General features: G+C 37.0%; 2 protein-coding genes and 1 long non-coding RNA gene across 4 annotated transcripts in view; 1 reads left to right on the forward strand and 2 right to left on the reverse strand.

Annotated features, from left to right (window-relative positions):
• Positions 12,505 to 19,172, reverse strand: LOC108637526. 2 transcript variants are annotated; one of them, XR_001919139.1, is made up of 3 exons: positions 18,912 to 19,172; positions 17,278 to 18,067; positions 12,505 to 13,602 (listed from the first exon to the last, which is right to left on the reverse strand). It is a non-coding gene; the product is annotated as an uncharacterized LOC108637526 (long non-coding RNA). The 2 variants fall into 2 exon arrangements; XR_001919138.1 differs by lacking the exon at positions 18,912 to 19,172 and adding an exon at positions 18,775 to 18,903 and having other exon boundaries at positions 17,278 to 17,349.
• IL7 (interleukin 7) lies at positions 18,067 to 79,600 on the forward strand. Its single transcript, XM_018058383.1, has 6 exons — positions 18,067 to 18,365; positions 25,324 to 25,457; positions 70,734 to 70,814; positions 71,850 to 71,981; positions 75,101 to 75,154; positions 78,553 to 79,600. Exons 1-6 carry the CDS (start codon positions 18,356 to 18,358, stop codon positions 78,670 to 78,672), a joined length of 531 nt encoding a protein of 176 aa, XP_017913872.1. The 5' UTR covers positions 18,067 to 18,355; the 3' UTR covers positions 78,673 to 79,600.
• The window catches only part of ZC2HC1A (zinc finger C2HC-type containing 1A), a 50,097-nt gene continuing 727 nt past the window's right edge, over positions 94,810 to 144,179 (reverse strand). The window contains exons 2-9 of the mRNA XM_005689117.3: positions 130,567 to 130,640; positions 128,413 to 128,529; positions 122,685 to 122,826; positions 120,180 to 120,328; positions 114,885 to 114,984; positions 114,175 to 114,274; positions 100,943 to 101,050; positions 94,810 to 97,390 (exon numbers count right to left, since the gene is read on the reverse strand). Coding sequence (XP_005689174.1) covers positions 97,225 to 97,390; positions 100,943 to 101,050; positions 114,175 to 114,274; positions 114,885 to 114,984; positions 120,180 to 120,328; positions 122,685 to 122,826; positions 128,413 to 128,529; positions 130,567 to 130,640 — 956 coding nt within the window. The 3' untranslated portion in view covers positions 94,810 to 97,224. The remainder of the gene's footprint in view (positions 97,391 to 100,942; positions 101,051 to 114,174; positions 114,275 to 114,884; positions 114,985 to 120,179; positions 120,329 to 122,684; positions 122,827 to 128,412; positions 128,530 to 130,566; positions 130,641 to 144,179) is intronic.

Raw genomic sequence — 144,179 nt, forward strand, 5'->3', positions numbered from 1 at the left:
TGCTATGTCTAGAAGCATTCCAAAAATTAAAATTAAAAAACTATAAAATTACATAAAGACAATGAGAACAAAAGGTTAGCAGTTGAAAAAAATTACATCAATTAGAAAAGAAGAGGTTCTCCTTAGCAAAAATCCATTCATCAGATACTATGCATGGAAAGCAGTAGTAAGAAGTGTGACTGACAATGAGGCATTGTGAGAAGCTCTATACAGTCAGCAAAACCAAGACTGAGACCTGACTGTGGCTCAGATCATGAACTTCTTATTACCAAAGTAAGACTTAAACTGAACAAAGTGGGGAAACCACGAGACCATTCAGGTATGACCTAAATCAAAACCCTTATGATTATACAGTGGAAGTGAAAAATAGATTTAAGGGCCTAGACCTGAGAGATAGAGTGCCTGATGAACTATGGACAGAGGTTCGTGACATTGTACAGAAGAAAGGGAACAAGACCATCCCCATGGAAAAGAAATGCAAAAAAGCAAAATGGCTATCTGGAGAGGCCTTACAAATAGCTGTGAAAAGAAGAGAGGTGAAAAGCAAAGGAGAAAAGGAAAGATAAAAGCATCTGAATGCAGAGTTCCAAAGACTAGCAAGGAGAGATAAGAAAGCCTTCCTCAGCGATCAATGCAAAGAAATAAAGGAAAACAACAGAATGGGAAAGATTAGAGATCTCTTCAGGGAAATTAGAGATACCAAGGGAACATTTCATGCATAGATGGGCTCAATAAAGGACAGAAATGGTATGGACTTAAAAGAAGCAGAAAATATTAAGAAGAGGTGGCAAGAACACACAGAAGAACTGTACAAAAAAGATCTTCATGACCAAGATAATCATGATGGTGTAATCATTCACCTAGAGCCAGACATCCTGGAATGTGAAGTCAAGGGGGCCTTAGAAAGCATCACTACGAACAAAGCTAGTGGAGGTGATGGAATTCCAGTTGAGCTATTTCAAAATCCTGGAAGATGATGCTGTGACAGTGCTGCACTCAATATGCCAGCAAATTTGGAAAACTCAGCAGTGGCCACAGGACTGGAAAAGATCAGTTTTCATTCCAATCTCAAGGAAAGGCAATGCCAAGGAATGCTCAAACTACTGAACGATTGCACTCATCTCACATGCTAGTAAAGTAATGCTCAAAATTCTGCAAGCCAGGCTTCAGCAATACCTGAACTGTGAACTTCCAGATGTTCAAGCTGGTTTTAGAAAAGGCAGAGGAACCAGAGATCAAATTGCCAACATCCACTGGATCATGGAAAAACAAGAGAGTTCCAGAAAGACATCTATTTCTGCTTTATTGACTATGCCAAAGCCTTTGACTGTGTGGATCACAATAAAGTGTGGAAAATTCTGAGAGAGATGGGAATCCAAGACCACCTGACCTGCCTCTTGAGAAACCTATATGCAGGTCAGAATGCAACAGTTAGAACTGGACATGGAACAACAGACTGGTTCCAAAAAGGAAAGGAGTGTGTCAAGGCTGTATAATGTCACCATGCTTATTTAACTTCTATGCAGAGTACATCATGAGAAACGCTGGGCTGGATGAAGCACAAGATGGAATCAAGATTGCCAGGAGAAATATCAATAATCTCAGATATGCAGATGACACCACCCTTATGACAGAAAGTGAAGAGGAACTAAAAAGCCTCTTGATGAAAGTGAAAGAGGAGAGTGAAAAAGTTGGCTTAAAGCTCAACATTCAGAAAACGAAGATCATGGCATCCGGTCCCATCACTTCATGGGAAATAGATGGGGAAACAGTGGAAACAGTGTCAGACTTTATTTTTTGGGCTCCAAAATCACTGCAGATGGTGACTGCAGCCATGAAATTAAAAGACGCTTACTCCTTGGAAGAAAAGTTATTACCAACTTAGATAACATATTCAAAAGCAGAGACATTACTTTGCCAACAAAGATCTGTCTAATCAAGGGTATGGTTTTCCCTGTGGTCATGTATGGATGTGAGAGTTGGACTGTGAAGAAAGCTGAGCGCCGAAGAATTGATGGTTTTGAACTGTGGTATTGGAGAAGACTCTTGAGAGTCCCTGGGACTGCAAGGAGATCCAACCAGTCCATTCTAAAGATCAGTCCTGGGTGTTCTTTGGAAGGAATGATGCTAAAGCTGAAATTCCAGTACTTTGGCCACCTCATGCGAAGAGCTGACTCATTGGAAAAGACTCTGATGCTGGGAGGGATTGGGGTCAGGAGGAGAAGGGGACGACAGAGGATGAGATGGCTTGATGGCATCTGACTTGATGGACGTGAGTTTGAGTGAACTCCGGGAGTTGGTGATGGACAAGGAGGCCTGGCGTGCTGCAATTCATGGGGTCTCAAAGAGTCAGACTTGACTGAGCAACTGAACTGAACTGAACTGAAGCAGCTTAGCCTGATTCAGTCCCACAGCTGTACCAAACAAAGACAGACTACTACTTCTTCCACCCACCCCCACAGCCCCTTCATAGGAGTCTGAAGATAATTTTCTTGGAAAACAGGACCAGAGGGACTAAACTTTGGAAGAGTAAGCAAGGAGAAGGAGGAACTATGGTAAAGAGAAGAGATAAGGAGGTTAAGGTGAAATCTGCATGCTTAAGATATCCAGACCCCTCCTTTCTGCCCTGACATTGGTAGATAGCTTTATGCCAATTACACTCTTCTAAGAGATAATGAAGACTTCTCAGCTTTAGGAAGATACACAGTGAATAGGAAAAAACAAACAAACAAACAAACAAAAACTCAAGTGGAAATAAAGCAAGTAAGAAATGGACATTGAAATCTCTCTGTCTTGCAACATAAAAGAAAATATTGTAACCACAAATCAAAAATTGGCTTCTATACAAAAAAGGGAAGAATCAGAGAATAAGAACTCAAAACTGGGTGCTCTAATTAACTACTCACTGCTTTAAAATATGACACCAAATAGGCGTACCCTTAACAGGCACTGTAAGTAACACAACATTTGATAGACTTAGATAGACAAGCTTTTCGTCATTTGGATGGTCTGAGAAATCTCAAACTTTGAACTCAGATTAAGATGACTGCAGACTGGAAGTGCCTTCAGTTACCTGACAAAAGAAACAAAAATCCTTTCTAGAGGATGACATCCATCATTCTAGACTTCAAATTATTCTTACAAATGAAGTTTCTAAAACAATGTCTAGCACACAAAGTAATGTGCTATCACCAGACACACAAAGAAACAAGACCCCATGAGTGAAAACAAACAGAAAAATAGGAGATAGAAAGATAGCCACAAATACTTGACATACTACCCTTATGGTCAGTAGCTGGAGGTATAAGAAGACTACAAGGCATATATGCTTATGTTATTCAATAAAAAATAAAAGATCAAGCTTGATTATTTCAGCAGGCACTGTAAACTATCAAAAGTGACACAGCACATTTAAAAAGAGCCAAATATAAAGTCAAGAACAGAAGAACATAATGAAAAAAGTTTCTATGGGATTTTTTATTTGTTTGCATATCATTAAAGAACTAGTATCCTAGAAGAAAGATTTGAGGAAACTAAACATTTAAAGCACTGAAGGACAAAGGGATGAAAAATATGGAGGAAATGGTAAGAGATTTTGTAAGTGCAGTGATAAAGTATTACATCTCAGAAATAGAACATAAAGAATGTGGCAGAGAAAATATTTGAAGACGTAATAGGTGAGAATTTTTAGAACGGATAAAAGCAAACTACGTTCAAGAAGCTCCAAAAATCTTAAACAGGATAAATAAAAAGGAATCCATATCTAGACGCACCATAGTAAAACTTCATAAAAATTAATATCAATAAGAAAAATTTTTAAAGAGCCAGAAAGAAAGGGATATATGAATTTCAGAATGGCAACATATTCTAATACCTAGCAATTCTATGTGCTGAATAAGTTTTACAATTATATCTTCAGTAAGCAGATCTCTAAAACAGACCTTAATACCACCTGTGGGTTAGACCATTCCACTGTTGGATAGCTCTTAATGTTAAAAAGTGCTTTCTTTTACTAAACCATTATCTCACAACTCATGCCAAATGGTGTACTGATAAATGATACATTTAACATTTTTATCATGCTGTCTTCTGTAGCAGAAATACTCTCACCATCGCTGGTTTCAGGCAACCAATGGGACATCCCTGAATTTCACTGAATGTCATCAACTTTCCCAGGCCAGCAGAGCCAATGCCAGCACATTCTTGATTGTACTCCTGATTATGTCTTTTCTTGTCAAGGTTAAATATCCCTAATTCTTTAGTTGTTTATAATTATCTGTGGAATATTCAATGAATATATATTAAGAACCTACTATTTTCCAGAAATGTTCTAGGAACTAAGTTTATGTCAGTGAACCAATAAATAAGTAAATACAATCTTTATGAAGCTTATGTTACAGTGGAGAGAAAAAGGCAATGAACAAACAAGTAAATATGCAATCTGTCAAATGTTGATAAATGACATCGAGAAAAATATATGGGGATAAGGTAGGCGAAATTGCCATTTTATAAGGGGGAAAGCTTCATTGATAAAAGGCCTTTGCATATTTCTTCTCTGCTCTCACTCTTTGCCATAGTATTATTGATTAATGAGAGGTAAACAGTGGGCCTGAAGAAGGCTGAATCTATGAAAACTGTAAGATGAGCTTACATAGGATATACCAAAATTCAAGTCAACTTTTCAAAAGAACTGAGTTGTAGTAGTAGTAGTAGTAGTGTCAGTCACTCAGTAGTGTCCGACTCTTTGTGACCCCATGGACGGTAGCCCACCAGGCTCCTCTGTCCATGGGATTCTCCAGGCAAGAATACTGGAGTGGGCTGCCATTCCCTTATCTAGGGGACCTTCCCGACCCAGGGATCAAAGCTGGGTCTTTTGCATCGCAGGCAGATTCTTTACCATCTGAGCTACAGGGAAGCTCAAGAAGAACTGAGCCAACACTTAAAAACTGGGAGGGTCCAGCAAATATGCAAATTTTCAGCCTTGGCCACAAGACTAGAAAACCAGGCAATGCTGATCCTGCATTCTGGCCCCATCTGGACAAGGCCTGAGCTCTGCAATGAATCATCACCCTTCCAAGCAGGCTGTCTGCACGTAACCTAACTGGCCTCTGTAGCCATGTAAACTTGTGATCTGGCCAAAATTAATAACCGCATTTTTAAGAATTCCATAATTCATTAATTCCTTATATGATTTATCTTTTCACTGTTTTTGAAAACAAAATCCATAATCACAAAAGAAATATTTTTTGAAGAATATACTAGAGGCTCTGCAATAGACACTAAGAGGCTTTCCCAAAGACATCTTGAAGAATGACTGCATGAATAAAATAAAATAGGTGAATAAATTCATAAGGTTGCCACTTTGAAGGGGAAAAAAATAAGGAAGTAAAAATTCCAGTGTTAAATGCTCATAATATCTTATATTAGTAATCAAGGCACATAATATTATACAGACACCGTCATTGTTCAATATGTTAGTATTTCAACATAACTTGATTTTAGAACAGTTTCTTCTTATGATCACTTTATCATACCTGAATAATATCATATCATTACTGAAACATAATGAAATTTAAGCGGCATTTCATACTTTGAAAGTATTCAATATATATTGGAAAATGCAGGAGGTTACACCAAATTAATTAAAAGTATGCTTTCATCAATGAATTTACTATCAAATTATTGCCCATCCAATTCAGATAGGATATCTTTTTCCAATTCACAATTTCAAAATGCAAATACATTTTAAAATCAACATGAAAACCAATATCTGCACTAGTTTATAAATCATATTTCATGGACTTAGTTTTTCCAGTATCACCTGTCATCTGCCAAGACACATGCAAACTAAATTCTATTTACAATGCTGCCTAGAAACCACGCTTAGACATCATAATCATTGCTATAATCAAATAATTCCCGTAAACCAAACGTCACAAATAAAAACAAGTGACTCAGGAATAATTTTATTTTCAATTTAATAATATATGTAAATGGAATGCTTTAAATAAATATTTGATGTAAGAAACTATTTAACATTTATCTCAATTCTCCTTCCCTCCATTTTGCTATATCCTTATATCTATTTCTCAGTTATAGAACACACACAATAACACACAATACACAAGGCATTAAACCCATCTGGAGGCCATTTTTTAACAAGAAATATTTTATATTTATAATGCTGTTCTATCAAGATTATTCGAAGTTTGAGTACATTAAACTCCTTAGGGTAAGAATTCTTCCTTGCACTGCATTTTTAATATGCCAAATATGCTAGATAACATGGATGATATCAGATATGTATGATGAAATCATAACAGTGAATTTGTTGTATATGACTAAGTTGAATGTGTCTAAAAGGTGAAGTCTGTATCCAGAATTCTGAGGCGCACGATATTCTAATTAATCTAAACCCTAATTATCAGCAGATAAGTAAATTGTTGTTTAGTCACTAAATCATGTCCAACTCTTTTGAGATCCCATGGACTGTAGCCTGCCAGGCTCCTCTGTCCATGTGATTTCCAAGGCAAGAATACTGGAGTGGGCTGCCATTTCCTTCTCCAGGGGATCTTCCCAACCCAGGGGTTGAATCTGCATTTCTTGCACTGGCAGGTGGATTCTTTATCACTGAGCCACCAAGGAAGCCCCGTTGAGTAAATATCTAGCATGATGGTTGGATGGCATCATGACTCAATGGACATGAGTCTGAGCAAACTCTAACAGATAGTGAAGGAGAGGGGAACCTGGCGTGCTGCAGTTCACGGGGTCACTAAGAGTCAGACACGACTTAGTGACTGAACAACAATGATATATGCATCTAGGTCTAAGATGATATTGACTATATGTTTACTGAGTGTGATGGTCAGGGACTCTGCTAACAATAAGAATAGAATCACAAACAAGATAGACATCTGTCTTCAGGAAATTGTAAGTCTAGAGTGTAACACAAGCACCAGTAGAATTAGTCATGCATTCATTCAACAAGCTTAAATCAAACACCTAATGCAAAACAGTCACTGTGCTGGACGCAAAAGACAGTATAAGAAAAGAAAAGGCTTTGCCTTCAAGGATCTCACATGGTAGGGATAAAATTATTAAAACAAGTACAGTATAGCTGATGAACATCTGATAAAATAAGGCCTAGACCACACAAGTGACATTAAGTAGAACATCCCACTGGAAATAAAACCTGAGCTTAACTTAAAGAGTGGAGTAGGGAAGCACTTTAGGCTGAAGGACAGTTTGTGCAGAGGTTGGGGAGCCTGTAAGTCTAAATGATTTGAGGGTTCAAGATGCCAGGTGGGGCATCAAAGTGATTGGATGGCAAGAGGGTGGCACTAAATCATGCAGGAGCTCGAGTTCTGTGTACAGTGCCCGTGAACACTTCTCTAAGGAAACAGGAAGCCACTGAAAACCTTCAAGCATGGATTGACTGAAGCAATTTTGTCAAAAACATCTTTCAAGGAGCTTTATAATTGGAGGGGAGATGGAAAAAGAGCCTAAATAAAAGCAGCAGGAAAGGATGAAAGAGGACAGTTACAAGCAAGCACATAGCATCAAATGGGATTTAACAACTCATTTTTATCAATCCTACTTTTCCTCCAACATGGAGGATAAAAATTAAAGTCTATCTTCTAGAAGGATATAGGGTGGGAGGAATAAAGTAGAAAATCAGTATGTGTCTGTATATGTTGAGTTTGAGCTATCTTTTAGAAACTCAGAGATGCACCAGAGCCTATTGGATAACAGGGTTGGATTTTAAAGCCATATAGAATCCACCTGCCAGTGCAGGAGATGTTAGAGACACAGATTCAGTCTCTGGGTTGGGAAGATCCCCTGGAGGAGCACATGGCAACCCACCCAGTATTCTTGCCTGGAGAATCCCGTGGACAGATGGAGCCTGCAAGCTATAGTCCGCAGGGGCACAAAGAACTGGACATGACTGAAGCAACTTAGCACGCAGGCATGCAGGACCAGGCTGGAGATGCAAAAGGTGAGCAACGAGCATAAAACAGTGGTTAACACCAGCCCAGAGGACGAGGTGACTCAGGAAATGGGAGGAGAGGGGCCAAGAACAAAGCCCTGAAGAAGAGAAATCTGTCAACAAACAAGAGGAAGTGAAAACAAAGAAGAAGGGAAGATTGCAGGTCTATAAGATGGGAATTAGGAGAATGATGTTAGTGGAAATATTGGAGGGGATAAAAACCTAAGAAAGAGTAATTAAGGGTCCAGTGCTTCTGAGATGTCAAGTAAACTAAGAGGTGAAAAGTACCAGAAGTGCTTTTTTATGACTCTGTCCAAACGAAGTAGCCAGCAGCAGAGGTTTGGTTGACAGAATTATGAATCATTTACATATAATGCATCTATTGAAAACAAAACAAAACAAAAAACCCTTTATTTCTGACATGGGGAAAATATTATCCACTGGGTGAAGAAGACAAGGGGTATAAGAGGGAAAAGAGAACTTGTCACTCTGTACTACACTTTCTAAACCACTAAATTTTAGAATACCCTTGAAAACAACTGAAACTATTGTAAGCTAAACTGATTAAAATAAGCATAAAATAGACTGATTTAAATGACTTTGGAATACAGCATTTTGATGTTACATATGTTCTTAGAGAGATGCATTCAAGGAACAGAAAGAGCTTGAATGTGGTCTAAAATTCCCTTAGAATTTATGTTACTTAATGTAATATTAGACTCAATATTTTGCAACTATATATTTTGTGTATATTGTTTAAAAATTAGCCATTAAGTTAATGATATTAAGAGTCAATTTCTTCAGTGGAAGGGAAAAGTGATAACATCATAAATTTAAAAATTAAGTTTAAAAAACTGAACTATTAAAATTTCATTAGAAAGAGAACACCAATTTGTAATTTTCCAGCTATGACCACCAAAGAGGCCTAGAAATAACAAGCATATCTAGTGCTCAGATTGTGGTTCCTAATATAACCTACTGAAAGAAACAAGAACTCCAATGTAATGAATGTTTGGGGTCAGTTTTAGAAATTCGAATAGCTAGGTATTAGATTAAAATTACTGAAATATAAAAGGAGAAACAGATGGCTGAAGACAAAGCACGTTGTAGAACAATATGTATGAACTCATTCTGGTTAAAAATATATATAAACAGCAGGATTGACACAAATGTGATGGTAGATGGAGTTATGATTTTCTAAAATGTTTCTTATCACCATTTAGGATGTGGAGGAAAGGGAATCCTCTTGCCCTGTTGGTGGGAATGTAAACTGATACACCCACTGTAGAGAACAGACTTCCCCGATAGCTCACTTAGTAAAGTATCTGCCTGCAATGCAGGAGAACCCCAGTTTGATTCCTGGGTCAGGAAGATTCGCTAGAGAAGGGATAGACTACCTGCTCCAGTATTCTTGAGCTTCCCTTGTGGGAAGAATGGTAAAGAATCAGCTGGTAAAGAATCCACCCGCAATGAGGGAGACCAGGGTTCAATCCCTGGGTTGGGAAGATCCCCTGGAGAAGGGAAAGGCTACCCAATTTCATGGACTGTATAGTCCGTGGGGTCGCAAAGAGTCAGACGTGACTGAGCAACTTTCACTTTCACTTTCTTTCACTATAGAGAACAGTATGAAGATTCCTTAAAAAGTTGGGAATAAATCTATCGTATGAACCAGCAATCCCACTACTGGGCATATATCCTGAGAAAACCATAATTCAAAAAGACACATGTAACATGCACCCCAGTGTTCACTGCAGCACTATTCACAATAGCCAGGACATGGAAGCAGTCTAGATGACCACTGACAAATGAATAGATAAAAAAAGTGTGGTGCATACATACATACAATGAAATATTACTCAGCCATAAAAAGGAACAAGTATGGATCAGTTTGAACTGAAGTGGATGAACCTAGAACCATTTATATACAGTGAAGTAAGAAAGAGAAAAATATCATTTATTAACACATAAATATGTAATTTAGAAAAATGTTTTTAGGGAAGGACTAAATATGCAGACATAGAAGATGGACCTGTATATATATATATATATATATATATATATATATATATATATATATGTATATATATATATATTTATATATAGTTATGACTGATTGGCACTGTTGTGCATAAGAAACCTAGGCAACATTGTAAAGCATTTATCCTTAAATTAAAAATAAAAAATTTAAAAATATTTATACTTTGCATGCTCTGTTTTTACAATTTTTTTAAAAAGCAATTTAAGAAGTAACACCATCAACAAGGACTAGCCAACTAGTTCACTGATGACTGGGATGTGGTAGCCAGAAGTCAGGTTGCAGTACTAGAAAATGACCAGGAGTGCAAGCTCTTCACAATGAGTCAGGTACATAAAAAAGGAAAGAAAGGAGAACAATTAGAAGCATTCAGCTTGAAATCCCCAGGTATTCTCTCTGCCACAGGACTTTGTGCTGGCTTTCCTCTCTCCAGAAGATTCTTCATACAGCACTCAATCACCTTTCAGGTTTTGTTCTGTCAGGTTCCCACTGAAGCCCATTTAAAATCATATCACCCTTCCCAACTCACACTCCCCTCCACATACACAGTCTCTATCTTGATCCTACCCTTTTTCCATAGACCTTAATAAATTTCTAACATTTAATAAAATTTTCACTTTTTTATTGTTTATCTCCTCCACTAGAATGTAAGCTCAACAGAAATTATTTCTGTCTGTTTTGTGCACTGATATATTCCAAGCATCAAGAATAGTGTCTGGCATATTACTTGATAATTGTGTTGAATTTTTTTAAATGGGGTTATTTAGGGTTGAGAGAGATTTCTACACATTTATGTGCTGACTTTCACTATTTCTAGGAAGATATAATGATACCTTCGAACAATGCAGTGAAGTGTTATGCATTTCTTGAGATATATAGCCTATGAAATTGTAGCTATAGGCTTTGATTTCTTTGTTTGTTTTACTATGTTACTAATTCTCTCTAATGTTTAACAGGTTTTCTAACCATGTCTTCCTCAGATTTTTTTTGACCAACTTCACTTTTCATTTGATTTGTCTTAAGTAATACATTATTTTTATTACCAGTGAATTGTGATACATTCTATTTCTTGCTATTTCCCTCCTTTCAAAATGATATTCTGTCATTTTCATTCTCTGAGCTTTCTAAACTTTTATTCAGATTAGAAAACTAAGGCTCCTTATATTCTAATTCCAAACTAACCCATTTTATAACTTTTTTATTCTAAAGTAAGCTTTATGAAATTAGGACTGTTTACCAGCCTAAATTACAGAATTTAAATACAGAATTAAATTACAGAATTAAATTAAATTACAGAATTTAAATACAAACACATTCTTAATGTATTAAGTTATTTCAATTTATTTTTTAAGTTTTCAGTAGATATATTTTCACTTTGTAGGACGTGCTTTATGTGGTTGGCCTACAATGAGACCTAATTAAAAAATAGGACAAAAAAATGTATATTGTGTTTACTTGTACTAATACATTGTTCATTTAAGAATCAACCTCCGAAACTAGCAGTGTTTGCAGGCATTCTCCAGTTACACCCAGATTTAAATCAGTGACTTTAAAGCAAAATCCAAAAACAATCAAAACAAAACAAAACTGAAGATTTTCAATAGCCACAAAGATCACTATCAGAAGGAAAAAAAAGAGTAGATTTTCAAAGAAATTTGGGAAGTTGAATCTAGAAAAGTGCTAGGAGATAGCAAGTAGGTCAAATTCATACTTTGCTGGTGTTGTTATTGCTATAGTTTCTTTGTATTAATCTTGATCCACCATCTTATGATTTTAGTTTTCTCCAGGTCTTTTGAGGGCCTTAAGAAATACTTGTTTCAAATTTTTCCTATATTTGACTTTATACAATTCCTTCTTGTCTTTCTCTTGCTAAATATTTATCAAATATTAAACTGTTAAAGGGGCTTCCCAGGTGTCCCTAGTGGTCAAACACCTGCCTGCTAATGCAGAAGATGTAAGAGACTCGGGTTCAATCCCTGGGTTGGGAAGATGCCCTGGAGGAGGGCATAACAACACACTCCAGTACTGTTGCCTGGAGAATCCCATGAAGAGAGCAACCTGGCAGGATAGAGTCCATAGGGTCGCAAAGAGTCAGACACATGACTTAGAACACACAGGCAAACTGTCAAAGGAAATCAATAACGGCAAACCTGTTCGATCAAGTAGATTTCCTTGGCAGTTCTCTTTCAGTGCTTTTCCCATTGTATAGGTACAATATACCATATCAGTAAACGGAATTGCTTGGACCTCTGATTGCTAACAACACATCCATTAGTGTACAAGCGGATAGGTTAATGCAAACTACATATGCTACAGCTGCTCCTTCTGAAAGGTAATTTGGCAGCATTTTTTTATTGGAATATAATTGCTTTACAATCTTGTGTTAGTTTCTGCTGTACAATGAAGTGAACCAGCTGTAGTATACATATATCCTCTCTCTTTCGAACCTTTCTCCCACCCCACCCCCATCTCACCCATCTAGGTTACCACGGAGCACTGAACTGAGCTTCCTGTCCTTTACAGAAGGTCCTAGGAGCTATCTATCTTACACATGGTAGTGTATATACATCAATCCTAACCTCACAATTCATTTCACCCTCCCCTCCTCCTCTACCCACCGCGTCCACGGATCTGTTCTGTACGTCTGCATCTCTGTTACTGCCTTGGAAACAGGTTCATCTGTACCATTTTTCTAGATTCCATAGACTAGCCAGTACTCAGTCTAGAAGAAGACAAGTGAGTATCATAGGCAATAGTTCAATAAGGAACATAAAATTAGACATAGTGGATTACAGTAGATTCTAATTGTTTAGAATTACAGAATTTAAGGAATGAGATGAAAGAGGAGGGAGTGTAAGAAAAAAATTACTCTGATATCTTGGGTTTCTTTTCTACTTCTTCAGGAAAACCTAATTTTAACCATTAATATATAAATATGTTGTAGTACCTCTCATATATGAAAACTAGCACGTCCATTATGCTTCACATGCCTTTCAAGTCATTGTCAGATTCCTTTTATCTTCACCAGACATCCTAAGAAATTGTCCCCTTCACTTTATTTGCATCTTCCCTTACATCCCACAAACCAGAGTATTATGTCTCCCTACACTGCTCTTCTCAAACTGTTGTCATGAGGACCACAGAAATCTCTTCTGCTCTGTCCAATTCAGTGGACATGCTTTTCAGTCCTCATTTTATTCAATCTCTTTGTGATGTTTGGAAATACTGACTAATTAACCTGTTTCAAAAGCCTCTCTCTTTGACTTCTGGGATGCTAAGCTAACATCTCTCCTATTTCATGCTCTATTGTTCGTCAGTTTGTCGTCTGGCATCATTCTCCACCTCTCCTTAATGCCCACGTCTCAAGTTTCCTCCTGGCACTGACTGACTCTTTCCTTTCTTCGAAATTGCAGGTTGGATGATTTCATTCATTTTCATGGTTCAAGCAATCATTCACATGCTGATATCCATATTTCCAGCAGTTCCTGATATTTTGAAGTAGCCATTTTGATTAAGCCTTCAGACGAATCCTTTTCATTTTCATTCTTGCCATGCTTGAAACTGGTGGTCTCATTTTATCCTAGGTTGCATCCCACAAAATAAAATAGGTTTCATCATTGAGCTCAAAGCAGTCATATAGTGCTTAAACATTACAGTTTCTAGAAAACAACAGAATTCCCAAATCCCTTTATGAAGCTAAGAAAATTGGACAAAAATAGCCCCGGCTCAGTTGAATATGATATGAAGAACAAACACACATAAATTATGAATATAATTGAAAAATTTAAAGCAAAATGTTAGCAAATTGAATTTAGCATTATGGTAAATTTGTGGTTTATTCAGGAGCAACTGGAGAAGGAAATGGCAGCCCACTCCAGTATTCTTGCCTGGGGAATCCCAGGGACAGAGAAGCCCGGTGGGCTGCCATCTATGGGGTTGCACAGAGTTGGACGCGACTGAAGTGACTTAGCAGTAGCAGCAGGAGCACAAGAAAAAACATGATCATGTAAATAAATTCTAAGTAGTCATTTGATAAAATTGAAAATACATTGTCAAGCTCAGGCTTGAAAATCAAACAGATCTGCTTTAGAATTAAAGTTTATTCACTTATAGCTATTTTCCCATTGAATGAGTATGTTGTTATTTGTCATTCAGTCGTGTCCAACTCTTTGAGAGCCCATGGACTATAGCCCACCAGGCTCCTCCCTCTGGCCATGGAATTCTCCAGGCAAGAATACTGGAGTGGGTAGCCGTTCCCTTCTCCAGGGGATCTTCCTGACTCAGAGATTGAACTCAGGTCTCCTGGACTGCAAGCAGATTCTTTACCATATGAGCCACCAGGTAAATTAACCTATTTTGGATTCTAGTTTCGCCAATTTTTAAAACAGGCCTAGACTTCCTTAAAACTCTAGTTTGAAATACATCTCAAATTTTCCTTTTCATAATATTTACTATCCTTGAAATTCTACATTTAACATCTGTTTTCTCCACTAAGCTGAAATCACCTTGATGACATGTGTTGCTGTCCACAATGTATAGCTTAATATGTTTGAGTATGCATGACCAGTTACAGAATTTGTGGGGCCCAATGCAAAGTGAAAATCAGAGTTCCTTTGTCCAAAAATAATTAAGAATTTCAAGACAGTGACTGCAGAGCATTAAACCAAATCTATAGCCCTTCTAAGCACAGGTCCCATGTGTTCTACACGAACACACACGAACACATGCCCATAAATCTGTTTTGTGCGTGTGTGTGTGTGTGTGTGTTTGAAATATGTTGAATATTATGCCTGAAAAATTAAGCTACAGGAACTTCAGAAAATACTGATAGAATGAAAGCTAGCATTCAGATCTCAGACTACAAAAAAATGGTCATATTATGTTGCATAAAAATAGTTCAGATAATTATTAAGAAAAGATTTTCAGATTACCAATAATGAACTATTTAGATTGCAGATTGTGGAACATTTAAAAAGACATTCATTAACCTCAAATGATTCTCTCTTTAAGCTGACATTCATATTGTTTTATTTCCATTTTTTCAAGTACATTGTATTAATCATTCTGAGAATGTCTTCTTTCTTAATATTTATTGGTTTTAATTCATAAACTTTATATACTATTTTGTTTCCATATTGGCTTTTCTGCACCAGTTGGATCTATAAGTGAACTTGATGGTAACCACCCAGCTTTTCTAATCACAAAACATTAGCATATACAAATTCATGATATTTCTTTTATCCTTATCTATCTGTCTGATGAAAAATAATGTTCATTTTATCAAAATATCAACTACAAATTTAAGACTACATTTTGGAATTTTTTTTTCCAAATGGTATTAATTCTGCCATAGACAGAAAAATAATAACTTGAAGTTAGAAAGTTCCCATTTGCATATAATGATAAAAATGCCCAATGCTTTATGAATATTTTCTTCAGAGATTCTTCACATTTAGGGTCAGAGTCTGGTGAGGAATTTACATCTCCTCTCTGAATAATTTTCCTTCATGCTTCCCAAAAGTTCATTTATGTACAAGCTCTTGTTCAACCAGGTTTTACAGTGATTGCATGAAAAAGGAAGATAGATTTCCAGCTGAGCAAGTTACAGATGGATGCTCTTTTATCTGTCCCTGAAAAGTTAAATCCCATGGACGGAGGAGCCTGGAAGGCTGCAGTCCATGGGGTCGCTGAGGGTCGGACATGATGAGAGACTTCACTTTCCCTTTCATGCACTGGAGAAGCAAATGGCAACCCACTCCAGTGTTCTTGCCTGGAGAAGCCCAGGGACAGGGGAGCCTGGTGGGCTGCCGTCTATGGGGTCGCACAGAGTCAGACACGACTGAAGTGACTTAGCAGCAGCAGCAGAAAAGTTAAAAAAATAATAACTTCAGGCTATATGCAGTTACATACCTCAATTCTGCTGTCAGGGATTTTAAATAAATCAATAACCAATATAGTCGTGTTTTAATTACAAAATTCACTTTTGTAATCACTCCAGCCTCCTGTTTCTCCACTCCCCACCTCCACCCTAAGTTCCAGTCAGATGGAAATACTTGACATCCCTGCCCCACCCCTGCCACATTCTGCCTCCTGTTCTTATTCGTTTCCCTTGTTCTCTTCTCCTTTCCTCCTATTTTCCTCCTGCCTTCACATACTGTCTCTTCCACACATGTTCTCATTCCCGCATCTCACTCAACTGTCCTCTCTCATTCTCTTACTTTCTGCATGGCTGTGTGCTAGATACTTTTTTTTCTTTTCACATGGCATCTGGAATCTCAGTTCCCGGACCAGGGATCGAAACCATGACCCCTGTACTGGAAGGGAGCAGTCTTAACCAGCGGACCACCAGGGAAGTCCTAGATGCTCATCTACATGGAAGTCAGCTTGGCTGGACACAGGGAGAAAAAAAGTCATGGGTACCAGAGAGCGAGGGAGGGCAGCAGGAGCCCAGATCACTCAGGGCCGTGAAAGCCCCGTGTACAGCGGGAAGTGGTCAGGGGGTGGTCACAGAAAATGGCAAATGTAAATCAATATCCTGCTGCTCTGAAGAGAATGAAGAGGCTGTGGGCAAGAGTGGAACCTGAAAGGTCCCTAGATAGCAGGGTTTTAATGCTTTAACCTTAGGCAATTCGCAGAATAGATTCGGGATTTATTTTAGAGGTATTGCTGACAGGACTTCCATATGGACTGGATGTGAGAAGTGAGGCTAAAAGAGGAATAGAAATCCAAGTTTCAGCCTTAAGCAACACTGCTTCACCCTGTATTTCATTTTTTTTTTCCCTTTTTCTCTCTGCTTTCTTTTCCTCTTTTCTTTGTTCATGCTATCAAAGAATCTGAAATGCTCACATTCTCAAGTTAATTGACCTGCTGGAGTCTCAACTGAGAACTCACAAATTCCAGAAACTTGTCCTGAGGTCCCCACACTGGGGCAAAGCCATACTCACACTACATGTGACTCTGTTTCTGTCCTGGGATCAATTTCTACATTGTTCACAGGATTTCTAACCCAAGGATTCCAAGTGAAGACTCTAGAGCTGATTTACAGTAGGTTTATGTTCCACATTTGTTTCTAACCAGGGGAGTGAATTTGGGCAGATACTTAAGGAAGTCTTAGTTCCCACAAAATTATCTACAACAGAGAAAATTTTGCCTGAGATGGCATATATAAAAGGATTAGCACAATACTAGCACAGAACAAATGCTAGGTAAATGATAGCCATAATATTATTATCACTTATTTCTTTACATCACCCACCTTCATTTAAGCAGGGTTTCTGCAGAATATCAGAAACTGAACCAAGACAGAAAATATCTAAATAATTCAGGTCTAGGAAAAAAAAAAAGATCTCTTCTGTAAACACACAGTCACGATGGATAATTTGATTTATTAGCCAATAAAGAAAAACGCACAAGTGGGAGACATTGTTAGGAGCTATTATCGGTCTCCACTTTCTCCACCTAATTTGGGCTTTAATTTCTTACCAGAGAAGACTGACCCACCGTTTTATTTTCCTGTGACATCTCACCTGGGCAGGTGCATGTACAAAAGACAGAGAGGAAAGAGACCAAGAGAGGTTAGAGAGGCCGAGGGAGTGGCCCATGGCCCTCTTAATCATTCATCATTCTTTACTTCCTTTAAAAAAAAACAAAAAAAAAAAAAACAAGAGGACTTGGCATCATCCACCACCACATCCGCGGCAAGAGCTGCTACGCCTCCTCCCTGGCTCCCGCTTGCAATAGCCCAGCTCCCGCCGCACACATTTGTGGCTTCTGTGGACTCATTAGCAACCGATGCTTTTAGATTCTAGTCGCCTAATTTTGCCAAGGCGGCTAGAGGTCATCTGGGAAGTCTTCTGCCTCAAATCGCCCAGAATCAGAAGACCAACTCATTCCTCCTGCGGTGCTTTGGGAATCCGCGCGCTCCTCTGGTCTTGGTCCAGGCGCACAGGAAGCGCTCGGGGAGGACGCGGGTGACCAGGAGAAGGGAGGCGGGGGGGGCGGGGGCTGCTGTGAAGGCGCCCCAGTGATTAACTTGGAGATCGAACCTGCAGACCAAGCGCAAAGTAGAAACTGAAAGTACACTGCCGGCTGATCCTACGGAAGTTATGGGAAAGGCAAAGCGCAGAGCCGGGCCCTGGTGTGTGCCGCCCCCCTTGGGATGGATGAAACAGCAGGCTCGGCGTGGGTAGGAGGAACCAGCGACAGAGACGGCCCTACCCGGCACGGACTCCCGGTAACTCCGCGGAAGACCAGGGTCCTGGGAGTGACTATGGGCGGTGAGAGCGTGCTCCTGCTGCAGTTGCGGTCATCATTACCCCCGCCTCCCGCAGACCATGTTCCATGGTAAGCGCTCCTCTCTCGGGCGCAGAAATTCGCGCGCCCGGCACTCCCGGGGACTCTGGGACGTGCTGCGGCGCCCCGCGCCCAGGCGCGTCCGGGAACAGCCTGGCCTTGCACTTTGGACCTGCGGAGAGCCCGGGCTCTGCCCCGGGGCAGCCAGCGACCGCGCCCGAGTACCCTGGCCCATTGCCACTTGCACCTGGCAGGCTGCGTGGGAGCCTCGGTCCCCGACGCCGGCCCTCTGTCCCCGAGACCCGGCGCTGCAGCCTCCGCGCTGTTCAGAGGTGGCAGCCCGCGCCCAGGTCCTGGGGTAGCAATGCGCTCCGTCCTTCTCCCCGAGCCAACGCCGCCGGCTGTCAACCGAACGCCCAGCCCACCCACCCCGGGCTCCCGGCCGCGCCGAGATACTCACCGGCGCCCCGGGATCTGCGAGGATGTGGGCTCTTGCAGCTCCAAGTCCTTAGAGAAGTGAAAGCGAAGCTCCCACGGGACACGCTTTTAAACCCCAAAGGGACAGGTCTGCGGAAAACCCCGTTTTCACCCACTTACTGAGGCCGGGAGTTTCCCACTGGGGCTGTACCGGTGTCTTTTGCTGGGAAACCAAGTGCTCCGGGCTGGCACTGAGAAGGGCCACTTTGGGTTTTGTTTAGTTTTGTCTTTTCTAAATGGGTGCTCCTTGACGGAGGCAGAATTAACAGGCATAATTCTACATTTTAGACCCTTGCTGAGACCGAGTAGAATTTACTTGTGTGGAATACGAATTTAAAATGGGCAAGGACAGAGTTGAAGCGATGGCGTTAGCAGCCATATGGCTAGTATAGAGTCCAAAAGTTGACTGGGGGAGGGGGAGGTGTGTTGGGGGGCTTGGGGGAAGGGAAATGTGCTTAGGGAGGGATCGCCTGAGGAAAATTCTGCAGTTTTACAGTAAATACTTCCTCTATCAAAAGGAGATGAATGGAGAGGGGGCCAGAATAGACAGGAGGTTGTTTTCCTGCTTGATGCCTTTCCTGGCTGCACCTTTAGATTGAGGTGAGGTGAAGGTGAGGTGAAGTCGCTCAGTCGTGTCCGACTCTTTGCGACCCCGTGGACTGTAACCTACTAGGCTTCTCCGTCCATGGGATTCTCCAGGCAAGAATACTGGAGTGGACTGCCATTTCCTTCTCCAGGGGAAATTCCCAACCCAGGGATCGAACCCGGGTCTCCCTCATTGGGGGCAGACGCTTTAACCTCTGAGCCACCAGGGAAGCCGCACCTTTAGATTAGAAGAGACTTTTGCCCACTCACAGGTATTCAAGCATCAAAAATTGACATAGCCCAGAAGTACCTGATCAGTAACAAAATAAAGGAGTAGGGTTTAGGGTGTAGAGAATTCTTCATGGGCCTCCTCTAGAAGTTTAATATAGAATTAGAAATTAGGTATATTCCTGTTTTCCTTACAATGCCCACAGAGCTCCTGCAATTGCTTCTTTCTGGATGGCTCCCAGTTCTGATCCTCCCATCACCTCTGATCTAGAGCAGAGAGGTAAAGCAAGAGGAGGAAGCTAAGGTGTCCATTACTGACAAGGAACCTCTGTTTCCTGAATATCTACACTGATCATGTAGCATAAGTTATCAGCAACCAAAATATTAGAATTCTAAACTCCTAATAATAATTACTCTGAGTGGCTATCTGCAGTTTGTTCCAATAGATTTCATTAGAGGTTTCATTACTTTTTATCCTTTCATTTGACACTTATTTTGGAAGTTGAAGTAGTTGAGGACCTCCTATGTGGTCCTTGATGACTGTGCTCTCTAGTTTTGATAATTTAATTATTTGAGGACCCAAAAATGGAATAGTGGTACAAATGGAGAACTGAGGAAGATTAGAAAGCCTGAAGAAGTTTAAAGAGAATTACACAGGGCATCAAAACAATGCTGAAATACCTTAGACAAAAATGGAAGAGGTTACTTTGTAGGACCACGTTACATGTTGATTTCTCTGTGATGTGAGATTTTTTTTTTTTTTTTTCTGGCTGGACCTGTGACACATAATCTAATGTAATAAAACCAAACAGTCAATGTCTTTTTTCCCCTGAAATAGGAGTACATGGTGCAATGTTTCCAAGCTTGGCCAAGGAAGCACCAGTGAGTTTCATGTGGAGAAGGATGGGGGTTTTGCACATTTCCCTTGAGGACACACATGCAGTTATTTTTATAGGAAGCAATGTAGCTCAGTGACTAAAAGCTTGGTTTCTAGACTTTTCAACCTGACAATCTTGGATTTGAATCCTGCCTCTTACAAAACTCGTTTTATCTGGTGAAAAATTTGGGCCCCAGATTCTCCATCTGCCAAAATGTTTAGTAATTGATAGTACTTACCTCAAGAAATGGTTATGGGATTAAATGAAATTCTGTATATAGTATTATAGGATGGCTTCAGAAATGTCTTTATCTGCTGTTTATCATAGGACCTATGGATAGAATTTATAATCCAATCAATATGTTTGTGGCAAATATTAGAATTGTTTGTGTGAACATAAAATTCATTTTAGAACCTTAAAAAGCTGGTTTTCATATATGGTTATTTCCTACTGTTTATTAACCTTTTATTTATTCACTTACTTGTTTATGCCAATTGCTCATACTAAAGACAAATCTTATATATTCAGATAATGTCTTTCATTCCATCCTGAATATCTGTTGACCGTGTCTTAAAAATCCCAGTGAAAATAGGTCTATGTAATGTGTACAGTAGACAGTCAATACACACTGTTTTGTCTTTAACAGTAATGAAGATTAGATTTGAAGGATTGTAGAAACTAATTTGTTTACGTTCACTTTGACCCCATAACTTAAGCATCTGAGGATTCAATGTATTATTTGGCTTAATATAAAAACCAACAAGACTTTTTTAGACAGCTATCATTCTGGTTTAACCAAATTCCCTACTGAAAACAAATTCTCCAGTTTCAATCCCTTCAGGAAATCTAAAGAAAATTCCACAAGCCCAAGCTTGCTTTGCATTATTCTTTATGGTTTATCTTTTTTTGTAACCTAAGGGAAAGGTCAAGGTGAGGTGGGGGTGGGGGGGATAAGGTTGGTATTCTATGCATAATCTAAAAATAAAAGCAGAGTCCTTTCCTATTGTGACAACAATGTCAAAAGCAGGCTCAAACTAGGCAATATTAATATGTTCATCTTCCCTGGTGGCTCAGACGGTTAAGCGTCTGTCTACAATGTGGGAGACCCGGGTTCAGTCCCTGGGTTGGGAAGATCCCCTGGAGAAGGAAATGGCAATCCACTCCAGTACTATTGCTTGGAAAATCCCATGGACAGAGGAGCCTGGTAGGCTACAGCCCATGGGGTTGCAAATAGTCGGACACGACTGAGTGACTTTACCTTTACCTTTACTCTCTATGTGGTATGGAGAAAAGACTTCAGTTGAAGGCAAGTCATTAATGAGAAATCTAGGAACCTCTGAGACCTGGGTTTGAAGCACTGGAATGTATTTGCAACATTGTCCGTCAGGGGATTTCAAGTTTAAACAGTTAATGTATTTGGATGGCTAAGTAGATTCTTAGAATTCAGGCTGGTGGCTCAGAGGTTAAAGCGTCTGCTTCCAATGCGGGAGACCTGGGTTTGATCCCTGGGTTGGGAAGATCCCCTGGAGAAGGAAATGGCAACCCACTCCAGTATTCTTGCCTGGAGAATCCCCTGGATGGAGGAGCCTGGTAGGCTACAGTCCACGGGATCGCAAAGAGTCGGACACGACTGAGCGACTTCACCTTCACAAGTTGAAAGGGACATCAAGGGATCAGTTAATCTGAGGTTTTCATTTTACAAATTAGGGAAGTGACAATTTTGAGATGCTCTGTCCTTTAAGTGGTCTCTTAACCCACTTCCAGGGACTTCCCTGGTGGCTCAGAGGTTAAAGCATCTGTCTACAATGTGGGAGACCCGGGTTCGATCCCTGGGTTGGGAAGATTCCCTGGAGAAGGAAATGGCAATCCACTCCAGTACTATTGCTTGGAAAATCCCATGGACAGAGGAGCCTGGTAGGCTATAGCCCATGGGGTCGCAGAGTCAGACACGACTGAGCGACTTCACCCTTACCTTTAAGCCATTTCCACACCAAGACAAAGCCTCCAAGTCTCCCTCTGTACTTTGTGCTGCCCGAGGCTATCTAGAGCTGAGCTGCTGGTAGTGATTAAATTCCTGAGAAGTCGTGTCTGATTCTTTTGTGGCCCCGTGAACTGTAGTCTGCCAGGCTCCTCTGTCCATGGGATTTCCCAGGCAAGCAAAATGGAATGAGTTGACATTTTCTTCTCCAGGGATCTTCCCAACCCCGGGATTGAACCCAGGTCTCCCGCATTGCGAGCAGACGCTTTAATCTCTGAGTCACCAGGGAGGCCCATTTAACAACAATAGTGGCAACCAAAGACACTCTACAGATAAGGCAAATATTGTTTTAGAATTGCACAGACTTAATTTCCCACTAAGTCATCATTTGAAAGCATTGATAAAATACCATCCAATGACCAAATGAATCAATGTGAATTTTGAGAGCACTCATTACTGAAATTTGGAATGAAGAGGGCACAATAAGTAGTGCTCAGAAAAAATAAAACTACCTCCTAAATCGAAGTGTAAAATGTGGGCCTTTGAAATAACATTTATGTACAATAGTGAAAATGTCTCCTTTTCATTCTAATATTTAATTATTTTGTTATTATTCCTTTAAAGCTCATTTCAAGTTATATGGTGTATAAACTTTCCTTATCCTCTATTCCTCCCGAAGTATCCCTGCAAGATACCTTTAAGATGACAGAGAAAAGAAAAAGTTTGGCTCTGCACTATCTATACAAACCTAATTACAAAGTTAGGATGCTAAATAATTAGCAATTGATCATTGTTTGAGAATCTTCAGGTGGGAGAGACAATAGTAGAAGAAAGAGAGGTGGAGATAGATAATAGAACCTGGAGGTAGTTTTCATTTAGACCAAAATGATGACATGTTATCAAAAGATTATGGGTAGGCTTCCCTGGTGGCTCAGTGGTAAAGAATCTGCCTACTGATGCAGGAGACATGAGTTCAATCCCTGATCTGGGAAGATCCTACGTGTCTCAGAGCAACTAAGCCCGTACACCTCAGCTATTGAACCTGTGCTCCAGAGCCTGGGGACCACAACTACTAAAGCCTGTATGCCCTAGATTTGGTGCTCTTCAACAAGAGAAGTCATGGCAATGAGAAACCCATGCTCCGCAACTAGAGAAAAGCCCACGCAACAAGGAAAACCCAACACAACCAAAAATAAATAGATTATTTTCTAGAAAGATTATGGGTGTTTATGATCAAATCCTGATGAAGCAATCAGCTCATCAGGATTAGAATCCAGACCTGGCACCTACTATTCATGTTTAACAAAAAGATTAACTACCTGGTAGTACCCTTTGGATCTTTAGAGACAGTAAGTATAAGGCACTGAACAGTGCTTGGTAGATGACAGGTACTCAGTTAAAGGTAACTAGCATCATCATCCGGAGAAGGCAATGGCAACCCACTCCAGTGTTCTTACCTGGAAAATCCCAGGGACAGGGGAGCCTGATGGGCTGCCATCTATGGGGTCGCACAGAGCCGGACGTGACTGAAGCGACTTAGCAGCAGCAGCAGCAGCAGCCGCATCATTAATTTCCTAAGTGAATTCTTGCTCATCATGCCTACAGAAACTTAGTGTCAGAGCTTTGAGTAGATCCTGCCTCTCATTTTGTTTTTCTTACCTTGTTAAATGTCAGTGACATATGAAGATTCAATGTGAGATTCATGTTTGTTCCTCTATCTGCTATCCAGTCGGCATTCTCTATTATATGGTTCACTAACAGCACATAATTTAATGAGGAGAGCTACCCACTTTTGTATGACAGATAATATGTAATAGATTATAATGTTATCAGGAAGTTTATGATATATTTGACAGTCTTTAGTTCCTTGGGTTCCAAGCAGCATTGTTTGTAATCTTAATCAGGAGTAGGCATACATGTGAAATGTCATGCACTCAACGAGAATAGTTAAAGTTCACTGGTGAAAGTCACAGGAAATATATTGTCATCAACACTCAATAGTTTACAGAAAGATTCAAACAAGACACTCTGGCAAGCTTGTGAAGAAATAAAATAAGTCCCCATAAAACCAGATTTTAATGCCTCAAGGAATCCCTGGCTTTCTATCAGTGTATTACTATTCCCAAAAGTGATGTCATTTATAATTTCATCCCTTTTGATTAAAAAATGCCCCTAATTAAGAAGACTTATTTAAAAACAGATATAGATAATTAGTTAACAGGGTATGAATTTATTTATTGTTTTCCTAACATGTCAAGAAGCTAAACAGGGCTGTGTTTGAAGAGAATGTGGGTCTCTGGGCATTTAGAAATAGAAGATACTGAAAAGATAAGGAGTATTATAATATAAATGTCAACTTTGTGCCAGTTCTAGGAAAGGTAAGGCTTCTAAGGTCCATTATTAAAAAGAAAGAATATAATCATAGTGCCGTACCATGGAGATAAACTTCCTGCAATGTTGCCTCCAGGAAACAGCTGGACACTTGATCAGCCACCAAGTTTTACATAAATATACAGTCACGTGCCATCGATCATAAACTTTCAAGAATTTCTAATTTTTAACCTATAGTTTACCTGTTTTTCTGTCAATGGAGCAAAGAGACTTTGCTGTCATCACACCTGTCCTGCACTATCCCAAAGAGTTATATCTGAATTAAAATGAAAGAGACCTAGACTCTGAAATATTGTCTTACCTTGGCTATTACATAATACTGAACTTTGCAGTTTTTTCCTACACTCTGCAGAAGCAAGATACATTTTAAAAATTCTTAGAAATTACTGGTCAGGCCAATTGAAACACTGCCATCATATGATATAATATGACTTAAAACATTTGGCTGATTCTTACTCACTGTTGAATTCAGTTTCTTTTAGGTATATCTTTGGAATTCCTCCCCTGATCCTTGTTCTGTTGCCAGTAGCATCATCTGATTGTGATATTAGCGGTAAAGACGGTGGAGCATATCAGAATGTTCTAATGGTCAGCATCGATGACTTGGTATGTGTTTGTTTTCCTCACATTTTAACTCATTGGCAAAATTTTATATGTACTGTTGGTATGCAGCTTTATACTTTAGTATTACTTCTATTCTTTGAAAGACAGTGAAATAACTAAAGAATAAAATGAATGGGGGCTAACAGTATATTTTTTTAGAGTTGGCATCATTATATCCTTTAAAAAGATTTCTTTCCTAGATCCCAGACCCGTCAATCCGAGTTCCCTTCACTACCAAAATTTTCCTGAACATAATTTAGCATAACTCTCTGCATCTCTTCACCTTCCATTGACAGTCCATATAAAAGTATTATATTGTGGGGCTTCCCTGGTGGATCAGATGGTAAAACATCTGTCTGCAATGCTGGAGACCCAGGTTCGATCCCTAGATCGGGAAGATCCCCTGGAGAAGGAGATGGTAACCCACTCCAGTACTCTTGCCTGGAAAATCCCATGGACAGAGGAACCTGGTAGGCTACAGTCCATGGGGTTGCCAAGAGTCAGACATGATTGACAGTACATATAAAAGCATTATATTAGAAGAAGGGAAATAACAGAATATAATGTTTAAAATTTATCGTGAAGGGATTTCCCTGGCAGTCCATGCTTCCACTACAAGGGAATGTGTTTGATCCCTGGTCAGGGAACTAAAATTGAAAAATTATCATGAAGAGAAAGAGATGGATAGTTATTTTATTTTATCTGAATGTGTGTATTGGCATATACTTAAGCATTTTATACATATATATATATATAATTTGCTGTGGTATTTTTTAGTTACTTTGGACATTTTTGAATAACAGCTATTATTCTTTAGGGTAGTTTTAGGTTTACAGAAAAGTTGAGGAGAATGTAGAGAATTCCCACATACCCACTCTCCCTCTGTACAATTTCCCCTGTAATTAACATCTTGCATTTCTGTGGTACATTAGTTACAATCGATGAACCAATATTGATACATTGTTATTAACTAAATCCCATAGTTGACATTAGTGTCTGCTTCTTGTGTTGCACAGTTTTATGGGTTCTGACAAATGGATAATATCCTGTATCCACCCTGACAGTATCATGCAAATAGTTTCACTATCATTAAAAATTCCCTGTGCTCCACTGATTCATACTTCCCTCCCTCCTCTTAACCCATGGCAACCACAGATCTGTTTACGGTCTCTGCGGTTAGCCTCTTAAAAATGTCATATAGTTAGAATCATGCAGTTTGTCGCTTTTTTAGACTGGATTCTTTGATTTAGCAATGTGTACTTAAGGTTCTTCCCTGCCTTTTTGTGGCTTGATAGCTCATTTCATTTTATTGTTGAATAAAATTCCATTGAATGGATGTACTACAGTTTGTTTCTCCATTCACTGATTGAAGGATATGTCTTGGTTGCTTCTAATATTTGGCAATTATGAATAAAGCTTCTACAAACATTCGTGTGCAGGGTTTTGTGTGGACATTCATTTTCAGCTCATTTGGATAAATTCCTAGGAGAATGATTGCTGGATCATATGGTAAGACTATGTTTAGCTTTGTATTAAACTGCCATGCTGTCTTCCAAAGTGACTGTACCATTTTGCATTCTTAACAGCAATGAATGAGAGCTCCTGTTGCTTTACATCCTTGCCAGCATTTGCTGTGGTCAGTGTTTTAAGTTATAGCCATTCTAATAGATGTTTCATTGTACCTCACTGTAGTTTTAATTAGCAGTTCCCTAATGTCATATGATGTTGAATATCCTTCACATACTATTGCCATCTGCGTATCTTCATTGGTGAGGTATCAGAACTCACATCCTACCTGACATCCTAACTATATTGAATCTTACTATCCATGATGATGGAATATCCTTCTATTTATTATTTCTTTTATCAGAGTTTTGTGCTTTTCCTCATACCAGTCTTGTTCATATTTTGTTAGAACTATACTTAAGCACAGGATATTGTATTTTGGGTAGTTTTGTAAATGGTGTTGAGTTTTGAATTTCAAGTTCCAATTATTCATTGCAGGTATATAGGAGAGCAATTGACTTTTGTATATAACCTTGTATCCTCAAATCTTGCTAGAACTGCTTTTAGTTCCAGGAGGTGGTATTGGTATTGTTGCTATTCTTTGGGATTTTCAACAGAGACAAATAATTCATTGACCAAAATTATTTTTTTACAGTTTAAGAGCTATAATAATGTTAATAGGATGTGTTGATTTAACAGTAATCAGTACTTGAAACCCCAAATGACAAAGCAAACTCTCTTTCATGTTCATAAGATGGAAATAATTGTCTAATCTTTCCCTTCCTTCCAATCTTTCTCTGCATACTCATACTGAAGGGGTGCAACTCCTTGGGAAATCACTGTCTCATCTCTTGGGGGGATACAGGAAACTCAAGATGCTATATAACTGTATGCTGTACCACTTCAATATATAGAACGGCTGACGAAAAATGCACACTAAATAGTAATTGCCCAGTTTTTCATTTCATGAATGGAGGACATTTTCTGCATTAAATTATATTTTAATGTAATTTTGAGTCAAGAAATGGATTTAACTCTTTACTAACTTTCAAAAAGATTATTTATTTATTCACTTTAATTTTTGGTCGTACTGGGTCTTCATTGCTGCCTGTAGGCTTTCTCTAGTTGCAATGAGCAAGGGCTTCTCATTACAGTGGCTTCTCTCGTTGCTGAGCACAGGTTCTAGGGCATGGGGGTTTCAATAACTGTGGTGCAGGCACTTAGTGGAATCTTCCTGGATCAGAGAGATCGAACCCATGTCCCCTGCATTGGCGGAGGAGAGTCCCTTTACTTAATCACTTTCATTTCCCAAAGGAAAATTCTGAGGCTCAGGGTCACCCTGTTATGTGGCAGAGCCAGGATCTGAGCTTCTGCTGTTCACCAGCACACTCTCCTGCCTTCCAGTAGCAATCACTGCGTCATTATACGCATTCAGCCAACACTTATGTGGAGCCTGTTATATGCCAGTTACTATAGAAAACCCTGTTGTGCAGTGGGGAGACGGGGGTGTGGGGGTAGATGCAAAAATAGACCAGATACAGACCTGTCTTTTAAGGAGTTTACATTTGGTGATGGTTAAGTCTTGGTGTGAAGAATGCAAGTTGCAGCTTGAAAAGGAGTGGCTGCCATACTCTCATTTTAAACAAACTGGTTGTGAGTCAGATTTGGAAACAAAGAAATACAAACTGTGTGCTAGGAGGACCTCAATAGATCAGCTTGACACCAGGAAAGAAACCATACTGTGGGTTAATATGCTGATCTCCAGACCTTTTAGACAGTACACCATTTAGTAAAACTGTCTTAAGCCTGCACTCCCAGTATACATTTACTTACATGTTATAGTATTTGCATAGTAATTGTATACATGTTAGTAATGATATATTCCAAACAATAAAAATTTACACAAGATGAAGAAAAAATGTAGATAGAATTCCTAAAACTTTTCCTTCCATGCTTGCAGTGGATTCTCCATTGTAGACTCTACTTTGAAAAGACCTCTAACATAGTGGAAGACACAAGTGTGTATATAACAAGACTGTGAGTTATCTTGATGTGATGTTATTTAGACATAACCAAAAGTCAACAGTGATTTGGTCATAAAGTAACATTTAATTTCAACGCAAATTTTGAGAATTTACTGTGTACAACATGAGTCATTAGAAAATAAGATAGTCCTTGTTCTTCTATAATTTATGAGGATAAGGTAAACACATGTTACTGTAATAGAAAGTAATGAGTAGTGCATTACAAAGTGGTTTCATACACATTATTTGAGCTTCATAATACCTCTATGAGATGATAATAATAATAATCAGTTCAGTTCAGTTGCTCAGTCATGTCCAACTCTTTGTGACTCCATGGACTGCAGCATGCCAGGCTTCCCTGTCCATCACCAACTCCTGGACCCTGCTCAAACTCATGTCCATCGAGTTGGTGATGCCACCCAATTGTCTTATCCTCTGTTAGTTATAATAATAATAATAACACAAATTCAGGGTTTACTATGTGCCAGCACTGCTCTGACCACTTTCCATGTAATAATTATATAATTCTAATATAATAATTAGATAATTCCATGTAATGAGGAAAGTGAGACCTGAACCACATAGCTGGCAAGTGGCAAAGCTGGAATTCAAATCCAAACAGTCTAGTTCCAGAAAAAGTCCTCATTTTGATGAGGCAAAGCAGGCAATAGCCTGTTGTTGTTGTTGTTGTTGTTTTGGTGGGGGTGGGGAACACATGATAGAGAGTTATGGCAATAACATAATGAAAGAAGGGTGTCAGGAACACTAAGATGATAACTGATCTGGTTGTATTGTAGGGAAAGGTGAAGGGGAGCTGGACAGACATTTTGAATACATCTGGATGTAAATAGAAATGATGGAAGCCATGACATAGAATCCATATAAGGTTCAGCGTAAGGGTGAGAGACTCATTTTTCTTCTTGGCTCAGAAGGAATGGAAAGTTCATAATAAATAATAAAGGTCCTTTTTCTATATGGTCTACTAAGTAAGGAATTTAGATTCCTAAAACTAGGATGTCTAAGTTAAATAGAATCAGCACTTTAAGCTCCTTAATACATATTACCTAATTCTTTTCCAAAAAGGGCCCACAAATTTACAGTTCTTACAGCAATATATGAGGTCATCATTTTTGTCAGCATTGAGTATTTTTATTTTTGATAATATCTAGCAGGGCAATAGAGAAACAATTTGTTTTGATTTACATTTCTTTGATTGCTTGTGACATTGACTGTTTTTTTTTAACCTGTATTCATCATTTATGTTTTTATTTTGCATTGAGATAAAATACAAAGTACTGTTAAAGTGTACAATTTAAGTATAGTCACAAGTTGTGCAGTCCTCACCATTATCTACTTCCAGAACATTTCATCACCTCAAAGAATGATAAAACCATTAGCAATAGCTTTCCATTACTCATCACTAGACTCTGGTAGCTACTAATTTACCTTCTGTTTCTATGGATCTGCATTTTCTCCATGAGTCATACAAATGGAAACATACAATTTAGAGCCTTTTGTATTGGACTTCACTTACCATAATGTTTTCAAGCTTAACCCATAGTATAGCATGAATCAGTACTTCATTTCTTCTTATAGATTAATAAACTGTTGAATGGATATACTGTATTTCTGTTTATCCATTCATCAGTTGAATGGATAATTTTTTCCACTGTTTGGTTATTGTGAGTAATGTTTCTTCAAATCTTGGTTATACAAGTTTTTGTGGAATACTCTTTGATATACACCCTACAAATGGAATTTCTGGGTCATATGGTAACTCTGTGCTTAACTTTTTGAAGAAATGCCAAACTATTTCTCAAGTGACTGCACCATTTTACACTCACATCGGCAGTATTTGAGGATTCCAATTCTCCTTGCTGTCTGACTTTTTTATTATGGTCATCCTAGTGGTTGTGAAGTGGTATGTCGTTGTTCCTTTGATCTATATTTCACTGATGACTAATGAGGTCAAGCATCTTTTCAGTATTGACCATGCTTCTTGGCCATTTGTGTATCTTCTTTGAAGAAATTTTTTTCAAATGTTTTGCTCACTTTTAATTATGTTGTGTTTTGTTTGGCTGTGAGAGTTTTTTAAATATATTCTGGATACTAGATGTTATCAGATGTGCAATTTGCAAATATTTTCTCCCATTCTTTGCATTTATTTTCCTTTCTTTACGGTGTCTTTTACAGCACAAAAGTTTATCTTGATGAAGTTCAACTTACTTATTCTTTCTTTTTTGGTAATGCCTTTGGTAGCATAGTTAAACTATTACCTAATCCAAGATCACAAAGATTCACATTTATGTTTTTTCTAACAATTTTATAGTTTTAGTTCATATTTAGGTCTTTGATCTGTTTTTAGTTAATTTTTGTATATGATATGAGCTAGGGAGCCCAATTTTATTTTTTTCCAGTTGTTCTGCACCTTTTGTTGAAAAGACTATTTTCTCCCATTGAACTGGCTTAGCACCTTTATTGAAAATCAGTTGTATTAAAATGTATAGGTATACTTTAAATTTCTAATTCCATCCCATTGCTTATATGCCCATCTTTATGTCGATACCACACAGTCTTGATGACTGTAGCACAGTAGTTAGTTTTAAAATTGGAAGTGTGAGTCTCCAACTATGTTCTTTTTTGAGACTGTTTTGGCTCTTATGGATCCTCATCACTTATTTAAGTCCGTTGTTGATATTTATTCTACTTTTCTAGGGATTCTGTTGTTTAAAAGCTTTAGAATTTAAATGTAGTACAAAACTCTGGTGATGCCATCCCTCTGTGCAATAATTATACAGCATAACTCCATACACCTGTAATCATGGCCATGTCAGTGGTATGGACAGAGGAGATGACAATGGACAGGATGGAGACTGGTTTAAAAATATCTTCTTCCTTATAGCCCTCAAGATCCTTTGCCATTCTCCTACTGGCTATCATTCGGTAAGAGATCATTATATAAGTATGACAACTTTGGACTATCATTATTTGTTGAAAACATTTCCCAGTTTACATTTACTTTTTATCTTGGTTTTTTTTTTAATATTACAGATTTTATTTTATCTAGCCACATCTATAAAAATAGGATTACCTGTAAATTAGGATATAATATGGGCACCAAAGTGGAAGCTGCCATTTCACATTTTAAGGAGAGAAGACAATCAAGTCTTCATGGAACACTTGACTTTTTTTCTCCTGATTTTTTTTTTAAAGACAACTTTTTAGAGCAGCTTTAGGTTTACAACAAAACTGAGAAGGAGGTACATTTTTCTTATGTACCCAATCCTCCCACCTATATATATAGCCTCGCTTATTATCAACACCATTCACTTTTTATGAAATACAACTTTTATGAAGGATGCACCTACATATTGACGCATCATAATTGCCCAAAGTCCACAATTTCCCCCAGGGTTCACACTTGTGTGGTACATTCTATGGATGTGGAGGAAGCACAATGGCATATATCCATCACTGTAATAGCATACAGAGTATTTTCACTTTTCTAAAAGTCCTTTATGCACTGCCTATTTATCCTTTCTCCCCCACCAACCTCTTTCAACCACTCATCTTTATATTGTTGCCTTTGCTTTGCCATTTTGAGCTTTATGCCATCTTTCCCAATCTGTATACATTTTATTTCCTTGCCTTATTGCATTAACAAGGACTTATTGAATAAGCAAGGACTTTCAATACAATTTTGAAAAGAAGTGGTATGACGGACCATCCTTGCTTTTTACCTGATCTTTGTGGGAAAACTTCGAATGCCTCACTGCTAAGTAAGACATTATCATTGTTGTTGTTTAGTCGCTAAGTCATGTCTGACTCTCGCAACCCCATGGACTGTAGCTAACCAGATTCCTCTGGCCATGGGGTTTTCCAGGCAAGGATACTGGAGCTGGTTGCCATTTCCTTTTCCAGGGGATCTTCACCACCAAGGAACCAAACCTGCATATCCTGCATTGCAGGTGGATTCTTTAATCTGCTGCGCCACCAGGGAAGCAAGCACGCCATCAGCTGTAGTATTTTTGTGTAGTCTTTATCAAGGTGAGGAAGTTCCCTCTTTTTCTAGTATATTGAGAGTTTTTTTTCTCATGAATGGGTATTAGATTTTGTCAAATGCTTTTTTTGCATCAAGTGATAAGATCATGTGATAAAAAAAAGAAGAAACTGTACTGATGTGGTAGATTAAATTAATTGATTTTCCACTGTTGAATCAGCCTTGTCTGCTTGGTTGTGGTATATAATTCTTTTTGTATTTTACTAGATTTGATATACTAATATTTTGTAGAGGATTTTTGCATCTGTGTTGATGGAAGAATCTGGCCTGTAGTTTTCTTTTCTTTTTTTTCCCCTTTTTCTTGTCTTTTTCTGGTTTTGGTGTTAAAGTAATGGTATTCTCATAGACTGACTTAGGATGTGTTCCCTCTCCTCTGTCCTCTAAAAGAGATTGTAGAGAATTGGTCTAATTTCTTTCTTAAGTGTTTGCTAGAATTTATCAGTAAACCCATCTGGACTTGGTGTTTCCTGGCTTGGAATGTTATTAATTACTGATTCAGTTTCTTCAATAGACATAGGCATATTCAGATCATCTATTTCTTCTTGTGAGTTTTGGTCATACATAATTCTTTTTATGTTTTATATTATTTTTTAGAACTTCTTATTTTGAACTGGGGTATAGCCAATCAATCATGTTGTGATAGTTTCAAGTGAAGAGCAAAGGGACTCAGCCATACATATACATGTATCCCCAAATCCCTCCTCTCCCATCCTGGCTGGCACATAACATTGAGCAGAGTTTCATGTGCTATGCAATAGGTCCTTTTTGGTTATCCATTTTAAAAATATCAGGGTCACAAATAATTCTTGAATGTTAAAACACATGTAGGTTTTACCAAAAGGAATAGAACATGCTTGGGGGGCTCCTCTACGGAGGGGATGGATTACCTTGCAAATGAATATAATTAAGAAATCAATTGCATGGTGTTGTTGGATTGTAGGATGTAAGACAAGAACCAAATCCTCAGAGAAAGCCTGGACCACTGAGTGCTGGGTTCATTATACAAAGGAGTTTGGACCTCCTTTCTAAGCATTCTGAAGTCCTTGGGGAATTTGGAGGGGAATAAAAGACACTGAATATAAGCACCACAAAAATAGAGATCTTTGTCTTTTGTACTCATGGCTATTCCCTGAAGGCCTAAAACTCTCAGTAAATACTTGATGAATGAATGGAGAATGAAATAACATCATCAGATTTATATCTTATAATTTTTTTCTGGCAATGTAGATAATTTGCAGGTTAGCATGGAAAGCAAGGAGAGAGTGTGGAACAACTTCAGAGAACTTTAGATAAAATTGTTGATGATTGTGGAGCAACACAGTGATTTATAACTTTAAGGTACTTGAGATGAACTGAAAGGATTGTTAAAACATAGAGTGCTGGACCTACTCCCAGAGACTTTTTAAGGAATTTTGATCTGCAAATTCCACTGGATAACTTCATTATGTCCTTGCCTTGTATGGAAAAATTTATAAACTTAAAGGAAAAATTAGAATAGTACCCTGATATTAGTCTGGTACTTAAATTCTATTGCCTCAGATCTTGAAAGGCATATTTCTCTCTGTGGGTATCAGCTCCTATGAAGTTTCTTTCTTTTTCAGTGTTTAATTCAATCACAGTAACAAAAATAAGTAAATAAACAACACCACATCATAAATTCAATTAGCTATTATTTTAAGCTTCCCTGGTGGCTCAGATGGTAAAGAATCTGCCTGCAATACAGGAGAAATACATTTGATTCCTGGGGTCAGAAGGAAATGGCAACCCACTCCAGTATTCTTGCCTGGAGAATCCCATGGACAGAGGAGCCTTTTGGGTGACAGTCCATGGGGTCGCAAAGAATCAGACATGACTAAGTAACTAACACTTCCTTCTTCACTTTATTTTAGCATCCATGATTAAGCATCTATTTTATGGATAAATCAAGCAATCTTCTGCAGCAAGAAAAAATATCCTTTCATTGATAGCCTTGAGTAGATTGCTTTTCAGTGAATTTGCATTGCAGTGTAGTTCAAGGGACACTGAGTGAAGGATCAGAAGACCTAAATGTGTTACTGGCTTTATTATTAGCAAGCATTGTGATCTTGGAGGGCTTCCCTGATAGCTCAGTATGTACCGAATCTGCCTGCAATTCAGGAGACCCCAGTTCAATCTTGGACACCTCATTTAACCACTTGGGTACTTTTCAATCCCCCACAAACTATGAACACTGAATTACCTCTGGGGTCCATCATAGTGCCCCAACTTTTTGAAACAGGGAACAAAACCCACATTTTAGTTTCTTCTTTCCTTTCTTCCCTTCCTTTATTACTGGCCTGAACAATTGATTGTTTTCCTCCTTTTATAAACATGTATCAATCTTCTACTATATGGAATGTTCTGTGTCAAACATTATACCTCTAAATTAATAATATTAGTAATAATTAATAAGCTATCTGTCTCTAATCTACATATAATCAAGGACTGGAGTGAAATGTATTCAGCAATTTATAAAGCAATAAATAAACCATATTGGAGAAGAAAAGATGATCCTTTCCCCATTGACTAGTCCTAGTACTCTTGTAAAAAGCCAATCAGTTGATCACATGTGTGGTTAACATTTCATTCACAGATACGTACTTATGCTGGGCCAGTACCAGACTTTTATTACCGTTGCTTTGGAGTAAGTTTTGAAAGCAGAAAGTGTGACTCCTTCTGGTTTGTCTTTCTTTTAGACAGTTTTGACTGTTCAGTCCCTTGCAGTTGCATATGAATTTTAGAATCAGCTCATTAATTTCTGAGAAGTAGTCAGTTGGGATTCTGCTAGGGACTTTGCTGCACCTATAAATCAATTTAATACATAATGATGCCTCTGACCCATGAATATGGGATGTTTCCCATTTATTTAGATCTTTAATTTCTTTTAACAATGTTTTGTAGTTTTGAGGCTGTAAGTTTTTAACCTATTTTGTTAAAAATTATTTCTCAGTACTTTATGTATCTTTGATGCTATTGTAAATGAGATTGTTCTCTTAATTTTATTTAAAAATTGTCTGTGAGTCTTAACTGTGCTTCTTATAACTAAGTTTTTGTCTTAGTTCCTCATACAACACTATAGGTATCGATATTTTAAGGACAGTTTGATTCATTTTTTCATTGCACAGAATGCCAGCAAAAGTATCTTTCACATTGTAGTTTTTCATATAAATAATAATATGAATTGTAATAATATATTGGGTTGACCAAAAAGTTCAGATTTTTCATAAGATGTTACAGAAAAACCCAAATGAACTTTTTGGCCAACCTTATATAATACATAACTTATGAACTGTAAATCAACACCATAAGTTAATGGAAACTCAGAATTTGCTTCAAATATGCCAAGAAGTCTTTTTTCTTGACCACCTGTTTGTTTAAAAATTTCTTATGAATCAAATGTCAAGTATTTTTCTGATATCCAGTATAAGCTAGTTTTTTACATTATACAGCATTATTTTATCCATTAAAAAATTGTTTTGCCTAAACATGACTCATATGATTGAATGATGTGACTCTTAGTCACCAGAACAGCATCTGGTTAAAAATATAAAGGCTGCTAAATATGGCCAAATACTTTCTAGGAATGATTCAGTCTAACTGCAGCCATATAAAGGACTGTCCTTTAAATTATTAAATTATATAATCTAATGACTAATAATTGGCTTTTATCATTTCTAATATCATTAACACTGTCTCTGTCTCTATTCCAGAGGCCCTCACAGATTTAAATTTCATAGATAACTCTCAAATCTACCCTCAAGTCTGCACCTATCTCATGAACTTTAGAATCATTCAATTCAAACACCATAGAAATCTCCACCAGGATATACTGTGACACAGTGGAAGACTAATTATCATTACTTTTAGCCTGCTCCCCTTTCTACATTCTCTGTCTTAGGGAACAGCATTTGCTCAATTATTTAGTCATCAAAGCCTGGAATCACTTTTAAGACCTTTGCTCCTTCATCTCATCCATCATTAAATCCTAGAGAGTAGTATATCTCCTTAACACCTGTAAAAGTCAAGTCAGTCACTCTATGATTTCCACTATCTTAGTCTTAGTTCAGGACTTCCCTGGTGGCTCAGATAGGAAAGAATCCACTTGTAATACAGGAGACCTGGGTTAAATCCCTGGGTTGGGAAGATCCTCTGGAGGAGGGCATGGCAACCCACTCTAGTATTCTGGCCTCGAGAATCCCCAAGGAGACAGGAGCTACAGTCCATGGGGTCGCAAAGAGTCAGACAGGACTGAATGACTAAGCACAGCACAGTCCGTGCACTACTTCTATAGCATTCAGGTAGGCCCCTGGCTCATCTCACCACCCTTTGCGTGCCTCCATCTTCTTCACTGCCATTTTAATTATCTTTCCAAAATTCAAATCTCTCTCCTTTTCAAAAACCTTAATTTTTTAAAGTCTCACTCCCCTAATACCAATCCTACAATTGATTGGTTTGCTAACAGAAGTAGCTAAGAAAATAAATGATCAAATTCTAGTTAAATATTACTTTAGAAATAGTCCAAATAGATTATGTTTGCTTGCATGCTAAGCGGTTTCAGTTGTGTGTGACTCTCTGCAGCCCCATGGACTGTAGCCCACCAGGCTCCTCTGTTCATGGGATTCCCCTGGCAAGAATACTGGAGTGGGTTGCCATTCCCTTCTCCAGGGGATCTTCCAACCCAGGGGTCCAACTTGCATCTCTGGTGTCTCCTGCATTGGCAGTTGGGTTCTTTACCACTAACACCACCTGGGAAGCCCACATTATGTTTAAATAACTATAATTAACAGAGAAGCTATTTAAATTGACTAAAGTAAAAATTAAAGTAGGTCTTTATTAATTGAGTTATTATAGAAGATAAAAAAAAATTCCTGTGTATATAATTTAGCAGCAGGACTGAATCTGTTACAATTTAACAGGAAAAGTAAACTTTTAAGAAGTAAGTTATTTTTTGTTTTATTAATGACTTTTTAAAGTTATAAAGATGATATAAAAATACACCAATTAGAGAGGGACAGTTAGAAGTTTGGGGTTGACATATATATACTGCTATATTTAAAATGCAAAACCAGCAAGGACCTACAGCATAGCACAGAGAACTCTGCTCAATATTATGTAACAACCTAAATGGGAAGAGAATTTGAAAAACCATAGATATGTGTGTGTGTGTGTATGTGTGTGTTAGTCACTTAGCTGTGTCTAACTCTGTGAACCCATGGACTGTAGCCCACCAGGCTCCTCTGTCCATGGAATTCTCCAGGCAAGTATACCAGAGTGGGTTGCCATTTCCTTCTCCAGGAGATCTTCCTGACCCAGGAATTGAACCAGGTTTCCTGCATTGCAGGTAGATTCTTTACCAGCTGAGCAATAGGGGAAGTATAGATACATGTATATGTATAACTGAATCACTTTGCTGTACATAAGAAACTAACACATTGTTAATCAACTATACTCCAATATGAAATAAAAGTAAAATAAAATACATCAATTAAAAGACTCTCTGAGTAGATAGAAAAAAAAATGAAACCCAACTATATATTGTCTACAAGAAACCCACTTTAAATGGGTAAAGACACAGATTAAAAGTGAAAAGATGGAGAATGATATGTCAACACTAATCAAAAGAAAGCTGAAGCAGCTATATTCATTTCAGACAAAGCAGATTTCAGAGCAAGGAATATTCTCAGGAATAAATAGGGCATTACATAATAATAAAGGGGTCAGTTCTCCAAGATAACATATTGATTCTTAATGTGATTGTGCCTAACAGCTGCATTGAAATCTTGGGAGCAAAAACTGATAAAATGCAAGAAGAAATAGATAAATCCACCATTATAACTGGAGATTTCAAAACCTCTGTAGCACTAACTGACAGATTCAGCAAGCAGAAAATCAGTAAGAATATAATTGAACTAAAAGCATAGAAAACTAACCAAACCTAATTGATATTTGTAAAATATTAATAATTCATTCAACAACAACACAATACACATTAAATGGAAGTTAACATGGGATTTTCAATAGGGTTGAAGACATTTTGAGTCAAAAAATATACCTTAACAAGTTTTTTAAAAATAAAAATGATGAAAACTATGCTGTCAAACCAAAATGTAATTAAAGTGAAAATAAATAACAGAAACAGAGATGGAAAGTACCCAAGTATTCAGAGATTAAGAAATATACTTTTAGATAGCACATGAATCAAAGAAGAGATCACAAGAGAAATTCTAAAATATTTTAAGCTTAATGAAAAGAAAATACAGATTGACGAAATGTGTGGGGCACAGTAAAAACAATGCCTAGAGCACTGAATGCTGATATAGAAAGAAGAGAGATATGAGATAATCCTCTAAGCTTTCATATTAGGAAAATAGAAAAGAGAGAACAAACACAAATAGCATATGATATCACATACATGGAATTTTAAAGAAGGGTACAAACGAACTTATTTACAAAACAGAAATAGAATCATGGATGCAGAAAACAAACTCTGGCTATCAGGAGATGGGGTGGGGGGATAAACTGAGAGACTGGGACTGAAATATGCTCACTTCTACATATAAAATAAATAACTAATAAGAACCTGCTGTATAGCACAGGGCTGCTGCTGCTGCTAAGTCACTTCAGTCATGTCCGACTCTGTGCAACCCCACAGACAGCAGCCCACCAGGCTCCCTCATCCCTGGGATTCTCCAAGCAAGAACAACTGGCGTGGGTTGCCGTTTCCTTCTCCAATGCATGAAAGTGAAGTTGCTCAGTCGTGTCTGACTCTTAGCGACCCCATGGACTGCAGCCTACCAGGCTCCTCCACCCATGGGATTTTCCAGGCAAGAGTACTAAAGTGGGTTGCCAGTGCCTTCTCCGGTATAGCCCAGGGAACTCTACTCAATACTCTGTAATGGCCTATGTGAGAAAAGAATATTTAAAAAAGAGTGATGTATACATATATATATATGTATAATTGATTCACTTTGCTGTATACCTGAAAGACAACATTGTAAATCAACTATACTCCAAAAATTTATTTTTATTAAAAAAAAAATCAGAAAAAAAGAATTAAAATTTAGAGAAAAAATTGAAAACAAAAAATTAATAGAGAAAAAAAACAATGAAACATATCTGGCTGTTTGAAATGAATAAAATTAGTAAACCACTCTCTAGTCAGGCTAACTAAAAAAATAAGAAAGAAGATGCAAATTACTAATGTTAGTAATAAGAGGGATCATTACTACTAATTCCATAGCTATTAAAAGAATAATAAAGGAACATTACTGTGCTGATTAATTTTATGGGTCAAATTGGCTAGTCTCTGGCACCCATCTGCTTGGTCAAGCAGCAGTCCAGATGTTGCTGTGAAGGTATAGTTTAGATGATGTTAACATTTAAATCAATAGACTGTGAAGAAAACAGGTTAAGTTACCTTCATGGTGCAGATGATCTCATTTGTTATGGACCGAATGCCTATATTATTCCCAAAATTAATATAGTGAAGCCCTAAACTAAACTGTGATGGTACTAGGTGGGGACATCAGGAGGTAATTTTACATGAGATTATGAGAGTAGACTAATCCCATGATGGGATTAGTTCCCTTAGAAGAAGAAGAGGGCTTCTCAGGTGGCGCAGTGGTAAGAATCCGCCTGCCAATGTAGGAGATGCAAGAGACGCAGGTTCAATCCATGAGTCAGGAAGATCCCCCTGGAGAAGGAAATGGCAACCCACTGCAGTATTCTTTCCTGGGAGACTCCCATGGACAAAGGAGCCTGGGGGGCTACTGTCCGTGGGGTTGCAAAAGAGTCAGGCAAGACTGAGCTATTGAGCACACACACACAAGGAAAGAAAACACCAGAGCTTTCTCTCTCCAACATGTGAGGACACAGTGAGCAGATTATCCTCTGAAAGCCAGAAAGGTTCTCACTGGGAACCAAAAGCCTCCAGAACTGTGAGAAATAAATATCTGTTGTTTAAGCCACCTATTCTGTGGTATTTTAATATAGCAACCTGAGCAGAGTAAGACATCAGTTAGTCTCTTGAAAACTGTGAGGGTAAAAACCGTGTTCGCCATGTAAGAAGGAATTCTGCTTTCAGACGCCTTCAGATTCAAGACTGAAACATTAGTTTCCTTGGACCACCAGCCTACTGACCTTTCCTGCAGATTTTTAATTTCCCAGTTCCCAAAATCACATGAGCCCATTACTTAAAATATATATATATATATACACATACACACATATAAATGTATATATACATACACACATATATGCATATATAAATATATATTTAAATATCATATATAAGTATATATACATATATGTATAAATATATGTGTACTATATGTATAATACATATAATAACATATGTGTATAGATATACGTGTGTGTGTGTATATATATATACACATACACACATATATGCATATATAAATATATATTTAAATATCATATATAAGTATATATACATATATGTATAAATATATGTGTACTATATGTATAATACATATAATAACATATGTGTATAGATATACGTGTGTGTGTGTATATATATATATATATATATATATATATATATACATCCCCTATTGGTTCTCTTTTTCTGGAGAATCTTGCCTAATACAAATATGAACAATTTTATGTCTATAAATTTGATAATTTAAATGAATGAACCTTAAAAGACATAAGTAACCAAAACTCACACATGAAGAAATAGATGATACGGATAGGTCTATTTTCTCTATGAAAGTAATTGAATCAACAGTTAACAACTTTCCAAAACAAAATTCCAGGCCCAGATGGTTTCACTGGTGAATTCTACCACATACTTAAGAAAGAAAGTATACAAGTTCTATACAAAGTCTTGCAAAAGTAGAAATAGAGAGACTGTTTACTAACTTATTTTATGTGGCCATCATCACCCTAAACCCAAAACCTGATGATGGCCTAACATGATAGGAAAGCTCCAGATGAATATTTCTATGAACATAGGTGGGGAAAAAAACCTCAACAAAACTTTAGTAAATTAATTTCAACAATGCATTAATTATGCAACATGATTAATTGGAATTCATTTCAACTATGTATGTAAGATTGGTTTAATATTTGAAAATCAATTAATTTTCATCAATAACATCAACAGGCTAAAAACAATCAAATCAATAAATGCAGAAAAAGGATTTCACAAAATCTAACAGGGATTCATTATAAACACTTTCAGCAAACTAGGAATAGAGAGGAATTTATACAACCAATAAAGTTTATTTACAAAAATCCTACAGCTATCACCACACTTATTTGTAAGAAACTAGATGCTTTCTTTTAAGTCTAAGAACTAGTTAATGTTTACCTCTCTTATTCAACATCATTTGAGAAATCTACCTAATCCAATAAAAAGAGAAAAAAAGTAACACAGATACAGAAGGAAAAAAGGAGTTTTGTTTCTAGATGACATGACTGTATTAATAAAAAATTCAATGGAATCAACAAAAGAATTCATGAAACTATTAAGCAATTATATGAAAGGTAAGACTACAAGGTACAAGGTTAATTACAGAAGTCTATTGTTTTTTATATACCAGTAATGAACAACTGGCATTTGAAATTAAAAACACAACACCACCTACATTAGCATGAAAATGAAGTAATCAGGTAAAAATAAGTACAATAATGAAATAGGTATGTTTCATTATATATATATATATATACACACACACACACATATATATTCTTCTGTATATATATATATATATAAGAAAAACAATAAAACCCTGATGAAAGAAATAAAAAGAATTAGATAGAGAGATATTCCATATTTATCAATAGGAAGACTTACTATTGTTAAGATATTAATCCTTCCCAACTGCCATGCTAAAGTTCAAGAGGTTTTGTTTATTCGTAGTGCCAAAAATGAACCGACCAAAGTGTCCTTCAGCAGGTAAATGGACAAACAAATGTGGTATATTCATTCAGTGAAACATAATCAGTGACAAAAAGAAATGAACTATGAAGCCACAAAAGGATAGGGAGGAATTTCAAATTAATATTGTGCAAAAAAACATATATATATCTCCAGTGTTAAAGGACTACATACTGGTGATTCCAACTATATGACATTCTAGAAATGACAAAACTATGGAGATAATAAAAAGACAGGGATCGGGGAGGGAGGGAGAGAAGAAGGAATAGACGGTGCACGCTGCAGTCCATGGGGTCGCTAAGAGTTGGCCACGACTGAGCGACTTCACTTTCACTTGTCACTTTCACGCATTGGAGAAGGAAATGGCAACCCACTCCAGTGTTCTTGCCTGGAGAATCTCAGGGACGGGGGAGCCTAGTGGGCTGCTGTCTATGGGGTCGCCCAGAGTCAGACACGACTGAAGCGACTTAGCAGCAACAGCTAGCAGCAGCAGCAGGATAGTTTTAGAACAGAGAAAATTCAATATGATATTTCAGTGGTAGATATATCACATACATTTTTGTGTTTTATGTTTTGGCCCATAAAACTTTACCATACAAGAGTGAACCCAAATGGAAATGATGAACTTAAGTCAATAACAATGTAACAATATTGATTCATGGGTTGTAACAAAGCTGCCACTAATGCAAGACATCATTAGGAAACTGGATCAAGAGGGAGGGATATATGTGAACTTTGTTCTTTTTTTCTAGTTTTCTTGAAAACCTGAAACTGTTTTTAAAAGGAAAGTTTATTTTTAGATAAACAACAAGGTCCTATAGCACACAGAACTATACTGAATATCTTGTAATAAACCATAATGGAAAAGAATATGAAAAACATGTATATATGAGTCACTTTGCTGTATACCAGAAACTGACACAACATTATAAGTCAACAACAATTTTTTAAAACAGTGAAGTTTATTTTTACAAAAGATGCAAAATAAAATAACTAAAAATAAGACTAGTAACACTTATTTTATGGTGACATAAATTCTAGAAATCCAATGTGTATTTTTAAAAATGACTGGTTGCTAAAGAGGAAACAATTACATTTCCATAGATAGTTTCCTGGGAAGAATGAGATTAAACCCAACCTCTTTTTTTTTTAGAGTTTCATGATATTCTTTATCAAAGAGTGAGGTTTCTCTTGACTGATATCCACTGATAGGGTGAATTCATCATGAGAAAAAGGAATACTGACTGGTCACCTGGGCTCAACATCAGGTTCAAGATGTTTGTTGGGGAAAGCTTACTTTGGAAAAGAGTGTATGGATTGGCATCACTTGCAGATGCAAGTACCCTGACATTGCAGATCTCTTTGGAGATAATGCTGGGCATATAAATTTGCATTAGATATTTATAAACTTGGGACCCAGGCTTGACAACTAGAGCTTATACAAATATCCAGACCAGCAAGAACATCAGACTATGCTGCACTGGTTTTCTCTGTTGATACCTTTGAGCTGCAACAGAAATAAAAACAAACAGAAAAAAATGCACAAACCAAAATCTGTGGATGGTTCAGATAACCCTGTTTTCTCTATATGGCATTTGAAAAGAAACCTAGTTTGTTCACACTGAATAAACTCGTGTGTGTGTGTGTGTGTTACTCACTCAGTCATATCTGACTCTTTGCAATCCCAAGGACTGTAGCCCACCAAGGTCCTCTATGGAATTGTCCAGGCAAGAAAACTGGAGTGCGTAGCCATTCCCTTCTCCAGGGGATCTTTCCAATCCAGGGATCAAACCTGGGTTTCCTACATTGCAGGCAGATTCTTTACTGGCTGAGCCACCAAGGAAGCCTGAATAAACTGTAGTCTCAGACAATTCAGTTCAGTTCAGTTCAGTTCAGTCGCTCAGTTGTGTCCGACTCTTTGCAACCCCATGAACCGCAGCACGCCAGGCCTCCCTGTCCATCACCATCTCCCGGAGTTCACTCAGACTCAAGTCCATCGAGTCCGTGATGCCATCCAGCCATCTCATCCTGGGTCGTCCCCTTCTTCTCCTGGCCCCAATCTCTCCCAGCATCAGAGTCTTTTCCAATGAGTCAACTCTTCGCATGAGGTGTCCAAAGTACTGGAGCTTCAGCTTTAGCATCATTCCTTCCAAAGAAATCCCAGGGTTGATCTCCTTTAGAATGGACTGGTTGGATCTCCTTGCAGTCCAACAGACTCGCAAGAGTCTTCTCCAACACCACAGTTCAAAAGCATCAATTCTTCGGCACTCAGCCTTCTTCACAGTCCAACTCTCACATCCATACATGACCACAGGAAAAACCATAGCTTTGACTAGACAGACCTTAGTCGGCAAAGTAATGTCTCTGCTTTTGAATATGCTATCTAGGTTGGTCATAACTTTTCTTCCAAGGAGTAAGCGTCTTTTAATTTCATGGCTGCAGTCACCATCTGCAGTGATTTTGGAGCCCCAAAAAATAACGTCTGACACTGCTTCCACTGTTTCCCCATCTATTTCCCATGAAGTGATGGGACCGGATGCCATGATCTTCGTTTTCTGAATGTTGAGCTTTAAGCCAACTTTTTCACTCTCCTCTTCAGACAATTCAGTAGACTGAAAAGAGATTTCTAGAAATTTAGCAGGTAGAGATAAAACTACATTAACTGGAAAAACTGAAAAGATAGGAGATCAGGAGTGCTCTCTATCTGCTGAAGTATGTCATACCTATTTTGATGGCATATCATACTCTTAAAAACTACTGTGATCTCATTATGCAAAGAGTAGTACACAACCAAGCGACTGAACAATGATCTCATGACAGCAAAGAAATGATATAACATAGATTCTGAACTTCATAATGGACTTTACCATAATTTTAATAATTACACATGCTAAGTTGCTTCAGTTGTGTGTGACTCTATGGACTGCAGCCCGCCAGGCTCCTCTGTCCATGCGATTTCCCAGGCAAGAATACTGGAGTGGATTGCTGTGCCTTCCTTCAGGGGATCTTCCTGACTTAGGGATTGAACCCATGTCTCTTACATCTCCTGCATTGGCGGGTGAGTTCTTTACCACTAGCGCCACATGGGAAGCCCCACAATACAGTTTAAAGATATCTGTATTGCTGTTACCCATAAATTAAAACATACTAGTGGAGTAAGATGACAGGTGGAAGCACATTAAAATGAGCTAAAACTGGGTGCCTAAAACCTTACAAAAGTATAAAGTGGAGAATCAAACTAAGTAAAAGGCACTTCTTTATGCAAAAAAGTCATTAAGAGCTGGCAGCCTGCAAATGAGAAAAAACTTTCAAGGACCTACATGATGAATAACATCTAAAACAACAGCCCCTCCCCCAAATAATAATATTGGTGGTATTGTGAATTGAATGGTGGCACAAGTGATATGCACAGCTAGGACCTGTGAATGTGACCTGATGTAGAAAAAAGGCCTGTGCAGATGTATGTAATTAATTTAAGACTCTCTAAATGAGATAGCCATGGACTAGGTGGGTCCTAAATCCAAAGCATCCTTGGAAGGGAAGAAAGAGGGTAAGAGACAAACAGGAAAATGCCATGTAACAAAGAGGCAGAAATCAGTTAGACAGTTACAAGCTAAGGAACACCAGCAGCCTCCAAAAGCTTGGGGAGAGGCATGGAACTCTGTCAACACTGTGATTTCAAACTTTGGCTTCCAGAACTGTGAAAGAATACATTTCTCATCTTAAGCCATCCAGTTTGTGGTCATTTGTTATGGCAGCCATAGAAAACTTCTACAGATGGTCACAAAAATGGACAGAATTTTGAAAAAGATCTCAGTACTCCACATTGCAGAGAGGCAAATAACCCCCGAATATTATGGTCTCCGTCAAAAGCAAAACACTTCACTTTTACTTGGAAAGAAATCTTGAAGACCAAGTGACCACTCTCTCACTAAAAAAAGCAAATCATCAAACCTCACAGTGGACTCAAAAAATAGTGAACAGGGAGCATAGTCCTTGCTCACCAATACAACTGACCATAATTTTGCTGTCTTCCATTTCCCTGTCATACTACCATCTCCACACACCCTTATAAATCCACCCTGGGTTCTCAGGCTTCATGAGAACAGATAAAATGGACAATATCATGTCTTCTCCCAATTAGAAGTGCTAAGAAAAGACAGTATTCTCTGGTAGGTGAGAAGGGCATCATGAGATATGGAGTTGAATAAATATCTGCACAGAGTTGGCTACTGTAAATTTCAGATAAAAACAACATGGCAACCATATAGAAATACCATAGACAGTAATAAAGCAATGTATGGATAAATGTTCCTATAAAAAATAAACTGCAAATGGAAAAGTAAATTAACCTATGATAGGGGAAAGTTTTCCTCCAAGTGACTGAAAAAAATAGAATTTCATATACTACAAGAAACTGATTTAAAATGATTTTCAGTACATTATATCTTGGTAATGGGATTGAACTTTAAGACAAAACAAGAATTCAAGAGTTCAGGTACACTATGGCTGATTCATGTTGATATTTGGCAGAAACCAACAAAATTCTGTGAAGCAATTATCCTAAATTAAAAAATAAATAAAGAGTTCAGGTATAAATGGTACCTCATCCAAGGGAAGGATGGGAATCAGAGTGGCTTCAAATTTTACTCATCTAAAGGCAAAAGCTACTGGAATAATAGCTACAAAATTCTGAAGGAAATAAAATGTGACTTGAAGAATCTTATACCTAGCCAAGATATTTTTTTACTCAATTTGATACACCCACATATGTGCTTAGTCACTCAGTCACATCCAACTCTGCAATCTATGGACTTTAGCCAGCCAGGCGCCTCTGTCCATGTGATTTCCCAGGCAAGAATACTGGAGTGGGTCGCCATTTCCTTCTCCAGGGGATTTTCTCAACCCAGGAATCAAACCCATGTCTTCTGCATTGCAAATGGATTCTTTACCATCTGAGCTACAGATAGCATCACTGACTCAATGGACATGAATTTGAGCAAATTCTGGGAGATAGTGAAGGACAAGGAAGCCTGGAGTGCTGTAGTGCATGGGGTTGCAAAGAGTCAGACATGACTTAGTGACTGAACAACAATGACAACAAAGATATTCTTTAAGTGTGAAGTGCACAGGTAGAAAATTATGCATCCTTGTCAAAATGAACAGGGAAGAGCACTCATGAGCCTTTTCTTAAAAAAGAAGAAAATGATTACTAGCCACAAAATCCACCCAACCAAAAACAGAAAGGTGAATTGATGAGCATAAAATTCACTCCTATTCCTGCAATGCATTATATACTTTCATTGTCTTCATGCCACTTTTATTAATGACTGTATTCTCAGCATCTATAGAATATTACCTAGCATAGAGTAGGTCCCTCAAAATCACTGAATAAATGAATTTACATACTTTACTATATTTATATAAAAAACCTGAAATGTCATTTTTAAACTTTAATATAAAGATATAAATATATGAGTGACATTGCAAAATTTATTATATGACTTATAGTTTTTTACCATATTAGCTATACTCATGACTACCATTTTTGGTTCATGTGCTATGAATACAAGCACACATAACTTACCTAATGTCTTGCTTATTGTTGCTTGAGTAGACAGTGTTTACAGTGATACTCTCAGAATAAAGTACTCCCCTTGTGATTTTTCATAATAATTTGGTCCACCATGCTTGGTTGTATTGCTTTGCTGGACACTTTTCTTCAGCAAATCTCTATCTTGTTCTATCTGTGACCATCTCACTTCAGCTCACCAGAATCTTTAAATATATTCAGTCTAATACTTGACACATATTCTCTTATTCATAAAACCCAATCGGCCCTATAGTTGGACAACTATACATAAAGTTCAGGCACGTGGTAAGGCAGTTAGAGAATGGACTATATAAGCACTGGTAATTAGAATTTTATATTTGGCACATTTGTTAATTGCTGATTGCCATGCTTAGGAGATCCTGTGTAACCGTTACTGCATATTAACCTTAAGACTGATAATTAAAACCTTCTAAGATGATCATTGTGCATACACTGGCAGATTTGCAATGAGGTTTTCTAGATCTCTGGAAAAATCTTAACTTTGGTTTCTTAATAGTTGTTAAATATTTATTAAGCATCTGCTTATTATATTCTGCCAATTCAAAGATGTATAATATACACTCCGAGAATTCTAGTGACTAGTAAAGGGAGAATTACAGTTTTAATAGTACTTTGAAAAATGGATAGGTCTTAAGGAAGTAAGATTGGAGTCCAGGGTTTTAATACAATTTGATATGATCTATAAAATGTCTGCTGGTGATTAGATGCAACCTGTTATTTTTTTCAGTTGTATATATATATATACATTCTTTTTCAGATTCTTTTCCATTATAGGTTAGTACAAGATACTGAGTATAGGTTGCTGTGCTATACAGTCAGTCCTTGTTGGTTATCTATTTTGCATATAGTAGTGTGTATATATTAATCCCAAACTCCTAACTTATCATTTCTCATCTCCCTCCTTACCCTTTGGTATAAGTCTGTTTTCTATGTCTGTGAATATATTCATATTTTTAAATAAGTTTATTTGTATCATTTTTTAGATTCCACATATAAGTAATTTCAATTATTTGTCTTTGACTTATTTCACTTATTAAGATGATCTCTAGGTCCATCCATGTTCCTGCAAGTGACATTATTTCATTCATTTTTTATGACTCAGTGATATTCCATTGTATATATGCACCACATCTTTTTAATCCACTCATCTGTTCATGGACATTTGGGTTGCTTCCGTGTCCTGGAATAATGTTGCTATGAACACTAGGCTGCATATATCTTTTGAATTAGAGTTTTCTCCAGATGCATGCCCAAGAGTGGGATTGCTGGATCCTGCTGCAACTCTAGAAGCTTTCATATTGCTCTCCATAGTGACTATACCAGTTTACCTTTCCACCACAGTGGAAAAGTGTTCCTTTTTCTCCACACTCTCTTCAGCCTTTATTATTTTTAGACTTTTTAAAGATGGCCATTCTGACTGGTGCGAGGTGATGCCTCCTTAAGTTTTGATTTGCATGTTAATTAGTGAAATTGACCATTTTTTCATGTGCCTCTTGGCCATCTGTATGCCTTCTTTAGAGAAAATGTTTATTTCGGTCTGCTACTCATTTCTTATTGTTTTTTTATATTAAGTTGTATGAGCTGTTTGTATATTTTGGAAATTAATCTGTTGTTAATCTATTACATCAGTTCAGTTCAGTCACTCAGTCGTGTCGGACTCTTTGTGACCCCATGAATCAAAGCACGCCAGGCCTCCCTGTTCAAAACCACTCCCATAGTTCACTCAGCCTCACGTCCATCGAGTCCATGATGCCATCCAGCCATCTCATCCTCTGTCGTCCCCTTCTCCTCCTGGCCCGAATTCCTCCCAGCATCAGAGTCTCTTCCAATGAGTCAACTCTTCTCATGAGGTGGCCAAAGTATCGGAGTTTCAGCTTTAGCATCATTCCTTCCAAAGAAATCCCAGGGTTGATCTTCTTCAGAATGAACTGGTTGGATCTCCTTGCAATCCAAGGGACTCTCAAGAGTCTTCTCCAATACCACAGTTCAAAAGCATCAATGCTTCAGCGCTCAGCCTTCTTCACAGTCCAACTCTCACATCCATATATGACCACAGGAAAAACCACAGCCTTGACTAGACGGAACTTAGTCGGCAAAGTAATGTCTCTGCTTTTGAATATGCTATCTAGGTTGGTCATACCTTTTCTTCAAAGGAGTAAGCGTCTTTTAATTTCATGGCTGCAATCACCATCTCCAGTGATTTTGGAGCCCCCCAAAATAACGTCTGACACTGTTTCCACTGTTTCCCCATTTATTTCCCATGAAGTCGTGGGACCGGATGCCATGATCTTCGTTTTCTGAATGTTGAGCCTTAAGCCAATTTTTTCACTATCCTCTTTCACTTTCATCAAGAGGCTTTTTAGTTCCTCTTCACTTTCTGCCGTAAGGGTGGTGTCATCTGCATATCTGAGCTTATTGATATTTCTCCCAGCAATCTTGATTCCAGCTTGTGTTTCTTCCAGTCCAGCGTTTCTCATGATGTACTCTGCATAGAAGCTAAATAAGCAGGGTGACAATATACAGCCTTGACATACTCCTTTTCCTATTTGGAACCAGTCTGTTGTTCCATGTCCAGTTCTAACTGTTGCTTCCTGACCTGCATACAGATTTCTCAAGAGTCAGGTCAGGTGATCTGGGATTCCCATCTCTTTCAGAATTTTCCACAGTTTATTGTGATCCACACAAAGACTTTGGCATAGTCAATAAAGCAGAAATAGATGTGTTTCTGGAACTCTCTTGCTTTGTCCATGATCCAGCGGATGTTGGCAATTTGATCTCTGGTTCCTTTGCCTTTTCTAAAACCAGCTTGAACATCTGGAATTTCATGGTTCACGTATTGCTGAAGGCTGGCTTGGAGAATTTTGAGCATTACTTTACTAGCATGTGAGATGAGTGCAATTGTGCGGTAGTTTGAGCATTCTTTGGCATTGCCTTTCTTTGGAATTGGAATGAAAACTGACCTTTTCCAGTCCTGTGGCCACTGCTGAGTTTTCCAATTTGCTGGCATATTGAGTGCAGCACTTTCACAGCATCATCTTTCAGGATTTGAAATAGCTCAATTGGAATTCCATCACCTCCACTAGCTTTGTTCTTAGTGATGCTTTCTAAGGCCCACTTGACTTCACTTTCCAAGATGTCTGATTCTAGATTAGTGATCACATCATCGTGATTATCTGGGTCGTGAAAATCATTTTTGTACAGTTCTTCCGTGTATTCTTGCCACCTCTTCTGAATATCTTCTGCTTCTGTTAGGTCCATACCATTTCTGTCCTTTATCGAGCCCATCTTTGCATGAAATGTTCCCTTGCTATCTCTAATTTCCTTGAAGAGATCTCTAGTCTTTCCCATTCTGTTCTTTTCCTCTATTTCTTTGCATTGATCACTGAAGAAGGCTTTCTTATCTCTTCTTGCTATTCTTTGGAACTCTGCATTCAGATGCTTATATCTTTCCTTTTCTCCTTTGCTTTTCGCCTCTCTTCTCTTCACAGCTATTTGTAAGGCCTCCCCAGACAGCCATTTTGCTTTCTTGCATTTCTTTTCCATGGGGATGGTCTTGATCCCTGTCTCCTGTACAATGTCACGAACCTCCGTCCATAGTTCATCAGGCACTCTGCCTATCAGATCTAGACCCTTAAATCTATTTCTCACTTCCACTGTATAATCATAAGGGATTTGATTTAGGTCATACCTGAATGGTCTAGTGGTTTTCCCTACTTTCTTCAAATAAGTCTGAATTTGGTACTAAGGAGTTCATGATCTGAGCCACAGTCAGCTCCTGGGCTTGTTTTTGTTGACTGTATAGAGCTTCTCCATCTTTGGCTGCAAAGAATATAATCAATCTGATTTCGGTGTTGACCATCTGGTGATGTCCATGTGTAGTCTTCTCTTGTGTTGTTGGAAGAGGGTGTTTGCTATGACCAGTGCATTTTCTTGGCAAAACTCTATTAGTCTTTGCCCTGCTTCATTCCGCATTCCAAGGCCAAATTTGCCTGTTACTCCAGGTGTTTCTTGACTTCCTACTTTTGCATTCCAGTCCCCTATAATGAAAAGGACATCTTTTTTGGGTGTTAGTTCTAAAAGGTCTTGTAGGTCTTCATTGAACCGTTCAACTTCAGCTTCTTCAGCATTACTGGTTGGGGCATAGACTTGGATAACTGATACTGAATGGTTTGCCTTGGAGATGAACAGAGATCATTCTGTCGTTTTTGAGACTGCATCCAAGTACTGCATTTTGGACTCTTGTTGACCATGATGGCTACTCCATTTCTTCTGAGGGATTCCTGTTCACAGTAGTAGATGTAATGGTCATCTGAGTTAAATTCACCCATTCCAGTCCATTTTAGTTTGCTGATTCCTAGAATGTCGACGTTCACCCTTGCCATCTCCTGTTTGACCGCTTCCAATTTGCCTTGATTCATGGACCTTACATTCCAGGTTCCTATGCAATATTGCTCTTTACAGCATCACATCTTGCTTCTATCACCAGTCACATCCACAGCTGGGTACTGTTTTTGCTTTGGCTCTATCTCTTCATTCTTTCTGGAGTTATTTCTCCACTGATCTCCAGCAGCGTACTGGGCACCTAATGACCTGGGGAGGGCCTCTTTTGATATCCTATCATTTTGCCTTTTCATACTGTTCATGGGGTTCTCAAGGCAAGAATACTGAATTGGCTTGCCATTCCCTTCTCCAGTGGACCATGTTCTGTCAGACCTCTCCACCATCACCCGCCCATCTAGGGTTGCCCCGCGGGCATGGCTTGGTTTCATTGAGTTAGACAAGGCTGTGGTCCTAGTGTGATTAGATTGACTAGTTTTCTGTGAGTATGGTTTCAGTGTGTCTGCCCTCTGATGCCCTCTTGCAACACCTACCATCTCACTTGGGTTTCTCTTACCTTGGGCATGGGGTATCTCTTCGCGGCTGCTCCAGCAAAGCACAGCTGCTGCTCCTTACCTTTGATGAGGGGTATCTGCTTACCGCTGCGGTTCCTGACCTTCAACGTGGGATAGCTCGTCTAGGCCCTCTTGTGCCTGCGCAGCCACCGCTCCTTGGGATGCTCCTCCTGGCCTCCGGCCCTGGCCTCAGGCGTGGGTGGCTCCTCAGGGTCACCGCCCCTGGCCTCGGGTGCGAGGTGTCTCTTCCCAGCTGCCGCCCTTGGCCTCAGGCGTGAGGTGGCTTCTCCCGGTCACCCCTGACCTCAGACACAGGGTGTTCCTCCCGGCCGCCCCTGACCTCGGACACAGGATAGCTCCTCCCGGCTGCTGCCCCTGACCTCGGACGCGGGGTGTCTCCTCCTGGCCGCCGCCCCTGACCTCGGACGCCATATAGCTCCTCTCGGCTTCCGCCCCTGACCTCGGACACAGGGTAGATCCTCTCGGCCGTTCCTGCGCCGTCGCAGCCTGGCACTCTAGGCCGCTGCCCCTGACCTCCGACTTGAGGTAGCTCCTCTCAGCCGCGCGTAGTGCGCCGGCTCTCGCAGCCACCTGCGCCTAGTGCGCCGGCTCTCGCAGCCGCCTGCGCTTATATTGAACATTCAAAACAAGTCCATGAGACTAATTTTCAGTCCTGTAAGTTAACAGTTTTGAAAGACAAACTCTTAAAGAATTACAACACAACAGGATAGTGCTGATAATTGAAGATAAAATACATAGAGACAGTAACTTATTAAATATGGGGGCTAGGAAGTCACATTTAGCAGCCAACAGCCTATGTGGCTTGAGCATTGGTTGAGATATGTGTATAAGGTTTGGAAGTTAGGCTGTGATCAGATCTTGGAAGGTCTTGCATGGCAACCTGAGGAATGTGAACTTGACTTTCTAGGACTAGGTAATAAGGAGCCATTGATGACTTTTTAAACTCCGTAACAGTAGAATTGTGCTTCCCAGCTGGCACTAGTGGTAAAGAACCTGCCTGCCAATGTAGGAGACTTAAGAGATGCAGGTTCAATACCTTGGTCTAGAAGAACCCTTGGAGGAGGGCATGGCAATCCACTCCAGTATTCTTTCCTGGAGAATCCCCATAGACAGAGGAGCCTGGCGGGCTACAGTCCTTGGGTTGCAAATAGTTGGAGATGGCTGAAGAGACTTAGCATGCACAACAGTAGAATTAGGTTTGGGATTTAGAAAGGTAACTCATATGGCTCATAAAATAAACATTCAGAAAGATGAGTTATTTCTGAATTCAGATTTTATGTATGACTGATGTTCTCTGAAATTTTGGTAATATGTAATAAGTGCAATTGTCAATCAGCAAATTTTGATTACATGAAGATACAATGGAAAACTTAAAGACTAGTCAACTGTAGCTCTTGCACTGGAAACAAGTCAACAAAAAGTAGTAAATACTAAGTGGATGGAGTTCTTAGGTGAAAATTTCCAAAAGGAGTAGTGGGACTGAAATGACTCCCAGCAGCTGGAGAGAAAAAGAGGAGACTATAAATTGCTTGATTTATGAAGGTGAAATTCTACTAAAATTTAAACATATACATGATGACTCTGCATTAATTTTTTTTTTTTTTCAAATGAATCCTACATAAAACTCCAATGAGGCCCTGAGTCGTGACTATTATGCATCATCTCATGCTTATTTCCAAGTGGTCCTCAAGTCATCCTGTGAAACCCTAGGATCACATGGAATATGGTGTGTGAAAACCACTGCTCAAGTTCAACAACTCATATTACAGATGAGGAAATTCAAGGAGAAGCTACTTTATGTCAGCACAGTGCTGTATTAATAGGCCCACTAGTCTGAAATGAAAATGTTAGGGTCGGAGTCCCAGCTTTGCCACTTTGGCTTTGAGACTTGGACAAGTCAGTTGACTGCTGTTTTGCCTCACTTTTCTACTATAATTCATAAGATTAGAAATTTGGCTTACATAATCTCTGTAAGTTTATTACTGCTGGAAAATTATTTAAGGCCAATAGTGGAAATACTAAGATGTAGTTATCCACGTCTCAGTTTCAGCGTTCTTTCCATGGTACTCAAGTAGGACTGCAGTCTATTTAGAAGACACAGAGAATGGATGCCCTGTATGAAACTTTTATATATATCTCATAACAAGAGTTCCTACATATCCAGAGTGGATATGCACAACTTCTGGATTCATGGCACTGCACCAACTATAGACGAATATGTCACCAGGTGCCGGGGTCCAGCCCCGGTGGATCCAGGGAATTCGAAGGGTGGACGGCGTTGGCGTGGAAAGACTTGTTTATTTATTAATATAAGATTAGATTAAGAAACTATAGCGTAGTAGGAAGATTAAGTGGAGGAAGAGGGCTGAATAGCTTGGTTTACGCGGAAGGCCAATAAAATTCCAGACAAGGAATTTGCACCATCTACGTTGGGCCACCGGCGCCCGCTTGAATATCTAAGGGTGCCTCGCCTTAAGCTCCCTTTCGCGCGGGTCTTAACAGCCAGGGCAAGTAAGTAGACCTGGCGAGCCTCCGCGCCCCAGGTGGAGATTCAGCCTGAAGTTAAAGAGCAGAGAGAGGGAAGGGAGAGAAGAAGAGAGGGAAGGGAGAGAAGAAGAGAGAGAGAAAGACACGGGGGGAGCCAGAGTCCCAAGAAACCAGGCCGAGAGACTAGTTCGAGAAGCTGGCCCGAGAAACTGGCCCCCTCCTTTATTGTTCAGAAGGCTTTTTATACTTTTGATAAAACATAGAGATCAATGGGTAACACAAAGTTATGTAGCGTTCGCAGCCCAGACTCTTTCTGTATATCATTTTGTATACAAAAGGTCTCAGGTGATTTACATTATCTTCTGGCCAATAGGCTTGTTAACACTTTTGGCTCTCTTCCTTAATGAATGTTAATTTTGTTTTCCCTGAAGTGTTTTTCTTTAATCTGCATCTCCTTAAAGCATTAAAGTTACATCTCTATAGAACAAAGGTGCAGTGGGATATAACAAAGAAGGTACTTAACTCAAAGATCTAATGTTGCTAATACCAGGTCTACTACTTGTTTTTCTATATACCAACTATATCTAAAAATAAAGGATATGAAAATTTGGCAGCAAGCATTGACCCAACAAATGAAACTTTTAATCAGTCCTATTCTAAAGATTTTGACTCCTCGGAAGCTCCTACATTCCTAGAATGTTTTAAGCTTCCTGTGCCTCCTGCGGTCAGGAGGCCTCAAACAATCACAAGCGCAGCTGTACGAGTCCTGCAGGCAGGCTAGAAAGCCATCTGAGGGGTTTTTGGATTGAAACACTCTTTCAAATGCAGAAGACTAAAGCCCTGAATTGACTTTTTCCAGAAAATGTCAGAAGAGTGGAAAAGCAGAGCACAAAAGCCGGCAGATTTTTGTTGGGGTACATGCTTAGGAATTTCCAGAGGGGTCCCTGAAGTCTGAGCACGCCTTGCGTATGTCAGCTTCCTTCCTCATGACCTTGTCACGGGCAGGATTCCTCACACTGGCTTCCGGCAACCAGGTTTCAGTAACTATTATGTATTTCTATTTGACATGAACATTGATATTTACTGAAATCTGCCAACTGCTGAATCATACCATTCCTGGAACACTGTTTCTTATCTCCAAGCTTACAAAGCCATAACTTGATAACATAGCTGAAAAAAACATCAAGTTATGTATCTAAGGTGTGTTTTAACACTGGAAAGGCATCCCATAAATAGAACATATATATTCACTTCTAGAAAAGGCATACAATGCATAGACAATTTTACACAAGAATGGGTTTGAAACTAAGATTTACTCATTACCCTTTTGTGGTATCCTCCTTTGTTCTGTATACATAACAATATAAGTGTTTCTAATGAATTCTACTGGCTGATTGACTTTTAATGTTTTTTTATTGAGGTATAGTTGATTTACAGTGTTGCTTTAGTTTCTGTGTATAGCAAAGTGATTTCATTATATATATATGTGTGTGTGTACATGCATGAGTGTGTGTGTGCTCAGTCATGTTTGACTCTTTTCTAACTTTTCTGCATGAAAAGTATATTGAGGGTAGTTTTATGATATTAGACACTCCATATTTGATAATATAGTCATTTTCAATATTGTTTTTGGACTGGTGATTTTTGCTTTTATTCCTGGATTGTTCTCTACAGAATGACTGTCAATATTGTTAAAGCATTTAACTCTGTATTCTGTTTTTATGTACTATGTTAGTCACTCAGTCGTGTCCAAATATTTGCAACTCCGTGGCCTATAGCCCACGAGGCTCCTCTGTCCGTGGGGTTTCCCAGGAAAGAATACTGGAGTGGGTTGCCACTTCCTTCTTCAGGAGATCTTCCAGACCCAGGGACTGAACCTGAGTGTCCTGCATTGCAGGCAGATTCTCTACTGTCTGAGCCACCAGGGAAGCTCCTGGAGACATACAATATGAAACATTATTTCATGAATGTAAGTTAAATAAGAAGCAAAGTGACAATAAATTTCATTAGAATTGCTTTGCTTTGGCTACTCTTGGTCTTAGGAAGGACTGGAATGAACATAATTATATTTTGGTAACCTCAGAGCTTTGATTAATTAACTTTTGGTTGTTAATTAGTAGTACTATATATTCACCTTAGAATTTTAGCATAAAATTTAGTAGAAAACACTTTATCTGTTTAATTACTGTATTAAGTATCTTCCTTTTCTTGAATATCAGAGCTTAATTAGTTATAACAAAGAATAAACACTAAAGCCAACAACATACCAAAATTGCAAAACAGATGAAAAGGAGCACAAAATAGTAATAAATATCTGTATTATTCTAATCTCTGAACTTTAAACTAATTATATAAAAAGTATGTTATATAAAGGACACACCAGAAACAAAATAGAAAGTTATTAAAAATTCCTAATATAAAATGTAGAAACTGATCATTAAAAGAAAAACAACTTAAGAAAATGGCTAAGAAGAGGCTGTTCATAATAAAGGAGATGCAAATTGCCAATTAAGATAAAATGATGCTTATCCTCTAGTAGTCATAGAGATGCAAATTTTAGCTATAATGAGGCACAAATTTTTACATATCAGGATTGGTAAAACTGTTAAAGGCTTATGACATCTGGTGCTGGCAAAGATGTGACAAAATGGACACATTTGCTGGTGGAAGTGTGAATCATTTGTACTGAACATAATGATTTTTAAATGGATATACTATTCCCTTCACCAAGTCTCAATTATAGAAATTAATTCTATAAAAATGCAAAAATTAATATAAAAGGAGATAATATATATATGGGCTTCCCTAGTGGCTTAGCAGTAAAGAATCTTCCTGCCAACGCAGGAGATGCAGGTTCAATCCCTGGGTTGGGAAGATCCCCTGGAGAAGGAAACGGCAACCCACGCCAGTATTCTTGTCTGGAAAATCCCATGGACAGAGGAGCCTGGAAGGCTGCAGTGCATGGGGTGGCAAAAGAGTTGGACACAACTTAGCAACTAAATAACAACAATATACACATACAAATACACATACAAAGATGTCAGTTGTAGCACTGTTTGTTGGAACAAATATTGACTTTTTTCATCAATGAGAGAAGTGTTGAATAAACCTCAGAATACACTTAATGTAGATTATGCAGGTATTCAAAAAAGATATATTTAACTTAGAATGATAATCATAAAGATCATAATATAAAGTGAAAATAATACATAACAGATTGAAGAGTAATATATATTTTATGATCCTATATTTTAACTGGTAGAGGAACATGCTTTCATAAACCCTATGTATCATTTATGTGTGTGAATTTTGAATGCACATTACACACATGCATAGTTTTTTTTTTAAGCAAGAAGCATTGAAACATGTATATTATCATATGTAAAATTAGATAGCCATTGGAAACTGGCCGTATGATACAGGGGGCTCAAATCCAATGCCCTGTGATAACTTAGATGAGTGGGAGGGGGTAGGAGGTGGGAGAGAGGTTCAGGAGTGAGGGGACATACATAAACCTATTCATGTTGCCTATTCATGTTGATATATGGCAGAAAATAGCATAATATTATAAAACAGTTATCTTCCAATTAAAAGTAATTTAAAAATATTCTTATCAAACTGCTAATTTGAATCATCTTGAGGCGGTGATTCTAGTGGGGGCAGTGGAGAAAAATTGGAAAGTTTTTCATTATACACTTTAGTATTGTTTGAATAATGACATGTAAGCAATATAGATGACACAAAAATATTTTTATGTTCAAAACAATTTAAAAAGTCAACAGACGGAAAAGCTATATCATGCCAACCAAAATCAAAATACCATAATACAAGTAGGGTGAGAAAATACTTTATTGCCCAAACTGGAAGACTTTTAAGAATGCAAGGGGGAGCTAACCAAACAAGCTGTCGTTCTGGTATAAAGCAGAATGATCCCATAAAACTGGAATTCAATCTTGGGAATGTAGTCTACAGCATAGTGACTATAGTTATTAATACTGTATATATATTTTGAAAATTGCTAACAGAGTAAATCTCAAGAGTTCTCATCATAGGAGAAAACATTTTAATTATATGTAGTGATGGATGTTCAGAGAAGCAATGGCAACCCACTCCGGTACTCTTGCCTGGAAAATCCCATGGATGGAGGAGCCTGGTAGGCTGCAGTCCATGGGGTCACGAAGAGTCGGACACGACCGGACACGACCGAGCGATTTCACTTTCACTTTTCACTTTCATGCATTGGAGAAGGAAACTGCAACCCACTCCAGTGTTCTTGCCTGGAGAATCCCAGGGACGGAGGAGCCTGGTGGGCGGCTGTCTATGGGGTCGCACAGAGTCCGACAGGACTGAAGCGACTTAGCAGCAGCAGCAGCACTGATAGATGTTAAGCTTACTGAACTAGACTTATAGTGGTGATCGTTTTGCAGTATACACAAATATCTAATTATTGAATGCTTAAACCTAACGTTATATGTCAGTTATGACTCAGTTTTTCAAATGTCTGTGGTTTAATAGAGCTAAGGCAAGAATCTATGGTTTCAGTGTATACTGGGCCACTTAAAGGGATCCTAGGTGGCAAGAGAATGTTACACTCCTGTCTTGGTATTCACCTTGTCTGGCTAAAATAACCTCTGGCTGGAATGCTGATATTAAATGACACTTTAAAACATTTAAATTCTTAAGAAATCAGATACTGTGCATGCAAGACTAATCACAGATGCAGCCATTAAATGACAGCATGTTAAGTTTCTGTTGGTGCCCCACTTGTCTATGTAAACAAATCCCTATAAAAAGTTTATTTTGCCAATTTTGTTTTCAAAGAGAAGTGTTTGTGTGTGCATGTGTTTGTACTATATAAAAAATATATTATGGTATGGATATGGATAGTGCTGCTATCATGTATATATTTTATATATGTAATATTTTATATTATATACTACATATATATAATATATACTTTATCAGACACCTATCCATATATGTGGATATGAATAGTGCCACTATAATTATTATAATCAGGGGAAGTATACATATGTATATATATATATATATATATAATATGTATGTGTATGTGTTTTGAAGTTTTAATTTTAGTGAAGTAGATTATCAGTTATATCCTTCAAGAATCATGCGTTTGGAATTTTATATAAAAAATCAAAGCTTTACCCAAGATCACCTAGATTTTCCCCTATGTTATCTTCTAGGCTTTATTGTTACGTGTTTTGGATTTAGGACTGTGATCCACTTTGAGTTATTCTGTGAAGAGGATAAGGTCTGTTTAAATTGTTTTGCATGTGGATATCCAGTTCCAGCACTGTTGAAGGGACTTTGTTCCATTGTATTTTCTCTACTCCTTTATCAAAGATCAGTTGACTGAGTTTGTGGGTTTATTTTGGGCTCTCTGTTGTGTTGCAAATAGATCTGTCTATTCTTTTGCCACTGTCACACAATCTTAATTGCTATAGTTTTTGAGTCAGTTCTATGACTTAATCATCTCTTTCCAAATTGAGTTGGCTATTCTAGATCTTTTGCCTCTCCATATAAGTTTTAGAATCAGTTTGTTGATATTCACATAATAACTTGCTGAGATTGAGTTTATGATAAATCCATAGGACAAGTTGGAATAACAAACATCTTGACAAGGTTGTCTTCCAATCCATGAACACGGATGATCTTTCCGTTTAAGTCTCCTTTGATCTTTCACCAGAGTTGTGGTTTTCTTCATAAAGATATTCTATATATTTTGTTAGATTTATACCTAAGTACTGTAAACACTGTTGTGTTTTTAACTTCAAATTACATTTGTTCATTGCTGGTATGGAGGAAAACTATTAACTTTCATCTTCCTTTGTACACTGCAACCTCACATAATTATTTATTAGTTCCAGGAGGGTTTTTTTTTTTTTTCCTGTTGATTCCTTAGGATTGTCTAAGTAAATTATGATGTCATATAGTAAAAAGGACAGTTATATTTCATCCTTCCTACTTTGTAAATCTTTTATTTCCTTTTTGTTTCTTATCAAATCATCTAAGATTTTTGATATAGTGTTGATAAGCAATGATGAGAGGGACATCTTTTCCTTGTTCCTAATTACAGGAAAGTTCGGAGTTTCTCACCATTAAGTATATATTAGCAATAGGATTTTGTAGATGCTTTTATATCAAGTTAAGGAAGCTTCCCCCTAGTCCTTACTGAGGTTTTTATAAATGAATGGGTGTTGAGTTTTTCAATTATTTTTTCCTGCTATTTATAATTTGATCTTTTTTTTTTTTTTTACCCTGTTAAAGGGATGGATTACATTCATTGATTTTTTTTTTTGACTGTTGAACCAGTCGTGCATGCATGGGTAAATATCACTTAGTTATGGTGTATAATTATTTTATACATTGTCAGATTTAATTTCCTATATTTTGTTGAGGATTTTTGCATATATTTTCATAAGATATATTGATATGTGATTTACTATTGTTGTCTTATCTTCATTTCAGTTTGGTACTAGGGCAAGCCTGGTCTCATAGAACAAAATAAGAAGTATTCACTCTGCTTCTGTCTTCTGGAAGACATTATAGAGAATAGCTATGACTTCCTCCTTAAATGTTTGATAGAAATAATCAGCAAACCCATCTGGGCCTGGTGCTTTAGTTTTGTAAGGTTATTGATGGTTGAACTGCTTTGTTATTGCTGTTCTGTCACTCAGCTGTGTCCACCTCTTTGTGACCCCATGGACTGCAGCACACCAGGCTCCCTTGTTCTTCACTTTCTCCCAGAGTTTGCTCAAACTCATGTCCATTCAGTCAACTATGCCATCCAACCACCTCATCCTCTGCTGGCCCCTTCTCCTATTGCCCTCAATCTTTCCCAACATCAGGGTCTTTTCCAATGAGTCGGCTCTTTGTATCAGGTGGCCAAAGTATTGGAGTTTCAACCTCAGCATCAGTCTTTCCAATTAATATTCAGGGTTGATTTCCTTTAGGATTTGATCTCCTTCCAGTTCAAGGGACTCTCAAGTCTTCTCTAGAACCACAGTTCAAAAACATCAATTCTTCAGTGCTCAGCCTTCTTTATGGTCCACTTCTCACATCCATACAGGACTACTGGAAAAACCATATATGGACCTTTGTCAGCAAGGTGATATCTGCTTTTTAATACATTGTCTGGGTTTGTCAATAGCTTTTCTTCAAGAAGCAAGTATCTTTTAATTTCATGGCTGCAGTCACCATCTCTAGTGATTTTGGAGCCCAAGAAAATAGTGAGTCTCCAAATTTTTCCCGTCTATTTGCCATGAAGGATGGGACCAGATGCAAGGATCTTCATTTTTTTAATGTTTAGTTTCAAGCCAGCTTTAAAGTGGGTAGATGGGGAGGGAAGCATTTTTTAGTCCGTCAATTAAGTCTCAGTCTTTTGATGTGTCTGTGCTCCTGGACTGTAAACTTTACTAGTGCTTCTTAGTGCCTACCAACTTATGTGAGAAAGGATGGACTGATCAGCAAGGACTGATATTGAGTATTTCTCTTACCCCAGATAGGTTAGACTCTGATAAAAATCACAGCAGTTTAGGTTTTGTTTTTCTAATTTCATTTTGCTTTTTTTATGGGCATAGATTTGGTACAAGACAACTTACTTGACGTCTTGGTTGGCATTGTACATTATGGATCACCACCTTCTTAAAACTATCTATTCCCCTATTTTCCCAACTTTTTGGCTTCTCTGTGTATGCCCTTGGATCTCTGAATGTCAACTTAATGTATTTAAAAGCAAACATTTTATTCACACCATCTCTTCTACTATGCCTTATCTCAGTGAATGGCAACACAGTATATTCTGTTGCACACACCAGAGACCAAGGAATCATCCCTGGTCTGTCAGTATTCATTAACTTTAATTCTCAAATCATGTTTTAATTTGCTTTATATATATTTCTCAAGTCAACTTAACTATCGCTACATTCTTTCCTACCACTGAGTCCAATAAACTATTATTTCAAGCACTGACTATAATAGCCTCCCATTACTTTCTTGAATCCTTCCAAACCATTTATCATGCGGGTATTAACATGACCCTTCGAAAAAGTATTTATCCATTAGTTATTAATTTGAGGATCAAGGCAAGGCTCCTTCACATGTTCTTAAGCCCCTGCATAATCTGGTATCCTCTAGATTTTCTGTTTCATATGGAACCAGTGATTTCTCTTGCTTTCTCAGCTATATACTAGCTTTCTTACTCTTTCATCCAGCAGCATATTTGTCATTGTTCCGTCTCACTTACCTGAAGCCATAAATGCTGTTTTCTATATCTTTTCACCTCCTCTATTTTCTTTTTCTCTAGTTTACTCATGCTTCAGATCTCAGGTGATGTGTTCCTTTCTGAGGGAAGTCTTCACTAAAGTTCCTAAATAAAATTCTCTATAGGCTTTCATGGTAGCATATACTTTTTATGACAATTATCAACTTGAGATTTTATTGCATTTATTGGATTGATGCCTGTCTTTAATACCAGAAGGTAAATTTCTTAAAGGAAGGAACCATCTGTAATCTTGATCACAGTTCTATCCCCAGTTACTATAAGGCACATGGTAGATGTTCAACAAGTGTTGACTGAAGAATAAATGGATGATATTTCATTTAAGCTAGGAATTAACTACCAATTCTTAATATAATCTGACAAGCTACCTGACTAATGGTAAAATTGGTAACATTTGAAATAGGATTACAAGAACAATACAGACCTTTTCAAATTTCATACAGATTACGAATTTCATTAAAAAGAAGTTTCACTTTTCAAAGTGTCCACCAAATGAATCTTTATGTCATAAGATTTGGGGGCATGAGTGGGTTGTAATAGTGATAATCAGAAATGGAAGAATATTTCTGTAGGGACCAAGTTCATGTTCAGAGTAATAAGCCATGAGACTAACTCTTTCTTTTCTATGTCAAAACCCCAATCCTTAATCCCATATCTACAAAATAGAAGAAAAGAAAGGAGGGAGGCATCAGTTATGTAGCTGCCAATGAGAATCATTTCAGTTCAGTTCAGTTGCTCAGTCGTGTTCGACTCTTTGCGACACCATGAATCGCAACACACCGGGCCTCCCTGTTCATCACCATCTCCTGGAGTTCACTCAGACTCACGTCCATCAAGTCCGTGATGCCATCCAGCCATCTCATCCCCGGTCGTCCACTTCTCCTCCTGCCTCCAATCCCTCCCAGCATCAGAGTCTTTTCCAATGAGTCAACTCTTCTCATGAGGTGGCCAAAGTACTGCAGTTTCAGCTTTAGCATCATTCCTTCCAAAGAAATCCCAGGGTTGATCTCCTTCAGAATGGACTGGTTGGATCTCCTTGCAATCCAAGGGACTCTCAAGAGTCTTCTCCAATGCCACATTTCAAAAGCATCACTTCTTCGGCGCTCAGCCTTCTTCACAGTCCAACTCTCACATCCATACATGACCACAGGGAAAACCATAGCCTTGACTAGACGGACCTTAGTCGGCAAAGTAATGTCTCTGCTTTTGAATACGCTATCTAGGTTGGTCATAACTTTTCTTCCAAGGAGTAAGCGTCTTTTAATTTCATGGCTGAAGTCACCGTCTGCAGTGATTCTGGAGCCCCCAAAAATAAAATCTGACACTTGTTTCCACTGTTTCCCCATCTATTTCCCATGAAGTGATGGTACCAGATGCCATGATTTTCGTTTTCTGGATGTTGAGCTTTAGGCCAACTTTTTCGCTCTCCTCTTTCACTTTCATCAAGAGGCTTTTTAGTCCCTCTTCATTTTCTGCCATAAGGGTCGTGTCATCTGCATATCTAAGGTGATTGATATTTCTTTCGGCAATCTTGATTCCAGCTTGTGTGTCTTCCAGTCCAGCGTTTCTCATGATGTACTCTGCATAGAAGTTAAATAAGCAGGGTTGACAATGTACAGCCTTGACATACATCTTTTCCTATTTGGAACCAGTCTCTTGTTCCATGTCCAGTTCTAACTGTTGCTTCCTGACCTGCATACAGATTTCTCAAGAGGCAGGTCAGGTGATCTGGGATTCCCATCTCTTTCAGAATTTTCCACAGTTTATTGTGATCCACACAGTCAAAGACTTTGGCATAGTCAATAAAGCACAAATAGATGTGTTTCTGGAACTCTCTTGCTTTGTCCATGATCGAGTGGATGTTGGCAATTTGATCTCTGGTTCCTCTGCCTTTTCTAAAACCAGCTTGAATGTCGGAGTTCACGGTTCATGTATTGCTGAAGGCTGGCTTGGAGAATTTTGAGCATTACTTTACTAGCATGTGAGATGAGTGCAATTGTGCGGTAGTTTGAGCATTCTTTGGCATTGCCTTTCTTTGGAATTGGAATGAAAACTGACCTTTTCCAGTCCTGTGGCCACTGCTGAGTTTTCCAATTTGCTGGCATATTGAGTGCAGCACTTTCACAGCATCATCTTTCAGGATTTGAAATAGCTCAATTGGAATTCCATCACCTCCACTAGCTTTGTTCTTAGTGATGCTTTCTAAGGCCCACTTGACTTCATATCCCAAGATGTCTGGTTCTAGATTAGTGATCACATCATCATGACTATCTGGGTCGTGAAGATCTTTTTTGTACAGTTCTTCTGTGTATTTTTGCCACCTCTTCTTAATATCTTCTGCTTCTGTTAGGTCCATACCATTTCTGTCCTTTATCGAGCCCATCTTTGCATGAAATGTTCCCTTGCTATCTCTAATTTCCTTGAAGAGATCTCTAGTCTTTCCCATTCTGTTCTTTTCCTCTATTTCTTTGCATTGATCACTGAAGAAGGCTTTCTTATCTCTTCTTGCTATTCTTTGGAACTCTGCATTCAGATGCTTATATCTTTCCTTTTCTCCTTTGCTTTTCGCCTCTCTTCTCTTCACAGCTATTTGTAAGGCCTCCCCAGACAGCCATTTTGCTTTCTTGCATTTCTTTTCCATGCGGATCGTCTTGATCCCTGTCTCCTGCACAATGTCATGAACCTCATTCCATAGTTCATCAGGCACTCTATCTCTCAGATCTAGACCCTTAAATCTATTTCTCACTTCCACTGTATAATCATAAGGGATTTGATTTAGGTCATACCTGAATGGTCTAGCGGTTTTCCCTACTTTCTTCAATTTAAGTCTGAATTTGGCAATAAGAAGTTCATGATTTGAGCCGCAGTCAGCTCCTGGGCTTGTTTTTGTTGACTGTATAGAGCTTCTCCATCTTTGGCTGTAGAGAATATAATCAATCTGATTTCGGTGTTGACCATCTGGTGATGTCCATGTGTAGTCTTCTCTTGTGTTGTTGGAAGAGGGTGTTTGCTATGACCAGTGCATTTTCTTGGCAAAACTCTATTAGTCTTTGCCCTGCTTCATTCCGCATTCCAAGGCCATATTTGCCTGTTACTCCAGGTGTTTCTTGACTTCCTACTTTTGCATTCCAGTCCCTATAATGAAAAGGACATCTTTTTGGGGTATTAGTTCTAAAAGGTCTTGTAGGTCTTCATAAAACCATTCAACTTCAACTTCTTCAGCATTACTGGTTGGGGCATAGACTTGGACAACTGTGATATTGAATGGTTTGCCTTGGAGATGAACAGAGATCATTCTGTTGTTTTTGAGATTGCATCCAAGTACTGCATTTTGGACTCTTTTGTTGACCATGATGCCTACTCATTTCTTCTGAGGGATTCCTGCCCACAGTAGTAGATATAATGGTCATCTGAGTTAAATTCACCCATTCCAGTCCATTTTAGTTCGCTGATTCCTAGAATGTCGACGTTCACCCTTGCCATCTCTTGTTTGACCACTTCCAATTTGCCTTGATTCATGGACCTGACATTCCAGGTTCCTATGCAATATTGCTCTTTACAGCATCAGATCTTGCTTCTATCACCAGTCACATCCACAACTGGGTATTGTTTTTGCTTTGGCTCCATCCCTTCGTTCTTTCTGTAGTTATTTCTCCTCTGATCTCCAGTAGCATATTGGGCACCTAATGACCTGGGGAGTGCCTCTTTTGGTATCCTATCATGTTGCCTTTTCATACTGTTCATGGGGTTCTCAAGGCAATAATACTGAATTGGCTTGCCATTCCCTTCTCCAGTGGGCTGTAAATAAATAGTGGTTCACTTAGAGCACATGTGGCCATGAGTGTCCAATTAGAATAGGCATATCGAAGGCATGTTGGCAAAAACCACACACAAGTGAATCTTGGGGAAAAAATATCAAAGAAAATATACAAAGAAAAAGTGAAATAGAAATCAATTTTGTAAGTAGTTAGTGTTTTTGAGGAAGGGACTGATATGAATGCAACAGAAAACTTTCCAAGATAGAAGAAAACTATGCTGAAATGAAAGAAGATGTAATTCTACAAATGGAAAGGACATTAGGTGTTTCAGGAACAACATAGATAATGTTTTTACTGGAGAATATTGAGTTCATAGTCAAGGTGATCTTGGATTGTCTCTTATTTTTCATTTTCATAATAAATATGAATATTCAAATATGTCAAGATCCCTTTAATAAACTATTACTGATAAAGTAATTCTGCTATTTTCTAAATCGAAAGATGGATGTGTAAGCTTCTTTCCAGCTCTATGATTCTATAAATCTTAGTCTGAACCATCTTTTTCATAGGGCTTAAATGAAAACAATTGCAGAAAGCAACTGTAGTTGTTACTCATTTATGTTTATGTTAAATTTATTCATAAAATGCAAACTAAAGTTAACTATTCAGTTATAATTGTGACTTCTATAGGAGTCAGCCTTTTATGTCAACCTTTTAAGTAACAGTTTTATCTACTGCTGCAAACATCTGACAAACAAATCACCTGGTACAACATTACCTTTCTGTATCTGCCAAAAATGAGTCTTGTTTAATACATGGAGCAGTGGCTTAACCAATATGGCTTTTCAAATATTCATGTCTCACAATTTATTAAAATGCTCAAAGAAATAGGTACTATTTTATAATTTTTGGTAAATTGAAAAATATCATACAGATTGGCTGCATATTTTTTAATCTTTTTTTTTTTTTTTTTTGGAGGCATTGCATGCAAAAACAAGGTTTTCCCAGGTGGTTCAGTGGTAAAGAATCCACCTGCCAATGCAGGAGACATAGGTTCAATCCCTAGGTCAGAAGATTCCCTGGAGAAGGAGATGGCAACCCACTCCAGTATTCTTGCCTGGGAAATCCTATGGATAAAAGGCCCTGGCAGACTACAGTCCATGGGGTCGTGAAAGAATTGGACATAACTTAGCAACTAAACAACAATAACATGGCAAAAACAAAATGCATGTCTTATCAGAGAGAAATGTATGAATGATTTATTGTCCTTCTTGAGGTTAAATATAAGTCAATAGGAAAATGAGAGAACATTGGAGAACATTAATTCTCCACTATCTTTTCAGGAATGTGTATTAATATAATGGCAACATGAGGATAGTTATAGAATAATATATCTATTTGCACTTGAGGTATTTTCAGAATGACTAGGATGGTTGATGCTAACAAATCTTGTTTATATAAGCACACTTTTACAAACATAAGAAATGATGTATAAGTGTCAAGCGATACAGCATCTGCCCTCTATATCAAATGGCACAAAAAAAATGCAACTTTTTTTTTTGATCTTTGTTTTCCCTTTAAGCTTGGCAGAGAACCTTGTACACTGACCTGTAGGAAGTGCTGAATGGTTAAATGAATGATTATATGTTCAGGCTGTATAATTCTTACAGGCAAAATAGATAATATATATATTTAAAGTCAGGATAAATGCAGAGACTATTTATGCTTTTCACAGTTGAGAAGACTAATCCATATTTTTCTGAGAGGCAGATGAAGATTAGAAGCCCATGATTAAATCTTGCCATTACTCCAAGTTTTGTCTGTTTCTTTGATGACAACACATAGGTTAAGATTGCTTGATAGCAGCTTTGATTATCATGGAATTGCTAGTTTGCTGGACAGAGCTAGTCCAATCCTGTGCATAAAGAATCTGAATCCTTAGGAAATTCTAATATGTCAACTGTATTCTGGATTCAGGTAATCCCCACCTTCGAAAGATAAGAAATTCCTTAGATAAGAAAAATGAGAATGTGCCAGTCTGCCTTCCCACTCCTACATGACAATACACACATTCAGTCTCACTTTTTCACAGCAAAATTCTACCTCAAACATCCCCAACCGGTTTAAAATGTTGTAGAATGAATTTCAACTTCACTCTGTCAAGTAAATTATTCTTAATTCCTTTTGTCACTGTTTGATTGTGTCAGGAAACTGGACCAAATAACTGCTTAAATTAATCTCAACTTCATGATTTCAAAATTTATAGTGTTTCCTACATGGTGAAAGACTCCTTTTGACCCCATGGACTGCAGTCTGCCAGGCTCTCTTGTCCATGGAATCCTCCAGGCAAGAATACTGGAGTGGGTTGCCATTCCCTTCTCCCATATAGTACAACTCCTATATAGTTGAACTACTATAATAGATACTTTCATTACCCCCTCCCAAGAACCAGTTTCTCTCATTTCTTGAATTAAGCTATGGAGTCTAGGGAAGCTCTTTTTAAGGGTTTGTGTATATACTTGTTTATTCTTCAAACATAGAAAATTATTCTTCCTGCCTAGTCAGCTGCGCCAGGTTGTTTTCCTAAAAATGCACATATAAATACCAAATATCATAACATTGTTATTTTTATAATTACAACATACTAGAAAGGTCCCCAGTTTAACCATATTATTTTATATTATTTATTACAGGACAACATGATAAACTTTGATAGCAATTGCCTGAATAACGAACCTAACTTTTTTAAAAAACATTCATGTGATGATAATAAGGTAATGATAATTATTTGGAGTTTATATGTCATTTGAGCTTGATATCATAGAAGTTTATATTTCCTGTATCTGTTTATTATATTGATTATTAATGACATAGTCTTTTGGCTCTAACCTGACAATTCCCATTGATATATTGTTATATTGTGGTCTTTCATACTTTTATTTTACAAATTGCCCTATACTTATTTGATAAATATTCCTTTCAATTTTAGCATCGTGTTTTTCACCTTGAAAACAGTAGAACTGCTGAATTCAAAGATACACATCTCAGTTCTGAAACATTTATTCAGGAAAATGCTTGTCAGAATGATTGCTTGCATATACACACATAATTGATGGGCATAATTTAGTTGTACACATTTTAAAATTTTTTCTTTCAAAATTTTCTTATCTTCAAATCATTACCTCCTCTATTTGGTGTAATGTTACAATTTACAGAATTTTGAATAAAAGTTTGTGTCATCTCTTTCTTCAGAAACCAGTGTGCTATTCAAGTCTTTTCAAAACTCACAATAACTGAGTTAACCTCATGGCATTTGAGTGTATCCATAAATTCCTAAAAAAAATTCCTTAAAGTATTTGAAACACTTGTTTTAGGAAAATAGGCCCTTTATTATTGCCAGTTATTCATCCATATCTCCAAAGGGGCAAATACAATAATAATAAAAATCACACATACCTTTTATTACTGCTGCTTTCAGAAGCGCTCTCCTTTAGTTATCTTGTTTAAAACTGAATAAACTTATGTGCTCACTCATAAGCGATAAGATCGTACATAACAAAGAAAAGAGAGTTTAAAAAGTCACATAATCATTAAACTGAGTTCTAGGCACTTTAGGCTGTCACCTGGGAGCTAAACAGTTTCAGTTTAATTGCTCATCAGTCATGTGACTAACTGGAATAGAAGAAAAGTGGGGTGGAGGTGGGGCATTATTTGGCAATACAGTTCTGGCTTTAGGCTCTTTAGAAAAGCTTATTATTTCTTAATATTTTATTTGAACCACAGCCCTTCTGATGTTTTTTCTATAATAGGAAGCTTCATTTTTAAATCGTGCTGCTCGAAAGTTGAAGCAATTCCTTAAAATGAATATCAGTGATGATTTCAAGCTTCACCTATCAACAGTTTCACAGGGCACACTGACCCTGCTGAACTGCACCAGCAAGGTAAGCTGAGGACTATTTACTTTGAGCCAAAATATAAACTCCTCCCGTGATAGGATACTATTATTCTCTGATGATCATAAGCATTAGCAGAGAAATCCAAGTGCTTATAAGAACTCTAAAATGCATTTACTCAATTCTAGAAGAGGAAAATTTCAACTTGTAAAGTACCTATTCCTCTTTTGACTAGGGCAAAGAAATCATTTATAAAAGGGGACTAAAAATAAAAAAGGGTAACACTGTAAATCAACTATACTTCAATTAAAAAAGGAAAACAAATCAATGAAAGAAAATAATAAATAGTATTGCCATGGGCTTCCCTCATAGTTCAGTTAGTAAAGAATCTGCCTTCAATTCAGGAGACCCTGGTTTGATTCCTGGGCTGGGAAGATCCACTGGAGAAGGGATAGGCTACCCACTCCAGTATTCTGGCCTGGAGAATTCCATGGACTGCCTAATTCATGGGGTCACAAAGACTGGACACAACTGAGCAGCTTTCACTTCACATTGCCATAGTAACTTTCAAGGAGGCTAGTGATAAGTTGGACAAGGATGGTAAATTTTTATTTCTAGAATATCTTAATTTTAACCCATTTATGTACACATTTGTAAGAACTCAGAACCTATAAAAATTCATCAAACATTTAACAAATATCTTTTTATATAAAATTTGAGTGTATTTATGTCCAACAATTTTCAGTTTTTTTGCCTCAATAATTTTGATAAGTACAGGGCTAATTTTTTCTACTTCTCTATTAGCAGTTATGAAATATAACCAATAAAACAAAATTTCGAAGACATTATCTTGGGACTAGACAACAATTTCTTCACCTGCAAAGTGGAGAAAAATATAGTATCTGCATTATAGGATGCTGAAAAGGTTAAGTGTTAAATGATATAATGCATATACCATGCATGCATGAGAGCTCAGTCATGTCCAACTCTTTGCAACCCCATGCACTGTTGCTTGCCAGGCTCCTCTATCCATGGGATTATCCCATCAAGAACACTGGAGTGGGTTGCCATTTCCTCCTCTAAGGGGTCTTCCTGACCCAGGGATCAAACCCGTATCCCCTGCATTGCAGGTGGATTCTTTACCACTGACTCATCTGGGATGCCTGCTTTGTACTAAAAAGCTTCAATAAATTTTTATTATTACCATTATTACTTTAGTCTTTCTTTAGGAATTTTACCAGCTGCCATATAAAGCCAAAATATATATTAAAAAAATTAATCTTATATTTAACAGTTTTATGATAGAAAAAGGATTGTTTTAAAAAAGAATTTAATACTAGTAGTTGCCCACAGAAGGTAAAATGTCATGATTGTCCTTGAGCCCTACAGACAGTGATGAAAATACATGTTGGACCTTAATAAGTTGGACTATTTCATTTATCATCATGCTTATTTACTTCATGCAAGCCAGCCTCCTCCTGGTGGTGTTTTTGCCAAGCTTATTTCCAATCTTGTCCCCTTACTCATGTTAATTTCTTATATAGAATTTCTTCTGTTCTCTTTTCTATATACTTGATCTCTCCTGTTCTATCTATACATCCTTCAAGGCAAAGTTTAAGATTCATGAAGAGCTTATATTTCAGCTCTTAATCCTTACTTATAACAAATGATTTAAAGTACAGTCAGCAGGAGAAGGAGAGGGAAGGACTAATTGAGAAAGTAATATTGACATATATATACACTATCATGTGTAAAACTGGTAATTAGTGGAAAGCTTCGATACAACACAGGGAGCCCAAGTCTGGCACTCTGTGATGACCTAGAAGGGTGGGATGGGAAGGGGTAGGGAGGCTTCTGAGAGAGGGGATTTATATATATATATATATATAAAATTATGACTGATTCACGTTGTTTGGCAGAAACTGATACAACATTGTAAAGCAATTATTCTACACTTAAAAAACAAAAAAATAAGGAGGATGACATAAAAAAAAGTACAGTCAGCCTGTCATATCCATTGGTTCTGCATTCTCTTATTCAACCAACTGTGGATCAAAAATATTCAAAAAAAAAATTCCAGAAACTTCCAAAAAGCAAAACTTAAAATTTGTCAAGCCACATTTACAACTATTTATGCAACACCTACATTGTGTTTACAACTACTTACACAGCATTTATATTGTATTAGGTATTATAAGTAATCTAGAGATGATTTAAAGTCTACAGGAGGATGTGCCTGGTTATAAGCAAATTCAATGCTATTTTATATACGGAACTTGAGCATCTGTCCTCGGATTTTGGTATCCACCACGGTCCCAGAACCAATCCCCCTACAAATACAGAAGGGTTCCTGTACTATCTTATGCAGGAATGAGAAGTTCATTTCATGTTGCTTACAAATGCAATTGCTTAGTAATGCCTTATGTTGAGTATAAGTTTCAAGTCAGGGCTTAACTGAAAAGACTGCAGAGCAAACTAGCAATCTCACCTCTTGGAATAGGAAGGGTTAAAGGTCATAGGTATGCTGTATGTTTGCAATTCTTTCTCTTGTGTGAGGAACTTTGCATGGATCACCATGTTCCAAAATCAACTAATTTTAGAGAAAGAAATAACACGAAAATTTAAATCTTGATATTAAAATGGTTACAAAATTAACTGATACAATCCACTTTTTTCTTGTAATGAGAAGACAAGATATTAAAGATGGTTAACTACATTGAATTTTCTTCATGAGTCAGGCATGCTACAAGCTTTTTATTGTTGTGTATTTCATCTTGCTTCTGATGGATAAAGTTTAATAAAATTTATGGTTAGGATTTAACAACTTAGTGCAATATCATTTTTATGTTGACTGAAATTCTAGTTTTGTCTCTGTTAGTATACCCTTCCATGTTTGTTTTTCAGATCTCACAGCAATTAACACAGTGCTGGACACATGTGCAAAATTATGAGTCTAGGTTATTTGGAGGACAAACCTTTCTTGTTTCTCCCTTTTCTCTGATATTTCATAATATTTCTAAATGAAATTAGTATTCTGCCATACTAACAATTTAGATTCTCAAGTAGATTACATGAGCTGAAGGTAATATGAAATTTAGCAGTTATAATAATGGAAGGAGTAATTAAGGACTAATAATCAATATTATAAATATGACTTTGTTTTTAAGGGTAAAGGAAGAAAACCACCTTCCCTGGGTGAAGCTCAACCCACTAAGAATTTGGTAAGAGTTACCACACCCTCCAGATGTTTGCCTTCAACAGCTTGAAATAACTCCAGCATCCTGATACAGCTCAGCCCTGTTAAGGAAACAACAAAGCAGAAGTCCTCATACATGACAAGCTTTGAAAATAAATGAATCAGGAGGGCCGTAAGGCCAGGCCTCAGAGCAGCGCTCTGTAACCTTTGGGTGGTGGGCTGGAGCCAGTGTGCACCTCTCTTCCCAACTCCATGTTCTATGTTGTCGTTTTAGTAGTTTGGTACTGTCTACAGGCATGAGGGGGCTTCTTAGGTGACATTAGTGGTAAAGAACCTGCCTGCCAACGCAGGAGACAAGACGTGGGTTCGATCCCTGCGTCAGGAAGACCCCCTGGAAGAGGGCATGGCAGCCCACTTTGGGTTCTTGCCTGAAGAATCCCATGGACAGAGGAGCCTGGCAGGCCACAGTCCCTGAGGTCGCAAGAGTTGGACACGACTAACAGCTTGTGCGCACACATGGGCTGGAGACCATGCACACTTGGCAGAGGCCAATGTGAAGGCAAACATCTTTTCTATCAGCTTTTCACTCAACAATTTCTGAATGTTTCTCTTTGAATTGTTTCCTTTTATAAATTGTTGGTTTTGAAAATAGTCATTATAATATTGGTAAAGAAGCGAGATACCACTTAGAAATTGGACCTCTTTAAACTGCATTTTTAAAAACCACTATTTTAAAATTAAAGAAGCTAGGGAAAATGTCAGAGCATTGATTTTTTTAAAAAGAAAATTAAAACCTCAATAGGTAATAGGCAAAGGACATGACCAAACTATATAGAAAAAAATAAACTAGAAAACAAGATACAAATAAAAAAAGTGACCTTAGTAAAGAAATGCATATTAAAAATGAGGACCCTTTTTAAATCTATTTTACTCATACAGATTATACAATATATTAGTGTTGTTGTTTTGTTGCTAAGTCATCTGCCAGTCTCCTCTGTCCATGGGATCTCCCAGGCAAGAATACTGGAGTGGGTTGCCTTTTCTTTCTGCAGGGGATCTTCTTGACCCAGGAACTGAATTCATGTCTCCTTCATTGGCAGGCAGATTCTTTACTACTGAGCCACCAGGGAAGCCCATACACTATATACTGTATATGTGTAATAGGACATGAATACTCTATATTATATGTACACACAGTCTATTAGATTGTTACACAAAATTATATAGCAATATGCAAAATATTTATGAATGAAAAAGAATATTTCACTAAATGTGACAATGATATATTAACTAGAATGAGGCATGGAAAAATACACACACCTGGTTCATGACAGCGATAGATTCTTTTTTCACATTTCCATTATTACGTTATTTGACCACTCTGTGTGTTAGTCATCAGTCGTGTCTGACTCTGTGTCTCGATGGACTGTAGCCCCACTAGGCTCCTATGTACATGGAATTTTACAGGCAAGGATACTGGAGTGGGTTGCCATTCCCTTCTCCAGGAGATCTTCTCAGCCCAGGATAGGAGTATGGAAATCCCTTACTCCTCTTAGAGAAGCAGAGTGAGTCTGCACACCCTGACACTCAGGAAGCCCTAGGTATTCCAACTTAAAGTGGAATAGTTGAAATGAGTAGTATCAATATACTGAGTGCTTCTGGCTAAGGGAATTTGGAAAGAAAGTTTAGAAAAAGGAGATAACACCTGTGTGCCTGAAATTACAGACATAAAATCATGTTTATTTGTCTTTTCAATGAATGTTTAGTCTTGGTCTACGTAGAAAAGTCATGAAATGTTCATGTCTATGTATTTGAAGTCTGCTAGTCATATAAACTTCAGTTTATACTTTTTAAAGATATTTTGGTATATGACTTTTTTACTTTACTTCCTCACACCCCTCGCTCTCTGTTCTGTACAGGAATCTTGCATCCAAACCCTGAGACATTAGTTAATTCTGAGACATTAATTCACTTCTCAGACATCCAGAGTCCACATCTCAGGGACTAACAAAAATATAACTGAGGATACGCAGAGCTGCTCTCTTTTATGTCTATTACATCCGAGGTGTCTCTTTCTCCACTTCCTGTAGGTTGTACAGGTAGCCCTTTTGAAGATTTTTGACATAGCCATCTTCTTGGTCTTCTGACTTTCAAAATAAAGTCATATTCCCTGCCTCAAAAAAAAAAAAAAAGTTCTGGGATCCTCAATACAAATCCTCCTTCATATTTACCTTTGAAATCTGTCCTCTAATCTTTTAAATGAATTAAGAGTGTGTTAGTGTTACTAAATATATAGTTGAAAGAAATCTGAATGTGACCAAACTAAAAATAGGAAAAACAAGCTCAAGACCCAATCTATTACATTTACTTGACCATGTGACCATGGCAGATTACTTACCCTGTTTGCATCTCAGTTTCCTCAAATGTGAAAGATGAAATCATCAATTTTATAGTTACTAAGTAGATGAAATAATATATGTATAGCACTGAGCTCAGTACCTGACCTAGAAAACACCTAATAATTGGTTGTTATTGAAATGAAGAAATTACCCTGTAATAATTCACTTCTCAGGCATCCAGAGTCCACATCTCTGGGACTCATGAAAATATAACTGAGGATACGCACAGCCACTCTCTTCTATGTCTATTACATATCAGGTGTCTCTTTCTCCACTTTCTGTAGGTTGTACAGGTAGCCCATTTGAAGATTTCTGACAGAGTAGGAAAGCTAGCTTATGAGGCAGGCATCTTCCATTCTCTAGTGAAGACTAGGGAACAAACTTAATTGGGATATATATATATTAATAAGGATATATCCTTACTAATCATCTTTGCCAAAATAAACAATATTTTCAGTATTATTTCTTCCATAAAAATATTTTTCCATTGTAAAAAAAAAAACTCAGTTGAATAATGTACAGATTTGTCTCACAAAAGTTTAAACAGTACTCTTATGTCCACTTATGTTGCACTGGTAAAAATGGTGGCCACCTGACATAGCTCTTTAATCCTAAATTTTAAATCGTAACAACCTTGTATATCCTATATATCAATGACTGCAGCTAGGAACCATAATTTTTAAAAATGTCATTCAATGTTCTCCTTTTTTAAAGATTCTTTTGATGTGGACCATTTTTTAAATTTGCTACAATAATGCTTTTATGTTTTGGTTTTTTGGCCACAAGCTAAGGATCCTACAATGCTCGTAGGATGTTAGCTCCCTAACCAGGGATCAAACCAGTACACCCTATACTAGAAGGAAAAGTCTTGACCACTGGGACTACCAGGGAAGTCCCAAGATTCTTCTTTTTAATTACGAAATTATTAGTATAACCTAGTATAGTGGAAACAGATTGAATGTTTTGCAATGTGTATTTTTACTAAAATGTGAACTTAAAACTTTTTTTTTATATATTTCTCTAGGAAGAGAATAAATCTTTAAAGGAACAGAGAAAACAGAATGACCTGTGTTTCCTAAAGATACTACTACAAAAGATAAAAACTTGTTGGAATAAAATTTTGAGGGGCATTACAGAACATTGAAAACATGGAGTAGCAATATAAAACCTTGAGCTTTATTTGTATCCTCCAAGAATCTATCTGCTCATGCAATTTTTGAGGGCAGAATGCCTCCTGGAAGTTACTGAATGCATCCTGGTTAAAACAGATTACAGCAACTGAGAAATCCTTACTGAAGTACCAGATGATGGACCTAAACAATGGAAACCAAATGCTGCAATCAACAAAACTATTTCACACGTATGAGGACATATATTAATTCGTATTAATTCTGAACAGTTGAAGACAATCCATGTAAGGTTTAGTTGCAATAATATTTTTTAAATGTGTTTAAAATCTTCAGAAGATATATAAAAGATTTATAAATTCTGTGAAGTATATAAAGGTTATGAGGGTTAAAAATTAACATTTCATTATTACCAAAATATATAGTTTTATGCCCATTATGCATCAGTATACTGCAATGAGAGTGGAAACTGCTGTCATCTGTGCTGGAAATGTTTCAGAGTTAACAGTGAGATATGGATAAGGCCCATGAGAATGAGTCATGTAAAGAAGCCGTAGCATAAAGGAATCCAAGGTGATTGAAAGATATTAAGAGACGTAGTTAGACATGAATGTATAATACAATGCCTTTGATAAATGATACTATAGAAGTTTTAAAATTAAAATAAAGAACAGTTTCACAAAACAGAAAGTCACCTGCTCTAAGGATGCTAAACCATAGCACTGGGTTACTTTTGTCATTTATGTGTAATAAAATTTGTCTACATGAGTTTGCAATTTGGGAAGTATATTTTTAAGAGAATAATATATGTTGGCCTTTTAATTAATGGAATGTGTATATTTAATTTTGACACAGTATCTGTATATAAAAATATTTTCATACAGTATTACAATTGCTTACTTTGGATAACATTTCTCCTTTGATAATAAATGACCTATGTATTAACACTGTCAGATTCATTTAATTAATCCCAACAAGATTTTTTTTTTGGTCAAGCCATGTGGCTTATGGGATCTTAGTTCCCCCATGAGGGACTGAACCTGGGCTCCCTGCAGTGGAACTGCAGAGTCCAAACCACTGGGTCACCAGGGAAGTCCTTCAAAAGAATTTTTTAAGCCCAAGATTTTTAATACTGCACCATTATTTGATTTTTCACTTCCATTGAAATATAATCTTTAATCTCTTAACTATCAAGAATGTACATGAGACTAGGACCCCCAAACTAAGTAAGAATAGGAACACTACTTTACTCCCTGTTTTTGTCACGGCCTGAAAACTAGCTTATGAGGCAGGCATCTTCCATTCTTAAAAGTGAAGACTACTGGCAAATCCTTCTAAGCTTAGATTTGCCAATAGTCTTCACTTACAAAGGGAATTGAAAACACTATTCTAGGCAGATCAAGTCTTCTAAAATAGCCACTGTGGTCTCATCATCACCTGCGTCAGAGCTGACTGACTTATTTAACCTACAGACAGTGCTCAGGTGCCATCCTCAATATGTGGAGGTAAGACCTTCCTCTCAGTTCACGTCTGTCTCTCAGCTTCTCTTGCTCTTCTCTTTCTGTTGTGTCCCCAATTCACACAGAGTTTCCTCCTCACTGGTGCAGACGGTTGTATTGAGTTATACACAGAGTTGTACAGAGTCACTGATTATCTCAGTAATGAGGCGGTGAGCCAACTAGGTTTTCTCTTTGGTTTTTTATTAATTCCAGAAAAGGGAGTTTACTAACACTTTTTGGGAGCAACTGATTCTTCACCAAGCTTTTCCTTCAGACAGACTTTTCAAAGAAGGCTATGTTTCCTCCCACCACGGTCAAGTATGTGCCACACCTCCACCCTGACGAACTGGTGCTGTTGGTAAACCATCAGCTATGAAGAGAGGACATTTTAAGTTTCTAAAGGGAAACTCTTAAAAAGTGTTCTTGAAAGTGTTTCCATGAAGGCTGTCTATAATGTGCCTAACAGGGTTGAGATTGTGACAAAATAAGGGGCGATTATTTAAAAATACTTCATTAAAAATTATAAATTTTCCTTTTTAACTACTGACTTTCATTTTTATCATTTGTTTATGATAGAATTGAATTGTAGAGAAAACTCACATCCCAAAATTCTTATTCCGCATAGTGTGAAATTCATGGAAAAAACCACCAGGCTTTTATGACTGTATTTCTCTTATTTCCTAGCTACTAGCAAGGTAAGTAAAGACATGGCAGATTGGTTAGTAATGATCTTGGATACTATATTTTGTATTATTTCTATCACCTAATTAGATTTGTTTTATTTCAATGGACACTGTCTTTCAGATATGTATGTGGATGCTTTAAATCAGCACTTTTTAAAGACTGTCACAAGAAACCCTCTATAGATTAAAAAAAATACAAAAACAAAAAACCCTGAGTTCTGAGATCAGATAATTTTCTCTTGGAGATTCAAAATTCACATATTAAAAGCTCTGTAAACTCATAAAGTTTTTTTTTAAGTTTAACATCAAGATAGCATTTCCAAAATTTATTACAGAACACTTTTATGTAAAAACCACTAACCTAGCACACTTGGAGGAATACTGCTTTATACAAAGAGACTCGGTTAAGAGTCTTTTAAAACAAGCTCTAAAGGAATTTGGTGAAGTAAGAGATTTTCCTTTCAGGATTAAGGAGGAGCCACCCCGTGCCTGAGGCCAGGGGCAGCGGCTGGGAGGAGCAACCCAGTGTCCAAGGAGCGGTGGCTGCACAGGCGCAGGAGGGCCTAGAGGAGCTATCCCACGTTGAAGGTCAGGAAGGGCGGCGGTGAGGAGATATCCCTCATCCAAGGTAAGGAGCAGCGGCTGTGTTTTGCTGGAGCAGCCGTGAAGAGATACCCCATGCCCAAGGTAAGAGAAACCCAAGTAAGATGGTAGGTGTTGCAAGAGGGCATCAGAGGGCAGACACACTGAAACCATACTCACAGAAAACTAGTCAATTTAATCACACTAGGACCACAGCCTTGTCTAACTCAATGAAACTAAGCCATGCCCGCAGGGCAACCCAAGACGGGCGGGTCATGGTGGAGAGGTCTGACAGAACATGGTCCACTGGAGAAGGGAATGGCAAACCATTTCAGTATACTTGCCTTGAGAACCCCATGAAAAGAAAGATGCCGGGAGGGATTGGGGGCAGGAGGAGAAGGGGACGACAGAGGATGAGATGGCTGGATGGCATCACTGACTCAATGGACGTGAGTCTGAGTGAACTCCGGGAGTTAGTGATGGACAGGGAGGCCTGGCGTGCTTCGATTCATGGGGTCGCAGAGTCGGACACGACTGAGCGACTGAACTGAACTGAATTGATCACAACTGGACGTGTTCTCTTTAGACCATCCTTTCATTTAGTCAGTTTAAGAAGGACATTTCATCAAATCTAATGTAAATTTTTATGTGGAAACACACATCCTCTATTCTAATTCAGATGGTCTTTATGGTACTCTATCAATGAAATCTTCATGCTTTTAGTCATTATGGTCTTACTCCTTAGGAAGTTCTTCCAAATTCTATCAGCTGTAAATAAAAATCATATTTTCCATGAAGGTAAAAATTTCTAAAATCTCACTTTTTAAAATTCTTCATTTATCTTCAGCACAGTCCCAGTAGCTAAAATTCCACCAGGCTTTACTTTTTGAGGTATTATGAAAAAACAAGTATAATGTATTTGCTTTTGTAAACTATCTATTGCTCCACTTCCATCATCACAAAATTTGGGCACATATTTCCAAGAGGTTTGTCATTCTACTGTCACTTAAAATCTTTGCACTAGATTAATACTAATAGCTATCAACAAATTTCTACATAGAACATTTCACTTCAGTTTTCAAATTTGCTACTTTGAAGGCTATACAATGGAATATTTCTCAGTCATAAAATGGAACAAATTTGAGTCAGCTGAACTGAGGTAGACAAACCTAGACCCTGTTACACAGAGTGAAGTAAGTCCAAAAGAGAAAAATAAGTATTGTGTATTAATGCATACATATGGAATCTAGAAAAATGCTACTGATGAACCCATTTGCAGGGCAGGAATAGTGTCACAGATGTAGAGATAGGACTTGAGGAAACAGAGGGGAAAGGAGAGGGTGGGAAGGATTGAGAAAACAACATTGAAATTTATACATTACCATATGTAAAGAGGGCTTTCCTTGTGGCTGGGCTTCCCTTGTGTCTCAGCTGGTAAAGAATCTGCCTGCAATGCGGGAGACCTGGGTTCAGTCCCTAGGTAGGGACGATCCCCTGGAGAAGGGAAAGGCTACCCACTCCAGTATTCTGGCCTGGAGAATTCCATGGACTGTATAGTTTATGGGGTCACAAAGATTGGAAGCGACTGAGCAACTTTCACTTTCACCTTCATATGTAAAATAGCTAGCTAGTGGTAAGTTACTGTGTAACCCAGGGAGCCCAGCCTGGTGCTCTGTGAGGATTTAGAGAGGATGTGCTGGGGGTGGGTTGGGAGGGAGGCTTAAAAGGAGGGGATATATGTATACTTATGGCTGATTCACATTGTTGTACAGCAGAAACCTACACAAAGCAATTATCCTCCAATTAAAAAAAATGTTTTAAATGAAGGCTATTACAAATATAACCAAATACGTTTTCTAAATATGTCAGCCATTCCCTGACATATGCACACCTACTGTAAGGGAGCCTGTACCAGCCATGACTTCTGCTAAGTGTTCTTAGCCGTGTGAAGTCATGCTTCTCAACCCGACCAACGGGGCCCTTTAGGGCATCTGCCCGAAGTACAGTTAACTGAGAAACTAACGATCTGTGATAAATGTCACAGAGCTTGAGAAAATGAACTAGTTTAGGTGCCCTGTTCCAGAAGTTTGAGCCACAATCTCAAATAAATTTACCCAAAGTAAGACTGAAATAGAATGTTTCAAGGTTTTATTAAGTTGAGAACTGGCAAATTGAAGGAATGGGGGAACAAAGAAGTACATAGTAGTGAGTGAAGGAGATACACAATCAGAGAATGGACAGATGAGTAAGAAAAGCATAGAGCCTGGCAGAGGGACCAACCCTTACAGCTTCCTCAGGACCTAAAGACATTCCAGTTCTAATCCACATGCTTCTTTTATTAATCTTCCATCCTTCTTTTCATGGTGTCTTAGAAAGATCTCTTGTCCATTATACTTGAAGGTTATATTGAGATGATTTTACATGGATGAATGAGAAAATAAGAAAGAAAGGTAAGTTTATGAATATCAGGTACTACATTAGGAAGGGAAACTTAATGACTAGACCATCCAGGTAGGACCTAAATCAAATCCCTTATGATTATACAGTGGAAGTAACAAACAGATACAAGGGATTAGATCTGACAAGAGTGCCTGGAGATCTATGGACAGAGGGTCGTAACATTGTACAGGAGGCAGTGATCAAGACCAGCCCCAAGGAAAAGAAAGGCAAAATGGTCGTCAGAGGAGGCCTCACAAATAGCTGAGAAAAGAACAGAAGCGAAAGGCAAAGGAGAAAAGGAAAGATATACCCATCTGAATGCAGAGTTCCAAAGAATAGCAAGGAGAGATAAGAAAGCTTTCCTCAGTGATTAGTGCAAAAATATAGAGGAAAACAATAGAATGGGAAAGACTAGAGATTTCTTCAAGAAAATCAGAGATACCAAGGGAATATTTCATGCAAAGATGGGCACAATTATGGACAGAAATGGTATGGACTTAACAGAAGCAGAAGATATTAAGAAGAGGGGGCAAGAACACACAGAAGAACTATACAAAAAAGATCTTCATGACCCAGATAATCACGATGGTGTGATCACTCACCTAGAGCCAGATATCCTGGAATGTGAAGTCAGTGGGCCTCAGGAAGCATCACTATGAATAGAGCTAGTGGAGGTGATGGAATTCCAGTTGAGCTATTTTAAATCCTGGAAGATGATGCTGTGAAAGTGCTGCACTCAATATGCCAGCAATTTTGGAAAACTCAGCAGTGGCCGCAGGACTGGAAAAGGTCAGTTTTCATTTCAATCCCAAAGAAAGGCAATGCCAAAGAATGCTCAAACTGCTGCACAATTGCACTCATCTCACAACTAGCAAAGTAATGCTCAAAATTCTCCAAGCCAGGCTTCAACAGTACGTGAACCGTGAACTTCCAGATTTCAAGCTGGATTTAGAAAAAGCAGAGGAACCAGAGATCAAATTGCCAACATCTGCTGGATCATTAAAAAAGCAAGAGAGTTCCAGAAAACCATCTACTTCTGCTCTATTGACTACACAAAAGCCTTTGACCATGTGGATCACAAGAAACTGTGGAAAATTCTTAAGGGGATGGGAATACCAGACCACCTGACCTGCCTCCTGAGAAATCTGTTTGTAGGTCAAGAAGCAACAGTTAGAACTGGACATGGAACAACAGACTGGTTCCAAATCAGGAAAGGAGTACATCAAGGCTGCATATTGTCACCCTGCTTATTTAACTTATATGCAGAGTACATCATGAGAAATGCCAGGCCAGATGAAGTACAAGCTGGAATCAAGACTGCCGGGAGAAATATGTAGATGACACCACCCTTATGGCAGAAAGTGAAGAAGAACTAAAGAGCCTCTTGATGAAAGTGAAAGAGGAGAGTGAAAAAGTTGGTTTAAAACTCAACATTCAGAAAACTAAGATCATAGCATCCAGTCCCATCACTTCATGGCAAATAAATGAGGAAAAAAATGGACACAGTGACAGACTATTTTTTTGGGCTCCAAAATCACTGCAGATGGTGACTGCAGACATGAAATTAAAAGACAGTTGTTCCTTGGAAGAAAAGCTATGATCAATCTAGACAGCATATGAAAAAGCAGAACTACTACTTTGACAACAAAGATTCATCTAGTCAAAGCTATGGTTTTTCCAGTAGTCATGTATGGATATGATAGTCGGACTATAAAGAAAGCTGAGCGCCAAAGAATTGATACTTTTGAACTGTGGTGTTGGAGAAGAATCTTGAGAGTCCCTTGGACCGCAAGAAGATCCAACCAGTTTATCCTAAAGGAAATCAGTCCTGAATATTCACTGGAGGGACTGATGCTGAAGCTGAAACTCCAAGACTTTGGCCACCTGATGCAAAGAACTGACTCACTAGAAAAGACCCTGATGCTGGGAAAGATTGAAGGTGGAGCAAGATGGGGACGACAGAGGATAAGATGGTTGGATGGCATCACCGACTCAATGGACATGAGTTTGAGTGAGCTCGGCGAGTTGGTGATGGACAAGGAAGCCTGGCGTGCTGCAGTCCATGGGGTCACAGAGTCTAACACGACTGAGTGACTGAACTGCACTGAAACTTAATGATTAAACCTTGCTTCCCCAAGTAGGAGAAAATAGTTGAGTCAATAAGGAAATCAGGCTTCAACTTTATAAGGAAGTCTTGCAAAATGAGGAAACTATTCCTTCTGTGTTATACTCAGGTGGGGTTGGAAAGTTTCTGTTTGTTTCAACTGCAACTTGTATCAGTTAATTCTTTTCCTGAAAGTCCAATGTTAAGGGAATTTTAAAAAAGTTTATGTGACATTTTAGGGTAGAATGTGTAACAACTTTACCTTTTACTTCTAAGTAAGGGCTGTGTGTGCCTGATGTTGCTTCAGTCGTGTCTGACTCTTTGCAACTCTATGGACTGTAGCCCACCAGGCTCTTATGTCCTTGGGATTCTCCAGGCAAGACTACTGGAGTGGATTGCCACGCCCTTCTTCAGGGGATGTTCCCGACCCAGGGATCGAACTCACATCTGCCTGTGTCTCCTGCACTGCAGGTGGATTCTTTACCCACTAAGCCACCGGGAAAACCCACAGAACACATACTCAGAGCCAAAGAACACATTCAGATTATACGTTTAAGCCAGATCACATCACTCCCTATTCCTGTAAGTAAGCCAAAACCATTTTAGTGGCCTCCACAGCATGAACAATCTGGAGCTTTAGGTTTCTAATCTGTTCTTTGCTCACACCATTCCACAGTTACAGGGGTCCTACCTTACAGCCTTTGTCTTTTATCTTCTGCATGAAATCTCTTTTCTCTGCTGTCCACCTACATGATTCAGTATATTAAATACTCATAACACAGAGCACTTAAACCCAGTAAACAATTTCAACAGAGTAAACAAAAAGAATAACCAATAAGGACTCAGCCCTCTGTATGCTGTATGCTCAAATGTCACTTTCTCATGCCATTATCCCTCAAACCCTACTTAAAACTGCGACCCACTTCCACTCTCTAGCAAGTCTCATTCTAACCACTTCTTCCCCACTTTTTCTCCATAACACTCATCACATTCTAATGTAAAATATATTGATTTATCTTCTTTATTGTCAATCTTCATCCACTAGACTGTGAACTTCAAAAGGGCAGGGGCTTTTGACTGGTTGGTTCACTGCCCCTAGATCAGTGCCTGGTACATAAATAGAAGCTAAATATTTGATGAATATATAACATGTACATATATCTAAAATTATATAAAAAGTTCAGTGTCAGACATTTGTGGCAAAGATTTTACATACATTACTGGTAATCCTCAAATTGGGCCTGGCTGATGAATATAATTATATTAACTTAAAGTATATTTCTTAAAATTCAGTTTGTGATTATCTCACACCATACTGGGATAAGGAAAGATGTCTTAACTCAATGTATTGAAGATTTCCTGCTGTAGAACATGGTTTTAAGCACTTTTCTCATTAGCATTGGCGTTGTAAAGGGGAAGCATAAAGTCATATTAAATTTTACCATTGAAAACAGTTTGAGTTCAAATAACAGATCCCAGCCTACTTAAAGAAAAAGGAATTTATTAAAAGTTATTGGATAATTCACAGAAATTTCTGGAAGAGCCACCTAATCAAGTTAGGCAGTTGTTCAGCCAGAAACAATGCCCAAATCATAATGAAAGACTACTTCAGTGGAGGACAGTCAGCTAAAGAGCCACCATGGGGACATGTGACTTTAAAATTAAAATTAAAACAACTTTAAATCATTTAGCATTTGGACTTAGATCGGAAGCTCTGGGTTCTAGGGCTGCTGTCACAGATACTGTGTATACAAACATAAAAAGTAAGAAGGAATCCCATTTACCTTTGAAAAAGCATCATTCAACACTCATATTTTAGTAACCCATTACCTTTAATCCATTTGATGTCATTTGACTTCTTCACATGAATCAGTGTGTTCTTCCTGCTTCTTCCCTTGGCATAGTCACTGGTTCAGAGTTAAAGAGTAACATGTCGTATCTTGCAAAATGGGTGTCACTTCTTGATGCTGTCACAGTTCCCTTCAAAGCCCAGTGTATCACCACCATCATCAAAACAGATGCATACTACAGTGTCTGCTTCCTCACATTATTTGTTTCAGAATCTCAGTCTGTTCCATAGTTCCAAGGTTACATATCTACTCCGTAGCTGCAAGAAAGGGTGGAAAACTAAATTCTGGCTAAGATTTGGAGGTAGTAGAATTCAGTAAAGAAAACTTACCAAACAGTGTTTTCAAAAGATGCTAGCCACAAACATGACAAATGACCCTTAGAGATAGTAAGAAAACTCAGATTTAAAATAGATCGAGACAATTTTTCACTACTAGATGTGTTTTAAGCAGTGTTTAACTTCTAGTATTGTTCCAAGTTTAGTTAAATAAAGTATCTAAGGCAGTAAGTGATAAGCCCCTTCTCACATAACAGCTTTCTGGTAACTACATCAGTGATAATTTTTCTAGTAATACCAGAGGGAGAACCATAACACTGTTTATCAAAAACAAAGACCATGAGAATACAGTGCCTCATCAAGAATACAGAGCTGATCTAGAACACATGTTGCTCATTCAAATGGTGCTTCACTTTTGTCTATAGTAAGAGACTGGAAAACAAACTTTTAGGTTTAAATTTTCAAACTATAATAGTTAATTGAATAGCAAGTTGTTAGAGGGAAATCACCCTTGAAGAATCAGTGTTCAAAATGAAGAATTTCTGATGTTTCCTGTGTGGTCCACATGAGTTTTTTTCCTTATTAGAACTCCTAAGTTTGGGAAGATTAGTAAAAATGGAAATATATTATTAAAACTTTCTGGTTCTTAAAAGTATTCCTCTTGACTAAAATAACAAAAGGGAGAAATAAGATAACTTTGAAAAATCTTTAAAGTTTTAAAGTAAGTAAACATATATATATTTGCCCCTCAAAGATCAAAAGCAGAAAGAAAGAAAAAACCTCTAAAACATTTAGACCAAGTTTAATTCTTGTTTTAGCTCTATAAATCAAAAATTCATTTGCATTTCTCAGACTTGTCAAAATTCTTCAAGTCATAGGTGGTAAAACAGTTGAGTTCAGTTCTGAAGGGAGGGCTATATCAGAATATGAGCATTCAAGAAAATTCAGGAAAAATTATCTTATTAAAATTACATAGAGTTGACAGAAACCACTTTTAACAAAAGTATCACAGAAACTAGCTTAAATATATTATTAATAAATTACTATTAATATAGGGCTGCTGCTGCTTCAGCTGCTAAGTCGCTTCAGTCATGTCCGACTCTGTGGGACCCCAGAGACGGCAGCCCACCAGGCTCTCCCGTCCCTGGGATTCTCCAGGCAAGAATACTGGAGTGGCTTGCCATTTCCTTCTCCAACGCATGAAAGTGAAAAGTGAAAGTGAAGTCGCTCAGTCATGTCCGACTCTTTGCGACCCATGGACTGCAGCCTACATTTGTGAATGTTAGAAAACAAATGAAGAGGAGGTAGTGATTTTCAATAAATTATCAAATGCAAGTGATTCTAAAAAACATAAATCTCTTCATTTTTTAAAGATTAAAAAGTATGAAAGTATTATATATTCATTTAAGAACTGGTAATACAAAAAATACAAAGAATATGTAACATCATAACTACTTAAGAGTAGAAATAAACATAAAGAGGAATATAAATGCTTTAAAAGCCTTTTTATCTGTCTCATCTTCTATATAACTGCAATTGTATTTTACACACATTCACTATTTTAGGCTAGCTTTTTGTTCTAATGACAAAACGTAACCTCACCATGCCATTAAAAATTATTTGAAAAATGCTTTATTAACTTACTATATTAATTTTTATCACTACAAATAATAGTATTATTAAATGTGTTCTGCATAAATATTTTTCTTCAGATTATTTCAAGAAGAAATACATTTTAGGAATAAAATTACTGGATTATGAGACATGTGTGTTTTAAAGGCTTTTAAAGTAAATTTAGTCAACTTCTTCAAAAAGTTATCATAAATTTGTATCTCCACCATCAGTGGATAAGGGCATTCATCTTAATGCCCCAGGCAGTCTTCAAGTGTATTATAATTTAAGATTTTAAGACTGGTGATTCAATGAATGAAAATCAGTATTTCATTGTCAAGTATACTCACCACTACTGGCAACCTCCTATCCATAGTTGCAAATTCAAAACAGGCATAGAAATGGAGGTTTTGAGCAGAGAGACATGAAAAAAAAAAAAAAAAAAACACGAAAACAGGACCGTGAAAGTGAAGAGTTCTGTGAGAAAAGATTGAACAGTTGCAATTATCAGTAACTTTTACTCAATGATGATTTGTCCTCAGTCCTCAGGACAATCCAAGTAGTTCACTTTTCACAGCTCTGACAGCTCCCATTTTATAGACCCCACCATACACATATTCATTAGGGCTGATGCTGAAGCTCCAACCCTCTGGCCACCTGATGCGAAGAGCTGACTCATTAGAAAAGATCTTGATGCTGGGAAAGATTGAAGGCAGAAGGGGATGACAGAGGACGAGATGACTAGATGGCATCACTGACTCAATGGACGTAAGTTTGAGCAAGCTCCGAGAGATGGTGAAGGACAGGGAAGCCTGGCATGCTGCAGTCCATGGGGTCACAAAGAGTCAGACACCACTGAGCAAATGAACAACAACCATACACATAGGGCTTCCCAGGCGGCACTAGTGGTAAAGAAGCTGCCTGCCAGTGCAGGAGACGTAAGAGACTCAGGTTCGATCCCTGGATCAAGAAGATCCCCTGGAGGAGGAAACGGCAACCCACTCCAGGATTCCTGTTGGGATAATCCCAGGGACAGAGAAGCCTGGCAGGCTATAATGGGGTCACAGAGTCAGACACGACTGAAATGACTTAGCGTGCACACTCATCATTCACATACCCTCTCCACCACTTCTCCCCACTAAAAGGTAGTCCAGCTCTTTATATTTCAGCAACTTTTCTCCTAAGCACTGGGACAAGGTAAGGGGAAGAAAAATAGGAAATGGGGAACTGTATGACTTGTGACAAGAAGCTTCACCACTTACAAAGCATTTTGTTGGTATTTTTATAATTAAGTTCTGTTAAATTCTTTCACAACATTGTAAATCAACTATACTTCAATTAAAAATCCTTTGTTCTGTCCTAAACTGCAAGTATCTGTTTATATAATGACTTCTCCAAATAAATTATCAACTGTAGGACAGGGACTAAATCACACCTTACGTATAACTCTTGATTCCCAGCATTTCACAGAATGAAGAACACAAAAAGCATTCTTTAAAAGGATTATAAAGTTTTAGCTTTGTGCATCTAATATGATTTGGTCTAAGCACTTATTTAGGACTTCTCAGGTAGTCCAGTGGTTAAGACTTTGTGCTCCCAATGCAGAGGGCTTGGGTTTGATCGCTGGCTGGGGAACTAAGATGATCCTTATGATTAAACAGTGGGAGTGAGAAATAGATTTAAGGGCCTAGATCTGATAGACAGAGGGCCTGATGAACTATGGAATGAGGTTCGTGACATTGTACAGGAGACAGGGATCAAGATCATCCCCATGGAAAAGAAATGCAAAAAAGCAAAATGGCTGTCTGGCAAGGCCATACTAATAGCTGAGAAAAGAAGAGAAGCGAAAAGCAAAGGAGAAAAGGAAAGATAAAAGCATCTGAATGCAGAGCTCCAGAGAATAGCAAGAAGAGATAAGAAAATAGAGGAAAACAACAGAATGGAAAAGACTAGAGATCTCTTCAAGGAAATTAGAGATAGCAAGGGACATTTCATGCAAAGATGGGCTCGATAAAGGACAGAAATGGTATGGACCTAACAGAAGCAGAAGATATTCAGAAGAGGTGGCAAGAATACACAGAATTGTGCAAAAAAGATCATGACCCAGATAATCACGATGGTGTGATCACTCATCTAGAGCCAGACATCTTGGAATGTGAAGTCAAGTGGGCCTTAGAAAGCATCACTACGAATAAAGCTAGTGGAGGTGATGGAATTCCAGTTGAGCTGTTTCAAATCCTGAAAGATGATGCTGTGAAAGTGCTGCACTCAATATGCCAGCAAATTGGAAAACTCAGCAGTGGCCACAGGACTGGAAAAGGTCAGTTTTCATTCCAATTCCAAAGAAAGGCAATGCCAAAGAATGCTCAAACTACCGCACAATTGCACTCATCTCACATGCTAGTAAAGTAATGCTCAAAATTCTCCAAGCCAGGCTTCAGCAATACATGAACCGTGAACTTCCAGATGTTCAAGCTGGTTTTAGAAAAGGCAAAGGAACCAGAGATCAAATTGCCAACATCTGCTGGATCATGGACAAAGCAAGAGAGTTCCAGAAAAACAACTATTTCTGCTTTATTGACTATGCCAAAGCCTTTGACTGTGTGGATCACAATAAACTGTGGAAAATTCTGAGAGAGATGGGAATACCAGACCACCTGACATGCCTCTTGAGAAATCTGTATGTAGGTCAGGAAGTAACAGTTAGAACTGGACATGGAACAACAGACTGGTTCCAAATAGGAAAAGGAGTACATTAAGGCTGTTTATTGTCACCCTGCTTATTTAACTTCTATGCAGAGTACATCATGAGAAACGCTGGACTGGAAGACACACAAGCTGGAATCAAGATTGCCAGGAGAAATATCAATAACCTCAGATATGCAGATGACACCACCCTTATGGCAGAAAGTGAAGAGGAACTAAAAAGCCTCTTGATGAAAGTGAAAGAGGAGAATGAAAAAGTTGGCTTAAAGCTCAACATTCAGAAAACAAAGATCATGGCATCCGGTCCTATCACTTCATGGGAAATAGATGGGGAAACAGTGGAAACAAGTGTCAGACTTTATTTTTTGGGGCTCCAAAATCACTGCAGATGGTGACTGCAGCCATGAAATTAAAAGACGCTTACTCCTTGGAAGAAAAGTTATGACCAACCTAGATAGCATATTCAAAAGCAGAGACATTACTTTGCGACTAAGGTCCGTCTAATCAAGGCTATGGTTTTTCCAGTAGTCATGTATGGACGTGAGAGTTGGACTGTGAAGAAGGCTGAGCACCGAATAAGTGATGCTTTTGAAATGTGGCATTGGAGAAGACTCTTGAGAGTCCCTTGGACTGCAAGGAGATCCAACCAGTCCATTCTGAAGGAGATCAACCCTGGGATTTCTTTGGAAGGAATGATGCTAAAGCTGAAACTGCAGTACTTTGGCCACCTCATGAGAAGAGTCGACTCACTGGAAAAGACTTTGAGGGATTGGGGGCAGGAGGAGAAGGGGACGACAGAGGATGAGATGGTTGGATGGTATCACTGACTCGATGGACGTGAATCTGAGAGCTCCAGGAGTTGGTGACGGACGGGGAGGCCTGGCCTGCTGCGATTCATGGCATCGCAAAGAGTCGGACACGACTGAGCGACTGAACTGAACTGAAGCACTTATTTAGCTCCTATATAAATTGATCTCACTTACATTCGTTAGATAAGGTTAGCTGATTGAAGGAAAAGAAACCCACCTTAAAGATTATAACTTTAAGCTTCCCAGTCCTAAGATGAAATGCTAAAGTAATAGTATAAGAATTATATGCTAATGTGCATGAGTAATACATTTGAGAAGCATAATTTTCTAACAAAATTATGTGAGGTGTTAATAATATGAAAGATTTTTTTAATCAAATATTGCCTGGCTGGTAGCTAAACTATGTTTCTTAAAAACAAACAATAAACACATGGGATATTAAAATCAGAGCAAAATATATAACAAAAAGCTACATCTTATAAATCTGTCATTTAATGTCATCAAAAAAAATAACTTATTACAGTTGTTCTTGTCGTTCAGTCGCTAAGTCTGTCCGACTCCCTGTGACCCCATGGACAGCAGCACACCAGGCTTCCCTGTCCTTCACCAAATCCCAGAGCTTGCTCAAACTCATGTACACTGAGTTGGTGATGCCATCCAACCATTTCATTCTCTGTCATCCCCTTCTCCTCCTGCCTTCAATCTTTCTCAGATCTTATTCCCGAGAGGCCATTACTAGAGGATAGCAATCTTAAATTATCCAAAAGCACCCTCTAGTGGCAAAAACGTAATTCACACATACAAGAAAAGTATAGAAATAAATGACTATCGTGACAGTATTTAACTAAAGTTTTTCTAAATGAAAATAAAAATGAATATGGCTATTGTAAACTTTGTTTCAATGATTCTCCACTACTATATTCAACAGAACAACCGTTGGACAAATCAATCTATTTTTAGTACTAAAAATACACTTAACCGTTTTAAAATTAAAAACACACTTAACATGTGAAATACATATATGTGCAATGCTAATAAAGACATAAGAGCCCTGCTGACTTTCTGTAGCTATGTACTTATTTTATTATTTTTCATTCCCTGAGCTTCTACTCATGGTAGAAAGTATCTACCTCAAGCTTAAGGAAAATTGAGTTCCAATAAACATGTCTAATACTTTCACTACAGACAGCTATAGTTTAAAGCTTTAAATATGATGATCTAATTAAGTATTCATCACAAATAGTTTTTGCCACTGAACTGTATATTACCTAATTAGAAATGCTCATAATGTTTCCTTATTAACCTCATTTCTCTAATGTTTTCAACTGTCAAATTTTATGGCCTAAAAAGAGAATTTCTATGCCTTAAAAATCTTGTGAAGTAACAGATTTATAATGCTTTGAAGTTATAAAACACTTCAAAATAAAACAGTAGTCCTTTTAAAAGCTGACAGCACATAAAAAAACTGCCAGTAAAAACTCTTTCTCATTAAAAGTCTGTAATTTACTTTGAATATATTCTTATTATTTCAGTACATTGCTATCTTTCTACCTGTGTCTGGAAAAAAGATACGACATCAATGAAAACCAACTGGCATTTTTTTGCTTCATGTCTTTATTGAATAGGTTCAAAAATGAAGACTATTTGTAATTTAAAAAAACAGAGTGAACAAGAGACAACAGCAGCCATACTACTCTTACTTTCCAAGCTAATAACTTTCAGAATATTATATAAGCAATTTTTACAGTTTTAATATAAGTTTAAATCATCTTTTCATTCTACCACACGGGGAAATACTTGTGAAAATAAATAAAAATAAAGTAAATGATGCATCGATCTAGGAAAATTTCTTAAAAACTGAACTATTGCACAACAAATCAACATGAAAATAATACACATAAGTAATATAAAAATGCATTTAAATACACTGCATCGATATGTTTCATAATTCATTAATATATTTCACCTACTTACTGTTTATAACAATCTCTGGGTTTTGGAATTAGATGATTTCTTACCAACTCATTTCCATATAGTACATTATAACATTTACTTGCTACAATAAAATTCAGTGAGAAGCAAACATGTGCCACTTTGTTTAAGATCATTTACCTATCCCTTCCTTGGGTGGACAAAAATTATGTGATCTTTAAAAATATACTTGGAAGAAAATAGTGCTCAATTCTAGCTAAAGCAAGAGTTTAAAGTTCTTTCTTTGTATGGTTTCTAATAATTAGAACAGAAGAACATAAACAATTGAAATGGAACTCTAATATGTACATTATTCTCCTAAATTTATTAAAGCTTACTCTAGTTGATGGAATAAGCTGTAATATAGTTTTTTTGACTTTCTGGCCAATATGACTAAATAAAGGCAACCAGAAAAAGAATTATTCAAAGTCAGGAAAGGAACTATAATGTAAATCATAAATTTCCATTACCACTAAGTTATCCTCTGCCCAAATGAAAAGCACAAATAAAACAAAACAAAAAAACTAATGAATAAAATTATAAAGTTAAGTATAAATGAATTTCAGAGAAAGCTATCAGCCACAAATTTCTACCCTGATCTTCACAATTGATCAGAATCATAAACAAGAAGTTAGAAATTACCTATAAATTATTTGCTTGTACCTTTATAATAAGATCAAGGTTTGTTAGGTTTGATTCAACAGAAATAACTACTGAATTACTGAATTTGGCTGAACAAGAAACAAAAGGTATTTACTAGTAAATACAATATTACACTGAAAGTGACAATGATTAAAAGCTGTATTTTAGTCAAAGTAAAGGTGAAAGTATAATCACATTTTTGTGAATGTTTAATTACATAATAAAGCAGCTATCCATTAAAGCAATGCATTTTCAGAGGCTTATTATTGTGAAGTAAATGGTGCTTTAGCATGAAACACTGGAAGAAAAACATGAGTAGGAAAAATTAAATATTAACGTTCTCTTAACCTACCCATAAATACATATAACTATACTTCGAGTGACTAAAATTCAGTTCTTTTTACCTTCATGCCCTGCACTAACGATTAATTATCGAAGTTAACTGTTTATTAGGTGAGATGATCTGTTTTAAAATCTATTAATTTCTTCTAAATTCAAATACATAGATATAAATCCAAGATTTTGCAAGGAACTTTATGCACCTTCTATTAAATAATTATCTTGCAAACTTTGCAAAAATGAAGTAGCAAACTACCCTTCAGACATGAGATAATGGGGGAAAAAAGGACAAAAGTGAAATCTGAAGACAATCAGAAGCCGAAAGAATGTATGGTAAACTAATATACACTGAGCAAAAAAAAAGAAATTATTCAGTTATAACAGAAAAAGAAACAGCTGTATTTTCAGCTTTGTGTCTCTGAAAAGGGAACTGCATAATTATGTTTTAAAGAACTGAGTAAAAACCTCTACAGAATCAATAATACACTGAGTAAAGAGCAACATACACAATAGGGGTTTTTCCCTCTCTTTTTAAAAAATATTTATAAAATTAATTATTAAAGAGCTCTACAGGAAAATGACACAACTAATTGTAACTAAAATATTCTCTCAGTTTCAAAAGTTCAAGCATTCCATCCTACAATGATACTATCTGAAAATAGGTCAATAATAAAAATGTTTATTCTGATGTTCTGCTCAAAGTAATGATCATCTGAAAACTTACAGTGCTAAGCACTAATGCTAGATTGTTTGTGGAAGTATATCAACAGAAAAGGAATACCTAAGTTAAATGATTCCACCTAAAGTTATTTTCTGACTGATAAGTAGGTATGTCCTTGAATGGCACAGCTTAGGTTACCAGGTATTTATTATATACAGTATATGTACACTCACATATATACACACACATTACACGGCCAAAGAATTATGCTCCAAAATGTTGAAAGAAAGTATTTTGAGTAATTTTAGCATGAAATCACTCGAGGAAGTGCTCTACATGTCCAAGCAGCAATAATCATAAAATTCAGGACATAGCTTTTTCTTTTTTTTGGATTCTGTTCACAGAACCATTCTTCGAACGCCACATTCACAGCAGAACTTTGCCCATTCTACAGGGTATTTAGTCCCACATTCATGGCAGAATTTTGGTAAGTGTCCCGCTGAATTTCCTTCAATGCCTTTAGTGTTTCCACCATTAAATGAAGAGATGTAGTCTCCATCTGGCCTGGAGAGGTACAGAGAGAAAGTAGAAACACAAAGTTCATGACAGTAATTTTCAATCTGTAAGCCTTGGGAAACAGAAAACAATACTATTAAGTATAACTAAAAGCTTCTTAATCTCATCATTAATGCTCTTGAAGAACTGATGTTTTCAAACTGTGATGCTAGAGATGCCTATTGAGAGTCCCTTGGGCAGCAAGGAGATCAAACCAGTCAATCCTAAAGGAAATCAACCCTGAATATTCATTTGAAGGATTGATGTTGAAGCTCCAATACTTTGGCCACCTGTTGAGAAGAGCTGACTCACTGGAAAAGACCCTGATGCTGGGAAAGACTGAGGGCAGAAGGAGAAAGGGGCAAAAGAGGATTAGATGTTTGGATGGCATCATCAGCTCAATGGACATGAGTTTGAGCAAACTCCAGGAGAAACTAAAGGACAGGGAAGTCTGGTGATCTGCAGTGAATGGGGTCACAAAGAGTCAGACACGACTGAGCAGTTGAACTTTTCCCTCTTGTATTGAGTTGTTTGGTTCTTCTGTAAAGATCTCTAATCATTCTGTGATAATATACTGTCACTGTTAATGACTTCAATTCCCTGCCTTATTCCTTTATATACTTCAACCTGACTTCTTTTAAAAGTAATGTCTGGAGAATTTCAGTATCTTAAGTCTTGGGCACATGTGTTTGTTTCCTGCTGTCACTCACGACTGATTCCGTTTCCCTGTATGGCCTGAAATTTGTTTGTTTTGTAGTTCAGAACTGCAAGCTCATGTGTGTTCACCCGTGAGAATCAGGAGGCCTGGGTTAACAGCATTTCACAAGGTGGTTCTTTCTGCTTTTGCTTTTCTAAGCTCCAAGGAAGCCCTTAAACCAAGAGTATCCAAGTTAAGAATTTATTAGAATATGCAGATGTTTTACTTTCAAACCTTAAACTCATATGAAGGCCCACCTATAGTTATGAATTATCAGTGGGAATTCACATCTCTCTGAGCCATGGCTAAGACAAGACAAGTATCCTTGGACTCTCTTATTCCTGATTGTTGTTTTTTTTTTTCCCCCTAGTCTAGCTTTCACTCAAGAGATAACCCTCTGAATACTGTGAGAGAAGGGTTAACACAACCTTTCTCCTCTTCTGTGGACACAGTTGACCTTGGGATAACTTCTCAGCTCTGTTTAATAAAAACCCAACAGAGGTGAAATGCCAGCTATGTTTCTAAGCAACAGTGTTTGCAAGCAGTTCAATGAAACCAGACACATCCCTCAGGATAACCTGGAAGCTATGTCTATGAAACTGTTATTATGAGATGCCGATTCCCTTTGGGAAAAAGGACTTCTACTTAAACTGACCCTATACCCACCTATGAGATCTTATTCTCTTATACCTGAGCTGTCAGTTGGATAGCTAAGGAAGACAAGCTTCAGGAATGCTGCAAAGCCTCCCATGGAAGAGAAAACACCCGACGCTGCCCTGCTATCCTCTCATATTTCTGAAAACAATCCCAGGGCAAATGTAATTTACAGTCATATAAGTGCCTCTGGCTGAGTCTAAGAAGAATCTTTGCTGAACCTCTCAAGAATCCTGGCTTAGAGCAAGAGGCATGGCGGGAAGGGTGAGGAAAAGTTGTTTTTAACACTATTTTGTACAAGAACCAGAAGTCAATTCCTCTCTCCCCAAATTACCTTAAAACCCAAGTCTCTATATAGTGAAGACCACTGAAAACCTCAAAAGTAGCTGCAGTGTCATAGTTAATTTAGCAAATTGACCTCTAACCTTCTTCATATTTTTTTCTTTAGAAATTTCCTTTCTTTGTTGAGAGCTAAGCTATACATTCAGAAATATATATATTTTCTCTTTTATCCAGTATTTCCAGGTGTTCTATTTGGAAGGGTTGTCCAGGAAATGTAGTCTATCAGACTTTCAGAAAAATAAATCTCTGAGAATTCTCCATCTGTTTTGGTTATAAGTATTTTTGTCTAGGATGGAGGTTGAGTAGTCAGGTGAGCAAGGCTCAGGACTTCCTATCAGATATAAAGCTCTTAAAAAAAAAAAAAAAAAGAATATCCCAAACGTTTTGTAATGTGATTTTTGCTCCTGCCTGTTAACAGTTTGTCTACTTCTTTGGAAAGATAAAATTATTCATTTATTCAAGCATATGTATTTATTAAGGTTTCCATTTTGTAACAGGATATTAATCTTGTACTCAGCATTGATTCAAAGCACATGGTTCCACACATATAGAACACAGTACAGCCACAATCCAGGACTCTAAGAAACAGAAGTTCACTTCCGTATATGAATCAAAAATACATATCAAAGCCTCAGGCGAGACAAACAATACTTATTAAAGAATCTAGCTGAAAAGACAGCAACTTATCAATTCCTCTATGGTTCTCATCTTAAGCACAAGCATCACCCTTAAAACTTTCTAAACAGCAGACACCCAGACCCCACTCTCCACCTGGGAGAGACCTCCACAAGTTTGGTTTTGGAAAGCTCCATAGATGCTTCTTCTAATGGGCAAAACCAGGAGGGAGAGCTAGCATCTTAGATACTTAATCTATTCCTGGATTAAATATGAATAATGAATGTCTGTACATATTATATACTTATAACAAAAGCAGATAATATATATAGTTTCATATAACATAACCAATCACATTCAGTAGGATGTTAATAAGTTAATTACTAAATTACACAGCTTTTCTATATGAGAAATCAGAGCAGAACTTTTAAGATCTCAGGACTAGTTGTACTTTCTCAGAAAAAGAGATTTATTTTTCTGTTTCAGACAACAAGAATCATGTAACTACTCTTCTATTCTCCTGTACTTTGACTACTACAACAAAGCTTAAACGCCACTTTGTAGCCCAGGGCTGGCCTATCTACAGGTCTCATGACACAAACTTTGTAAACTAACCCCACTCTTTTTCCACTTTATCTTTTAATTCTCATCTTTCCTTTTCCTATTTTTCTCCTTAATTTAAAAAACAATGTTGTATTTCACTATACATTTCTGTACCTTTCCTTATAACTTTATGGAATAAGTTGGCATATATATGAAAAACAAAGTATTTATAACTGGAATGATTTCATTATATGTTGAAAAACAGCCAATGTCAAAGCTGTGCAAATATTGTGACATATTAGAAAAGGACATACTTGGATAATCACAATCTCATCAGAAGAATTTAAATGTACTAAAATGCTGCTGAAAACCATAACAGCAGTAGTGTAAAAAGTCTATTATTCAATTTGAAGAGGTAAAAATAACCATGCTGCAGGTAAAATTAAGACATAAAAAACACAAATGCATCCAGTGGTACTAAATAAACTGTATTTGAGTATTTACCACAAAAATTACATCTACAAGGTATAAGAAAATACTATTTACACTCAAAACTAGGTCTTTATTATATAATATTAAAGTCCAATTAAATCACACAGGAAAAATTAGATTTTCTATTAATAACCTGATAGAAAGTTTTTATGTGGTCTTTGGAAAACAATGAATACCTATTTTTATTTTAGTTATTACAATATCGGAGCTAAACATACCTGGCCATGTAGCTATCACTATATGTTTTTCTTTTGCTTGTAAGCACACCTGAGGCAGGATTTCGGGCCAAACTAGGTGGCGTGGAATTTCGAGGTTTGATGTTAGTCCTAGAAGACAGAAAGAGATGGCATGATGAAAAAAAAACTACTGAACAGTAAGCATTTCTTTCACAAATTGTTTATTAGAATGATTAGAAAAATAATTAGAAGCTATAGAGAGGTAAACTCAAAAGATTAAAATCCAAATAATTATTTCACATCTGAAATCCTTAATACAAAGTATAAGCCAAAGCATTTTGCATTGACTAAGATTATCTTGATGGTACATAAAATAATTTACAAATACGTCTATATATTCTTGTCATGAAATTTATAAGTTAACACTTCAAATTTTTTAAAGTTTAAATCTACAGTCCCCTCAAACTAGAGATAAGTCTTGTTGAGTGCCCAGAGTTAAATAATAATGTTAGATGTATAAGATGTGGTTAAAATTTTTGCTAACCATTTTTAAAGAATAATATTCCATTTATGAAAGCCTGTTCTTAGAAAGAGCAACTAGAATAAATCGGTTAATATACTCTTGCCTCTAAAGATTTTACTTTCACCAACTCTACAACCTGGGCTCTCTGTTACCAGTAAAGTAGCTGATCATACCTTTCTCAAAATTCCAGAATCAAAGAACACTTATATATGAGGTAAAAATGGTAAAATGTATAGGCTTTGGAATTCAGATGAATCTGGATTCAAATCCCAACTGCCACTGAACAACTCTGGGTCTGGCAATCTGAGTCCATGCTCCCTCATGTATAACATGTGACCATCATCACTTATAGGAAGTCAGATACACAAAATGTAATTGATACCACATTTAGCATAGCGGAGGGTGCTGATGGTATTACTTCTGTTAGTATTGCTACTACAAGTTAACACTCACATTAACAGTGCTTACTGCATTTGATGCAGCTGCATTTTTTTTTCCTGGCCACACCTCACAGCATGTATCGAATCCATGCCCCCTGCCATGGAAGTGCAGAGTTCTAACCACTGGACGCGAGGGAATTCCTGTAGCTACATTGCTAATCACCTTCATATGAAATTTATTTAATCCTCATAATAATCCTATGAAGTAGTAAGGATTACTAATTCCATCTTGCAAAGGAGGCAACTGAGGCAAAGAGTGAAAGTGAAGTCACTCAGTTGTGTCCAACTCTTTCCCACCCCATGGACTATAGCCTACCAGGCTCCTCCATCTATAGGATTTTCCAGGCAAGAATACTGGAGAGGGTTGTAATTTCACCCAGGTGGCAGATAAGTCATTGCAGAACTAGGTGTAAGATGTTCATTACTGTTAGTTTCCTCCCTCTCTTTAGAAATTTAGTCAAATCTTTTCATTTCAGAGATAAGCAATATTGTGTTACATGATCAAGCAGAATCCTCTTTTAAAAAATGCCTTTGTATATTTTAAGTTCTCAAACTCTAGTGGAAATTCTTCCTTCCCTACTTATATAGCAAAGCTGGAGAGAGTCTCCCAAAATTTTAAACAGTTGTCTCCAAAATGCATGCAGGGAGTAACAACATCTATTATTTTCCAAATGCTCATTCCATGCCAGATATGATACCAGGTACTATACATACTTCACTTTCTTTAATCTTACAAAAATCTCTGAAGATATTATTCCCATTTTAAAGTTGAAAAAACTCATAGTCACAGAGATTAAGTGCAAAGCTATTACATAGCCGGGCTTCCCTGATAGCTCTGTTGGTAAAAAATCTGCCTGCAATGCAGGAGACCCCAGTTCGATTCCTGGGTCAGGAACATCCGCTTAAGAAGGGACAGGCTACCCACTCCAGCATTCTTGGGGGCTTCCCTTGTGGCTCAGTTGGTCAAGAATCCTCCTGCAATGCGGGAAACCTGGATTCGATCCCTATATTGGAAAGATCCTCTGGAGAAGGGAAAGGCAACCCACTTCAGTATTCTGGCCTGGAGAATTCCATGGACTACAGTCCGTGGGGTCACAAAGAATTGGACATGACTGAGCAACTTTCATTCATATTACATGGCCAGAGTGTTTGCATTTGAATTTATGTGGGTCTCATTCCAAATCTTATATTCAATATGCAATGATGTCATTCAAAGGGAGGCAACTTTGAATACTTAAATTATTTCCAAATTTTGACAAGAATCACCCTGGTACATGGATGGGTTACCCTGAACCTCTTCAAAGGGCCTTCAAATGCTCACTGCAAGTCCACTCATGAGGTGTATGCTACTCTCCTTTCACACGGCCCCTCTAGGGATGTTGCAGAACTATCACATTCCTTTTTAGGAATTCAGTCTCTGAAAACTCCCTGCCAAATCGCGGCAGTTCCTCCAAGTGAGAGTCATAGAGGAACAGGATGGACAGGGTGTTTGGTTTTTTTGGCTCATGAACAAAAACTTGTTAGAAATACTATCACCTTCATATAATGTACATAGGAGATATGTACATTAGACAGTACAAACATACCCATGCATATACACTACAACTTCACATCAATAGTTAAATAATTAGAAAAGCATTAAAAAACAATAAAATGTAAGTTATCAACAACAGCTGTCATTATTCAATGCCTATTGTGTATTTTTAGTAACATCTATGGGCTTCCCTGGTGGCTGAGAGGTTAAAGTGTCTGCCTGCAATGCAGGAGATCAGGGTTCGATCCCTGGATCAGGAAGATCCCCTGAAGAAGGAAATGGCAACCCGCTCCAGTATTCTTGCCTAGAGAATCCCATGGACGGAGGAGCCTGGTCGGCTACAGTCCATGGGGTCGCAAAGAGTCAGACACGACTGAGCGACTTCACTTCATAAGGTAGAACTGGAATGTCAAGAACCATTTTTGGTCAGTACTTAAAATATGTTACTTCAGTCTCACACCGTCAACACATTTTTCCTCCTGGTCAGAGTCTGAAAGTGCTACCTTATTATGTGTCCATTGATACAATCTGCCTGCTAAAGTTCAAGCCAATAATAAAAGAAGGTCTAACTTTGCAACTGTACTTCCTCTGCCCCACTGCTAATCACTGTTTCTCTGAGATCTGCTTTGGAGGGTACAGACAGCAGGAATAGTGCAAAGGAAAAAAAGCTCAGTCCAAAAATTCTTCCTTCTAGAATTTACCACTGTCTACTTAAAAACAACACATGATGGCTGTTAATGACCGAGACTTTTCCCATTTTTGTTTTATTATATATCTAGCTAAATGTATTATTATTTATGGATAAGAGACTGTTGTGGTAGACTTTGGTTTAAAAGTTAATTAGGTGAGCTCTATTAAGTAATTTAACTTATGAGACCCTCAGTTCATCATTTAAAGACGAAGAGGGCAAGACCTGCTTTGGGGGCACAAACTTGTAAGCTTTGAAGACATGTGCGGAGAGTTCCAAGACTGCCACTGCCACTCTTGCTTCTCCTCTCAGTCTGCAAGGCCAGTGCAGGGAAGGGAATGTGTTTACTTCCCTGTGTTATGTGGAATTTGTAACCATCTAACACAAAGACTGAGGATCCCTGGATTGAATGTTTTCTAAGATCTTTTTCCTGCTTTTTTATAATAATTTATCATCTACTTAACTAAAAGATATTCTAGCAATGTTATATTTATATATGATATAATATTCCCTATACACTTTTTTAAAATATTACTCCTAAAAAACAGTTTCATAAAAATAACAATTATTAAGGTGACTCATTTCAACCCTCTGAAAATTAAAATTTAATTTATTCAATGTATGCTCTAAAAATAGACACAGAATAGAAATGCTCATCAAAATCAAAGCGTTATAAATCTTAGAAGATTATTCAGCACTTCTTGGCTTAAAAATGATTAAAATAAAAAATTTTAAGTACAGGAATGTACAAATTTATAGTATTTCAATATATAAAGCCTTTAAGGAAATAGCTGAAAAACATTAACCAAACTGAGTTACAAATACTTACTTGTAAATGGGCAATAACTCATGTCTTTTGATGGCACTGTCTGATTTTGTATCACTCTCATACAACCTTTGCACATGTCTTCCAGTTCGAAGTGGAGGGCCTAACTTGTCCATCTTACTATTAAAATATATAAAGGTGTACCCATAAGGAGAATGCTACTGTTTCTTTACATTAAAAAAAAAAATTAAGACATTATTCTGATACATCAGAAATCCACCCCTCAAGCTCTTTCATAATTATCTGACTGCCAGGGTAAGGACTAATGTCAAAAAGAATCCTTGGATAGTTCATACAATATCCACTATTAAATATGAAAATTCTGACTACATACGCCACCCTGCCAGTTTTGACAAACATACTAACATAATCCACACTTACACACAGCAGGGCAATGGAATCAATTGAAAAAAAAAAAAAAACTTAAGAAGGACAACTGTTTAAAATCTGTGAAGCTAACAATGAACTGGAAGTTATCATTCTGGTAAATAAATGCAGATAGGATGCTTGTTCTTATGGAGCTCACAAATAATCTAATTGTCCCCTTCCCTGAATTCACAGAACTTTCCTATTTCTGAAATTTATCCAGAGAAACATTAAGCATGATCCTCTGAAAACACTGATGGCAATTCTAAAAACTACATGAAAAAATTAAAAGTGGCCATGCCGTCTGAAGCTAATATCTTTTTAAAATTTATTTATTTTAATTGGAGGCTAATTACTTTACAATATTGTATTAGTTTTGCCATACATCAACATGAATCCGCCACAGGTATATACGTGTTCCCCATCCTGAACCCCCCTACTACCTCCCTCCCCATACCATCCCTCTGGGGAAGCTAATATTTTTAACCAAAATTATAAAGGATTTTCAGCTAATGAATAATAGAAAACTGCAGGTTTGCAGAGATTTCATTATTTTATATCAAACAAATGATATTATCACCGATCAATATCCATTCAAAGTAGGGAGCAGGGAAAATTAGGAAACTAGGAGTACTACCTTCAATGACTACTGAGTGACACATCACTGCTTGATAACAAAGAGTTTTTTCAAGGGATTTTTGTTTATTCATTTAAATCCTGAGCACCCACTATGTATCAGGCACTGTACTAAATTCTGGGAATACTGTGGTAAATAAGACAGACCTGATGCTTTGTTCTTATTACAGAGTTTAGTGTCTCAGAAGAATCTGGTCATCCCTCTAGATAATAAGGATCTCTATAGACGGGACACATTTTATTCAGTTTCTCTTCCTTCAATATCCTATACACAGCAGGCATTTTGTTCTAAAAGTTGATTCAATACTCTGCGGGTGGTGCTGCTTTACATTAGGCATTTACATCACATTCATTACAACATTTTAAAGAATTTTTTAAATGCCTCCAATAAATATATTGTATATTTATTATATATTAAATAACAAAACTTCTAAAATTTGTGAGATTAACATTTTAAGCATTTTATTTGTGAGCAATTAGCAGAAAATTAACCTATTTAGAATTTTAAGTAATAAATCAGATTTTTGTTTAAATTATATAATAACAATCAAAGCACTATTGTTCCAAATAGTATTTTTCTTACAAAAGGTTACCTGTGGATTTGGAAAAAGAAAAGATTTTATTTTCTTCTTCAGAAAAAAAGTTACTGAAATTAAAATTCAGAATTAAAATTTAGAAACATTTAAAACATGGATTCCTCTCATATGATAAGAACTACTAAAATCTAACAAGTGATAAAACAAAGGAGGTGAGTAGAATCTAATAAAAATGTAAAGGCAATTCTCTATTGGGAATATTACATATCTTCTATATTTGAAAGGATTGCTACTATTTTCAGATTTTAAAAATGTCAATTTTTAAAAGGCAGATTTCAATGATGATTCTACTACCACATACCTGTGTTATGAAATTCAACTCAATTGGTTTGTCTACCCAGGTATATGAATGTGTGTATATACACACACAATTCAAATGTTACTTAGGCTGGTCTTCCCTGGTGGCTCAGATGGTAGAACACCTGCCTGCGATGCAGGAGACCCAGGTCTAGGTCTACCTATGTATATGTATGTGTATCACAATTCAAGTGTTACTCAGGGTAAATGTTATTAAGCTCAAATCACTTCATTCCACTGTAGATTTCTATTGTTATGCTATGTTATTTTCAAGGTCTAACTAAAAAAATTTTAAATTCTCAGTATAATCAAGGTTATATAAGTTTACACATAAATGTATTTTATATGATTTTAATAATCTTTATATAAATTATCTATTTAAATGCTTTTACATATAAAATTTTGCTAACATACACATTTGAGAAACCTTAAAATGACAGTCAATGTTAAAGTTTTAAATAAATTTGAAAATTATCCTGGGACCTAATTAAAATGAAAGTAAACCATTTGGACATCAAAGTAAACCATGGACAAGACAACCAAATGAATGGGAGAAAATATTTGCAAATGGTATGACCACTAAGGGGTTAATATCCAAATACAAACAGATCATATAACTCAACATCAAAAAAGCAAAAGACCTGACTAGACATTTTTCCAAAGATGATATTTTCCAAAGCCAAAAGGCATAGGGAAAGATGCTCATTGTAGTTAATCATCAGAGAAATGCAAATTAAAACCACAATGAGCTACCAACTCACAACTGTCAGAAGACCATCGTCAAAAAGACCCAAATAACAAATGTTGGTGAGGATTTGGAGAAAAAGGAACCCTCTTACACTATTGGCGAAAATATAAATTGGTGCAATTATTGTGGAAAACTATATGGAGATTCTCAAAAAACTAAAAATAAAATTACCACATTGCCCAGTAATTCCATTCCTAGGCACACATCTGAAAAAACACTAACTCAAAAAGATACACACATCCCAACATTTACAGCAGCATTATTTACAATTGCCATGATAATGGAAGCAACGTAAGTGTCCATCAACAGATGAATGGATAAAGGAGATGAGGTATATACATATATATGTACACACACACAAACAAATGGAAAATGGAATACAGAATACTACACAGCCATAAAAAGGGATGAAATTTTGCCATTTGCAACAACATGGATAGACATGGAGGGTAACATGCTAAGTGAAGTATGTCACTTAGAGAAAGACAAATACTAATAGTATTTGTATATAAATTACAAATATATCAAGTATATAAATTATAAATATTAATACTATTACATCACATATGTGGAATCTAACAAATAAACTAGCGAATGTAACAAAAAAGAAACTGACTGAAAGACAGTGGTTACCAGGGTGAAGAGGGAAGGAGGGAGAGGCAACTTGGGGTGGGGCACACAGAGGTTTAAACTACTATGTATAAAATAATTAGGCCATAGGATATATTGTATAACACAAGGAATATACCTAAATATTCTAAGAATTATAAATGTATTATCATCTTTAAAAATTGTGACTACTGTACATCAACTATACATCAGTAAAAAATTTAAAAAGCTAAAATTATCAGTTTACAACAAAAGATCTATCAAATACTTAAATATTTTCCTAAACTGACTTGGATCCAGACCAGCTCTCACGTACCATTTTCACATTTATTTTAGTGAACAAGAATGCATCTTTATGCATGTTTCCTTTTTTATTAAACCATTTCTTTTCTGTCCCTCTTCCTTCAGTAGCATTAAAAATAAGTCAAAGCAGCAACAAGATAAAGGGATATTTGGAAAGAAACTGAATTCTTTGCAAAAGTGGTGACACATTTTCAAAAGGAATTTAAAGTTTTAAACCCAACTGATTGCTCTTTGGTCAAATTTCTTCTCAATGTGTTGTCTGGTCTTGCAAACCATCGATAACTGACTTAAAGAAGTGAATAGAACAAGTAAAGGAAGCAGGAATTCTCTATTATAAGTTTTGCCCTGCCCTCGGGGGTCTTCGATGTTTCAAGTTATGAAAAACAGCACCACCGGTGATTTTAATACTTAGTTTATACATCTATATACATCTGGGGTTACTCTGATAATAAATTTTGGAAAAGTACAATGAGAAATCTACTGTATTATGTATTTTTACCTTATTTCACAGTTTGACAATTGTAATTTCAATGTGATAGTAATCATTACAGAACTATCAACATCAATGTTTTCAGAGTGCCTCTATGCTATTTTTCTTTTTAAGGGTCCAATTCAGTAATGATAATGCTACATGAAAGGTCTGAAAGATCTTAAGGCAGGAATAAAGAAATCCATTTAGCAGTAAAAGCAGTGTTGCTGCTGTTATAGAAGGAACATTGCCAACCAAGCACACCTACACAGCATAAATTTGGTGTAGACTAAGCAATCTGATATACAAAAGAGAATTCCGGTCTGATATAGAATTCCCATATGAAGTTCAATGATATATCTTTACATTGGTACTTAGATTTGGTCAGAGTCAACATGAAAGTATACTTTTAATCTGTTACTATTCTTTTAATTCAACCACACAAACATGTTTGAATGGATTAATGAAAGTTCAAAAAAATAAAAACCCTTTGGTTCACTGGAACACTAATATATGGTCTAAATTCTTAGATAGTCCACATGACTTTAAAAACAGCTCCATCTTTGGGAATAAATGAAGACTCCTTAAAATCCCTACCTTCAAATTATAAATAAAATTCCTATGATAAATAACCCATTCTAAAACAGGGAGTGGCAAACTTTTCCAATAAAAAGCCAAAAAGTAAATATTTCCAGCTTTGTAGGCTATACTGTCTCTGCCGCACTTGACTCTGCCACTATAGCATGAATGCAGTCACAGACAATTCACCATTAGCCATGTGCAGCCATGTTCCAATAAAAACAATTGTTGGGCAGGATTTGGCCCTCAGACCACAGTTCAAAAAGATCACCTGCTCTAAAACATCAAAATTCCATACATGAGAGGATGCCAATTATTCTAAGTTTTTGAAAATCTAAATGAAAGGCAGATTTCAATGATGATCTAAAATTTTACCATAAAGAGTTATGATCAAAACCACTATCTTATAGTCCAAGACAAAAATACGTGACTTTTTGTCAAGCTGATACATTTATATAAATGACAGACCCAGGGTTTTTAAAAGGACTATCTCTAGCTGTATGTAACCGCCATGATATGAATAGTATATCTAGAAAGGAAAAATGCTTCGGCAGGTTTTCCAAATATTCATTGCCGAATGAGCGTTTCTGGCAATGCTGCAAATATTTGGCAACATATCCATCTATTTCTCAGTTGAGATAAACTTTAACCTAGGGAATGTCCCTGTTTATTGTTGACACCATGAGAGTGAATTCTTAGAAAACAAGCCACTCAGTCCTATACACTACAACAGAGCAGAAGAGATAAAAAGATGACTTCTGAAATAATTTTGAATAAATTTTACCAAGAGGTATTTTGTATCTTTGTGGACATCTATAGCTATGATGTTTCAAGGCACTCAAAAGTTTCGAAGCCTTCCATACTTCTACTTTTGGTTAAACTCATTGATTAAATTCTATACAGATAACATAGTAACTCAATTCCATGGCAAAGTGAGCCCCTTAGTCTAATAGTTGAAATAATTGTTATCCACATAGGAAGCCAAACTGTGCAATTCTAGGTTGAGGCATTTCTAGACCAATAATGAAAGTCAGAGAGGTTCATAAAAATCTAAATAATGGTACACACAAACCACACACATCAAAAGATTGGCTTATAAGAAAAGCCACAAACATATACTCAAAACCTAGACATTCATTTCTCACTCCTGTTAATATAAAGCATGAGAAACCAATTTCTTTTTTCATTAAAAAAAAGAAAAGCTCCTTACTTGCATTGTTTCTCTAGTTTTACCACACCTGCTGCTGCTGCTGCTGCTAAGTCACTTCAGTCGTGTCCGACTCTATGCGACCCCAGAGACGGCAGCCCACCAGGCTCCCCCGTCCCTGGGATTCTCCAGGCAAGAACACTGGAGTGGGTTGCCATTTCCTTCTCCAACGCATGAAAGTGAAAAGTGAAAATGAAGTCGCTCAGTCATGCCCGACTCTTCACTACCCCATCAACTGTAGCCCACCAGGCTCCTCCGTCCATGGGATTTTCCAGGCAAGAGTACTGGAGTGGGTTGCCATTGCCTTCTCTTACTATATCCTATCTCCAAAGTAAACTTCTAGTTCTCAGAGTAATTGAACAGAAGTAAATCTCTGCAATTTGATACTTTAACTACTGAAAATTATCAGCTGAAATACCCATTTAAGTTAGTAATTAACCATTAAGAAAACATAATTCTAAAGGTACCACTGTGTAAACTCTCTGACATAATTCAAGTACAGCAATATTTATTTAAAACTCTGGGTTTCATCATACTTCTAATATCTCTAGGAATAAAGAAAACTATTTTTGGCACAAGAAAAAAATTTCTATTAGGGTGCATTTTGCTTTAAAAAATTCTGTTAAAATCAGCTGACTCATAGGTTGTCTACAATTATCAAACATATGAGAATTTTTCCAAGTAAAAAAGTATGATTTCAATATATGCTAAATATTATAGATCATTGATATGTATGATTGCAGGCAAACACAACAGAAATTATACACACCAGGCTTTAAGTAATTCCAAACCACTAAAATGACTCATTTTACTAATCTCAAAAGATGCTCAACTTCTTGAACATTATAGCTAACCAGATGTCTTAATTCTGCCTTTACTCAATTCTGAATTATCTGTGTCAATAAAAATCATGATAATCATTTTTGTTGTTGTTCAGTCACTAAGTTATGTCTGACTCTATGTGACCCCATGGACTGCAGCACACCAGGCTTCCCTGTCCTTCACTATCTTCTGGAGTTGGCTCAAATTCAGACCCACTGAGTCAGTGATGCCATCTAGCCATCTCATCCTCTGCCACCCCCTTCTCTTTTTGCCTTCAATTTTTCAGTATGAAAAGACAAATGAATAGTCATACAAACCTCAAGTAATTACAAGTACCAGAACCATGATTTTGTGATGTTGCAAAAAGCTGACAAATCAGGAACTGAATTTATTGATTCACTATTATTTCATGTATTCACCAAAAATTTGTGTGTCTGTATGCCAAGCATATACTACATTTTGTAGTTACATCTGTAAGCAAAGCAGACACAGAGCTTTGCCATCACAGATTTTATAATCTAGTAAGGGAAAGAGACAAACCATTACCTCAGTAATTCTAAAAAGGAATGAGCTCTGTCACTAACTGGACAGCTATGAACGATTCTATTCAGTATAATATTCATATTACTATCAGTTAATACAGTAATTATATTAACTGATAGTAATATAGTAATATATTGATCAGAAGCATACATCACCACTCTCTTTCCAACAGTTAGAAACAGTCCTTTAATACATAAGCATCATATATAGTATGGACAAATGAGATTTAAACAGTCATGCCTGACAGTTTAATATGGGACAAACAAAAATTTTTAAATCTTTATAGCATTATAGCAGTGCACAACTTGTACAATTCTTGTGCCCAAAGTTTTTGCTCATTAGTAAAAACATTTTCTCCTAAAGATTAACAAATGTTCATCAGCTGTCAAGATGTAAGCAGAGTTAAAGTTGTCAGAGCAAGAAAAAACAGGTAAGAACAAAGTCAGGTAGCTGCTATTTAGGGGCAAAGTAGGATCTAGAAATCTAGTATTTTAATCCAAAACCCAGTAACCCTTTTCATTTTACCAGCCAGCTTCACATGCCCTCTTAAAAAGAGTGTCAGGATAACTTAATTCTGCCAACTGGTTAAGATTACCAGTATGATAGGAAAGGTACTAAAAAAATTACCAGCCTATAATTCACAGTCAACCATAAATGAAACCTCCATTTATAAACTTAAAACATATTGATATTTCTATATTTACGTATCTAATGAGTCAACTCAGTAGGGAAGCTATAAAAAAAAAATCAGATCAGGTTTTTTTTAGCACTAGAAGATGAGAACCTTTTCCTTTCAACCACCTGTTCTACTGATAACCTGTCTCTTTCTTAAGAATAGCCTGTCTCTTCTTTTTGGAAGCATGACAAAAAGAAAAAGCATTTAACTAATCATATCTTGTTAGCTGATCTTGTTCTTTTTCTACAATGATAATACAATAAACTATCTTTAGATCTTAAACACTTTATATGTAGTCCAAATTAGGAAACAAAAGCCAATTACTCTCTATTGATAGACATCATCTTAAATATTTCCTATATAAAAGCCAAAACTGAGACTCTAGAACTGAAAATAACATGTGTCATGCTTCCTAAATCAACTTTATAAACAGTATCTGTAAATATAAAGAATAAGGCTACATTCTAATAATCATATGGCCATCCCTTAGTTTTCTTGTTTATCAAAATGAAAAGTGAGTTTCTACTAGTATTCTATTGAAAGACTTCTATTAAAAACTCTAGTATTATCAATGAATTTTCCCACATTAAAATAATTGCTGAAGGCTTAATTATGCTACTTTATTAAAAAGCATATACATAAAACTATAGAAACATAAACAGTATTAAATTTTTAGTTTCTATCAAAGTATACATGGAGTTTATAGCCAACCTACTTCTCCAATAACAGTAGACTCATCTTTTTAAAATTTATATATATGTATCATGATTGTATATTATTGCTTTGTATATTTTCACAGTTTGATATTCAAATATAGCTACACATTTTTTGTAACATTATAATAAAACATATGTAAAGAGACTGATACTTATCACCAAAGAGAAGTCAATTTGTATCATGCTACCAACTCTTTGACAGCTGTGTGGCTTTGAGCAAATTACTTTGCTTCTCTGATCCTCTGCTCCTACAGCAGCAGGGTGGTTTTAATAAAAATAATGTTAAATGTCTAGCACAGTGCCTGATACATGCTTTAAAAAAATTGTTAGTATAAAAGGTTTACTGTATTTTAAGTAATTTCCTTAGACTAGATTCTCGAAAGTAAAACTATGAAATGGAAAATATGAATGTTTAAGGCTTTTGATAAAAGCCACCAGAACCTCTTCCAAACTGGTTATACTAATTTAGACTCTCAAGAGCAGTGTGCGAGCTCTTGATCAACAACATAGTAAAAGACAAACTTAGAAAACTGAGATTAATGAAAAAGCCAACTGTGTGTGTGCTTGCGTGTGCTAAGTCACTTCAGTTGTGTCTGACTCTGTGCGACCCCATGTTACCTAAACAAAATAAAATCTTAGTATCAAGCATACATGAATATACATATCACTAAAAAAATAAATTCTATGTAGACTTACCCTACATGAGGGGCTGCTATCGCTTTATGGGAGGGAGATAAGGTCTGAAGTTTGTTTCCCAAAGAGCTGCCAACTGAAGACACTTTACCTGAAGGAGCACCTTTTAATAAAAAAGATATTAGTTTTAACAACACTCTGAAAAAGAAAAATCACATTAACCAGAGCATGACAAAACAATGCTTTCATGGCAATAAATCTTCATGGCAAAAAGTCAAAAAATGAATTATTAAATCAAAAATTAAATAAAATTTTTATGGGACAACATACAGTATCCTTCATTTCTAATTTCTGTACTTCTTTCTTACAATTTACATACAAATGAAGGTACACTTCAGCAATCAAAATCTTTTTAAAACCATTAAATATCTGCCTATTAAGGATAATTATCCAGTTCAGACAGGTATAGACAGAAACAAGGGAAAAAAACACTGTGGTCAAAGAATCAAGAAAAGGACCTTGGTTGACTATTCTGAAGAGATGATGTATCAGTAACTACCTACATTTAGGCTAAAAAAGAACTACAAAACATCTAAAGTAGAAGCTACTGAAAGTTACTTTATTTTTACCCAAAGTAATTACTTATCTTCCACATCAACTCCTAATAAACCTAGTTTTACATAATCCAAAACAGAATACTGTCTTCATTTCCTTCTCTACTGATTCTGATATTTAAAAAAAAAAAAATCAAGTTATTTTACAGATCTCACTACCTGCAACAGTTTTGCTAGTGCCACTTGGTTGTGGTAATCGTGATGATCCTGATGAGGTGGTCCCAGGAGAATTAAACTTTTTAAGTGCAGGAGGCTTAAACTAAAATAATGAAAACACAATGTTTTATCAACATCACATTTTGATTATGGATTACAAACCAGTATTTCAAAAGCACACATGCCCTTCAATGAGCCAGATGTTTTACCACCTACTCAAATTATCCAAATTTAAAGAGCAGGTTAAAATATATCACCTTTAGAGAGAAGTTTCCCAAGAAATGTTCCTTCTCCTAATTGGCATACTAAAATTTTGGCTCAGATGTCCTACTGCTAAAATAGAGTAACTTTTCCCAGGTCAAAGAAAACAAAATGGATCAAATGGAAAAAAATTCCTCAATGTTAAGATTTTAAATGCCAACCATATTATAAGAAAAAAGTTAAAACCACCCAAAGATGTTCACTTGGCAGTATGGCTTTAAAGGTCAAGACTTTTGTATGTTCCTTGGTACGGTTTTGTATTTCATATATATAATCCAGGCACGTATCTTACTGATGGAAATTCCTAAGAGCAAATATAAGCACAAACAAGTTTTAAATAGCTGTCTAATGGATTATTGCTCCAATGTGAAAATAAAGAGCTAGTTCTTCATTAACCTCACCAGAACATGTTACATGAATGGGATATCGGCTGAGAAAAGATACAGTATTTCAGCTTATCTCATTTATTCTCATTTTTTCTCTATAGAGAAATATCACCATCAAGTTTGTTTTACTGCCTCTTATTTAAACAGAAATTTTCTGTTACTGAATATAAAAGCATCTTATTGATCACCCACTCCAATATAAAGAAGTAAACTTGCCCAGGGTTACACCCCAACTTAACAGAACAGGAATTAAGACTCATACTGTCTTAGCACTAGCTGTGTACACCAACTATAAGGTGTTTATTGTGCTTGCCTGTGTACTTGAGCCCTATGCTTAGGACTTTATGAGAAAAACTGGTTTTAAGCCCAACTTTTAAAAATCAAATCATATTTATAACCTATTATCACTATAAAATTTAAGATGCTCTGCTATTAAAAACTGCTGGCTAAGCATAAACATTAAAGTCACACATTATAACTCTTCAAAATTCAGTATTTGACCTTTTATCAATCTTGTAAAAGGGTCTCACACACACACACACACAAGCACATTTGACACTATAATGCCAGAAACTTCTATTTCTTAACCACTTGGCAACTAGAAAACCTTCAATAACTGTCCGTCAAATGAACAAAATGACTAGGAGACTTTGGAAATGTATATGGAGCCATACAAATATACTGTTTCTTGGAAAACCTAAGAGGTATTTCTTGTAGTATCAGTCTTTCCCATGAAAATATCAATACTATTGAATACATTAGGAAAGATTTTTAAACTAACACTATGGAAAACAAGACCTAACAAAGACTTGTCAAAATATTAGAGGCATGCCTACTAAAAATATGGTCAATAAAATTGGATTAAGAAACAGGACTGGTGACTCATTCACATTTTGCTAATTATCAAAACAGAGAACAATATACAGTGAGAGGTCAAGTTTTAGGCAGGAAGAGCCCCAGCAGCATTATACACTGGGAATAAAGATTTTAATGTATATATTAGGTATCTCTATATTAACTTAATGGCTTATAAAGAGAAAAAGGCAGAATATCTCTTTCAAAAAGTGCTTTGTTTTTCTGCTCTGTATTAGACCACCTATTACTGCTTTTTGGTCAGGTTTTCTGAGATGATGAGAACCTAGCCCAACTGTATCTATCTCCTACAGTATTTTCTATTACTTTCCACCAGAACAAGTCAGGTTAGTTTTGTTACTGACTCCTCATACTACTCTGAATGCCTCTTGTTTAAAACATCCTCATATATCTCTCAGTAACTGGCTGTTCCCCTGACCTAGATAATATGACTCCTTTCTTACTGAGCTGTATTTTATCTGTTCTACACATCAAGCTGAAATTCTACTGTTAGGCATTCAGGATGACTCTAGGTAGCAACGATTTCGCATAAATTCATTTTAATGATCAGAAGAACAAAATCTATTTTTACAGTTATACTCAATACATGTTTCATTTACCATGTATTAAGGAGGTGATTATTTCATGTGTTTTTATACAGATCACAAACCTAATTACATTTCCTTGGTAAAATATTTATGTTCACAAAGACTTTTTATTTCTGATAAAATGGGAGAAGGTATTTATTTGGACCAGAGCAGCATTCAGCCCAAAGATGGGCACAATAAAGGATAAAAATGGTAGTAGAGACCTAGCAGATGCTGAAGAGATCAAGAAGAGATGGAAAGAATACACGGAAGAACTTGTATAAAAAAGATCTTAATGAACCGGATTACTATGATGGTGCGGTTAGTCACACAGAGCCAGACGTTCTGGAGTGCGGTGGGCCTTAAGAACTGCTGTTAATAAATCTAGTAGATATGATGAAATTCCAGCAGAACTATTCAAAACCGTAAAGGATGATGCCATCAAGGTGTTGCATTCATTATGTATGTCAGCAAATTCAGAAGACCCAGCAGTGGCCACAAAACTGGAAAAGGTTAATACTCATCCCAGTTCCCATGAGTAGTACCAAAGAATGTGCTAACCACTGGACAATCGCACTCATCTCCCATGCTAGCAAGGTCATGCTTAAAATCTTGTACGCGAAGCTTCAGCATTATACGAACCAAGAACTTCGAGATGTCCAGGCTGGGTTTAGGAAAGGAAGAGGAACTAGAGACCAAACTGCCAACATTCACTGGATTATCAAGAAAGCAAGGGAATTTCAGAAAAACATCTCTGTTCCATTGACTAGGCTAAAGCCTTTGATTGTGTGAATCATGACAAATTGCGGAAAGCTCTTACAGATGGGAATACCAAACCATTTTATCTGTCTCCTGAGAAACTTGTATGCCGGTCAAGAAGCAACAGTTAGTACCCTGTATGGATTGGTTCAAGATCAAGAAAGTACAACAGGGCTCTCTGCTGTGGACCTATTTGTTTAACCTACATCATGAAAAACGAGCATGTCATGAGAAATCTCAGGCTGGATGAGCTACAAGCTGGAAACCAACTATACTTTAAGAAAAATATTTATAAAGCTAGCTATCATAGATAAAAATAACATCATGGTCTGGAGACTATAAAGGCCAAAATTGATTCCATATAAAATCAAAATAGTGACTACTTCATGGATGCTTGGGGCTGAGAGTGAGAGAACATTACATTCTGGAACTGAAATAGTTCAGTAAGGCTTTTGTAAGACTAAGAATAGTCTATTTCTCAATGTTCTTGTGGTTACACATGAATTTATGTGTTGTGCATTTTTTCCTGCATATAATTTACCAGAAAAAATAAAATAAAATAACTGGGGAAAACTATAAGAAAAAAGTCAGAATAAAAGTGTTGTAAAAAATAAGAGCTTAGAGATAAATATTTAAAATATTAACTATGGTGATAACTTTTAATATATATACATGTATACTTAATTTTCCAGAGAATAGAAAGCCCTTTAATAATCAGAAAACATTATTAACAATTGAATAGCACATTTTCAGACTTAAAACTTCACTACTTTAAATGTAGGGTAAGTAAGAATCAATCAGAATACTGAAAATTCCTAAACACAAAATATTTACTGTGTTGCTTGAAACTCATAATGTTATTCAACCTAACCTAATCTGATGCAGATCTAAATTATGCATGGGTTATTTAATTTGTTCTTTTAAAAGAACAATATGTAATTTAGCATACACTAGATGACATTATTTGGTCTGGTGTCTTCATGGGTCTACTTTAATACAGCCATGCTTGAACTTGATAAAATTCCTAACGAAGAAGAATTATGAAAGCTTAACTGAATGGTAGAACTTTTTCTTTAACTACAAGAACCTGATCTTACTGTATTTGTAGTGGGCTGTAGTAAGGCCAGATTATAGTTGCTAAATATGATAAGGAAGCATTTAAGCAACTTTAGGAAAAGTATTCTACTTAGTTTACTCATATGGATCCAGTACTTGGTACAGTGTTACTCAAAAATGAGTGAACACAGATGAAAAAATACAGAATTAGACTGAAAGAAATATATATGACTGGGCATGGAATCAGAACTGAAAATTTAAGGTGGGAACTAAAAACTACCTGGATTTTACATTTATGAGTCATTTGGCACCACACTGTTGAAATATACACATCCTATTATATTTCCTTTACTCTACTATTTTATTCTTAAAGATCTTGTTGGGTGTTCTTAAACTGTTTTTAAAAGATATGCTTTGTTTGCCATCTGTTTTGGAAATTCTTCAAAATTAGTTTTCTTTGGTGTTCTTTCCCCACCATGATGATAACAATCATATGCTCTATTTCCAAAAATATTTACAGAAATTCAATAGCAGGATTCTCTCAAGGAGGTCTCAATTGCAATGGGATCTTTTAATCCAATATTTTATTCATAAGTAACAAGATGAGTGAATTTGGTTATTCCCATTTGCTAAATTTACAGTCCAAAAGAAAAGTTAACAAATGAAAGCTTTGCGAAAAATAAAATCTGCTTACAGAGGAGCCTGGCAGGCTACAGTCCATGGGGTTGCAAGAGTCAGACACGACTTAGCGACTAACCCACCAGTAAACCACTACATAATGCTAAGTTTTTATGTAACAATATACTTAAAGAAAAACAACAGTAGTGCAAAAATAAAGTACACATTACAAAATTCTCTTATGATTTATGGTTTTCTAACCGCTTTCACATACATCATTTCATTTGTTTCTCACAAGAGTTATGCAGATTACTTCACAGGTGAAGAAATAAAGGCTTACATATGATTAACGCCACTTTTGCCTGAAAGTTCAAAAGTAGAAGTCTGGATCTGAACCTATGTTTTCATTTCCTGAAATGTGTTACTCACATTATCACATGAAAATATTCATTATTTACATGATTTTCAAACGTGAATTTTTACTGCCAATTTCTCACTCATCTAACCCCTCTAGTTTCCTCTGAATCTGCTGTAATGATTTTAACACTTTCTCCCTAATACCTCTTTAAATCAAGTCTACTTCAAATTTTGCTCTCAAATAGCCATTTAAATTTCTTATTAAATCCTTGAACATTAATATATTAATTTTAGCAGGTGAGAAAACTGTAGTTAAATGTTCTGTAAAGAACAAACACACACACACAAAAAAAAGAACAAACACAGAACCGTGAACTTAAATCACCTCATTATTTATTTGCAGGAATGATTACAAGGATTACCTGTGTCCGAGAAGTTGATTTTCCTTTGGTATCAGTAGAAAATTTGCCTTTATTACTAATACGTGCTGCCTGTTCTTTACAGAAATTTATATGTCTATCAGCTGCATTTTCATTAAATCTTCTCTGGCAATATGGACACTGAATATAGTCTAAAATAGAAAAAGAAACAGATTAGTAACAAAATACTTGAAATGAGACATAAAGAACTGTAAGTTTTATAAAACAGTAACTTAAGATGTATACACAGTGTTTGTGAAGCAAAAACTTGTTTCTTTATAACTACCCAACCTGACTTATCCGAACTTAGTAAAGACATTTAAGAAAACAAGTCTGCTAGCATATGCTAAATCACAATTTTCTTCTAGCTTAGAATCAAATTTAAGGGGTGAAAAACAATAAATCCTCACTACAAAAAAATAAGGAAAAATGTTAATTCATTTTTGCCTCTATAATACTATATGTTTTCATCATATATATATATCTTTTATATGGTAGACTAGGTTAAGTAGTAATAACTGCTGCTGCTGCTAAGTCACTTCAGTCGTGTCCGACTCTGTGCAACCCCATAGACAGCAGCCCACACATTACATTAAAAATATACTTTAAAAATTGGGCTCATCTGTTAAAATCTTTAATTTTGGTTAGATGAAAGCTGTCAAGAAATAATGTAAAAGACTTTATACAGTTTTATTTTCTTTAGAGGTCCCAACAGATGGAAGAAGTGATAAAAATATATCTCATTAACATAATTAATTCAAGTTTAAGAAACAGCAAATGCTTCAAAGATTAAATATGCTTCCCAAATGTAATGTACATTATAAACAAAATTTCTCATAAAATTAAATCTTAAAGTTATCCCAGAAAAAAATCAAATTTTGTAGCAATGTAAAAGATTTCAAATCTATGAGATATCAAGAATAAATAAATATATAACAACTTAGCAAGGTCACAAAAAAAATCAATTTATTTCAAAAGGCTTACTTTTTCAGATGGAGTTTGCCTTTTAGAATTTACACTCATCTCAAGCTCAGAAACTGTCCTGCTAACTATTGAAATACATCTAAAACCTCTAATGACAAAGAAGTTGTTTTGCTAGGGCCGAGAGATAAAAAAAATCTCCAAAGTTCAAATTATCCTGAAGAACTGCCACTCTCTCTCTCTCACTGACTTATGCAAACATGAGAAATATACCTATGTTGGCTGAATCAGATAAAATATACAAACACCTCTAAAACAAAGAGAGAATTCAGTTTCATGGGGAAAATTAAGACAGAAATAGAAGAGACTCACACCCAGATAGAACATTCCAGAGTTACTCAAAGCATTGATGTTAATTACTAAGACTCAAACAGGATTGGCAAATGAGGGCCCATGGGCCAAATCCACCTTGCCTGCAACATGTTTTCATAAAATTTTATTGGAACACATCCATTTACATATTTTCTGTGGCTGATTTCTAGAAACAGTGGCAGAAAGGAGCAGCTGCCAACAGAGACCTTATGGCTTGCAATAACCTAAGATATTAACTATTGGCCCTTTATAGAAATTGTTTATCAACCTCTCTTCTACAATAAAATGTTATAAAGGATCATATCTAACTTTCCCTTTACTAACAAATTAATCCCAATCTAGAATAATGACACAATTTTAAAGCAGGTAACTTGCTATATTAAAATAACTACTTCTTAAGGCTACTCTGTACCCAATGGCAATATGTCAATGGTGCTATTTTAAATCTTTCAGTATCTTGATTATCTCATATATGGTTGCCAGCATTTTGCCTTGCTTTTGGTAAGGATAAAAAAGCAACTTTTACCCACCAAATGAAGAAAATATAAAAATACATGAATATAGGGCAAATTTAGTAATATCTGTTTATATGGTGGTTATCCCACTAGAATAATATATTTTTAGAAGCAAGATTATTATTTAATTCCCCTTTCTAGATGAGACGATACCAAAGAACTAAGCAACTTAACTATCTGAATCTTACTGAATGTCTACATTTCAACTGACAGTATGCATGATTAAAATGTTTTCCTGGAACATTTAATAGTTACTACAATAATTTTTAAATTATATTAAATACTAAATGACCACCCACTCCAGTATTCTTGCCTGAAGAATCCAAAGGACAGAGGAGCCTGGTGGGCTCCAGTTCATGTGGCTGGAAAGAGTCGGACATGACTAAGCAACTAACACTACACTACTACAATAATTCTTAAATTATATTAAATGCCTTACAAAAGTACTGAGAGAAAAAGTTTAAATAAAAGTACTGACATAAAAATATAATGCATTTCTATCTTCAATACTGCTGTGTCTTTTTAAGCCTAAATGCCTGGACCATCACCATTATTTTATAGGAAACTTACCAAGATTATGCTTCATCAAGTTCAACTATTATAAATTATTTAGTAATATCTTAAAATTTATAAGAATTCTACCAATACTATCAATATTTTGTCCCCATATGAACACTTTCTGTCAAAATATGCCATATACCAGGATCATAAGACGGTGGAGGAGGTGGGGGAAGTTTGCCACCCTCTTTCAGCACTTGACCAAGGCCTTTAGCTGCTCTTATTGTGGCAATGAATTCTTCATGCTTTCTTCTCCAATTAGATGGCTTCTTTGGTGGTTCAGGCTGTAAACAAATTTAAAAAACAAAACAAAAAAACCCCTAGTTTCCAAAAACAGTTTTTAATATAGTGAAACAAAACTCAAGAAAATATTTTAAATGTTCTCTTATCAGGAGTCCTTAAATGATCTTCTTCCCAAAGTTATAATTTTAAAAAGAAACTTTAGGCAGTTGTATTCATATGCAATTTTTAAATACAACTATAAATTGTGTCAGACACTGCTAAATTGCCTTCTGTCAGTGTTACAAACATACAACCCACCACTAAGGATGTTATTTCCCTATTTTCCCATAGCTTCTCCAACAATGTATGATACTGACATTTTGGTTTTTTTTTTTAACTGATGAGAGAGGTGAAAAAACAGTTCTTTCTGTGGTTTTTAACTGGCTTTTTCCCTATAATGAGTAAAAACGAACATCTTTTTATATCATTAAGAATCATTTGTATTGCCTTTTCTGTGGTGTGTTTATAAAGCCTGGTCAACATATCTATTGGGTTATTGGCCTTTTTTCTGTTTTTAACAACTTCAAGTAATTTTTCTTTTTTATAGACTAGCCTCACCCCTCCCCCATAATATATCTCTTTTAACCTTGTCTAAGAGTCCTCTGATATGCAGAATTATTATTTAAATGCAGTTTAACTTACTTTTTCTTTTACTGTCTTCATATCTGTAGTCACTTAGCAAGGTCCAACCTCACACCAAGGTAAAATAAAAATTTCCCATGTTTCTACCTAGCCCTTTCATGGTTTCATTTTTAAGATTTTTAAACTTTTATTCATTTGGAATTTATCCTGATGTATGCAGTGATATATGGACTCAACTTTATTTTTTGTTTTCTAACATAGCTATGCAGCTGTCTCACCATCCGTTACTGACTTTTCTCCCTAATGAACTGAGACAACACCTTTATCATATTCTGTTTGGCATTTGGGCCTATTTCTGAACTCTGTGTTCCACCGTTTCAACTGCATGTGTCAAGACTCGTGTTTTAAATATTGGGATTTTATATTTTAATATTCAGTAAGGACTTCCTTCGGAGAAGGCAATGGCACCCTACTCCAGTACTCTTGCCTGGAAAATCCCATGGATGGAGGAGCCTGGAAGGCTGTAGTCCATGGGGTCACTGAGGGTCAGACACGACTGGGTGACTTCACTTTCACGCATTGGAGAAGGAAATGGCAACCCACTCCAGTGTTCTTGCCTGGAGAATCCCAGGGACGGGGGAGCCTGGTGGGCTGCCATCTACGGGGTCGCACAGAGTTGGACACGACTGAAGCGACTTAGCAGCAAGGGCTTCCTTGGTGGCTCAGTGGTAAAGAACCCGCTTGCCAATGCAGGAGACATAGGAGATGTGGGTTCAATCCCTGGATCAGGAAGATCCCCTGGAAAAGGAACAGCAACCCACTCCAGTATTCTTGCCTGGAAATCCCATGGACAGAGAAGCCTGGCAGGATACAGTTCATGAGGTTGCAAAAGAGTTGGACACAACTGAGCGACTAAACAACAAAGGTTAACTCTACTTTATTCTGCTTCTCTTTCAATTTTTCTGGTTATTCTTACATGCGTATTTTTCCATTTGAGCTTTAGATTCAGCTTGCTTTTTTTAAAACTATATTTTAACTGGAAAAATTAAACATTACATTCATATACAACTTAATTTAAAATCTCTATTTAGCTGAGATTTACTTATCTAAGAATGTGATATATTTCCATTAGAAGACATGTTTGTTTGGGTCTTTCAGTAGTTTTTTAAAGTATTCTTTGTGAAAGTTTTCCACCTTTATTACTATAAGGTTTATTCCTAAACTGGAGAAGGAAATGGCAATCCACTCTAGTATTCTTGCCTGGAGGATTCCGTGGACAGAGGAGCCTGGCGAGCCCCAGTCTTTGGGGTCACAAAGAGCCAGACACAGCTGAGTGACTAACACTAATTTCTAAATATTTTATATTCTGTGCTATTCTTTCATAAGAATCTTTTAATCATTTTTATATTTCAATGAGTTGTTTGTTGAAATATGAAACCTTTCTGCATATTAACATTACATCCCATTACAACAATGATAGTCTTTTATTTCTTTTTAATGAATCTATTATTAAAAGAACCACAAAGGAAACTCCTGGCCTAGATGCCTGTCTTTACTGTTAAATACATATGGGCATTTAAGGAAGAAAAAGCACCAATCTTTGAAAAACTCTTTCAAAAAATAGAAAACAAGAAAACAACTTTCGAACTAGTCATTATGAAAGCAACACAATTGATTACACAGACATTCCTCTTCTGCTTCTCTAAAACAACACGTGTCCAGGAGGCCTGCTGCTGTCTATACTTCCCTCAATTCTTACACTAATCACTTCAAACACAGGACACTTTAAAGTGGCCCCCTCACCTTCAGAAAGGGTATTATCTTTTCCATTAGTGCTTTCTGAGAGCCTCTGCTCTGGACCTCTTCAAATTTCGGTGCCTCTTCCCACTTCCTCCCTCCTGGCTTTTGTCCAATTTCATACAGGCTCATTCCACTTTCAGCTCATTCCAAGTTCCTGCAGCTCACCCCAGTTCCTGCCTCTGCTGTGATAAACAAGGGATATGTACTTTCAGATATACCCTCATCTTTAAGGAGTCACCGTTCAGGGTGAGGAGACCCCCTCAACTGTAAGGTGGCAGGTTCTCCGATTCTAGGCCATGGGCGCCCCAGCAACTTCCTGCTCTTCTACCCGGATCTCAGTTTCTTTGGGCAGCTCTGACATATCCTTGTGGCTCAGACAGTCAAGAAACTGCCTACAATGTGGGAGACCCAGGTTTGATCCCTGGGCTGCAAAGATCCCCTGGAGAAGGAACGGCTACAGACATGACAAAGCAACTCTGAGAGGAGAAAGAGACATATTTTGTTTGTAGTCCCTGGAATATGCCTGAATTTCTCCAAAAATAGGAGTCTGTATTTACTTTGCTCCACTCTGCTTATGATTTCTGTATTGCGAACCTCATTGTGACAGCTGTGTGTGCTCAGTTCCAACTGACTCTTGACCTCATGGACTGCTGCATGCCAAGCTGCTGTGCTCATGGGATTCTCCAGGCAAAAATACTGGAGTGGGTTGCCCCTTACCCCTCCAGGAGATCTTCCCGACCAGGGATCGAACCTACATCTCCTGTATCTATTGCACTAACAGGCGGATTCTTTACCACTGTGCCTGGGAAGCCCATACTATGATGTTTAAAATCTTCTATACACTGTTTCTCCAATTAATATGCATATGACTCATTCCAAGATTTTGTTAAAATGCAGATTCTAATTTAGCATGTCTGGGAGGAACCTGAGATTCTGCATTTCTATCAAGTTTCCAAAACAGTGCTACTATTACTGCTCTATGGACCACACTTTAAGAAGCAATAAAATAAAACTACTTATCATAAAGTAAGTTTTTACTTGGCTTTTTCTTTTTTTTTTTTTTGGCTTTTTCTTAAAGATTAATTTTTTTAAAGTATACAAACCTCCTCTCTAAAGAAATAACTTGGATGTCCATCCACAGATGAATGGATAAAGAAGCTGTGGTGTGTGTGTGTATATATATATATGTATATATATATATGTATATATATATACACACACAATGGAATATTACTCAGCACCCCCCCCAAAATAATGAATGTGAGTCAGCTGAATTGAGGTGGATGAACCTAAAGTCTGTTATACATGGAGTGAAGTCAGAAAGAGAAAAACAAACATCACATATTAACACACATATGGGATCTAGAGAAATGGTTACTGATGAACCTACCTGCAGGGCAGGAGAAGATAACAGACTTGTGGACACAGTAGGGGAAGAAGAGGGTGGGATGAACTGAGAGAGCAGCGCTGACATATCTACCACGTGTGACACAGAGAGCTAGCGGGAAGCCGTGTGTAACTATCTACCACGTGTGAACAGAGCTGGAGGAAAGCCGTGTATAACCATCTACCATGTGTGAATAGAGAGCTAGCGGGAAGCTGTGTATAACTATCTACCGTGTGTGACACAGAGAGCTAGCGGGAAGCCGTGTACGACAGAGGGCGCCCAGCCCTGTGGGCAGGTGAGGCTCTAGAGTGAGGGGAGATACACACACATACACACACTATGCCTGATTCATGCTGTTGTATGGCAGAAACCAACACAACACTGTAAAGCAACTGTCCTCCAATTAAAAACACAAAATTACTGAGAGATCACCATGGATAAACTTAATGTAATTCCCTTAATCATTCCACAAGATAGATAACTACTATCACCATTTTTCAGAGAACAGATGTATAGATTAAGAAACTCGCCCATTACAACAGAGAAGGGGAGCCAGGGGTAAATCCAGGCAGTCTGACTATTGAGCCAGCTTTCAAACTCACTACTTTATACTGCCTCCAAAGATTTGATTAGTTTACGTAGGCTAATTAAAGTTGACATAATCACATATCTGGCAGGTTACCACAGAAAACTAAATAATGTATGCACCTTGTCCAAGCTTCTCCAGCCTCCCCTTAAATATTCATAGACTGAAAAACAAAGATGAACTGACTTCTTTTTTATTATCAAAGGACTTTACTGCTGCTGCTACTGCTAAGTCACTTCAGTCGTGTCCAACTCTGTGTGACCCCATAGACGGCAGCCCACCAGGCTCCTCTGTCCCTGGGATTCTCCAGGCAAGAACACTGGAGTGGGTTGCCATTTCCTTCTCCAATGCATGCAAGTACAAAGTGAAAGTGAAGTCGCTCAATCGTGTCTGACTCTGAGCGACCCCATGGACTGCAGCCTACCAAGCTCCTCCATCCATGGGATTTTCCAAGCAAGAGTACTGGAGTGGGGTGCCATTGCCTTCTCCAATCAAAGGACTTTACTAGTATGATTAACCGCCCCAGAGGGAAATGCTTTCTGGTATCACTGGGAAAAGCTATTACGACTGAAAACAGTTTATTTCAAAAACATATAAATCAGGCACTCAAATTTTGACTACTGCACTAAAATGACTCTCTAAAAATATGTTAAAGTATTTATGTGATTTATTCTTGGCAAATAAAATATCACGACAGGTGGTATTAAGGTGAGATTAGCTAGCACAGGAGATTTCTTGCTTGGTTTCAAAGAAGAAAGTAAGCTAACAGTGGTCAATTTGTGGACAATTGAGCAATGGATAAAACTTCTCCCCAGAAGGCATACTAAGATCACAAATGCTGAAAAATCAATCAAGATAATACTTATTAGGCTAAAGCATTTGTAACTAACAGCTTTCCTTTTGTATACTACGTGGATTACACTACTAGTAACAGAGACATAAACTATCACCAAAGTAATGAACAATGAGTTACAATGAACATGTGAAGACTTTTCAATTATTTTCAGCCTATCGCTCAGGAACTGACTCTCCAAGGCTACGAAAACCTCACTGTAGTTGGACAGTACTTTGGTCTCCCTTTTGCTGAAATTCAAAATAAACAAGTTTATGATAACGTCTAAACTGAGAACATGACACAGAATTCTGCTTACTCTTCAATCTTAGCATAACAGATTATTTTTTTCATTACACATGGCAGCAAGGTTTCTACTATTCAAAAGGTCATAGAATTACCCTAGGTTTAAGAGGTTTCACTGTTGGAATATCAGTTCCTTCAGCTCTTTGTCTGCTTGAATCAAAAGTCTTCCGTTTTTTAGTGGCAGTTTTCTGGCAAATAGGTCCATGTTTTTTCTGTTCAAATAAAGAAATACAACATATCATTTTCTTTTCTACAAAAAGACTATAAAATTGTAATTGTCATTAGAGACCAGTTTAAAACCTGAAGATAAATAATAATAAGGCCTAAATAAGACATTGCTTCCTTTAACTAAACAGCTAACTATATATATATATATAAACATGCTATAAGTTATCTTTCTCACAACAAGAAAATATAAATATTTTCCCAAAATTTTATTGCCAGTTATTTAATATTCTCCTGGTTTTCACACTGCTAAGAACATGGAAGCTAATGCATGTAAGACACAGCTATTTAAGTGGGGGCAAAAAAGTTATCTTTATTACTAAATACCTGAAAATAGATACTAGAAAAAGGAATGTAAATGGAAAATGTTTTAGCAATAGGATTACAAAAGCTAACATAACCATAGTAGTTTGGATTGCTCTCCTCAAGCTCACATAATAGGAGTTTGTTACGACAGCACAGGACAAGGCGGTCATGTTCTGTCTTTCCTCCACAATCATCTCCACCCCCTTTCTGGAACTCACCAAGGATTTTTCTTGTGCTATCTAGTGTTCCATTCCTATAGTTCTTCTGTACGTGTAATTTTTAAAAAATATGGTTTCCAACTCATTTAAAGCCATTACAATGGAAGCTCTCTTAATTGATCTCAAATTAACTGGATAAATAATAGTTCTCCTTCCCCTAAATAAAACATGTTGGCTAACAACACAGAGTATTCTAAATGCACTTTTTTCTTTTCTGTTTTGATAAACAATGAACAAGTTGGAAATATTAAGCTTTATCTAGGAAAACAGGAAACAGAACTATTTGATTCCATGTTATAGAGCTTCCAATATTTTCAAACAAAATCAATACTCAGTTGTTTTACATATTTGTAAAACATACTTGTTTTCAGATTTCATTCTGACAAATGCAATAATTATAACTATTAGAACAAAATTTCTTATATATTAAAAAAAAAAGCACGTTATCAGGCAACTTTCTAGAAATGGCTGTCCTCATACTGAGCAGCATATAACAAAAGACTGTAGCACCTACTCCAAAAAGTGATATATTATACAAACTGACAGTGATTATTTAAATATTAAATAAATGAGAGCCAAAAAAGATATACCCCCCTGTGAAAACTCAGCTTAAAGTTTTGAAAATGGTTTGAAAAACAGTGAATCAATGACAACAAAAAGCGACTTAACTAAGTATGGGCAAGAAAGGATTAAAGAGCTGTTAATATTTAAGAGAAGTCTGTAGTCAGATGGCCATTTTGGATGATTAATTCCTTCTCACTGCTTTAAAGAAAAACTGGAAACAGTAAGGATATAAAATAAAATGTGACAGAACTCTAAACAGCAGAGCCATACTCAAAGAAAAATCTTTATTCTAAATGAAAATATTCATAAATACCTATTTACACTCAAAGTTAAACAGAATATATGATATACTGATTTTTTCTTATTCTCTATTTAGCTAGATATTTTATATTAACGTAAGATGTGCTTCTATTTGTATTTGCATACAAATGTATTTGCATTCTAACGAATGCATAATGTATTTTAGGAAGTTTTAATTAAAATACTTTTTCTTTGGAATATTTCAAACATATGTAAGAACAGATAAAATAGTATAATTAGCTCCATTTACTGATCCTCTGCCTCAAAAACTACCAACATTTAAACAATCTTATTTCATTGATCTCAAGCCCCAGCTTTTTTTCCTGAGGTTTAAAGCAAATCCAAAACATCATATCCTTCTCCTTCTTTAAATACATTGTTTTTAAGAGCATTTCTAAGAGTATTTTGTTTTGGTTTCATCAACAGCCACACAAGGGAAGGAATACTTTAATACCCTAACAAAGGAATTTTAAAAACCAATCAATCTCTGAAGCAAAGAAAGTATTCTGCAAGAACGAACAGATGGAACTGGTACTCTTGAGCAAAGAACATTAGCCAGTATCTCTTTATATATCTTGCCGCTATTCTGAAGTATTAAACCACTAAAGCTCTATCAAATGCCAAAGGAAAACTCACCAATGCCACTGGAAAGAACGTTCTTCCACAAATCTTGCAAGGTAACAATTCTCCAACTTGGACACTTCCATTTTCTAGAACAGAAGAGAATATAGTCAAAATATTCAATGGCTCTTATTGTTAAACATCTAAATTTTAGACTTTACTTAATTTCATATACAAGTGGTCTGTTGCTGCTGCTGCTAAGTCACTTCTGAAAAACAGTTGTGTCTGATTCTGTACGACCCCACAGACAGCAGCCCACCAGGCTCCTCTGTCCCAGGGATTCTCCAGGCAAGAATACTGGAGTGGGCTGCCATTTCCTTCTCCAATGCATGCATGCAAAGTCGCTTCAGTCATGTCTGACTCTGTGCGACCCTATGAACAGCAGCCCACCAGGCTCCTCTGTCCACAGATTCTCTAGGCAAGAATACTGGAGTGGGTTACCAATTCCTTCTCCAATATAAGTGGTCAGTTCTTGTGAAAATGTCTTTTGTTACTTTGAAATAAGCAAATTTACCAGTTAAAATGCACAAGACTTAAAGTTTTCAGTGGTCAAAAGGCAAATGGCGAACACAGAATTTATAATTTAAAAAGAAACAAACCGATCCTGCTGAAACTGGTTTTGTTCTACTTTAACCAAATCAATTTGTCATAGTCTCTTAATTACAGGCTGTCTCTACTGTAAATTACCAAAGTTTAAAAACAAAATTTATCTGAAGATTAATATATATTACTTATCTTCAAAGCATTAAAAAAATAACATTGGTGGCTACAGTGGCATAGAGAAGATAAGTAGGAAATTCCTGAGTTTACCTTTTTCTGTGAGCACAACAAAATTTCAACTATTTACAAAGCAGCTACCATGAGAACCCGAAGACTAGTAGAAACAATCTTCCACAACTAACGATAAAAGAAGGAACTATAATGAGACAAGCAGGAGAGGTGGGGACATGGTGCAGTCCAGACCCACACCCTCATGTAGGCTACCCACCAACATAAGAATAATCACAACTGCAGAGGTTCTCCCCAGGAAGTAAGGGGTCCAAGCCCCACACTGGACTCCTCAATCCAGAGAGCCCTGCAATGGGAAGATGAGAGCCAAGAATGTTTAGCTTTGAAGGCTGAGGGGTAACTTTCAAGGGACCTGAGGGCTGTAGGAAACAGAGACTCCATTGTTAAAGGACTCACACAAAATTTGCATGCTCCAAAACACAGGGCAGAAGGAGTCATTTTAAACTGTCTTGGGCAGGCACACATGCTCATCTTGGAGAGCCTCCCAGAGAGAACCAGGCAATCAGGACTCAGGGGCAACCATATTTTAGAGCTCCCTCTACCAGGAGGAATGCTAATGCCAGCAAGAAACATTACGGGGTCCTACCTCTAGCTTATTAGTGCCAGGACCCAGCCCTGCCCACCTGTTACAGTGTGTTACAGTCCCAGGGACCCACAGGCCAAGCAGCTAACTGCAGGGACACAGCTTCACCCAACAGCAGGCTGACAGAGACCACCAGGCGCCTTGATTCCCCCAGCCTACCATGGACCCAGCCCTATCACCAGAGAACCCAAGACCCAGCTGCACCCACCAGAGGGCAGGCACTTACTCCAGGACCTGGCATGACCCACCAATGGGCAGGCATCAGCCACTGGATGCCCTTGGCCCCAAAGCTGCAGATCTGTAGGCTGACACCATCTGTGAAAACCCTTCAGCCAGCCACATCAGGATCTACCCAGCTCTGCCCACCAGTGGACCAGCACTAGCCTTGTAAGCCCAGGGTACAGCCACCTTATTACCTGGGCCTCCACCAGCGGCAGTCAGCATCCACAAAGGCCAAGCCTAGCAATCAACTGGAACAGGGACCATCAGTACCAACTAGACCACTCATAGCCATCAGCCCACCATATCAGAAGGGCCTATGAGGCCACATAGGGGGCACTCCTGAAACATAAGGCTCTGGTGACCAGAGTAGTGAGCTGCTGGGAGGCACAGAACCTTTCCTACAAAAGACCACTCCAACAAGATCAAGAAATGTAACCAATCTACCAAATAAGTAGAAATAAAACCAGTGAGTTAGGCAAAATGAGGAGACAGAGGAATATGTTTCAAACAAAGGAGGAAGATAAAACACCAGAAGAACTAAGGGAAGTGGAGCTAAGGAATCCACCCAGTAAAGAGTTTAACATAACAATCACAAAAATGCTCAAAGAACTTGGGAGAAGAATGGCAAAACACAGTGAGAAGTTTCAAAAAGAGTTAGAAAATACAAAGCAGAATGAAACAGAGCTGAAGACTGCAATTAAGTGAAATAAAAAACATACTGGAAGGAATCAGCAGTAGATTAAGGTGATATAGAGGACTGGAACAGCAAGATGAGAGACAGTAGTAGAAATCACTCAAGCTGAACAGAAAGAATTTTTAAAATGAGGACAGTTTAAGATACTTTTGAGACAACATCAGGCACACTAACATTTGCATTATGGGAGTTCAAAAAGAAGATGTGAGCTGCAGAGAACATATTAGAAGACAAGATGGCTGAAAACTTTCCTAACTTGGGAAGGGAAACAATCATCCAGGTTCAGGAGGCACAGAGAGGAGCCCCAAACAGAATCTACCCAAGTGGACCACACCAAAGAACAGTGTAATTATAACGCTAAAATTAAAGACAGAGAACCAAGAGCAGCAAGAGAAAAGTAAATAGTTACATACATGGGACTGTACATAAGATCATAAGTTGAGTTTTCAGTAGAAATCTTGCAAAACAGAAGGGAACGTCATGATACATTTAAAATGAGGAAAGGAAAAAAAAAATCTACAACCAAAAATACTCTGCTCAGCAACGCTATCATTCAGGTTTGCAGAAAGATAAAAAGTTTTCCAGACAAGCAAAAGCTAAAAGGTTCAATACCATGAAACTAGCTCCACAAGAAACGAAAATGGATTTCTCTAACCAAAAAACAGAAAGCCTCACCTAAAAACATGAAAGTTAGGGAAGGAAAAATCTCACTGGTAAAAGCAAATACACTGTAAAGGTGGCAGACCAACCACTAATAAAGCCAGTAGAAAGATTAATAGAATTAGTAATATCATCCATAGACAGAATAAGCAGCTGAGAAATATAAAAATCAAATGATCTAGAATATGATATCAAAAACATTTAACATAGAAGGGGAATAAAAATTCAGGACTGTTAAAATACATTCAAACTAAAGAGAACATCACATCAACTTAAAACAGCCATAGACAGATCGCTATCGAAAGCACAAACTAAAAAATCTATAACAGACACAAACACAAAAAAACTGAAAGGAATCTAAACATAATACTAAAGTTATCAAATCACAAGGAAAGAGAGCCAAAGAAGAAAACAAGAATAACAAAAAACAAGACTACAAAATAAACCTGAAAACAATTTCAAAAATGTCAATGAATACATACCTATCAACAATTACTTTAAACGTATACAGACATAGAGTGCTATAATCAAAAGACACAGAGTAGCTCAATGGAAACAAAAACAAGACCTTGTATATGCTGCTCAAGAGACTCAATCAAGATCTAAAGGAAAACATGACTGAAAGTGAAGGGATGGACAAAGGTATTCCATACAGAGAAATTTATAAAAAAAACCTAAGTGGTAGACTCATATCAGACAAAACAGACTTTAAACCACTGTCTTTAACAAAAGACAAAGTAGGACATTACCTAATAAAGAGATCAATCAAAGAAGCTACAACAACTGCAAATATAAATGCACTCAACAGATACATCTAAATGCATAAAGTAAATATTAACAAGCAAACAAACAAAAAAGAAATGGACAATAACAGTAGGGGACTTAAACACTCCACCTACATCAATGACCATATCATTCAGAGAGAAAATTTATAAGGAAACACTGGCCTTAAACCAAATGGTCTTAACATATATAGAATATTACATCCAAAAGCATCAGAATACACTTCTTTTCAAGTGCACATGGAACATTCACAAACCATATAACAAGTGGTTGTTTTGCGGTAGACAAGACTCCATGAATTTAAGAAGACTGAAATCAGATCAAGAAACTTCATGCTGAGACCAGGAATCAACTACAAGGGAAAAAACTGTCCAAAAACCCCACAAATATATAGAAAAAACTGCACAAATATATAGAACTAAACAACTAATGGGTCACTGAAAAAAACCCCAAAGTAAAAAATATCTGGAGACAAATGAAATCAAAAAACACAATAATCGATAATTTATAGTTGCAGGAAAAGCAGTTCTAAGACGGAAGTTTATAGCAATACAAACCTATCTCAGGAAAAATCTCAAATAAACAACCTAATCTTACACCTAAAGGAACTAGAGAAAGAAAAACAAAACTCAAAAATTAGCTGAAAAGAAATCATAAAGAAAATAGAACTAAATAAAATAGAGACTAAAAATGATTTAAAAAATCAATTAAAATACAAGCTGGTTCTTTTAAAAAATAAAAAATATTGATAAAACTTCAGCAAGTCTCATCAAGAAAAAAAGAGGGCTCAAATTAAAAAAAAGATTAGAAATGGAAATGGAGACGTTACACTTAACACCATGGAAAAACAAGTGATAAGAGATTACCATGAACAATTTAAATGCCAGTAAAATGGATAACTTAGAATATATGGACAATACAATATCCCAAGACTGAATCAGTGTTGATACTGAAATCTTGTCACCTGTGACAAAATGGATGAGCCTAGAGGGTACTAAGCTAAGTAAAACAAGACAAAGACAAACTCTGTATACTTTCACTTACATGTGGAATCTAAAAAACAAATGAACAAACTTACAAAACAAGCACAGTCATAGACACAAGGAACAAACAGATGGTTTCGGGGGTGGAGGGCGGTGAGGGGGGGCAGGAAATAGGTGAGAGCTATTAAAGCATACAAACTCTAAGTTAAAAAATAAATCAGTCACAGGTATGAAATGTACAGCATGGGAAATATGGTCAGTAATACTGTACTATCTTGCATGACAGATATTAACTAATGTCTTGCATGACAGACGGTAACTAAACTTACCATGGTGATCATACTGAAATGTAGAGAAGCATCAAATCACTATACTCTGCACCAGGAACAGAAATAGTTTATAGTCTTTATACTTCCCAGTACTTTATACTTCCCAAACAAACTCACAGAAAAAGAGATCAGATCCATGGTTACCAGAACTGAGGACGAAGGAAGATGGGAAAGTACAAATTTCCAGTTCTAAGTAAGTACTAGGGATGTAATGGACAATATGATAAAGATAATTAACCATTCTATATTGTATACAAAAGTTAAGAGATTGGATCCTGGGAGTTTCTCATCAGAAGAAAAAAAAAATTTGTTCTTTTATTTTGTATCTGTGTAAGATGAGAGATGTTCACTAAATTTACTGTGGTAATCATTTTATGATGTATATAAGTCAAATCATTACCCTGTATCCCTTACACAGTGCTCTATGTCAATTACATATACAAAACTGGAAGGAAAATAAGATAAAAACAGATGATACAATTTGGATGATGAAGCCATTCTGGGGATGGATAGTGACGACGGCTGCACAGCCATGTGAATGTACTTAATACAACTGAATTGTACACTTAAAAATGATTAAAACTGTAAATTTTATGTTATGTCTATTTTTTCACAATATAATGGTTTTAAACTTAAAAAAAATAAGGGAGAAATAATACTGGAGATTAAAGAGGTGGCTTCCTAATATGATTAGGGAGTCTCAAATAGAAAGAATGTTGTCCCCACCAACCTCAGAAGTATTATGCTTTAAGGAAAAGATCACCTAGTTACTATGCATTATGTAAATTGTTGATTTTTTCATACACATAATATTAAGATTCACTGGACCAGCAGATTGAAATAATCTGACATTAATGAATCTGACACAATTCATTAAATAAAGAAGTTTCTGCAATTTTCACAAAATCAGGTTATTATAATGCATCTTTCATTTACTTTCACATAACAAATTTCCTCATACATACACATACACACTCACTGCATTCCTTGGGATCTACATAACTAAGTCAATTTGTCATTTTATTTTCTAGCCAAATACCACACCTAAATTTACTTCTATACCTGCAATTTTCATTAAAATGACAAACGTAGTATCCTTATCATATTTTCTACTGAATACATTGGCAAAGGAATACATCAAGGCTGTATACTATCACCATGTTTATTTAACTTATATGCAGAGTACATCATGAGAAACACCGGCTGGAAGAAGCACAAGCTGGAATCAAGATTGCTGGAAGAAATATCGATAACCTCAAATACACAGATGACACCACCCTTATGGTAGAAAGCAAAGAAGAACTAAAGAGCCTCTTGATGAAAGTGAAAGAGGAGAGTGCAAAAGCTGGGTTAAAACTCAACATTCAAAAAACTAAGATCATGGCATCTGGTCCCATCACTTCAAGGCAGATGGGCAAACAATGGAAACAGTGACAGACTTTATTTTGGGGTGCTCCAAAATACTGCAGATGGTGACTACAGCCATGAAATTAAAAGGTGCTTGCTCCTTGGAAGAAAAGCTATGACCAACCTAGACAGCTTATTAAAAAGCAGAGACATTACTTTGCCAACAAAGGTCCATCTAGTCAAAACTATGGTTTTTCCAGTAGTCAGGTATGTATGTGAGAGTTGGACCATAAACAAAGCTGAGTGCTGAAGAACTAATGCTTTTGAACTGTGGTGTTGCAGAAGACTCTTGAGATTCCCTTGGACAGCAAGGAAATCAAACCAGTCAATCATAAAGGAAATCAGTCCTGAATATTCATTGGAAGGACTGATGCTGAAGCTGAAACTCCAATACTCTGGCCACGTGATACAAATAATTGACTCACTGGAAAAAAAAAAAAACAAACCCTGATGCTGGGAAAGACTGAAGGCGGGAGAAGAAGGGGACGATAGAGGATAAGACAGTTGGATGGCATCACCAAGTTGATGGACGTGAGTTTGAGCAAGCTCCAAGAGCTGGTGATGGACAGGGAAGCCTGGTGTGCTGCAGTCCATGGGGTCACAAAGAGTCAGACATGACTGAGAGACTGAACTGAACTGATTTTACTGATGGTTAGAACTGTTTTATCAGAAAACCATTATCTTTTAGAAGTGACAAACTCATGATAAAAGTACAGTTATTGACTTCATATATATGTTGTTGCAAGGCATTTATTGAGTCCACAGAAAACTTATTAGGAGAATCAAAACAGACATTGGTGGGAACACAATCAAACAGTAACAGAAGAATGTTTATTCTTGCATACTTCAGGTGTCCCTCTGCCCTATTTCAGTGGCAGAGAGTGACTATTTGTCATGTCAGATGGAAGTCAATGCCTGGACGGTGGCAGTTAAGCTGTGAACAGTACAAAAGCATAGCTAAGCTTTGCCTGATTTGTCCTTTCCAATAACAAAGACTACGTTATTTAGGGAGATCAAAGCAATTTCATTTATCTGGATCACTTAATTCCATTAATTATCCAGAAAGCTGAGGCAGTTGCTGGCAGCTGAATCCATTAGATATGTGAAGATTAGAATGTCTTCATAATGACTGTCAAAGTGATACCGCATACTACTTGCCTATTTATAGTTTTCATGTCTTCCTTCAAATTCCAAACAATGACTTGAAAATGTATCAATATAAAATGCTGAACAGTACCAAGTGTTACTTGCTTCAAAGTATATTTTAGTATTTCCTTGTTAAATAGATAACAAAGCAAAATCTTTTGAAAATTAACTTGAAAAAAATCAGTTAACACATGGAAATAATGTGAGTGCCTACTTGAGTCCCTACCAATTGCCAAGCATGTACCAAGCAATAGTGACACAAGCAATCACTGCTTGATAAAGCCAACAGTCTACATGATTTACTTCTTTGGTTCTATATCTAAGAACCAAATTCTCCTCCTTTCTTTTTTTTAAAATACAAAAGCTTAAAACTTAATATAACAGCAACAAGAATACTACCATAAAATCAACTCCTGGGATTAATTCCTACAAGTCATCAAACATGTCAAATTGTATTTAAAGAAAAAGAAAATTATTATCACCAAAGGCATAAAAAAGAGAAAACAGCATTACAGAGAAAACATTTTAAATTATTTCCAAAAATAAGAAAAAATTAAAAGTCATTATGTTATTCAAAATATATATATATATATATATATATATAAATTTAGTTTTCTCTTATACAGCATAGCCCTATAATCCACAAAATATGTCACGTGTGTTGGCATCAACATACCCTGGAAAGAATGTCTACCAACTGGTCATGATAAGCAGCTTAGGCTTTTAGTCACGAAGCCACAGTTTGTCCTAATGGCAATGTTCTAATGCTCTTTACAATAGAAAAGGCACTGGAATTCGTCTCATACTATCTAAGTCAAGTCTCAGCTCTGTCACTTAGAACTATGACTTGCTGGGCAAGATATGAAACCTCTCTAAGGTTCACATTCTTCTTATATAAAATAAGGATATTAGATTAAATGACCTAGGAGCACCCCTTCTAACTCTAATACACCATAATAAATATAGCATATTTATCAGCTCATCCTAGATTTCAGTATTTCACAGTCACCCTTAACCTACTCAGCACACAGTCTTCACCCTTCATTCACTTTAGTGACCGGCACTCCAGCAAAAACAACCACTGCTAAGACAACTTAGAAAGCTCCATCTCTGGACTCTTAAAATACACAAGCACTCTTAACTACAGACTTCTACAATCAACCTCTCGGTCACTTTCTTGATCTCAGAGTGACTTGCATTTTCCTGATAACCCATTCCTGGTTGTACTTCCATTCCTAGCCATTCTGAATTTGACTAGTCACTTCCACTACTTCTACCAATCACCCTCAAATCCTTTGCTTATGGTTAAATGTCTGGAAAATGCTAGATTAAACAAACAGGTTTTCTTAGAGTAGAACTTCCTCAGTTTTAAGAGAGAGAGATTTAGTATGCATTATTTCCCCAACAGAAATCCTTTCTGTGCCTAAAAGTTATTTAGGACCAATATCCTGAGTAGCATATTTTTTGAAACACCAGCTTACGTTTACTGACTAACTCTTCTCTACCTTTCATTCACTCCCAATCTGAAATACAGGCAAGCTTTATCAGGACTAAACACTGTATTAAAATAGACACATATGTTGATTCAACAAGTACTTACTGAGCACCTACCATGAGACAGGAACTGTTCTAGGAATTAGGCAAACAGGAATGAAATTAGGTATGAAATGGATGAAAATAGGATGAAATATGAAAACAGGACGAAAACAGGGATGAAATTAGGCAAACAAGATGAATCAAAGATCCTGATCTCACCAAGCTTCTACTCTTTGGGGGGAAAAAAAAATCACTTTTTTTCACCACCTGACATTTTATATATTTACCTGCTTATATGGGCTTCTTTAGTGGTTCAGATGGTAAAGAATCACCTGCAATGTGGGAGACTCAGGTTCCATTCCTGGGTTAGGAAGATCCCCTGGAGAAGGGAATGGCAACCCACTCCAGTATTCTTGCCTGGAGAATCCCAAGAACAGAGGAGCCTGGCAGGCTACAGTCCCTGAGGTCGCAGAGTCAGACACGACTGAGCTAATAACACTGTTTATAAAATGTTTTTTAGTGAAAAGCACAGTGCAACGACAGAAAAACAGAACAGAGTAAGGAGAGAGAAGATGGTCATAATACTATGTGTGTGTCTGGGAAGTAGATACCATCAGGTAAAGTTTCTTCAATTAGGAGACAAAGACCTTAAGAAACAGAAGCAACTGATTACCATTAATCTATTAATCATCAAATTGAAATGCCTCTTGAATCCTCACCTTACTGGACCTTCCTATATGATGAGACACTGCTGACCAATCCCTTTTCCCTTTAAAGCCCTTTCTCTCTTGGCTTCAGTGATCTTTCTTTCTCCTAAGCCCATGTGTTTCGGATTTCACAAGCCAGCAGGGTTGCACCTGGTCAGTACTTAGGTCTCTAAGAACACCAAGTGCTACAGGCTTTTTCAGCATACTCAGTAAATATTCATTCTGCCCCTCTTTCCTTTCTTGACAATTTTGAAGCCTTTTTAAAGACTGCCCCTTCCTCTAGTTTCCTTTCCTGCTCAACCTTAAAGCATCAGTTCCCCCCAAGTTTTTTTTTCTTCATTTTGTTAAATATAGCTTCGCTTAGCAAACATACCTATTTTCTGTCACTAATAAGCTGATGACTACTAAAAACTCCAAACAGACATTTACAGGCAGCTATAAAACTTTTCCACCAGATATGCCCTGAGAACCATACAAATACAACATTTCTAAAGCCAAAATCATTACCTCATCTTCCAAACTTGTCCTCTTGGTTAAAGATAGTATTAAGTCTTAATGCAAGCTACAAAACTGCTTTATCCTTGATTCCTCTTCCCTCCCACATCCAGCAGTTCTATTTTATCTCTCCATCACAGAAATGTCTTCTATACCTATCTCCCCTCTTTAATTTCTGCTGCTTTTGCCTTAGTTCAAATCTTTATCACATATACACGTTTCCAGCCTCTCCCTTCTCCAATCTATTCTGCTGCCACAATTATCTAGTGAGATTGCCCACAACCCCTTCCAAGTCTGCTATGTTTTACCTACACTGAACTACTCTTAAGTTTCTAACACACTTCCTGGGATTTTTATCCATCCAATAAACAAGCACTAAAGGGGGCCTCCTATGTACTAGGCAGTTTTCCAAATGCTTAATATATGTTACATCATTTAATACTTAATATAGTTCAGGTAGATTGGAGTGTATTAGCTCCAAAGCTAAAAAGAAACAAAGCAAGGATCCAAGCACAGATCTGTCCAATACACTGGCTATTAAAATAATATGGCATCAAAGTCAGTACCAAAAAAAGAATGAATTAAGATAAATTAGTAAAGATGATGAATTAATTATCAGTTAAACCAGTGCTTAGATTAGGGAAAAACAAACAAAAACCCCTAAAGGGACAGCGTGGCTTTCTTCAACTATATCAAGAGCTACATTAGAAAAGAGCAATCAAACTTTAATCAAGTTTTAGAGGGCAATACCCTAAGCCCTACTAATTTTAGCAGTCCAAAAGAGGACTAGACAGGAAGATCTGTCACAATTGTTGATAATGACTTATCAACATATTATGAAAGGAATGACAATACATATGGATAAAACCTGCTTAGGGTTTGTCCTCTCTCCATTTTACAGATGAAAAGCTTTAAAGAGATTGAACTTTCCCAAGTCTAGAACTACTTTTATTGCCTTTAGACATACCTATAGTGCATGGTGGTGGTTTAGTTGCTAAGTTGCACGCTCCTCTGTCCATGGAATTCTCCAAGCATGAATACTGGAGTGAGTAGCTGTCCCCTTCCCCATGGGATCTTCCCAACCCAGGGATCAAACCCAGGTCTCCTTCATTGCACTTGGATTCTTTACCATCTGAACCACCCTGGAAGCCCAAGAATACTGGAGTGGGTAGCCTATACCTTCTCGAGGGGATCTTCCCAACTCAGGGATCGGACTGGGGTCTTCTGCCTTGCAGGCAGATTCTTTACTAGCTGAGTTACCAGGGAAGCCCCAAGAGTGTGATAATCTTCAATGAAATTTTTCAGGAGTCCATATATTTTCTGATTTTAAAATCAAGTTTAGTCTGCTAACTGGCTTCAATTAAAAACATGGGTTTAATTCCTTTTAATTTAATGCCAAGCTATACTATATTTGCTTAATTACTATGGTAAAGAATCCTTCTGCAATGCAGGAGACGGGTTTGATCCCTGGGTCGGGAAGATCCCCTGGAGAAGGGAATGGCAATCCACTCCAGTATTCTTGCCTGAAAAATTTCTTAGACAGAGGAGCCTGGCAGGTTACGGTCCATGGGGTCACAAAGAGTCAGACATGTCTGAGCAACTAACCACACAAACACACATGGTATGTATTAAGCAAATTCTCAAAGATTTTCTACTGAATACTGCAATATGAGGTTCATTAGACACCTTTGATATGCTGGATTTTAATTTCCAATAGGGAAAAACTCTATCTTTTACTGTACCAATGTATCACTGTTTATTAAACGAAGTCACAGAGGAATGAATTAATGAATTCCTCATTAAGACTCAAAGTTCTTCTTTATAAAGTGTGACCTAACAAGGGCTAAATTTTTAAAAGGAGGAGGAGAAAAAGAAAGGCACTAACTAACTTCAACAAAAGTCTCTGAGAGCTTTTATTTTATTAAAAATTTTTATTACCATTTGAAATTACCAATATTCAACTGTTTTGCCCTAGAAAAAGGATAACTTCATATATTGTAACCTAATTCATTACAATTAACACACCATAACATTGTTAATGATAGCAATTTTGTTTAAAAAAAATTAAATGAGTAAAGAAGTACTGTTTAACATGAAACATCACAAGTTGGGCCCCTAAAACATACCCATGATAACATAACATATTACAGCAGAATTCATGTTTTTCTTCACCCATGTAATTGGGTATCATAATAGGTTGTCATTGTATTTTAAAAGCATTCTTGGTAAGATTTCAAAAGTAATGTCAGCACTGCTAAAACATAAGATTCACTAAAATGTAGGTTCAATGAGAAGAGCGCTTTGACTTTTTATTTTTTCCTGTATCCCCAGGGCCTCTCATAGACAAAGTCATTTATCTAACAAATATTTATTGAACACCTACTTTGTGTCAGACATTGTTTTAGATGCTTAGCATAAATAAATGAAAAGTCAGATGAAGATCTTTGCCTCAATTACAAATGCTAAATAATAGAAAAATAAAGCTTCAGAAAAACCATTCTAAAGCACTGTATGTGTATTAAAATAACTTCATGAGAAATGCAGGACCCATGATCCTATGCTAAAATACCATCATATGTTTGAAAATTCATTAAAAAAAATAATAAGCTGTCTCCAGGAGTTCTCTAAACAAAAACACCTTGAGTAAGGAATATCATTACACTTCCTACTTCATGCAAACTTTTGAGTGATCTGCCTAAAATAAACTAAATAAGCAAAGAACAATAACTTCATTTGTTATAGTACACTGCTGCTGCACACAAACAGAAAATCATCACAGGTCTCGATTATCTATCATCCTCAAGGTGGTTAGTATGAGAGCATCACCTAGGAGCAAAAGCATGAAATAATATCATACTCATTACTGAATTTGCTTTTTGGTGAGACTAGGTCACTGCAGAAAGTTATCAGTTATTACTTTTCTTTTCATAACACAAGTTAATAATTTACTCTCCAGCATACAACAATACACAGGGCTCAATGCCTCTGTTTATTGATTCCACCTGAATCTATGTAAATTAAGAGGAGGAAAAAAAGCTAAATCATTGCAACAGTATCCCACCGTTCTGTTAGGGTTATTCTTCATTAGAAGGATTAAGCACAATTTGAAAAGGAATCTTGAAACTGCTGTTGCTGATGCTATTTTCTTTTTTTCCTTTGTTGTCTTTAAGAAAATGCTGTATTACACAGGATGACATAGGTAAAGAGAACAGAGAAGTGAAAGAATTGGAACAAAGCAAGATCTGGAGTCCTGCTACAGCACAAAGATAAACCCAAAGATAAAGAATCAATGCT

The sequence above is a fragment of the Capra hircus genome, chromosome 14 (genome assembly GCF_001704415.2).
Source record: "Capra hircus breed San Clemente chromosome 14, ASM170441v1, whole genome shotgun sequence".
Lineage (NCBI taxonomy): Eukaryota > Metazoa > Chordata > Mammalia > Artiodactyla > Bovidae > Capra > Capra hircus.

Coding starts and splice junctions, on each gene's coding strand:
- IL7 (XM_018058383.1), top strand. Junction 70,815..71,849: donor ATTCATGTGATGATAATAAG/GTAATGATAATT, acceptor TTTCTATAATAG/GAAGCTTCATTTTTAAATCG. Junction 75,155..78,552: donor CTCAACCCACTAAGAATTTG/GTAAGAGTTACC, acceptor ATATTTCTCTAG/GAAGAGAATAAATCTTTAAA.